Raw genomic sequence first — 138686 nt, 5'->3', positions numbered from 1 at the left:
TCATTCAAGTTGAAACTGAATTAACTGTAGAAAATTTGGAAGCAACAAAAGAGAACAGCCTCGCCTGATTAAACAGAATGCGTCTTTTTCACTTTCCAAAATTAGCTTCAGCCAGAATACAGTATCAACCACTCACTATTTATCTCAAAGTAAACACCTTCATCTATTTCCAACTATATATTTTATATTGCATATTCTGCTATATATATATATATATATATATATATATATATATATATATATATATATATATATATATATATATATATATATATATAAACTTTAAGCAAATTGTTTTTAAAATTGGATGTGTGTGTGTGAAAATGAGTCGCATATATAGTTTCATTCTGGTAAAAAGATCAAGATAAAACCCAGATAATCGCTTGTGTCAGACTTCAAGCATGACAAAATCAAAGAACAAAAACACACATTTACGGATTACCACGCGGATCAGAATCGCGTGCAAAATTATATGTGCATGAAAATCGAGGTAAAAAATGCAATATTCGACTTATTACGCATTCATCTTTGACTCACTCTCAGGCACTGCGCCTCATGTAATATATGTGCAGTCTTTACGTGATTGTTAGGGGGAACAGAAATCGAGAATTATATTGTATCCAGAAGCATGCATTGATTTCTGGGATTTAGTTTGAACGCTTTTTCTGGTTTGGAATCTGGAAGGTCCAACAAATTACCATCAGTTTAAGTTCATCATTTGCTATCCTTGTCCCAATTTCGCAAATTATCAGCTAAGTCAACATATTCCATCTTCAATATTCTTTAATTTACAAGCAATGATCGGTATCAAATCAGTAGAGAAATGCAACTTTTAAAGAAGAAATTTGGATCGAAGCTGATGAGTACTGTAGAGATCGTGGATGTACGACGAATCATGAGTTTTCGTATAAAGGGTTTATGAACTTACCTCGACTTCTAATTAATTTAAAGATATCGAGGCATTGAAAACTGGGAGCTATATAGACCATTGAATCCAGTACTTCTCAGTTATTAAAATCGACAAGAAGCAACATTAATATTGTTACGATATATTGTGTTTAGAACAGTTAGGCAAAAGGAGGATTTTGTATAAGGAAGAACACATGAAAATTAGAGAAACAATATGTATTATATATAGAGCTAATTAGAGATCGATTAGGGGCTCTGAAATGAATAAATACTACTGGATTTTGATTCACTGCTATAACATATATCGTTTCTACATGAATATATACTTTTCTTCCTCATTCCATAAATTAATAGAACTGGTTCAGTTTGAATATTTTAAATGATATGTAGAGTATTGATTAATTGTTTTGCTACAAAATTGCTGATCAAAATGCGCACATTGCTTCAGTTATTAATTAAAGTAACTAAATGATTGTTTAATCATCAAAAACTCTGAATACTTGAGCTGCATGAAGATCATCATGCTGCATTATTATGACAAAAAAAAATCAAATCATGCAAGTTAAAATTACCGAATCTATGTGATAATCGATAATAATATGCGTCCCAGAAGCGAATATAAAATCGACCAGATTTTGATTATATATATTATATGATACGGATGAAAATTTAATTCTAGAAGCCAAGACACCTGAAAGTAATTAGGTTCCAACCACATATATTTCTGGAAAACATATGTTATACCTCCATGTCGTCTAACATAGTTAAGCTACAAAAACACACTCAGTTTTCTGATAGTAAACAGGGCTCAAATTAAGATACAAATGAAACATCAAAAACAAAAAAAAATAACCTACCATTTCTAGGGTTTCTTCAGCAAGACGAATATCAGTCTTTGGCACATCCATGCACAAATCTAGCTAATTCTTCCATGTTTGATGATTTCAGTTTTCTTCCACCATAGATAATCTCTTTAACCCATGAGTTCTTACACGAAACTCGACTACTAGTGACGATTATACAGACTGTGATCGACCACAAATAAATTCTACTTAATTCTGATTTGTTGTCTTATATTGGTCACTTAAAGTAGTACTTCTTGCAATTTACCCAAATAGATCGAGAACATTCTAGAGGGGATTGCTCGTCGAAAAAGAGCTGAAACCAGAAATATCACTCCAAGCAGAAGCTGCATTCCATTGATCATTTCTTGGGATCCCTCCCATTAACTGTCTCGACAAATTTAGCTCCGGATGTTCTTCAATTTTAACAGATGCCATCTGACTTAGCATCGAGCTCGAAAGTTTTGGCCTCACAGATTGGCTCGTCTCACCCAAAGCTAACCCGGTTTCACCGCTGTGGAACTGGTAAACCCCCGGTGAGTTTGGGTCCAGAACACCACCCAAGTAAGGGAATTGCTGCATCTGTTGCAACCTCCATGGCTCAATAATGCTGCCGCCACTGCTGGACAAAAGCGAAGCCACCCCACCCCCAATGCCACCATTTCCACCCCCACTGCCGAACAAGCCACTTCCCAACTGGAAGTTCATTTCACCTGTTCCAAGTACAGAAGGAGCAGAAATTCCGCTGTAGTTCAGCCCCATAGTGTCATTAAAGTTATCGGTAAGCTGACTTAGAGGAGACATAAAGCGTAGCGGTGGAAGTTGAGGCGTGAGGCCTAACATATGATTTTCCTGGCCGCTGTTGGAGGAAATAGAACCGCCGGAGCTTGTGGCGGTTTGCCTATTTTCACTCGCTGGAGATTTCGAGCTCACAGATTTGCTTCTTTTGTTCCTCCGGCAGCCTCCACCCACCGGAACACTTCTCAAAGCGCCGCCTCTAGTCCAGTACCTTCTACACGTCTTGCAAAAGTGACGTGGCTGAGATAGACTGTAGTTGTTGAAGTAACAAAACTTTGTGTTTACTGACTCGCAACGAGGGCATTTCAAGGAGGTTTCAGGCATCGGTATGTTGGCCATCCGTGCCCGTTCAGCCATCGAGCCAGGGCGGATCGTCCCAGATCCACTGCCTCCATGTGGTGGCGCCGGTGGTTCAGGCTGTGGCGGGAGTAAAGGGTTTGTGCTGCTGCTTCCAATAATTATTTGATGATTCTGTTGCTGCAGAAAATTATCATAAAAAGCAAGAAAATGAAAACATAATACATATGGTATATATTCAACAAATTAGTAAAGAGTCATTAGGACGTTAAGAAATATAAACAACACAACCAAGAAGATTAACAAGATCAAAAGGAAGGAGAATATTTATCTTTTTATTTTTTGCTTTTTTCTCAAAGAAGCCATGGTAGCCTATGAATTTTTTTTTAAAAAAAAAAATTTAAAATCTAAAAAAAAAACCCCTCACCTGCTGCCAGTTGGCTGGATCAAGGTAGGTTGGAATAGAAGAAAAAACCATTGTAAAGGCTTTGAAGATATGGTGGAGAATCACATCAACTGGAGAGTTAACAAGCAAGAGAATAATAAAGAGAGGAGAATGAGAATAAGGAGCTAAAATAAAGGGAAAGGCTTTATGCCCTTATATATATATATATATATATATATATATATATATATATATATATATATATATATATATATATATATATATATAGAGTGGGTATATACATATATATATACACACACACACACAAGCATCAAGTACTAATTTGTTTTCACTCTGTCTAGTTTTGTTTTATTGCTTTTTAGGGTTTCGAGAGGTGCTTGGCTTATTTTCTTAATTACTTAACCCTTAAGCTTTATGTATCTGTGGTGCTATTGCTGTGATTGCATGAAAAAAAGCGATGATTTTCAATGCATTATTTTAATGAGGGGAAGAGTGATTTTGACTGCGTAGTCACCATTAAAATATTTTGACGTGTTTAATTTTATTATTTTGTTTCTAAAAATGAAATCTTCTATATAATATTTCAGAAATTTAATCTACATCTATTGATATTAATATGGCCAAAGAAAATTAATTTTTTTAAAAAAACAAAAGTTCAGGACTTTAGGATATATTTAATTTGAGTAAAAACAAAAAGATTTCAACTGATTTTTTGGAGTTAAAATTTATAGTTCTGGAAATTTTATTATTTTTATCACAATGAGGACAATAAATATTTGTATATTTGGTCGTTCGTGTATGTAACAAAGTGAATGTGTTTAAAAATTACAAATAAATAAATACTAAATATATTCTGAAAGACAAATTTTAAATTTTTAAAATAAATCACTATACCAAAAAAAAAATATGAAACGAACAACTAGGAATATCGATCGAAATTTTGTTTGGGTCGCTGATTGAGAATATATATCACTTCTGGTCTTATAACAATAACTTATAAGTGGTTTAATTTGACTCAAATATTAAACAAATTTAATCGTATTTTTACTTCTTTCTTTCAAGAAAATATATATTGTGTGGATATTTACATGTTTATATAATAAAGAAAAAGTATGCGAATGCTGAAGGGTGTGGTTTTGGTGGAATTAAATTATAAATAGTTTGTCCCGACCGAATGAAACTTTTTTTGGCTCCGGTCTGTTAATCTCTTCCCCACTCCACTTCTCCAACAATCTTTATTTTCATGGGACACGCATTTTATTATAATTTATTACAAAGTATATCTTATAAATCATGGTGATATTTCAGTGACAAGGAAGAATGAGTGCTATCATATTTTAATTTTGTCCAATGTTAGGATTTATCGAAACCTTTAATTTAGTCAAAATTTTCATGTCTCCTGTAATCGAACCATTTCCTAAGATGTAAACGGTAAATTATTAAGCTCGGCCCAGTTTTATTGGGCCCAATATCCATCAGACTGTAGACCAATCTTCTATGTTTGCATAAGGCCCCAAGTTTCAAATTACCAGGGCCTATGTGTCTTACCCAATGTTTCAAGATAAAGCCTAGTGTAGAAAAAACAAAACAAAGGTAGAACTTAAAGCGGATACCCGATCAAGTGAGGTAAAAACTTGTATGAGACGGTCTCACATATCGTATTTTGTGAGGCGGATTTCTTATTTTGGTCATTAATGAAAAAGTATTATATTTTACGTTAAGAGTATTACTTTTTATTGTGAATATCGGTAGGGTTGACGCGTCTCGTAGATAAAGATTCGTGAGACCGTCTCTCAAGAGACCTACTCATCAAGCGAAACTAAAAAAATTCAATTAAATGTTTTCTTAAATGACATTGTCATATAGGGTGTATTCAGTGTGCAATAACTTGATTTAACATGTTATTGTGTTAGCTCGACGGTTTACAATAACAGGTTCTTGTAAAATTAAATTTGAAAAACGCAAAAAACATCAGTCCCAGTAAATCCATGTTAACTAAAACAACAGTTTTAACTAAGGACCTAAATCTCTAATCAAATTTCCAATAATTAATCATGATGGTGCTGGTTATAAATATTATTAAAGGGTGGTAACCTGGGGTTAACGAGTGCTTACATATTCACATGCACTTTTATTAAATTGATTATTAAATTAAATCAAGTGGAGTTACATTGTGATTTTTCCTCTTTCTTTCTATAATATATAATATTTTTTCGAGTCCCCGTTGACAATAAACAGTTACTTACGAAGTTCAATATGTGCAATTTGGGATATTAATTAGGGCGAACTGCTATTTCGATCAAAATGTATGAATTTCGTTTGTGTGTGTAACACAACACATATATACATGTTCTTTTTCAAAGAATATATATTATATTTAGTTTTCAATTCCCACTGTAAATATTAATTAATTTTATTTTGATGCGATGTATCACTAGCTAATAATTAAGTCGTTTTGATTAGAAAAATCAAAATAAAATCATTTATGGGATTGGATTTATTCTTGTCAAGTAGAGGTGTAACCGCGTGCGACAGGTATCAACTCGAATGAGGTTAAGACAGTGTTTACAATAATTTATTTAAATTATATAGTAGGTCTCTTATGAGACGGTCTCACGAATCTTTATCTGTGAGACGGATCAATCCTATCGATATTCACCATAAAAAGTAATACTATCAGCATAAAAAGTAATACTTTTTCATTAATGACCCAAATAAGATACTATCTCACACAAGTTTTTACTAAAATTATATATGAAATGTGAGAACCTGAAATTCCAGCAGTAGCAACAGCTGGCTAATTTCAGCGGAAGCTAACAATTCCAGCTGTAAATCATATTTCAGAAGATCATATTTTCCAGCAGACAAAATCCAGTAGCAGAAGAGCGAATTCCAGCAGACAGTTACTGATTCAGCTTATGAGTTGTAACTGAAGCATTTAACATGGAATGAAGGCTGTTAATAGCAGATTATGGTCATTTATTTGAGAGGCTAACAGTCAGATTTTGGCCTATAAATAGCACCCTCAATCTCTGAATTGGTATTATACAAATCTTGAGTTATCACTTGAAATATTTGAGTTAAGAGAGTGCTGATTTTCGAGCAGCAGAAACCAGTAGCAAGAACAAGCAGATTTCATACTTCAACCGAAACACTTTTAGCAAATTACAGTAAGTGGGCTTATGTATAAATATCTTGAAACTCGTTTGATGATTTCTGATTTAAAGCAAAGTACTCTTGATTTCTGATATCTGATTTTGAAGCACTAAAACTTAGTGAACTAATGGTAGGAATATATATTCTGAACATTACTGATTACTGGCCTCACCCCTTAGAGGAGTTAACATATAGGGGACTGATATCAGTTTAGTCATGAAATTCACGAACGTGCTCAGTGCTTATTTGATAAACTTCTGATTTCCGATTACTGAAAACTGATTACTGATTTCTGAACACTGAACACTGATTTTCGTTATGAAAATAAGAATTTCTGTATATTTTCGTATTACTATTCTGTATGAAGATGATTTCGAAAATTGGGAGTTATTCCCGCCCCCGCTTACTGAGTGACAACCATATCACTCACTCACCATAACATCTCAGATAAGAACGATGAAGAAATGTTAGAAGAAAAGGAGCAAAATCTGTTTTGGGGATGGTGATGAAGAAGACTGTTATTCTCAGTTTCAAATAATGTTTTTCCGCTGCATCTGTAGAAGCAATGTTTTATCTGTTTTACATTTCCGCTGTAAAACATTAATGATTCGAATTTGTATCAGACAATGAATTATTTCGTATTGCGAATAAAAAGTCTGGTTTCTGAATTTTGTACAGGCTTGTTATTTTCGAATGTAAATTTGAAAGCAACATCGGTGTCAACCCACCCCGTCTCAGGGCGTAACATGAAAACTATAAAACATTTAAATAAGTTATGAAAACACTGCTCGAAACTTTTTGCAAAAAGTTGTGGAAAGTGTTTTCACAATCATGACGAAGTAAATTGACCTAAATGTATCTTTGTTCTTCTATTCTAATTGATTTGAACACATAATATTATAAGCAATTGATGATTTTAAAGTATCTAGATTTTTATACAGACTAAGCATCGATAATGTTTGGTTCTTATTACGTTGTTTATCATCGTATTCTGCTTCTTCTTCTTCCTCTTTTTTTTTTTTTTTTGTTCTTGTATCTATAAATTTATTGGGGAAAGTTAGGATTTTAGGTAAGTTAGTATATGTTGTGGATTTTAGTGTATAAAATTTTATTTTTCGTCTAATAATCTGAAGGAAAAAAATAGGGTTTGATATTTTTTTTCCTGAAATAACTAAATCCAACTAATATTGCTTATTTGGTATTTATGTTCTTCTACATAGCTCATATGATGATAAACATACATTAAATTCAAACTAAGCAATGAAAATCTTTTTTCTTTTCATTTTAAAATATTATGCATCATCCTAGTTTGTTTTTCACTTTATTTTTGCTTAAATGAATTTTAATTAGTGTAACATGTCTATTTGTATCATATGAACCACATAAGAGAAAATTATTTCAATTAGCAACATTTGGATTTTGGTAATTTCGGACAAAAAATCCAAGTTATAGGATACAAATAAAAAAATCTCATGAGATAACATAAAAATCTCAAGATATAATTATTATAAATATCGATGTACAATATTTTTTTAGATAATTTTGATTATTATGTGATTAAAATAATAAATATTTAAGATGTTTAGTCAGTGTAATGGAGTACCAACACAGTTTTCTTGTTTCTTTTTTCTTCTTCTTTTTTAAAGATAATGTGGTGACCGGAGACGAAGTGGGTAGTTGAATAAAATATTCCAATTTAAAGTTAATTGTTATATAAATTAGTGGCTAATCGTCATTTAATTTTTTGTACAGATAAATCAAGAAAAGGTTAATCTTTACACAGATAGGCGAGATTAAAACATTTTGATTAAAAAATGTGATTAATATTTAATTTGGGTGTGCATTTTTTCGTATAAAAATCAAATTTTATATATATATATATATATATATATATATATATATATATATATATATATAAAATTAAGTGAGAAATAAATATTTATTCTGTATAATTGAAGCATAAGTCGGATAAGCACCAAAGGCACCGATATAAAAGCCAATCTACTTTTCAACCAACAGAAATCTTGAGTATATTATTATCTAATAATTAATGGAGGCGATATGTGGAGAGTAGATACGTAAACGAACTAAACCGTTTGTGAGTTATTCGAAGTGTGATTCGATAAAAGCTCGTTTGAGCTCGTTTAATGAGGCTCGTTAAGATAAACAAACCAAACTCAAGTTTTATCTTATTCGGCTCGTTAGCTCGCGAACATGTTCGTTGGTAAGTTCATGAGTAATCTTTTAGATGAAACAATAATAGTTTTGACATTTGATTTATTGATTTTGTATATTATTTATAAAATATATAGAAAATCTATTAAATTTATTTATTATAATAAATTTACAAATTTTAATAAGCATAATATATTTTTCTTTAAATATATAATATATTTTTTAATTAATTTAATGAAAATTTAAATGTATAATTCATATTTATTAAGTTTGTTTAGGTTCGATAAAGACTTGAATAAGCTCGTGAGCCATGTATATATTCGTTAAATAAAGCTCGATCTCGGCTCGATTATAAAAGAACCAAGCTCAAACATTCAAGAGTTCGACTCGGCTCGACTCGATTACATCCCTACGTGAAATACTATGACTCCATACTTTTTACACACACACATCTACCAACACGACTCTAACATCAGAATTTTCGAAAATTAATATTTCGTCTCCTATCACTTTTTTTTTTCAACGAATAAACTAAAGCAAACTTTAATTTATAAGTTCGATATTGTTTTCATGTATATGTATTATCGACATCACAAAAGAAATGTATAGTTTGTTTACAAAATAAAAAAACACAGATGATGTAATATATATAATTTTGATATCTTGTATATTTATCGTATACATTTATGTAAACGTTAATGAGCAGATGCTCATTTAATAGACGTGATAATACGTATAAAATTTATATATTCAGTAAGTGAATGTCATTTTATCGCTAATTATGTTAATATGCATATAAATCTTTGATTTTAAAATTTTAAATTATTAAATATATGATCAAATGAGTTGTGTGAATGAGATATCAATCTAATCATTCAATTCACATTCCAAAGTCACAGGATGGGCCAATGAAAATACACCATCTCCAGTAGCAAATATGGTGGGGTCAGAGCAATACCTCATAATTTCTCTCGCTCTCTCTTTTTTCTTTTGTTTGTTTTTTTCCCTCTTCATTTTCGGAGACTTGAGAGCAAACTATGTAGGACTTTAATTTGGAAGTAAATGAAAAGAAGACATCTCATCCTACCATCGGGATAATGTTATGTGATTGACAAAAACTTGTGTGAGACGGACTCAACGATCGTATTTATGAGACGAATCTCTTATTTGGGTCATCCATGAAAAAATATTACTATTTATGCTAAGAATGTTACTTTTTATTGTGAATATTGATAGTATTGACCTGTCTCACAGATAAAGATTTGTTAAACCGTCTCATAAGAGACCTAATTTGTTATATATCATTTTTAACATATGATCGTATATTAGATAACGTGATCATTTATTGAACATCTTATAATAATAATTTTGGTTTGTCAATCTCACCGAAATTTATTTTCATTTTTATTATGGATAGTTTTTTTTATGTAAATTTGATTATGCGTGATTATCAATAATTTCATACAATTTTCCATCTTCTCATTTTTTATCATATAGTTTTTTCCTAAAAAAATTATATATTTATAAATTCAAATAATTAAGGAAACCACGTGCGATTGTTAATAGTATATTGAACAAAGAATCTCTCTTTTGTTTCTTGATAATCAAAATCAATTTTTATATAATTAATAAATGATTGGGTCTCATGTGAGACCGTCTCACGGATTTTAATCTGTGAGACGGGTCAATCCGACGGATATTCAAAATAAAAATTAATACTCTCAACATAAAAAGTAATGCTTTTTCATAGACGACCCAAATAAGATATCTGTCTCACAAATATGATCCGTGAGACCGTCTCACACAAGTTTTTGCCTTGATTTAAATATATATAGGCAAAAGAAATGAAAGATGATAATCGATAAGCAAGTAAACTCCGTCAACTCACCAAGCATTATTCGGTGTAGGCTTTTACTGATCCAACCCCACCACACAAACCGGCAACCGCCTCCCTGTGAAACGTATCGCTCAAATATGATCCAATTCATTCTCTTCTTAAACACCCAATAAGGTCGAGCACACAAAAAGATACGCGTTTTCCCTTTACTTACGTGACTCGCTTTATCGACGAAATACGTTGGAACAATGTGAGTTATGTAGCTGACGAGATTCTCGAGAGTTGGATTTGAGACAGAGACTTGGTACTTGTAGGCTTGCCTTTTTTTTTTACTGTTGAAAGGCGGTAGATTAAAAGGAAGAGAAATATGTGGATTGCGGGAACAGTTGATAGTTCAGGACGCCCAAGTCTTTGTGGATTCTTGGTTGAAGCTTATCCCAAGAGGTATTCTTCCAAGATCCCCTCTGATTTGGTACTTTTCTTGGGTCTTGGATTCATAGATTGGTAATGTTTCCTCTGAGATACTTGTGAAAGATTGAGTTTTTATTGCTTTTAGAAACGAAGAGACGAAGAATATATGGATTTTGTGTCTTTTGTTTAGGAATTTCATTTGATTGATTTTTGGATTTGACGGGTCTGAATCAATGTCTCCCGCCTGTCTTTGGAGGATGCTAGTAGATAGATACGTGGGTTAGCTACAAACTTCACCGTGTCTTATTAATTTGAATTCCCCTTTGTTGTTTTGCGTTTTTAATTTATATCTTTCTTTCTAGATGATTACCTGGGGTTTGTAGAATTTAGTTTATTGCGTGTGAGTCGTGGAAAGATTAGTAAAATGAATCAGTCCAGGGCTTTAGTGGGGTTGGGAGTTTGTAGCTGGGATTGACTTTAGGGAGATATATTTATGAAGATTGTACTTTTCTCAAAATGTTTGTTGGGGTGAATTTTTTATAACCCCGCGTCGAGAAACGCCCTTCGAAAGGGGAAAAGCTTGCGGGGGATGGGAGATGCTCTTCTAACTGTTCTTTCAATGGAGAACCACCACCCTTCAACCCTCTTATCTATGGATTATAGTGCCTCGTCCTCACATGATGAATTAGACCTTGAGATGAATCGCCAAGTCATTTTAACACGTCCACCTGATATTAACTTACCTCTTTCTGCCGAAAGGAGCCCCCCTCCTCAGCCTTGGAACACTGAGCACTGTGACATTCTTGATGTTGGACTCGGTTCCCAGTTGTACGAAACAGAGAGTTTCCTAAGTGTCCCCAAGATTGGGAGGAAATGTGCCAAAAGGATTGATAGCATCTGGGGTGCCTGGTTCTTTTTCAGCTTTTACTTTAAACCTGTGTTGAATGAGAAATCAAAGGTGAAAATCACACGTGATCGTAATGGAGTTTCTGGGTTCGATAAGTCTGACCTCCAGCTCGATGTTTTCATGGTTCAACATGATATGGAGAATATGTACATGTGGGTGTTCAAAGAAAGGCCTGAGAACGCTCTAGGTAAGATGCAGCTTCGCAGTTTTATGAATGGCCATTCTCGTCAAGGAGAGCGACCTTTTCCATTTAGTGTTGATAAAGGTTTCGTTCGGTCACATAGGATGCAGCGAAAGCATTACAGGGGACTATCGAACCCTCAGTGTGTTCATGGCATTGAGGTCGTTCCATCCCCTAATTTAGGGGCTCTTGATGAAGTTGATCGCAAAAGATGGATGGAACTTACGGGGCGGGATCTGAACTTTACTATTCCACCAGAAGCTAGTGATTTCGGGTCATGGAGAAATATGCCAAACACAGAGTTTGAACTCGAGAGGCCACCTGCTCCTATAAAGGCTAACAATAATTCACAGTCTAACTCAAAGAAATTGCTCAACGGATCCGTGCTAAATCTGTCAACTCAGCCACTCAACCAATGCCATGAGGATGCAAATGACCTATCTCCCATCAGCAAACGGAAAAAGGAGTTCTTCTCACAAGGGAATGGTGATGATTGTTACTTATCCGTGAGTGCTCATTCTGATCGAATCTCAGATTTGGAAGTGCACTCAAACGAGCCACACTGGTTAAATGAATTCAGTGGGGTGCTTAGAAACGTCTATGGTCCCGTTACAGCTGCCAAAACCATATACGAGGATGAAGATGGTTACCTAATCGTAATTAGCTTGCCCTTTGTCGATCTTCAGAGAGTAAAAGTTTCTTGGAGAAACACAATAACACATGGGATAATCAAGGTGTCATGTACTAGTACATCCGGCACACCGTTCATCAAGAGACACAACAGGACATTCAAGCTCACTGATATATCCGCAGAACACTGCCCTACTGGAGAATTTGTTCGAGAAATCCGACTTTCAACCCGTATCCCAGAAGATGCTAATATAGAAGCATACTACGATGGACCAGGAACAGTACTCGAAATTTTGGTGCCAAAACCTCACGGGGTTCCCGAAGAACATGAAGTTCATGTGTGTCTTCGTCCTCACCATGGTGTTAATGATCTTATGTTGACTTAAAAAGCCTTTCTTTGGTGATGTGCCAGGTGATCGTTGTTTTCATTGTTTTCTAACATCCGCACCTTGCACGTGTTGTATTGATCCAACAAAATATGCATCTGAGTAGCTTTAGGTGTAATTTCTTTTTGCTTTGGAAGTGATATTTGAAGTATTGATTATTTAACCCTTTCTTGCTTTTCTTCTCGAGGAAAAAATAAAAATATGTTCGCTTATTTATTTCTGGTGCAACGAATCAGCCGTGAACTTCAGTAATAATTTTATCTTATTTTGGAAGTCTTTATTTGTGTAAAAATCTATTTGCTTATGGTAGCTTATAAAATTAGTTGACATCGGCACACCCCACCGACCCTAAACTTGTGCCAGCTGTCTTTTGGTGTATTTATAATATTAATTAATACATAGTTTATAATTGAAAATGCCAAATTAGTTTACCCAATCCGATTTAGGTCGCAGGTTGGTGTTACAGGCAACGTACACGATAGGCGAGGCAAGATTCAATTTTGGGTGCACTAGAGACAAAATATCAAAAAATCTTTGACGTCGCTCGAGAATTAAAAAACAACGATAGGCAAGGCAATTAAGATTCAACACACCAGGCTATTGTCCGAGCATGTGGAGAAAAGCAATACTTCGATTTTACGAGGTTTTTATACGAAACAAACTATTTTCCGATTTACTTGTCATAAATTCTTATTACGGAGTGTTGTTATTGTGTAAGAAATTCTTCCATATAATCGACTACTTTTGTATCAAATCATTCTTAGTTACTGTTAAGTGTTATCCTTGACAGCTGTCAATTAGTTGGAAGTAGCCAGTTAACTAGTTTGCTTTTGACTTGTACATATAAATAGGTAACTTGCGTATTTTTGTTACTCTCCTTCAATAATACAAGATCCTGAATCCAAAGCAAAAAGTTTTTTTATTTTCAAGGAATCAAAAGCATATCTCGATTATGAAGTTGAAAAAACTATCTATAATTATGTTTGCAAATACATTACAAAATGGTTCATTCAATTTCAGAATGGGTAGCTAGATAACGTAGACGGCACAAATCAAACAAATTTGAAAATTTGTTCTTCAGGTACATGTTGAAAGAAAATTTAAATATAGAACTAGAAATATGATTATATATGAATGCATAAGAGATAACAAAAAAAGAGTTCAGGTATTATTATCCAAATAACTCTGCTCCAAAATTTCACAGCAAGGCGAAATAAATTCTCTCACAAAATTAAGGTAAGATTGTATTGGTTCATCCCTGAAAATTCAGTAAAGAAAGCCAATCTGAAACAACACTCTTAGTTGCTTCTAAAAATGTATACCCAACCACGCTCTTCAGTTGCCCTCATACTTAGGATCTGCCAATACGTAGTGATAGGCAATCACCAGGGCAAATACGAAGATACCAAGAAAGTTGGCAATAAACCCCAGATCCTGATCATCAATCATCTGAGAATACAAGCAAAATAACGATCAACACCGTCGGTATACCTGAAGAACATATATGATCATCGAATTTCACATAAACAAGCAGTTCACTGAATTATCACAATACAGCATCAACTATCTAAGGTTATTTTCCCTCTTTATGTTAAAAGAATAACTGTTAAAAGCCGATATATGGCCGTCAGAGTACAGGGAAAATGTTACGGTCAATGAGGTTGATATTGCTAAAATCTGAACCTTGTGCACAATAATTTATTCCTCAGACTTCAATCTTCATGTTCAGTGACTCAAAAAATAGAACAAATTTTCAAAATGTTAAACACTCATCAGGTTCCTACGAAATAAGAAAAATGCATTGAGAAAGTAAACCAGTGGCATGAGTTGGTTTCAGGGAGTCTTGGTGTAAAAAGGCTATACTATCTCATCACTCAAAAGTCAAAAATACTATTAAATTGTATTTATTATATACTAATCACAGGCAGGAACAATGCAATAACATGTCATTCTAGCAGCATATTCTAATCACATTCAAAAAATTCAACCCCGTCAGAAACTGTCACGGTGAATCCTCAATTAACAAAAAAGGGAAAGGAGATTCTATTCAAGAACGAGGACAGTAAGATTGTGAAGCTTACACTGCAAAGCAAGAATATAATAACTTCCACACAGAATAGAGTAATTCTATTGCTGATCACATGAAATTTCCAGGAAAATGGTAGTTAACATGGCATTTATTCATAGCTGATCACTTGATTATTACAAAACTAATTCTATTGCTATTCCAAATTTTCTTGAATTCTTTTTTTTTCTTTTAGAATAAGGTCTGTTACCACTTTCCTCGAAAGATATAAAATCCAAACTTAATCAGGAACAAGAACTACGGGTCCATACAACATGATCGCAAGCTGAAACTACTCCTCACTTGTTGCTGGTACAAAGCCATCCAATTCAGTTTAAATCTATCTCTAACATACCATACGCAGAATAAAGCAACTTGAAAAAGCATAATGCCAAATGGAACCATTAACTAAAACAATAAATGAGAAAATCGTGCTTATAGCAGATCGAAGCATCAAAATTCCACTCATTTATTTTGATTTATAATTTGATATGTCGAGTTTCCTTTTCATTATTGTCGATTTGCCGCATGCACAAAAGCAGGGAAAAAAATATAGTAACTTTAAGTCCAAACAACACTCGGCACAACTAATAGTTAAATTACTCCTAGTTGATCCCCTCTCGAAATTAAAAGTTACAACTGGGAGGGAATTAATCGATGGACTCTTTCTCTGTTAAAGCCAAACGAGAGAGGGAAAAAAAGAAAAAAACCAGCAAAGAATTTTACAATTCTCTAAAAACGGCATTCAAGTAAGCAAAAACAAGGCGAACCCAGGCCCCAGCGTCATCCAATGAAAGGTCTTAAAAGCTATTTCACGTAAGTCGACCCAAAATATACTAAATCTTCAACTTCATACGCGCGTATTGTTGACCAAAAAATATATAATAGAATGCAGGGATCACGACACCATAAAAAAATTTCATCTTCTGAAGAACGTTACAGATCAAGGATCTGGTAACAAAAATCGAAAATAAAATCCGCTAAATGCAAGGATCTTCAAAACCATAAGCGCAACGAGAAGCTACAAATTGGGGGTAAAAAAAAAAAAAGAGTCCTTGAGAATCTTACGATTGTGGTTCGAGAAAATAACAGCGCCGAGAGGACTAGTGCAATTTAGTGTATGATTCTTGGTCTGCAAGACTGCAAAAAGTCTTCGTCTAAGTGGAAAACGTTTTGTTCTTCGAAACGCTGTCGTTTCCTGTAAACTCGGTGTGTAAAAATATTAAACCGAGTGTGGCTGCTGGGATTCGAGCCCAGGTCTCCACGGCCACAACGTGGAATTCTTACCACTAAACTACAGCCACTGGTTGATACATCGAAACCCACTTAACTTTATTTATTCTAATATTTCTTAGCATGTAATTGATTTAGTCACATGTGCATTATATGAAGTATCTGCTGATTACTAAGGAAGTCTACATGGTCCTGAATTTTTTGATGCATTAACATTAATTTTTATTTTCTGAAATATCCTTCATATACTGCTTGAAAGCAAAACGTGTTGGTGCTCAGCAGCAAAATGATTTTGTGGGTCCCCTACAATTTTGCAAGTCATCATATGTGAAATATCAAGTTTGATACATGACAAAGGCAATGTCTGTTGAATCGGTCTAATTAGCATCTAAATAAGCACCAAGTCGATTATTTGATTTATTGGGCTAGCTTTTTATTAAGTTCTAAAGCGATAGCTTGGATTGTTAAATTAAACAACACTTTTGTTCTTTTTTACTATGAATTGATATTGAGTTTGCGTTGTGATTTGGAGGTTTTGATCAAAATTTCATATCAAAACAAAACAGTTCTGACTTTCGGATGTTTTGGTTTGGTAAATCGAATCAGTTCATTTTATTATAATAAAATTTCGTTAATTTGTTCCGATTTATGTTTTTCCTCTTCAACAGAAAAAAAAAAAGATAGTATAATTTGACGACGGAAGTGATCTATTGTTAATTTAAAAGAAGAATGTCCAAATCCATAATAATGTTGGACAGCGATAACATAAGTAGCGGATGATGCGGATCAAATTACTAACACCGAACACTGAACTCCATCGGTTCTTGAAAATAACACAAAGTTCGATATCTGAAATTAGATAATTTTAAAGCACATAATTGAATATAGACTACTGATTTCGATTACCTATCAGGGTACTTGAATCAGCTGAAGCTTTTGCTTTATCCTTTAATAGAAGGACCATCAGAAGTCATCGGCAATTCTTTCACCGACAAATTCCTCCGCTTCTCTTGTCTGGTGAGGCATGGGCCTCGGAAAGCGGTGGCATCACCTTGCTGACGTCTTTGGCACCAATGCCCTCGGGCAGAGTGGCGGAGAAGTTATCCGGAAGGCATGGGCCTCGGAAAGCATGCGAACTGATCTTAAAAAATTTATTTGATACGATGAAGATATACATTCGAAGACGCCATGCAAAATGATTTAAAATAATTTATTTGATACATCATTATTATTATTTGGATTAATGATTGTATTTCAACGTGGCACTCAATATACATAACATTTTGTCTGCTAAATAATTTTAACAATAGGATATACATTCCAGCATAATTTTTTTTACAATATCGTATAAGTTGTAGAAAATTTTGTGAGACGAATCTCTAGCCTAACACGCATCATTCAATCTGTTTCATATATATAGATCCGAAAAAACCGTCAAAACGAGATTTACTCGTATTCAAGAGCCTCTAATTAGTATAATCAAGAAACAATGCCATATATATATTATATTTGTATTGTGAATATTGTGCATGATAATAACAAGAGTTTTAATTTTTTTCTCCCATAAAGACCAGCTATGTCTCCATCTAATCATTGTTTTCATTTTTTGAGATCATGTTTAATGTGTTATTTTAAAAAAAATTATCACATATAATTTATATGTATATTGATTTAAATTAACAAAGCACGCGTATGGCATTCAAAGTAGCAGTATTATATGTGTGAAGAAAGAGGTCTTGCTCTGCTAAATTATCAAAGAAAATGGAGATCAGAGAGCTAGAGACGTCTTTTCAAATTAATCAATTCGATTTTTTGTTGATATGGTCACGAGATTGGCTAAAATATTATTTTCGGTAGTTTTTATTTACATTTTTTTTGTTTTTTTACACTCTATTTACTTATATTAAGTAGAATCTAGATAACACAGAATGAAATAAAATATAATTATTAATTTTTATTACAAAGTACAATTCATGTTATTTTACATAGTACAATTCATGGTCAATAACATTCATGTTTTGGTCAAACGATGGAATAACTTTAAGGTTTTTTTTAAAAAAAATATTATAAAATAATAAAACTATTGTAAAAATATGACAAATTGGGAACATTTATAAAAGTAGTACAATCCCGGACAACATATTAATTTTCTTTTAAAAAAAAAGAAATAAAAGAAAGTGGGGGCACAGATTTTTAAAAAAATATACGGTTAAATCAAAACCCGTCGCTAATGCAAATCCGTGAAACACTATCACGGATTCTAAAACCGTGTCACGTGTTGTAAGAATGCAGGTAGTCGAAAATAATTGTTCTTCGCTTTCATTCTTGCTACTTATTTCTTTCATTCAATTTATATGTGTAAAATCCATCTTTTCTACTTCGATCATATATTAATATTATTTGTTGATTCTATCGTCAATTTAATTTGAAGAGATACGATGATGTAATGTTTAATTTCGTTGATAATATTATAATCACATATTAAGAAGTACTTTTTTGTGTAATTTTTTTATAATACTTGTCATTTATTTCAAATATTAGCATCGTCCGTTGATATTATTACAAGTTCCGTATAATTACGTTTGAGAAGGTAATTTAATTAATTTTTTTAATATTTTGTTTGTATTATTTATATTATATTAATGTAATTATAATTTTGTTCACTAACATTATATGATTAAGTATAATTTAGTTAAATAGTATATTTTTAATATTAATCGCGACATTAAAAAATAGTTTTAATATTAAAAAAATAATAAATATGATACCTGCAATAAACAAGAATTATTTCAGTTATTAGCATCATCTGTTGATATTATTACAAGTTCCGTATAATTACGGAACAAAATTATAATTACATTAATATAATATAAATAATACAAACAAAATATTACATCATCGTATCTCTTCAAATGATTTGACGACAAAATCAACAAATAATAGTAATATATGATCGAAGTAGAAAAGATAGATTTAGCACATATAAATTGAATTAAAGAAATAAATAGCAAGAAGGAAAGTGAAGAACAATTAATTTCGACGACATGCATTATTACAACACGTGACACGGTTTTAGAATCCGTGACAGTGTTTCACGGATTTGCATTAGCGACGGGTTTTTGTAGCCAATAGCGACGGTTTGTAAATCGTCGCCAATAGCGACGATGTAATGCCCAAGAATTAATCACAGTTAATTAACGAGTATTGAATACTAATTTAATGTGATTACGAAAGGGCTAACCGAGACACGAAATGAGTTTCATGAGAGTTGGAAGTGTGCACGGACAGTAGCATCGGCGCACATGCGCGACAAGTACGCGCGCACATGCGCGAGACGTCCAGAGAAGTCGGCGCACATGCGCGACGTATATGCGCGCACATACTAATTTACTACGTTTTGACATGTTTTAGAATTATGATATTTTCAGAATTGAATAGGACTCATATATGTTGTTCTTGACATGTTAGACATCATGTAATCGAAGTCAGATTAAGAAACGGACTGATTATGGAATTGTTGTGATTTTCCGAAGTTAATTGACTAAGATATGATATCAGATTGTATTGGTATTGATTATGAATTGAGGGAATTATTATCTGGTGATGTGGTATTGACGGGGATACTGAGTTTGTACCGTTATACCGATGATTTGAATTAAATCCAAATTAATCAGTTTCAGTGTTGAATTGAGATTGGAATATTGATATTAGTATTCTCGATATGTCGTTTCAGATTTACGGAGACAGTCTTGAGTTCAGAACTGAGATTGCTTCAGACCGATACTACAAACGGAAGGTATAAGTCAATGTGGTATTGGGAGATCGACTTGAGTCGGTTTAGACTTGAGTTTCCCTAAATCACATACTTTACTTTATTGCATTGATATTTGCATTGATTGGATTGATGTACTTGTTTTCTTGAATTATAGATAGCAGGTATCAGACGAGTAATCTTATGACAGAAGTGCCTGATAGTGGCGGGATCGCCACGGGCACATTGCACGATGTCACAAGATAGTATAGGAATCTTGGGACGGAAGTGCCTGATAGTGGCGGGATCGCCACGGACACATTGCACGAAGTCTCAAGATAGGATAATAGCGATAGGGCTACAGTCTATGACGGTTAGGTCAGGACACCGGATGTTTGGTTATATCGAGTAAATAGAATTTGAATTTCTTCTATTACGGAATTCGATATAGGAACACCATATTTGGTTATATCGAGTAAATAGAATCACTTTTCCTTCTATTACGGAATTCGATATAGGAACACTACATCTGGAAACCGGGATCCCTAGACTAGGATTGAGTCTAGTCTAAATTGTAGAGTTACAAGCATTGTCGACAGTCTGTGAATGATTATGTTTCAGATTTTGATACATACTGCTGGTACTTGTTATATGCTTTATATTTCTTTATATGATTGCATGTTTCATTGATTTATACTGAGATTATATTCTCACCGGAATTATCCGGCTGTTGTCTTGTTTGTATGTGTACATGACAACAGGTGGGACATGATCAGGGTCCAGGAGATGAGGAGAGATCGTGATAGAGTGGAGACTTCGGACTTGGATGTATATAAGGTTTTGACACTTGATATTTAGATGTTGAACCTTAGTTTTACTGATTTGTAAACAATACAGAACTTGTACTTTCTTTTATACTGAGTTGTACATTATTTGATTTCACTACGTTCCGCATTTTAAAAAAAAAATTAGACCCTGTTTTATAATTGATTAATTAGTCCCAATGATGATTAAGAACTTGATTAGCGTCCGGGTCCCCAGAGACGATTTGTATTAAATCGTCGCCGATCTCCCTTTTATTTTTTTTTTAAAAATTCGTGCCACACTTTCTTTTCTTTCTTTTAAAAAAAAAAACAAAATTAATATGTTGAATCCGGGACAGTTAGTCCCGTATTGTACTACTTTTTTACAAATCCTCTCAATTTGTCATATTTTTACAATAGTTTTATTATTTTATAATATTTTTTAAAAAAACCCATAATTTTAACTGTAATCCCATTAGTTTATACAATGTATATATGGTATCTTGTGAGACGGTCTCACGAATTTTATATGTGAGATGTATCAATACTATCGATATTTACAATAAAAAGTAATAGTCTTAACATAAAAAGTAATATTTTCTCATTAATGACCCAAATAAGAAACTCGTCTTATAAAATACGATTCGTGAGACCGTCTCACACAAATTTTTGTCATATATTTAATAGTGTCATTTTCATATTATCTTTGCATATATAATAGTTAGTTTTTAGGGGAAGTAGAGATAAATTTTTAATCATAAACTCAATTTCACAATCAATTTATTTGTCATAAAATTATATTTTTCACTTCCTGATGCACAAAGTTTTTTTGAATTTACTCCATATTTCATTTTATCTCATTTTCACCTTTAATTCATTTTTATTTACGTTTTTTTTTAAATTTTATTTCATCCATTTCATCATTTTTCTATTAATTAAATCTAAGTCGGTATATAGTCTGCATGAATTTTTGGTATTAGATCATCGATAACGTGGTAGACTTTGACACAAAACGTGATACATTACTATAAGCTAGATTGTAGTACAATAAACACGAACATATGGTATACTTTAACATATACAACGTCAATATCATCTTATGCATATCAATTTTCACAAGCGTACGATATCACAAGACTTAAAAAAAAGGTTCAAATTAATTTGTATACAACTTCTATTGTTATCCTCACGGAAAAAAGTCGATGATAACAATATTTGAATTGTGGCAAAAGGACATCAAAATCAAAAGGTGATAAAATAGTTCCAGAATGTTTGGTAATTTAACAAAAGCGGTGAAATTAAAACTTAATTTTATATCTTATTTCATATCATTACATTAAATTTGTATATAATTTATGATATAATTACTGCTATTTGATAGAATAATTGTATGAATTAAATCTAAGTTGATATATAGTTTTTATGAATTTGTGGTACTAGATCTTCGATAATGTGTTACACTTTGACACAAAATGTGATAATTTATAAACTAGATCGTAGTACGAAATGAGATTTTAGGTTTAGATTTTTTTAAATCTAAAATAAAAATTGTTTGCACCAAAAATTAAATTGAGCCCAACTAATTGTCTAAGCCCAAAAATTTAAATTGATAGAGAAAAAGAAGAAGCCCATTAGTGTATTTAAATAAGCAGATAACGTCCAAGAGATCGTGGAGAGAGGAGGAGATCGTTGGAGAAAATGGGAAAAGATCGTGAGTCATGGGGGAGTGGAAGGAACCGCACCGCACCGCACAGTAAAGAAAATGGAGGAATCGGCAAACGACACAAACACACAACTCTACACAGACAAAAATCTGCAAAAAAGCTCTCTGCTAAATTTACAATCTTCAAGCAATAGTTTTTCAAGCTTTTCAGTATATTTCTAGCGTCTTCTCATTTTAGATTTCATCACAAGTTATTATATTTTCAAGTTTTGATGAATTCCTACAGTTTTGTAAATTCAAAATCATGTCGGGGGTTTATTTGCATCGATTCACAATAGTTTTCTTTATTTTGGCATTGCATTTGTTTTAGGAGACTATAACTGACGGTCGAATTTAGAATTCACGTCGCTTGAATTTTTAGAAGTTAGATTTTTATCATTTTACACAAATCGGTGCATTTTCGCACCTGGCACGCCCGCAACACTAAATATTGTGCAAACATATTTTTGGCACGCCCGGTGGGACAAGGACTATGGCGCCAAGGAGAAAAGAAAACGTCAACCAGGAGAGTGGGGAGTCTCTGGCTAATCAAGAGGGAACTCAGGTTCCACAGCCAGAGCAACCTACTGTTGAACCACATACTGAAGAAGTAGATCTGCAGATTCCTACTACATACGATCAAGTTTCAAACAAGGTGATGGAAGAGTTAACTGCTATAAAGATTGAGGAAATCTCACTGGCCCTGTCCAAGGCAATGGCCGACTGCTTGAAGACTTTACTGAGTAGACCGAATCAATCTACCAGAGGGGAGCAAAATACCACCGTCAAAGAGACTGGCCAAGGAAGCAACCAAGTCCAAGAATTCGACCAGGAAGTTGGAAACTCAAGGGCTGGCGATCCTCGCCGCCCGGAGTTCACTCTCCCAAATCATCCAGAGAGAAGGTACACACCACCTCACAAGAGAGAAGAAACTTTAGGTGGAAGATCACAGCCATATCCACGTGCTCACGGAGTGGGGAGCTCGAAACAACCAGTTACTCAAGTGCACAGTGTGACCAATCCTTTGTACCAACCGGGAGCTTATGATGACATGTCCCACATGGATCATCAAGGAGTGGATGGGGGCGTACCAGGAAGTAATTTTGGTTTAAATGCAGGGTTCCAAGCTCGGGGGGCAAATTACTACCATCACCAACTCCCCGCTCGGAACATGCACGGGATTGATCCAGAAATGGTGAGAGAAGCTGTTCAAGAGTTATATGGGCCGGCCTTGAAACAGATTGGCCGCCCAGAGTTCCACAAACCCTATCCAGAATACATTGACGTGAATAACCCGTACCCAAGGGGTTATAGAGTTCATGATTTCAGTTTATTCTCCGGGGAGGATGGCCAGTCCAGCATGGAACACATAGCCAGATTCACTATCCAGTGCGGGGAATTAGCCAACTTGGAGAACTTCAACAATCTAAAGTTGCGGCTATTCCCGAATTCCCTCACTGCGACTGCATTCGCCTGGTATGCTTCACTCCTCAGAAATTCAGTAATGAGTTGGAAAGAGATGGAAAGGCAATTTCACATCCAATTCTATAGAACAGAGCCTGAAGTGTGCATTGCGGACTTATCCAGAGTCACTCAAAAGAAAGGAGAGTCTGTGGAATATTTCATAGACAGATTCAAGAAGATGAAGAATAGATGCAAGGTGTTCCTACCTGAAACCGAGTTCGTGAAGATGGCACAAAAGGGGCTGGATTTTGAATTAAGGAAGAAATTCCAAGGCATGGAGTTCAGGGATTTCTTTGAGCTAGCTGCCAAAGTGGCTGAATATGAAGAACTACTGCGGGAAGAGTCTTACAAGAAGAAAACTGCTATGGGGTCTTATTATCAGGAGGTGGAAGATGTGTCATTGGCAGAGATTCGATCAGCTGGTTCTTGCACAGTTCCCCAACTAAAAAAGAAGCCAGCAGAACCTGAAAAGAAGAACAACTCCCAACTCCCCAAAGACATGCAATATACATTTGATGTGTCAAAGACCGAGGAAGTTTTTGATTTCTTGGTAAAAGAAAAATTCATCACATTCCCACCTGATCACAGGATGCCACCCACTGAAGAGTTGAAGGGACGAGAGTATTGTAAGTACCACAACTCTTACAATCATGCTACAAAGTCTTGTTGGGCGTTCAAAAACAGCTTGCAAGACAGAATTAACAAGGGAGTAGTGAAGTTCCCTAACAAACAGGAGTCTATGGCGGTGGATGATGATCCTTTTCCCCCCGTGGCTTTGGTCAATGTGAATGTGACAGATTTGAGAGATCTTCTCAATAAGAAAAGAAGCCGATCCTTTACAGTAAAAGACCGAGTAATCAAGAAATACTGGATTCCAAAGGGTCAATTGTTTGAAGCTCATGGAAGACATAATGCCGATCAAATACGAACAGTTCAACAGCGTTTTCCCAGAAATGTTGGTGAATCCGCGGCCTATAGGCCGAGGAACCAACACTTCTTTGAAAGACCAGTACGTGAGAATCAAAAGTTCAGAGGGGAATCATTTCGTGATCAGCACCAAAGGTCGGACACGAGAAATACATATGAAGTTAAGTCACGAAGGGTGGAAACCAGGAAAGTATCAGGTGATCAAGGCAGAGAGCAGCGTGCATATGAAATCTCAAAAAGAAAAATGATTGAGAATAGGAGAGCAAGGCCCAGATATGTCCTTCCAGCTAGAGGGGAGTTCAGTGAGTCTTGGAGAGTGACCCAACACAAAAAGTTCCCTAGGCCACCAACTAGGACTCAAAAGAGACGGTTGTTGAGGGAAAGAGCTATTGCAAGAAGACTGGAGTCCACTAAGTTGAGAAATGAACCCACAATTGATGTTCCGGTCTCCAGGAATCCAGTGGGGAGTAAATCCAAATTTGGAAGATCGGCTACTGAGGATAAATTTGTGGAAGATGATGATGATTTGTTAAGCGAAGAGGATGATCAAGCAAGAAAAAAAATTAATTTTTGCGTTAGAGAGTTTCACATCACTGTGGATTGTGCCACTGGAGTGATGATACTACCAGAGAAATTTAAGATGATGGAAGAAGAGGATGGGGAGTTGATGTCCCAAGAATCAGTGCAAAATAAAGAGCATGCAAATAAACTCCCTGAAGGGAGTTCAAGAGTGATTATCAAGCAGGGCCACCCAAATAAGCCCCAACAGGTGATACTTGAGAAGCCTACACCGGCCATGACCAAGCACATCAGGCCATTGTACATCAAGGCCCGTGTCAATGGGAAACCAGTGTCTAGGGTCTTGATTGACAATGGCTCAGCTGTGAATGTTCTTCCGGTAAGAATGTTGAAAAGTCTCGGCAAAAATGAAGAAGTTTCGGTTGCTGCATTTACAGGGGAAACTACCAAAACCATTGGGGTATTCCCCGCTGATGTTACTGTGGGGAGTATGTCATATTTATGTGCATTTTTCGTGGTAAACTCCTCCGCCAACTTCCAAGCGTTGTTAGGCAGAGATTGGATCCATGCAAATCAGTGCATACCATCCTCAATGCACCAGCTTTTGTTATTTTGGAAAGGGGATGACGTGGAGGTCGTAGAAGCGGATGGACAGCCCTTTCAAACACGTGCAAGTGCAGTGGAGGCCAGATATTACAATGGGGATTTTGGGCCTATCAAAATTCGTAGCAACAGCAAGAAAGAAAATCCGTTGTACATGCAAACACCAACTCCAAGCTCGGTGTTGGAGAGAATCCTCAAACCTACTGTTATCGTGCCGTCTAGGCCGATAATTCAGCCGCTGATTGAGGAGATTGATGGTTGATTTGAAACAGAAAGAAAGAGAGGTAGCTGCAACCTCTATATGGAAGGCGCATGTGCAGCAAGTACTGGACAAAGTAGTGGGAGAGGAAGCATGGGACACCTATGGAACCGAGGTTGTCCACGAAGAGGAATACGAGGAGGATGAACTCCAAGTTGATGAATTGTTGATGGCGCCATCTCAAATGGAAGATGGCCAACATGAAGTGCAAGACCCGTTGGAAGAGATCAACTTAAGAGAATTTGATGATCCTAAGATGGTATATGTGAGCACATTGCTGGAAGAAGGAATTAAGCAAGATTTGATCAGCTTGTTAAGGGAGTGAGTAAAGAGAACAGAAAGGCTAATATCCAGCGGGGAGTTGGCATTTGAGGCCACTTTGGCATTGTTTCGAATAATTAAAATCCGAGTTCTTAGTAGCTTTCATTCTGGTTGGAAGGAAATTACATGGGATGAGATTTCATACCACCAAAACATGGCTGGAAAGAGTTCCGGAGAATGAGGAGTTAAAGCTCACCAAACGAGACAACAACGATGAATGAAGAAATAAAAGAGCAGAATGAGAACACTGTGCAAACAACAGAAGAGTATGGAAGTTTTGCTTTAATATAAGAGTAGGCTTACTGGCCACTTTTGTATACGTGTAGTTCGTTATTTCGAGACGTCATATGATGTGAGCCTCGGGGCCACTGATGTAAATATCCATTGTTTATGATTCAATAAAGAAACTGATAAAATGAAATCGTCCAGTAGACCACTTTCATCATTTTGGAGGTATCTTGTTTCATTAGGGAGTCAGGTAAGGAAATAAAAGCAAACAGAGAGGCTGATATTAAGCAGGGAGTTGACCTTTGGAGCTACTTTGGTATGCCTATGTTCTTTATTACTTACATATTGTGAAATATGGATAACAAAGTGGACTCTATAGCCACTTTCAGGGCCACAGTAGCTTTCGTGCTACTTGAAAGGAAGTTAAGTATGTGGGGAGTTGGCCTTATGGCCACTTTTACGTAAATTTGATTGATGTTTTTATTATTCTTATGTTACGAGGAATCATTGATAAGGTAGGCTATACAGCCACCGTATAAATGATTGATTGCATGTGCAATGACAGGCTCGTGAAGTAGGCCTTTAGGCCACTTAGAATATGGCAAGAAAGACCACACTGAGCGGGTAGTTGAGCTCACCGAGCGGAACAACGAATAATAAAGGAAGAACATAAAAGAACAAGGGCGCTACACGAGCCACAAGAGGACCCAGAAGCGGACTTTGGTATGAAAATAGGCTAACTAGCCATTTTTGTATGTGTTTAGTTCTCTATTGTAAGACTTGATTTGAAGTAGGCCTTAGGGCCACCAATGAAAATATCTGTTGGTTATGATCAAATGAAGTTGGCCAGTAGGCCACTTTTATCATATTGGATTCATTTTGTTTCGATAGGGAACCAGGGGAGGAAATAATTGCGAGCGGGGAGTTTTAAGCCAACATATGGTTTTGATTGAAAATATTGAAGTGAAGTGGGTTAAGTAGATTAAAAACGAATAGAAAACCCATTCCCAACATCCAATACACAACACCCCGTACAAATCCACCTTCGTTCCACATCCGTCACCCAACAACCACAACACCAAACCAACAGTCAACAACTCAAAGACGGAATCACCGCATGCAAGAACAGTAAGTAAACGTGTATGCGGGAAAGGGGTCCAACTGAAGTGCAATGCATGCAAATGGCTGCTTGGGTATGGGGAATGTGACCCAAGTGATGTGCAACACACAAAGAAAATATTAGAGTTACCTCTTGGCTACCAATTCATGGCCATATGCACGTTCATTGAACAAGAGAGTCAGTGATCTAGCGGGGAGTTATGCCAACACATGGCTTGAATCAGTTGTTTCTCGGTGGGGTACACAAAACCACCCAACTCCCCACAGGAACTCGATACTAGAAAAGAAACAAAGGCAGTGGCATGTAAACATCTACAAGGAGCCAACATGGAAATAACATAGAGTAACATGGCAGTGATCAATATTGTGGCAAACCAGTCGTCATTCCCTCAAATTTCTCCAGGAGAGTCAAAGTGCCTCAGGGTTAATAATGCAAAGCAGAAAGAAATAAAGAGTCTAATCCAATCAAGACATCAAGAAATTTCAAGGAAGAATAGCATCACATAGTACTCGAGAAAAATGGAGAAAGATTACCAATAGCTGTAGAAGAAGCAGAAACAACCGAAGGAAAATCTTGTAAGGTCGTGGTAGCCGCAAAACCATGGCTCGAGAAGATAGTAGTGTTCGCTCTTGCAGGGCGAGCAGATTCCGATAGAAGCTGTGGTGAACCGGGGAGCCACGACGGTTGGGGAGTCTGTCTAGCCGAGAATGAAAACAACAAAATTTTAATGTATTTCTCATTGGAGCAAATTCACAAACACCATGAAGGCACAATGGTGAAGAGGGGTTGTGGCCAGATTTTAAAATCTAGAAATTGAATGAAGAAAGTGAGGTGTGGGATTATGCAAGATGGAGTAGGAGAAACGCCGGCGAAGGAAATGCGAGCAAGCTCTAAGGGCAGCGATCTTCCAGCGACAACGAGAGTAATCGGACAAAGGAGAGGCAGAGAGGTTGAAGAAAGTGGGATAGGGAGTTTTGAATCTGGAGAATGAAGAAAGCGGGAATGAAGAAAACCAAGAGACAGTGGCTTGAAATCCAATTGTGAATGGGCTTGGGTTATTCAGCCCACTATCATAAGCTCAACTCACATACAAATAAAATCACGGGCCGCTACAAGTACAATTAAAATTGGGCTCATACACAAGCATTTTGGCCCAATGGGCCAATGCTTGCGGGGGGCATTTGTTTGCATCAAAAATTAAATTGAGCCCAACTAATTGTCTAAGCCCAAAAATTTAAATTGACAGAGAAAAAGAAGAAGCCCATTAGTGTATTTAAATAAGCAGATAACGTCCAAGAGATCGTGGAGAGAGGAGGAGATCGTTGGAGAAAATGGGAAAAGATCGTGAGTCATGGGGGAGTGGAAGGAACCGCACCGCACCGCACAGTAAAGAAAATGGAGGAATCGGCAAACGACACAAATACACAACTCTACACAGACAAAAATCTGCAAAAAAGCTCTCTGCTAAATTTACAATCTTCAAGCAATAGTTTTTCAAGCTTTTCAGTATATTTCTAGCGTCTTCTCATTTTAGATTTCATCACAAGTTATTATATTTTCAAGTTTTGATGAATTCCTACAGTTTTGTAAATTCAAAATCATGTCGGGGGTTTATTTGCATCGATTCACAATAGTTTTCTTTATTTTGGCATTGCATTTGTTTTAGGAGACTATAACTGACGGTCGAATTTAGAATTCACGTCGCTTGAATTTTTAGAAGTTAGATTTTTATCATTTTACACAAATCGGTGCATTTTCGCACCTGGAACGCCCGCAACACTAAATATTGTGCAAACAAAAATAATATTAACTCAAGGAGGTAAAAATAAGATATTATCTCAATAAGAAATGTAGAGTTAAAATATAATTATTATAGATTAATTTTTTTTAAAAAATCAACTTTAATATTTCTCTCAATTTACTTAGTTTTACGTACATATAAAAACAATAAAAAAATAAAAATATACTAAGATATACCTGTCAACCAGATAAATTTCGTTACATAGTTAGCAACGTGTGTACTAGAATGAGATCTTATTTATATGGATACTATACTCATTTTATTTCAACATATAAGATCTTATTATATATAAAATTTCTAAAAAAAAGTGCTCTTATATATATATAAGCAAATCTTGACCATCTATCTTATCATGGAGATAATACCTTAGATGAAATAAACCTGGAAACAGATGATTGAGCCCTAAGGTCTCTCCTACGCAACGTGGCGCTAGAATGGAAGGCATTTGGACCGGGCCCACTCCAAAAATATCCATTTCGCTCCATTTTTCTAATGTTGCCGCTCTCTTTCTGTAACCAACCCATGCCAAAAACCTTAATTACTCCTTTATCCCTTTCAACTTTTTCCCTACTTCCCCTGAATCGACTCTAGATCTGTTTGTCTGCTTTTGAATTGGTAAGTACGTTTGAAAATGGAAGGTCTATACACCGAATGATTCTCGTGATTAGATCTGGTGGCGTGTTTTTGGAAGCATGCGATGGTTTTAATTTCGATGCGAGGTATATTTGATTGAATTTATTGGATTTTGTTTTTTTTTTAGTTATATTTTTGGTTTGAGTTTGGAATTAGGAGTTTTGGAAATGCTCCGGGGATTTATAGATTATTAAGTGTGGACCTTTCGTTTTTGTACCGGGGTCTTGTTTCGATTAGCACAACCGCTTTCCACCGGTTTGACATGGCAAAACTGAGATTCTTATGTTTTTCCTTGCCATTTATTTTTAATTCATAAGATTGGAGCGGAGCTGCATGACATTTATTTGAACACTCACGAGCTTGTTTTTCCCCATGTTGTATTGTTTAGATTTGATTTCCTTGGGGTGAAATATGCACTGTGTCTGATTATTGATTTTTTGATAGTTGTCGCGGGTACTTGTTGATGAACGGAGTGGGAGGCCAGGACTGCGTGACTGGCAACGCAATGGAAATGAACGATCAATTGAGGCTTGTGCCTGTTGATTCTTTTGAAATAGTCATGTAGAAAGAATATGGCTGAAGTTCTTGTTGATTCTAAAATGGAACATGTTGCATGCCAAGAGATGGACGTTTGCAATGATTTTGAGCTAGGAACATCTACTGGGAGGGATGAAAGGAACGTGTTTGTGAATATAACTATAACAGACTGTTCTGTTGCTGGTGAGACAAAACAAATATCAAATAACACTGAATTGTTGCAGTCTTCAGTAATGATTAATGATAGGGATGTTGCAGTTTTGGCCAAATCTAAACCTTGTTCTGAAACACAAGTGCAGGGAGCTATCGGCTGCACTGGTGTTCCGATTAGTAGTCTGCCGGAGCCATGTTATGAACATCAAAGTATTGAAGGGTCTGATTGCGTGAAAAGTCCAATTGAAGAAGCTTTGAATGGTGAAATACCGGTCCCTGATGAAGTATTGAATGACAGTGAAATGGAGCCCGGTGCTGAGAATCATGCGATTGGAGTACTGGACAGTGGCGACTTGGAGCACTGTTGTGTGACCGTTGAGGTGAAAGAAGCAGCTAATGACTCCATGTCAAATCATTGCCCCTGTGATAAAGCGGAAGAAACCTCCAATGATGATGTATATTCTGAGGTTTTGAATCCAAATCCCTCCCTGAAGCACTTGACTTCGAGTGTAACCTCAAGCAGCCAACCGCTTGATGTACTTGCTATTGATCCTGGTGGTTGTGGAGAGATGACATCTGCTTGTTCCCAAACTTCAAGTGATGATGGAAACTCTTGCAAGGAAAAGCATGCCCAGAATTACACATCGGAATCAGTTTCCACATCTTGTGTTGCGATTGAGATTCCCAAAAATACTGTCACAACTGTTATTAGAAAGCTCACATTCAAGTTTAGCAAACATAAGGAAGATTATGATAGTAAAATATCTTTTCCTGCCAACCCTCACAAGCGGTCATGGAATACTCATGAATCGATAAACGGGAATGAATACGCAGACACACCCGATCCATTGTCATGTGCCCCAAACAGGGAAATGAAGATGTCTAAAAAAATAATCCCAGAAAATTACCCAACAAATGTTAAAAAGCTTTTGTCTACTAAAATTCTGGAAGGAGCCAGGGTGAAGTATTTGTCCATATCCGGGAAGGTGTGTCACATCGCATTATTTTACTTTGTTACAAATCAAATTTGATTATCGGAGGCTTAAGACTATGGCTTTGAACTTTGATTTTTTTATGTTGATCAGAAAGAGATTCCTGGTATAATTAAAGACTGTGGGTACTTATGTGGTTGTTGTCTTTGCAATTTTTCCAAAGTAAGTTCAACCTAAAAAGCTAAAATATTTGTGTCGGCCACTGTGTTGTAATTAATTATGATGAATACATGAATGATACTGATAGGTGGTTAGTGCCTATGAGTTTGAACTTCATGCTGGCACCAAGACTCGACACCCCAATAATCGGATTTATTTGGAGAATGGGAAGCCTATTTATAGCATAATTGAGGAGCTGAGAACCGCCTCTCTTACTTCACTAGACGATGTGCTAAAGGCGGTGGCTGGTTCTTCTGTCAATGTGGAGTACTTCCAGGTCTGGAAAGGTAAATCGGATGCCTATGTTTATCCATTCAGCCATTTTTCTGTTCGAATTACTCTGAGAATGATTGTAATGAGCATCACTGCATCAGGATCTGTTACATAAAACTGGGATTATATTTATTTGTTACTTCAGTGGTAACTGTTACTTCAGTGGTACCAAAATCTACCATTTGATTTAGCAAATGTATGGGTCCCCTGGATTGAGGCCAAGAATTGTCTTCTGCTTTTTCTTGAGGAAGCTTAGGGCACCCTAGTTACTTCTCTGGACTTTGATTGTACCACTCTCTTGATTTGGATAGTCATTGACCTCAGATTTAATAATCATTTATTCTTTACAGATTCTGGGTTTTAAATGATATTTTAACAGTCAACTCTTTCTTTGGTAAATGCCTAAACCCAGTAGAGTTTTACTTTTCATTGAATTTACATACATTTAGGTGGATTTCATTTTCATGTTTTTAAAATAATTTTCTTGGAGAGGAAGGTCATTTGGAAACTTAAGGATTGTAGTCTGCTGCCTCTATTTGTGCTGCTGCCAAAGTAGCTGTAGTGTAAGTTTGAGTTTTTTGGGCGTGATCTATGTTTGTATGGAGCACACAAACATTTTAGCTCTGACATTTTTCTTGAATCGTGACAGCAAATCTCCAATATGCAAATACAGTATCTTGTGGAGATTGTCCTTATCTGAGCGAGCCTTTTTACCAGAATGGCTTCATCAATAGGTACAGTATTTTTAAAGATTAATCTTTTCCTGCAATCTCCTTCCCACCACCCATTAAGAGTGCTCCTTTACATGATAGAGTTTTGTAGAAAAATCATAAAACTGGAAGGTAATAGAAGATGGTGCATACACTTCAATATGTTCTGCTCGCGCAAGCGGAAAGAACATGTTTCTGTTGACTAATTCTTTGTGTATTGAAGCTGGTGACTTTTGATTGTCCTGTGTCAACTATTAAATTTAGGTGGAATTGAACTTTCTACTCACTTATTTTCTAAAATTTTCTACTGTAACAGTCGGTCAATTGAAGATGGGCCCTGTTCTGATTCAGGCAATTTCCATCATGAAGTTCCCGTCAATCAGCAAAGCTACACAGAGGCACCAGTGGAGCAGAAACGCCAGATTAAAAAGTTTGCTCTCTCTGTTGCTCTATCTTATTCTCTAGTTTGTCATTTTTACGTATGCTCATTGTGCAGACCAAGAAACAATCAATCTTTCTCAGTTTGGGAAAAGAAGAAAGCCACCAGAGGTGGCTCTAAAAAAAGGTTTTCTTCTTTTTCATCATTAAATTTTCTTCTCAGTCTTTTAGCAAGAATTCTTTTTTTAAATTTTTGGTGTTTTTATGGTAATCTACCTTTGTATCTGTGCGCGCACACACGGAGAGAGAGAGAGACACACACACACGCACGCGCACACACACACACACACACACACACACACACATAATGTGAATAATTGGTGCATAAATTACTTTTATACCTAATGAACCCCTTATTGGAGTACCTTTGATTTTGTGTGTCTAATGTATGATAGGGACAATGATTTACATAAATTACTTTTCATGCCTAATGGACTGCCTGATGGGACTGAGTTGGCTTATTATGCTAAAGGAAAGGTTGGTTTTATTGGTGATGTCTGAATTTCCCAGTTGTTTATTATCTGCCTCTGTTGATAACTATTTAAAGCCTTTTACTTTACAGCGCATTCTCGGGGGCTACAAGCAGGGGAATGGTATCATCTGTAGTTGTTGCAACACAGAGGTAATAATTTCCACGTACAAATCTGTTTTTTACTCTATTGTTGATGCTTTGCATCTAGTAAAATCACTCCTTATTTTTCTGCCACCTGAATTCATCTTTCTATATTGTTAAGTTCCCATTATTGATAAATTTCCATTTTTTTGCTCAGCTCAGTCCTTCCCAGTTTGAGGCTCATGCTGGATGGTCTGCGAAACGTCAACCGTAAGTAGCTACAGAAAGCAAGTTAGCAATTTTTCTGTTTTACGTTTAACTGTTGCTGACATTGTTTTTTGTACATTGCAGCTATCGTCATATTTACACATCCAGTGGCTTGACACTTCATGATATTGCCTTAATGTTGGCAAATGGCCAAAGCCTTGTCACCAGTGGCAGTGATGATATGTGTGCTGTATGTGGAGATGGTGACAAACTTATTATATGCAATGAATGTCCTCGAGCCTTTCACGCTGGTGATTTTTTGCCCCTCCTACATCTGTTAAACTTCTATGCTGGTCATTACAATCTGAATTTTGTTTCTCATACACTTGCAGCTTGTTTGGGTTTGCATTCCCTTCCTGGCGATGACTGGCACTGTAATTACTGTATTCACAAAGTTGGCCCTGGTAGCAAAACTTCTAGGGAGTCGAAACCTATTATCCTCCGGCTAACAAGAGTCGTCAAAGCACCGGAATTCGAGACTGGTGGTTGTGTTGTCTGCAGGTCTGTTGCAGTAGTTGCATATGATTTATACTGATTCCTGTTCTTATGTGTAAATCTTGTTTGTGAATTCCCTGTTGATTTATTTCTGTTTCTACTTATTGGTTTATTTTTCTTTATTCTCCAGGTCCCAGGACTTCAGTGCTGTTGAGTTTGATGATCTGACAGTCATCCTTTGTGATCAAGTATTGCTTGTCTATATTTTTGTATCTATGCCATTCACGGTTCACCCTTATCATGTTGAATTTAATTTAGGTTTTGTGATGTTTTGAGTCTGTTATTTTTGGCAGTTGACATTCTTTTTGGTTCCATTATCTAGTGCGAGAAGGAATACCATGTTGGTTGTCTCCGTGAGCGTGGAATGTGTGATCTGAAAGTAAGTTATTCTTTATATTTAAAAAAAATTGATTTTTTTGGCTGTGCTGCTATTCACTGGTGTTACTTGTTGCAGGAACTACCAAAGGGTAAATGGTTTTGTTGTGATGATTGTGACAAGATCTTTAGCACCCTTCAGTTGCTGACTTCCAGCAGAGCTGAAGTAATACCAACATCGGTGTCTGCTGCAATATTTAGAAAGCATGCGGCTGTAGGCCCAGACAATATTGCATTGCAATGGCACATTTTGAGTGGAAAAAGTCGCCAACCTGAGCATTTGTTGCTGCTTTCCCAAGCTGCAGCTATCTTTCGTGTAAGTGCTCTTTGGATAAGGTGTTGGACGTGGATTGTTGTACATAGTCCTGCGATAGGTGTAATTTCAAACTCAAGAATATTATATAAACAAAATACGTGAATGATGTACTGTTAATCATAATTTAAGTGCTTTTGTTGGGTTAATGTGTTAGACATAGATCGTATTTAGTCTTACAAAAGTTGCAGTTTCAACTTAGGAATATTAATTATTAGATATGAAATATGTTAATACGCTGTTAATCATAATTTTTTATACTTGTACGTTTACTTAGTCGAAGAGCTCTTCAATTATGTCTGCAAGAATCATCACACGTGAAGCCAAGCTGTTGAATCACTTGTGTGCTACTATTTAGTTGTGAATAGTATTCTGTTGTTAGCACTTAGCAACTGTACCAAGTTCTTTAGGAAGATATCTTTGTGCACTTTGTTTATTTTGGAGGTATATTTGTGCATTTTGTTGCTGGTCATTTTTTAATTTTCTATGAATTATTTATTCAGGAATGCTTTGATCCCATTGTTGCCAAATCTGGTCGTGATCTCATCCCTGTCATGGTCTACGGGTGAGTTGTCTCTTCTCCATTATTTTGTTGCCAACAGCCGATTAACTCTGCATGTTAAAAAGTTGGGGGTTTCTTAAAACTTTGTAAAGTGTGCTTTATTATTTTTTTGATGAATTGATTTGGTGCACTTGGATATTGATCATGTAGTTTACTTTCTGATGCCATTGAACACAGAATAATTGGATCGCATTAGTGAAGATTTACGAGTGTTGCGTGTCAAATAGCTAATTATTGAATTTTACATAAAATCCTTAGAAGTAACCATCCTTTGAATTTTTATGATTATGACTGACATCAGCATCTTTCTTGTGTAGATAGTCCTAAATGACTTTTGATCCATCAGCTGGTAGTTCTGCTTACTAGTTTTGTTATTGAACACTTGCGCTACCATAGGTACTTGATTGTTCTAATCCATAAATGGAGAATACATATAAGAGAATAATTGCATAAAATGAGACGTCAATTTTTTCATTCTGTACTTCTTGGGATTATAACAGATGAATCCTCTTTACTGTTTTTCTCAATCAAAGTTAATTAAAAAAAATTAATTTTGATGCAGGAGGAATATAGCTGGCCAAGAATTTAGTGGAATGTATTGTGTGGTTTTAATTGTGAAGTAAGTCTCACTTTTTAATCATCATGGTTGATTGCTTTTTGCTTTGTGAATAGGAGGCTATTTATTATATGTTACAAATGAATATTTGAGCTTCCATTTGTGTGCAGTTCTGTTGTCATATCTGCTGCTCTTCTCAGAATATTTGGACGAGAAGCTGCGGAACTGCCTTTAGTGGCTACCAGTAAAAACAATCAAGGAAAGGTAAGGCCATGTTTGGTTTTGGAAAAATGAGTATATTTCCCAGATGCAAAAACAAACCATTTTCTTTTCATCTCCATTTACTCTTCACAAAATGCTTTTACATTCTGTTGGCCGTGCAATTGTTTTTTGAATTAGATTTTGCGTCTACCTAGAATCAATTTACTGATTATTATATTTTATTCAAGCTCGATTAGAATTCGACTTTTCATCTACCTATAATCAATTTACTGATTATTATATTTTATTCAAACTCAATCAAGTATGTTTTCAAATATTTTTATAGGTAACTGAAACAATTAAATTTGAATTATGTAACACATTCTTTACATGATGTCTGGTGACATATCTATGGCAGAATTATATCTTTCATGAAATATAATCGAGCATTTACTACATTCTACATTTCATTTTCTGAAAATGTTTTCATAAAAACTCGCCTTTACCCAAGTCTCTTATCTATCGAAAGTTAATTATTTCCCTCAACCCTTGGTGAGATTTTAGGCCATGTTTGATGTGAAGAATGACCATTATTGAAAGGCTGCTGTTATGGCTTGCACCTTGCCGGAATTTTACACTGATGAATGTTTTTTGTTGAACCATAATACTTGAGTTGAGATCCTGTTCTGTCTCTCATTTCCTTTGTTTTGTTTACTTGAGTGCAATTGCTGGAAATATTCCTTATTATCAAAATGTTTTTATCTCTAGATCGTTGTTGGGTTTCTTGGTTATCTAAGGAGGTGATTTCCGTTGACCTGCACTGACAACTTCTTATATGTGTAGGGTTTTTTTCTGGCATTATTTTCGTGCATTGAAGGGTTTTTGTATTCAATGAATGTGAAACACATCGTACTCCCTGCTGCTGAGGAGGCTGAACCCATGTGGACGAAGAAGCTCGGCTTCACAAGGACGAGCCAAGAGCAAGTATGCACATTTTGTATTTTTCTTTACTTGTTGGTGGGCGTCACTTTTTCTGTTTGCTCATTTGACGTTGAAGCTTTGTAGAAATAGAAGTCAAGTGGTGGTGCTAGAAATTGATCGCTGGCCTTTTTTTTATCAAATTGAATTTTGAAATGAAAATGGTTATTTAGTGATTGTTTTTTCATATGCATTTCCTTGTACTTTTGCCTATCTAAGTGTGTGGAGCTTTTTTCCTGAGGGAGATGTTAACTGGAATTATATTTAAAGAAATCACGTTTCTACAATATTTCAAAGTTTTACTCGTTAATTTACCGGTTTCATTTAAAATGCGCTGTTGGTTGTTCTTAGAATGATCTTTGTTTATGTGTAGTTCCCTGCTTGTTTTTTTGTATATATTATCCGCCCTGGTTTGCTTTTAAGCTATGAGCCAGCTTGTGTTCAGCTTGTTTGGTTTGATTGACTGATCTCAACTTTTTTTTTACATTGTTCTGTTGAGCAGTTGCTCAGGTACACGAGGGACCTTCAGCTGACAATCTTCAAGGGGACATCGCTCCTAGAGAAGGAGGTGAAAGCGCGAAGGGGCTAATTGATGTCCGTTGGATCATGAAGGACCTTCTCTTTCTGAAAATAACATTTGATACTAAGAAAGGCACCCATGATGTCTGTTTTATCATGAAGGACCTTCTCTTTCTGAAAAATTTCATTTCATACTGGAGACTTGAACAGAGCAGATTACAGAGCGTCAGTCTTGTCTCTCAAAATTCAAAAATACATACCGGCTGCAGTTGCTGTTCTTTATTGAATTTCAAAATCAATCATCTGCCAATAATTTTTGAAGAATCAAATCCGAGCAGATCGGATTTCCCAGACTCTGGAACGGAAGCAGAACATTCCATTTTCTCAGTTGCTGAAGCACATAGCTTAGTTTCTTGCTTTTATTGGACGCCTTCAATGGTGTTGGCTTTTGGGCATACAGCGAGAGTTTGATGTATAGACGAAATGTGGATGTGAATTTGGTCTAGAGTAATCCTATAGGCATGCTATTATCCTATTTTTTAGCTTGCACGCTAAGATTTTCTTTCTTCCCCTGTGTCGCTTTTCCAGCTGTTTTTTCAGTTATTTCATATTTGATGCGACGTTATTTTCATGAAACATATGAATAAAGCATATCTGCTGGCTTGAGTTTGTTACGCACGTGGTAATTTTGTTATGCTTATGGGTTTCATATAAGAAATTCAGTTTGGTGACCATGATCGGGACAGTCTCATTGGATGATCGAAAGTGTTTCTTGACGTGTAATGTGCTCAAATGCTGAGAGTTTTTTTACTCTTCTTTTCCTTTTTTCGTAGGAGCATATACTGTTAATCTAATTATTTTTGAGCTAGTTGGCTTATTTTGGGCACCTACTCTGACACCCGCTATCACCGTAAGTACTGTTTGGCTGCGAGCAAACAGATGGTTTGGATCTTTTTGTGTGTATTTGTTGGTGAAGATTTGTGTGAGTATATATATATCATCGGCTTGAAGATTTCGTGCGCTGGAAGAGGCATTTTGGGATGCCTTGGGAATAAGGTAAGTAGATTGTCACTTTTCACCTATATATAACTAAACAAAATAATAATGAAATAAATCATTAATCTTCATAAATATCAAGATATATATATTTTCTTGTATTTGTTGCTTTCAATTAGCATGACACCTTGCATGGGACGACATTTTGCTTGGTGTGCGCTCACTTGGCATCGGGAGTGAGTATTAGTGTTTCTTTCTTTAGTCCTCAAATGCTTTTCCAGTCACGAGCGACATAAAAACAAAAATAGACTTAATTTGGTCAATTTGACGTAATTGAATTTGCCTCTTTGATGTGATGTAGCCCTATAATTTGGCTAGGGGACTCGAACTATCGTCTCGCATCAATCAGTGAGGATGCATATGAGCTACTCCGAAGGAAAGATTGGCATGCACTGCTTGAGAAAGATCAGGTGTGTTAACTGTCTATCATCAACTTCAATTGTTTTTTTTTAGCCTTCCGGTTTTTTAAAGTTAATATTACAAAATATCATTTTAAATAAATCAATTCGAAGCGAATATTTCATTTAATTATTTTAATAAACTGCAGTTGAGTATAGAACAAAAGGCTAGTCGAGTATTCAATGGATGAAAAGAAGGGCAAATATCTTTTGCTCCGACTTACAAATACCTCGCCAACTCCGACCATTACAACGTGCAAACCTCGTCGTCAAAACGCAAAATTATCTGTTTAACGAACCGATCTCGAGCAAGACTCATAAAACATTATAAACCTACATATTAAAAACCAAACTCAAGGTATTCACGGACTGAACTTGAAGTACATATTGTTTGGTTAGATTTAGTTAGTTTACGTCTTTTTATGGTTTAAATATCTTTCCACTAACTCAAAAATGTTTTTTATGTTTTAAATATCTTTCCACTAACTCAAAAATGTAAATTTAACTCGACTTATAAACTCTGACACGATCGGTCCCATCGAATCCCCAGTGGCATAAAGACAACAAACCAGCCAATAAGAATCCACCACGTTCCCGGGCCCACAACATCACATTCCCCACTTCCCACAGAGAATCTTCTCATATTCCACAAATTTATTCGTAAGCAAGATTTTTCACGGCCAAATTCCACTTTCCTTCTTTAAATGGGGACAGAGGGAACGCGTAATGCACTGCTATCTGCGACTCTCCTTTACTCAACTGCTTTCTCTCTCTGGGTTTTCCATCTGTTTTTCCTCCATAAACATCTGTATTCGCCTTCCTGCTTTATATTCTGTTCTCTCTTCAAGTTTCTCTTTCAGTGCTGCTCAGCATCCGCTGGTCGTTTTAGGTAAGGTTTATATTTGGATCTATTCATAACATTGTTGTGTATTTTCTGCGGATTTAGGATCATGCGTGTGATGATTTGTGCTCGATTTCTATCCTCGTACGCTTATATATCTTTTCCAATCCATTTCAACCGTTTTTATTCTTACTAATTTTGTGCTATCAGAATATGCACATTTTTTCAAGTGTCTAATGAAAGCTTTGATTGATAATGTTTTTTGGAGCTATTTTTGTTTACACGCTCATTTTGGTTTGTTAGAATTGTTTATGGACTCCTTTGGAACGACTAACGAGAACGTACTGACGGCATCGAATTCTTAGACATGCATGAAGTTGAGCACTCTCTCTCTGATCCATCCGAATATTTGAGGCTGATTCTGTTTACAGTTAGGCCCTGTTTTGAGTTTTTCCTCTTTTACCTCAATACCTTGTAGTTGGCGGTAACTTCTGTGCTGTTGAGGTATTTATAAAAGTCATATGAAACCAATGCTATTTTGAAATGTTCGAGCATTCATTCAAAATGTTTTGGTTCCTGTCTGTCCAGTTTCTTTACTGTTGAAGTTCGTCTTTGTTTTTAAATTTTACTCTTGATTTCTTATTTACGGTTTCACCCAGTCCAATATAACGATGGCTAGTGGTTGATACATGATTATTAACGTTCCCTTTTTATTTCGTTCCTCAAACATCAATATTATGCATTTTTCATGAATTTTGCAACTGCTAATAATTCGTCATTTACATCTGCTTTTTCCCATATATATTCTCACCACATTATGGTTTGGTTAGGAGCTTATCTTTAACAATGTTCTTTGCAGTCTGCTGCTATGGCTCCACCTATTGAGAAGTCAATCAAATCTGATACTCAAAAATTATCACGTTCACCTCTTAATGAAAGAATTCTGTCTTCCATATCGAGGAAAGCTGTGGCTGCTCATCCTTGGCATGATCTTGAGATAGGTATGTAACTTTAATGTATATCCTCATAAAAAAGCATGAAGTTAAATAAATTTGATCTTTTTCTTTCTTTTTTCTTATGCAGGACCTGGAGCACCAATTGTTTTCAATTGTGTATGGCTATTGAACTGATGTTTTTTCCTGCATTTTCTTACTTGGCCCTATAATTTAGAGCCGAAACCATGTGAAACAGGGTTGCTCCTTTTTTCTTGAATTTTTATGCAAATTGAGTATTCAAGTTTAAAAAGTGTCCTTCACGTCGCGCCTCAAGCACATGTGAACTTCACATACGTGCAAGAAAGTTGTAAGATTTTAGCATATTGTAGATGTGATTTGAAGATCACAGCTTACAATGTATTTCAACTTTTGATTTTGGGAAATTGGAAATTTCAACTTTTCAATGGTTGAAAAATGGATACCTTTTTCTGACTGCACCAACCTTGAACACTTCTTACCTTTAGCTTTGTCAACACTTTCCTTTTAGTAGTCCACTTTGCATGGAGAATGGGCCGGCCTTAGTTCACTAGACTTTTCATATTTTTGAAGTTATTATTTTTTGATCCCGGACTTCTATTCATATACTCTCTTTCTCGTCTCGTATTTAGATGGTACTTTTTTCTCCCATGTGAGACTTGCTCTGTTCATGTTCATCTTTTACAACTATACTGCTTTAGATGCCCAATGGTCAACATATCACTTTCGTTTTTTCAAACTAGGTTTCTATGCACTCTTTCGTCTCCTGCACGTCGAATTTGATAAATCGAGGCATTAAGTTTTAGAGTTGTTTCAAAGTTCATGTATCTGGATTGAAATCACGCGGAATCGACATCCACCGGTTAAATTGCTGTGGAGTCCATACATTTTTATTGGAATCAGCACTCACTTGGTTAAATTGGATTTGAATTTATTTTAACCGTTTTTAAGTTTCAGTAGCTATGCAATGTTATTGAGATTGACTCTTAACATGTGGATTGGTCATTCTTTGTGTTTACTGCATATTGTATCAATAATCTGCACTCAAAATCAGCTCAGCTTTATGTTGGAAAATCTTGATTCGCATTGCATCACATATGCATGAAACTACCGTGCTTAATCCATGTAGGTGGTTGAGATAAGTAAGGGTAGTAAGGTGAAGTATGAACTCGACAAGAACACAGGTCTTATCAAGGTACTAGGCCTATCTGCATGTACCTCGATTTATGTTGGGTTATTGTTATATATGTTAAGACTCGTTGGCATCTGCAGGTTGATCGTGTTCTTTACTCATCAGTTGTGTATCCCCATAACTATGGCTTTATCCCCCGCACTCTTTGTGAAGATAATGACCCGATGGATGTTTTGGTCATAATGCAGGTATGCAGTTCTCTCCCAAACCTTCAGATACTTTTTGAACATGTGGATTGTTTGTAATTTTCTAGGAAATATTGGACTTTGTTGCTTAAAAAATGCGCTACCATGAAAGTCGAGTGGTTGTTCGTAAAACAAGTTCCATGATTTGGCTTCTTGCTATCACATGCAACTTGGACGCTCAAGTGTGTGCTTTTGTATATATCAGTGGCAAGCACAGTGATCATATGATTTTCGATATGAGTAGATTTTATCTTGCAATGGTTGCACATTTAGCTCCTCGAATCCCATAGCTTGGACCTTTAAACACTAAGAATGCAGTGGCACATTTTAAGAAAATTATGCACAAACAACTTCATTTCATTTCAAGGATTACATACGAAACAATGTAAATCAAGCGCCTTTGAGCATTTCAAGGTAGAAATGAAGATTAAGACCTATGTTATGTGAAATGGGATTGCACAGGCCTATTTTTTTTAAAATTTCACTGGTTAATGTACTTGCACAGGTTTCACTGGTTAATGTACATCTTCTGAGTTTTGGCATCAGCTTTTATATCGTTGAATCTTCAACATGATAATAGAGATGGAAGACAGAATTTCTATTTCCACTTTGGAAGTTGGAATTAATGTTTCATCTTTTAATTATTCTGCAAATATAAAACAGGAACCAGTTCTTCCAGGGTGCTTTCTCAGGGCAAAAGCAATAGGTCTTATGCCCATGATTGATCAGGTACACTAACAGAATTTTGACAATAATCATACTAGTATCTTGAAACAAAAAGAATTAAAACTTGTTCTTGGAAACAGGGGGAGAAAGATGATAAGATAATTGCTGTCTGTGCTGATGATCCTGAATATCGGCATTACACAGACATCAAAGAACTTCCACCACATCGCTTAGCTGAGATCCGCCGTTTTTTTGAGGATTGTATCCTTCATGATAATCGATATCTGTTGCAGATTTTTCTATTGACCGAATGATTTCTGGTTTTTCACTATATGACTGCAAGATGTGTTCTGTACATTGATGAATACTGGACTCCGCATTTACTTGTTATCTTAACTATCAATCAGACAAGAAGAACGAGAACAAGGATGTTGCAGTCGATGAATTTCTTCCAGCCTCAAATGCTTACGAAGCTATCCAGGGTTCCATGTAAGTGATCGTGAATGTCTGTACTGATAATAAAGCAAGATGGTGGAATACTAATCACTTTTTTGATAAAGCACTTTTCTTAATTCCTAAACTAATCCATCACACACGTAACTTTAATTAATACATATTTACTTTTTTTAGATTATGCTTAACTTTTAATATTTTAAAATTGTTAAAAAAACATTTTAATTTTGTTGGTTAAATCAAAACTTTCAAGACAAAATACACGGTGCTTATTTAGTTTTTCTTCAAGGTCATGTATTTGGTAAATTATTCAACTCCCTAAAAACTTTTCACCTCCAGGGACTTATACGCAGAGTATATCGTGGAGAACCTACGACGGTAAATTACTTACCACTTCAAAGGGAAGAGCTGTGGATCGTTATATCGAGAACTGATTATTTCAGCGTCTTTCTTTGGTAAGAAAAATCTGTACAAGGCTTTTTGTTTTTCAGGTATTATATGATGGCGGAAATTCATCACCTCATAGATTGTTTTAGTAAAATTCTCCATGAAGATGTCAATGTAAACCCTATAAACATAATATTTTTATTTGCTATGCGAGATTTGGATTGACAAATCCTTTTTTTTTCTTTCCATTTATGCAATCCGCCGTCTTCAATTAGTCATGATATCTTACTTTATTTGGTCTTAAAACGTACTATTCCGTAAATTCATTTGAATAACGGAGTTGAATGTCATTTGGGCATTTGCACAACCAAAAATAAATGTGTTTTGGCGTGAGAGCATTTAGTGAACCAGTGCATGTCAAACTTAGAGTCCCAGATTTTACTATTGTCTTTTTGTACTGTTTTCGTCCGCAGTTACACGCATCTTGAGAAAACATTTACATGCATCTCGTGAAATTTTCAAGAGTCGTTCATCTCATAATTGCCTACAATCAAGTATCTTTGATTTCAAAATTCTTGTGTGATTTTTTAAATACACATTAAGCCCTTCTAATCCTCTCCTCTCCATTGATGTGTGTCGACAAGAATTTTTAATATGTGGGGCTTGGCAGACTATTGAATAGTCAAAGGAAAAAAAATTAAAACGTGTATTAATTTGCAGCCGCAGAAGAATTTCAGATGAAATTGCGTGATGAAATTGCGAGGCAATTTCTTTGTTCACACGGTCCAGGGGCTCTATAAATAGAGCTCCTCCTTTCATTCTGAAATCATCCCTTCTTCGAGTTTTCTCTCATATAGCATTTGAGTGCTTAGTTCTATAATATTTGTGAGGTGTTTGTTCTCCTGTATTAAGAGAGTTGTGTTCTCTTTGGAAACACAGTGAGTGAGTTGTACACCACAAAATATTATAGTGGAAATTCTTTTCATCTTGCCCGTGGTTTTTACCCTAATAATTTTTAGGGGTTTTCCACGTAAATCTCGGTGTCCATTTTATTCTTTATTTTCGGGTTTTATTATCTCAAATTCCGCACGTGGGACCAACAAGTGGTATCAGAGCCTTGGTTTAAAATTTCTTAAAATTCTGAGTATGCTCTGTGGTTGCAGCCTAGACTGATCTTCCACATCAGAAAAGATTTTTCGAGATTTTTTATTTAAGGTGGGATTATTTTGTCCAGTCTATAAAATTGTTGTAGACATAATGGCGGGAAGGTACGAGATAACAAAGTTCAATGGAAGTAATTTTCTGTTGTGGAAAATAAAGATGCAAGCAATTTTAAGAAAAGAAAATTGTTTGGCGGCTATTGGAGATAGACCGGAGGAAATGGCGGACGATGTAAAGTGGAATGAGATGAGTGATAATGCTGTTGCCAATTTACACTTGGCTATAGCTGACGAAGTTTTGTCAAGTATCTCTGAGATAAAAACAGCCAAAGTTATCTGGGATACTCTGACAAAGATGTACGAGGTCAAGTCCCTACACAATATGATTTTCCTAAAGAGAAGGCTTTATACTCTTCGGATGGCGGAATCTTCATCGATGACCGACCATATCAACACACTAAATACTCTATTTGCCCTACTCACTTCCATGGGGCATAAAATAGGGGAAAATGAACGTGCGGAGCTTCTACTTCAAAGTCTACCAGATTCATACGATCAACTTATCATCAACATTACCAACAATATTCTTATGGGCTTTCTAAGATTCGACGATGTCTTAACTGCGGTTATCGGAGAAGAAAGCCGGCGCAAGAATAAGGAAGACAGGTTGGTAACTTCGAAGCAGGCAGAGGCTTTACCGATGATAAGAGGAAGATTTATGGACCGTGACTCCAGTGGGAGCCAAAGGAGAGGTAGATCAAAGTCCAGAAGTAAGAAGAAAAATATTTACTGCTTTAAATGTGGCGGTAAAGGGCACTTCAAGAGAGAGTGTACGAGTATCGAGAAAAGCTCTCAAGGAAATGTGGCTAGTACTTCAGGCAGTGGTGAAATATTATTCAGCGAAGCGACAACAGTTGCAGAAGGCAGGCACAAATTTTGTGACACATGGATTATGGATTCAGGAGCGACGTGGCATATGACGTCTCGGAGAGAATGGTTTGATCATTATGAACCAGTCTCAGGAGGATCTGTATTCATGGGAAATGATCATGCCTTGGAAATCGCTGGGGTCGGTACTATCAAAATTAAAATGTTTGATGGCACCATTCGCACCATACAGGAGGTACGACATGTGAAAGGACTGGCGAAAAATCTTTTGTCCTTGGGGCAATTGGATGACATCGGGTGCAAAACTCGGATCGAGAAAGGGATCATGAAAATTGTAAAAGGCGCGCTTGTGGTTATGAAGGCGGAAAAGGTTGCTTCAAATCTGTATGTACTTATGGGAGAAACACACAAAGAGGCGGAACTAGCTGTTGCATCAAGTGGTTCGGGAGAAGAATTGACAGTGTTATGGCATAGGAAGCTCGGGCATATGTCAGAACGGGGGTTGAAAATTCTCTCAGAACGGAAGCTGCTGCCGGGACTTACAAAAGTGTCACTACCCTTTTGTGAGCACTGTGTTACCAGTAAACAACACAGATTAAAGTTTGGCACTTCTACTGCCAGGAGCAAAAGCATATTGGAGCTGATTCATTCGGATGTTTGGCAAGCACCGGTTGTATCCCTAGGAGGAGCGAGATACTTTGTCTCGTTCATTGACGATTTCTCTAGGAGATGTTGGGTGTATCCAATCAAGAAGAAATCAGTTGTTTTCCAGATCTTCAAAGATTTCAAAGCGCGGGTTGAACTTGATTCTGAAAAGAAAATCAAGTGTCTGAGGACTGACAATGGAGGAGAATATACCAGTGATGAGTTTGATGCATTTTGTCAACATGAGGGCATCAAAAGACAGTTCACGACGGCTTACACACCTCAACAGAATGGAGTGGCGGAGCGGATGAACAGGACCTTGTTGGACAGAACAAGAGCTATGTTGCGGACTGCAGGTCTAGAAAAATCATTTTGGGCGGAAGCAGTCAAAACCGCTTGTTATATTATCAATCGTTCTCCTTCAGTGGCGATTGATCTGAAGACTCCGATGGAGATGTGGACCGGGAAGCCGACAGATTATTCTCATTTGCATACATTTGGAAGTCCGGTGTACGTTCTGTACAATGAGCAAGAAAGATCGAAGTTGGATTCGAAATCCAGAAAATGTATCTTCTTGGGTTATGCTGATGGAGTAAAGGGGTTTCGCTTGTGGGATCCTACTGTTCACAAGTTTGTCATCAGCAGGGATGTTATCTTCGAGGAAGATAAAGTAAAGGGAGACAAAGGCACACTGAATTCAGAAACTACTATATTTCAGGTGGAGAATAAGACAGACGAAGGTCAAGTTTCTTGTGAAGCAGTACCAGAGCACGAAGAACAAGAACATGTTGAGTCTGATATTTCCAATGTGAGGCAGTCAACTCGAGACAGAAGACCACCAGGTTGGCTTTCAGATTATGTCACTGAAAGCAACATTGCATATTGTCTATTATCAGAGGATGGTGAGCCATCGAGTTTCCACGAGGCTACTCAAAGCTCGGATGTATCCTTGTGGATGATAGCAATGCAAGAAGAGTTGGAGGCATTAGACAGGAATAAAACTTGGGATCTTGTTTCACTACCACGAGGAAGGAAAGCCATTGGAAACAGATGGGTCTATAAGATCAAGTGTGATGGCAATAACCAAGTGGAGCGGTATCGTGCTAGATTGGTGATAAAAGGGTATGCTCAGAAAGAAGGCATTGACTTCAATGAGATATTTTCTCCTGTGGTTCGGCTTACAACAGTCAGAGTAGTGTTGGCATTGTGTGGGATGTTTGACCTACATCTAGAACAGCTAGATGTGAAAACGGCGTTTCTTCATGGAGATCTTGAAGAAGAAATCTATATGCTCCAGCCAGAAGGTTTTGCGGAAAAAGACAAAGAGAACTTGGTTTGCAGGTTGAACAAATCTCTGTACGGTCTCAAACAGGCGCCGAGGTATTGGTACAAGAGATTTGATTCCTATATCATGAGCCTTGGATACAACATATTGATTGCAGACCCTTGTACGTATTTCAAGAGGTCCGATGATGATTATATCATTTTACTGTTGTATGTGGACGACATGTTGGTAGCAGGCCCCAACAAAGATCAGGTCCAAGGATTAAAGGCACAGTTGGCTAGGGAATTTGATATGAAGGACTTGGGACCAGCAAACAAGATTCTAGGGATGCAAGTTCACCGAGACAGAAGCAACAGAAAGATTTGGCTTTCCCAGAAAAATTATTTGAAGAAAGTCTTGCAACGCTTCAACATGCAAGATAGTAAGCCAATATCGACCCCTCTTCCTGTTAACTTCAAGTTATCCTCCGAGATGTGTCCTAGCAGTGAAGCAGAGAGGATGGAGATGTTTCGAGTACCATATGCATCAGCAGTGGGGAGTTTGATGTTCGCCATGATATGTACAAGACCGGACATTGCTCAAGCAGTGGGAGCAGTTAGTCGGTATATGGCGAATCCTGGACGAGAGCATTGGAGCACTGTCAAGAGGATCCTTAGATACATCAAGGGTACCTCGAATGCTGCATTATGTTATGGAGGATCAGATTTTACACTCAGGGGCTATGTCGATTCAGATTATGCAGGTGATCCTGATAAGAGGAAATCTACTACTGGTTATGTGTTTACGCTTGCAGGAGGAGCAGTAAGCTGGGTTTCAAAACTGCAGACAGTTGTGGCGTTATCTACAACAGAGGCAGAATACATGGCAGCTACTCAAGCTTGCAAGGAGGCAATATGGATTAAAAGGTTATTGGAGGAGATCGGGCACAAACAAAAGAATGTTCCTTTGTTTTGTGACAGTCAGAGTGCCTTGCACATCGCAAGGAATCCAGCCTTTCATTCCAGGACGAAACACATTGGAGTACAATTTCACTTTGTGCGGGAAGTAGTAGAAGAAGGAAGTGTGGATATGCAGAAGATTCATACAAAGGACAACATATCTGATTTTCTTACAAAGCCAGTGAACATTGAAAAGTTTGAGTGGTGTAGATCCTCAAGTGGCCTAGCGGAAACGTAAGCAGCAGGTAATGGCAAGATTGAAAGGATGTGTGGAGATGTGTTTGATTCTAAATCAAATCTCCAAGTGGGAGAAATGTCGACAAGAATTTTTAATATGTGGGGCTTGGCAGACTATTGAATAGTCAAAGGAAAAAAAATTAAAACGTGTATTAATTTGCAGCCGCAGAAGAATTTCAGATGAAATTGCGTGATGAAATTGCGAGGCAATTTCTTTGTTCACACGGTCCAGGGGCTCTATAAATAGAGCTCCTCCTTTCATTCTGAAATCATCCCTTCTTCGAGTTTTCTCTCATATAGCATTTGAGTGCTTAGTTCTATAATATTTGTGAGGTGTTTGTTCTCCTGTATTAAGAGAGTTGTGTTCTCTTTGGAAACACAGTGAGTGAGTTGTACACCACAAAATATTATAGTGGAAATTCTTTTCATCTTGCCCGTGGTTTTTACCCTAATAATTTTTAGGGGTTTTCCACGTAAATCTCGGTGTCCATTTTATTCTTTATTTTCGGGTTTTATTATCTCAAATTCCGCACGTGGGACCAACAATGTGCATATAGTTGGTCTGGTTTGGGTTTTTTTAATCTTTAGTCTCTCAAACCGGATTTTAAAGAGAAGATTGCGTCATTACTGTATCATGGCCGTTAGTCTTTTGGTGAGATCATATTATATGAATGTGCTAGACCATTGTGGATTTAGTTAAACTTTCCTGTTTCCTCCCTAATTCCACCGAGAACTTTGCGGGAAATGGCGGTGAAAATTCATGGTTGATTGCTATTAGGTAATGGCTGATTGATTCAACTATAATCAAGGTATGTTGTTTTATGATCATCGACAACGGTGAAAATGAATATCGCGGTGACACTTTTCATCCCCATCGGCTACTCTTTAGTATAAATGAACATACCTTAATTCTAGTCTTAATTGTATTAGAGCATCACTCAAGCATTATCTAATAGTAGAAAATACCTTAATTGTAGTTGAATATCAATCAATCGTTACCTAATAGTAAGCACTTTGCATCTGCCATTCGGTTAATAACACGCTACTCTAATTTTAGAGTATTAAACCGGTTGAGTTCGACCTACGAGGAGGATATTATTATGAGATCGATCCAAAACAGTGTAGGTCATGTTGAGGTAATACCTCCAAGGCCTAGGTGGGCATCGGGTCAGGCCTCTAGGTGAATTATCGATCTTCCGGAAAATGGTGGTGATTATCATTCCTGTGGCAAAAACTCCCCCCAAATTTGGAAATGAGGATGACTGGTTGGAGTCTATATTTGAGTTTTCTCGTTGAAATAATACTTTCATTTATCGCATCTCTGAAGGATAGTTTAGGGCCGTTCGAGGATCTTTTCTCTTTTGCCACCACTTATTGATATCCACCAGATTCTTGGTTACTCCGGGTGTCCCCTCGAGCTCTCGAAAGTAATCTAGTGAAAATTATGTTTGTCTCCGTTTGTAGGAATTGAGTTCCCAAATTCTGCAAAGAATCTAGAAATACTCAAAATGTTGTGCTGCTAAACGCAGTCTGGCCAATAGACGGAACTATCAAACGGTCTAAATGGCTCAAGATTCTATAACTCGGTCGATGAATGGACATGCTCACAATACTTCCACTTTGTGCTATTCTTTGCAAGACTTTCACCACCATGTAGGCTCTGATGAATGGACATTATCACAAACCTGCGCGTTATTTTAGTAATTCCACCTACTTGTAGTTCATTTTTGACGCATGATTTGAGATTGAATTGAAGAAATCAATCGAGAAATTTGGTTGTACATAATGGAATCTGTTCTTCAAAGCAATATTCTATCTTACAGGATGTTACATTATTCATATAACGTGGAGATAAAAGATCACAACATCTTACCATCTCGATTGTCAAGTCTTGTGGGATCTGCTAATCACCAAAGATTTGCTCATATAGTATCGTCTCCTCCCACTCATCCCAGCTGCTATTGTATTGAAACTCCGGACTCCCCTGGTAGTGAAAATCTTCACCATCATCTTCAAAATCAAAATCACCATACTCAAACCTTTGGTTTTCACTGTAATCCTGCTCCATATCATCATTGCTACGGCTAGAAATACCATCCTTCTGTTCTTGATACGAGCTGTCTTCTTGATACCATCCATCCAAATAGGCTTCACCTCCTCCCCAACAGACACCAAAGTAAGATTCATATTCTCCAAACCAATTCCCACTGCCAATTTCAGCATTTCCCATACTTTTAAAATCTTGGTCTGTCGATCTGTCAGCATACAATGATCTTGAAGAGTAATCCTCAGTTTCTTCAAAGTTGGAACCATAACCATCATATACTTCTTGAGATGGTAAAAGTTGCTCTCCATAGCGAATGGAGTCATACTCAGTGTCATACCAAGTGAGGTAATAAGCGAAATCTAGCTCACTGTTCGGTACAAGGCCTAATTCTTGCATTATAGATTGAAGTAACAAAACCTTAAACCTTCCTGATCTTAACTATATCTGCAACAAACTTCCGAGGACACTGCTTCTTATTCTGAAAAGCTTGGCAATGATATCTGCATAGACTAAATGAAATACAACTTCGTAAGAATTCTAATTGTTTTTGGATACATATCCTCTCTCCCGTTTTAGCACTGCATTGGGAAAAGATGAGTAGATTAAATTTTATCTATCCCGGAGTTGAATATCTACAAGAGAGAAAAGGTAGAAAGATGTTTGAAAAAGGAGAAGAACAAGTGGATATGTGTCTTCTTCCCATAAAGTTTCATTGCCTGAAGCATCTTATGCCTTTGGGATAAGAAAGCTTCATTGATTCTCAGTACCATGCCTCCGCAAGTCGATCACCTCCAGGAGCCAATTTTATTCATGATTATAGTGTTATGAATTTAGTTGGTACTCTGTTAAACTGAACTCAATTTGAAATTTCTTTACTTAAAAAAATGTTATAAAACTTGAGAATCTTCATCTGATAGAAGTAGTTATTCTTTTTAACTTGATGTTCTTGTCAACTATGAACTTGAAATAAAATAGAATGGTTTTTCTCACAAATATAATTTCTAACATAAATACAAAATAAAAAATTCGTATATCATATTTATAAGAATCTGGAACTCATATTTTTCAGGGAAGAGAGTATTATATAATTATAAAAAAATGAATTTGAACATGTATGGTAAAATCATTTTCCGGTTCGGTGATTGTATGATTCAAACTTTACCACGGTCGGGTCCAATTGGCCCCTTCGAATGGGAGAATTCTTGCTAAAAAATTAAACGACCTCCAGCATAAGTCATAACACAAATATGCACAATGTTTCAAGAAATAATTTTCAAACTACCGTAAATAAAATCTAAACGCTCCCTAAAGTTTTGATAATATAAATAGTACCTTCAGAGGTAGGTAGGTCTCGGATCGGGTTCTCGGGGTTCGGGTTTTACATGTCATGTTCGGGTCGGGGTCAGTCAGCATTCTGGATACCCGTGCCCGATTGAGTTCGGGTACCCTATATATTGGGCTTTTTTTGTTTTGTAAGTTTTCTTTAATTTTTTGTGATATTAGTTTTAAAAAAAATAAGGGTACCCTAAATAGTTGATTTTGGTCCAATTTCAGTCTGAAGACACTCTTCACTCGTATGAGACTTTCCAGTCTTCCTTGGCGGCCGGCGATTTGCCGGGACACACTGTGTCACCGACCTTCGATATCGATTGGTTGTCACACACGGGTGCAAGCTTCAACCCTTGTCTTCCCTTAAGTTTTATCAAAGCTTCTTCAACTTGGAGTCTGATGATTTTACGGAGGGTCCATTCCAGCTATATTAGGTCAATTTTCAAGGTACATCTCAACAACCTATTTTCACTTTTTCGTTGAAAATATTTTAGTTTATTTTTATGATCTTTGATGTAACAAATAGTACAACCATGGTTTGCGAACTGGAATTTTCGAAGCAAGCAAGCTTGTCCGACTTGAATCACTGTGAAGTAGACCACATCATTTTGTTATTTTTTCTGGTAAAAAATCAGATTATTTGAAGGAGTACTCTGAATTTTGTTCTTTATTTATTTTAAATATTTTTAAAACAATTTTACATTGGAGAATAATGTGTGATGTATGCTTATTGTTCTTATCATCATTATGTTGATATAGCGAACATGATAATATCAGTAAATTATTGTTTTGATTGTTATTGAAGTATACTCCGATCGGAAGCCTCTTAGTCAAACATGTGATGAAAAAAGAAAAAGTCTTGATTAAGTGTTTATTTGATCTATCAGGGCTAGAGAAAAAGAGAGTTTTGTTAATGTCCCGGTGGACTAAATGATCTATACTAGAGCTTGACGATATTTTAGAATAAATACCAAGAAATATAACATTTTTTCCCGTTTATTCTGCAGGATATCTTTGTCTTTGCAGGTCATGTAAAAATATTCACTTCACCGAATCTCCACCAATCATTTGAATGAATCAGACAAGTAAATTGTCTGCTGCCGCAAACAGTTTCAACCGCCAAGCCATTCAAGCCCTCCTCCAAAACAATGACAATCCCATTAACTTCACACTCTACGCCCACCTCATCCAACGTTGTACAGACCGCTTCATGCTTTGCCAAGCTAAGCAGCTGCAAGCCCGCCTCGTTCTCTTGTCTGCCACCGCCGACAACTTCCTCGCTTCTAAATTCATCGCATTCTACTCTAAAACAAATAACCTCTCGCGTGCCCGTCGAGTGTTCGACCTTATTCCTTCAAAAAACACGTTCGCGTTTAACGCCCTCCTCATCGCATACTGCGCACACAATCATCATGTTGAAACATTGACACAGTTTTTCTCACTTTTGTCAGAGAAAAATGTTTGTCGAGGTCTGGCCCATGTCGAACCTGATGCCTTTACAATGAGTTGTGTGCTGAAGGCGATGTCGGAAGTGGTAGCGGAAGAACCCCTTTTGGCTAGGATGATTCACTGTTATGTCATGAAGAAAGGGTTTTGCTCGGATTTTTTTGTAGGTAATGGGTTGATGACTTATTATTCTAAATCTGATGATCTGTTGTCAGCAAAGGGATTGTTTGATGAAATGCCAGAGAAGGATTTAGTGTCTTGGAATGCAATGATTTCAGGATACTCTCGAGGTGGGTTTTACAAGGAATGCAAGGATTTGTATAAAGTAATGTTGGATTCGGAAGAGTTGAGGCCCGATGCTATTACAGTTATTAGCACTTTGCATGCCTGTGCGCAGTCTAATGATCTCATTTTTGGGATGGAAGTGCATCAATATGTGATTGATAATCGGATCGAAATGGATCTCTCAATTTGTAATGCAATTATAGCAGTGTATGCTAAATGTGGTAGCTTGGACTACGCTAAGGAACTTTTTGGGGAGATGAGTGAAAAGGATGAAATAAGTTATTCCACTATTATATCTGGGTATATGGTTCATGGTCATGTCAACGAAGCTATGATGATTTTTATGAAAATTAGGAACCCAGCTCTGAGTACTTGGAATGCTGTAATTTCTGGTCAAGTTCAGAACAATAAATATGACGAGGTTATAGACCTATTTCGTCAAATGCAAGTTCTCGGTTGTAAACCTAACTGTGTGACAGTTTCGAGTTTACTTCCAGCTATCCCTTGTGTCTCGCACCTGAAAGGAGGAAAAGAGATACATGCTTATGCTATCAAAATCAGTTGTGATGATAACATATATGTGGTAACTGCCCTCATCGATACATATGCCAAACTGGGTTTTCTCTGTGGAGCACAAAGGGTATTTGATCTTAGTAAAATTAGGAGTGTTATTGTTTGGACATCGATAATCTCTGCATATGCAACCCATGGAGATGCTAACTTGTCACTTAGTCTATTTGATAAGATGTTGATGGGCAAGACAAAACCAGACGAAGTCACATTTACTGCTGTATTGGCAGCTTGTGCTCGTGGTGGGCTACTTGATAAAGCTCAGGAAATATTTGATTCATTGCTGCCAAAATATGGGATTCAACCTTTGGTTAACCATTATGCTTGTATGGTTGTATGTATGAGCCGAGCAGGGAGGCTCTCTCAAGCATTAAAATTTGTCGAGAAGATGCCGATTGAACCTAGTGCCAAGGTATATGGTGCACTGTTTAGTGGTGCTTCAGAATTTGGAGATGTTGAACTTGGAAAGTTTGTGTATGATCATTTAATTGAACTGGAGCCTGATAATCCGAGTAATTACATTATCATGGCAAATTTGTATTCAGAAGCTGGTAGGTGGGAAGAGGCTGAGAAGGTCAGAGAGACTTTGAATAACTTGGGGTTGAAAAAAGTTGCTGGTAGTAGCCGGGTGTAATATATGATGCTTTACAAACTCTCGTTTGAAAATGACTCACTTGGAACCAACTCCTCGCAGTCCTCCATTAATGTCCACTAGAATCCTCAAACACACACTCTCTCATAATCAATTCCTCCAACGGTATGTTGTTGTATTGTACGTCAGATTTCGTTTTTATTCTTTTTCTAAGTCTTTTTTAACTATTGAAAGATATGCTCGAGGGGACTAATTTTTTTATTTTTTGCTGCAGGTGTTTAAATTGAGCTAAGGAGAAGCCAGGTTGTAATGGCGGAGGATTTCGAGGTGCTGTGGAGCTTTTTCCCGAGAATTCGAATCTGGTTTTTGCATTTTCTGTCATGCTTCCCGGAAACTTCGGCTTCGTTATATGAAAGGAAAAGGCTTTTTCATTATAAAATTATTTTAGATTTTTGTTTCTCTCGCTGTCTGGTTTTTGCTGGAAAGTTTGAATGGAAAATGGAGAGAGCTCGAGACAGGAAGTCCAAAAGTACTTCTGGCATAGATGGTATTGTTTCATTCCTTTGATATTATTCGTTTGAATTTTCCGATCCTTTCGCTACCCACTATGTGATTCATAAGTTTTGCTTTTGGGTCTTTATCTAAAGTTTTAGCTTTCGTGTACGATTTAGGAGGAGGACGAAGTTGAACAGTTTCTCCTTCTTTGTTCTGTTTCGCTCGAAGAAAAACTTGAACAAAAAAACGAAAATTTTACTCTCAGTATCATGATGAAATCAGATGTTGAACATATTTCTTGCCTCGATGAGGCGTGAATTTAGCGTATGAGATTGGGCTGAAAATTTGTTTTGTCCGTGCTGTGTCTAAAACATATTTGGTCTGCGAGAGTTTTGTAGTGGGATTGTCACTCTCGTTTTATCAGCATATTTTGTTCCCCCATGGAATTCTTTACTAAAAAATAAGTTATAATTGTTGTGCTATGTCTTTCCTCCAGGGAAACTGTACTAAATATATCGATTGAAGAAAAAAAATAATTGTATCAGGAATTGGTATCTGAACATACAAAAGTCCAACTGAGCAGCTAGAATGTTTATGAGGATCTGGAAGCATCACATGTTGTTAATCAGCGTCGTTCATCAAGTTGGAGTACAAGCTCAACCCTTGTGAAACCTGAGAAGGTACTCAGCCAGCAGACGTTTCTGGATGCAAAACATCTTTCTGCTGACCTATTAACTATCTAGATTCTTCATTAGGCAAATTGGAGAAACCAAGGGTGGCGAAGATTGTTAACTTATCTGCAAAACAACCCATGTTTCAGACCGCGTTGGTAGATGAAATCCGTGCAATCCTGAAATCTGATGTAACAAAGACTGCAGAAAACGGAAGGTTAAATTTACATTGGAGACATTCTAAGCTGCTTCCAGAGCTAGAATCCTCGTTTGTGGATAAAGACTCTGCTGCCTGTAACCAAGAGGAAACCCTTTTCCAGGTTGGATCTTCACTTTTCGAACAGTATTCATTCTACTTAATTCGTGATTGGAAAATTGTACGAGCAATGTCAGCTTGTGTGGCTTGTCTCTGTCGTTCTCTCATCCTCCCGAATTTTGATTGGTGTTGTCCTCTTGAAATTCTTATTTCTTTCTTAATCGCCTTTCGACTAATACGTAGGCGATATAAGTTTTCATTGGATATAAATATAATCTTGTTGATGTGATAGGCAATGAAATTGAAGGGAGACAGAATCACAAAATTTGAACTTTATTTATATCAAGTTAATAATAAGCTATTTTTTACTCTGACATTCTAAAACAGAAATTGGCGTGTTCAGATTCAATATTTTTCAAAGGAATCCATATTTAGATCAATGTAAATTGTCGTTCAAATGAATTTTTTTTTATGAATATTTTCTAATATTCAATAACTAAGGAATGAATTTTAAACTTGACTTATGTTTGATGTGTTTGAAACTTACAACAATCACTACTAAAATCACATGACTTGATAATTCATTTTAAATTTGTCCATAATATCAAATCAATAAATCCAAGCACTACTTGAATGTGGAGTTTGTATCATTTAATAACTTTTTTTTAAAAAAAAATAAAATTTGCAATTGGGGACGCATCTGATAAATTGTAAACCACGACCACAGTGATAGTTGAACTCACGACTTTTCGATCCGAAATTAGACGCGTTAATACACTGCGCTCTGCGGTATTGTAGAAATATTGTATTTAATATAATGTAATTAATAGTTTAGTCACATTTTCTCTGAAGCGGGACGTTTTTGTCGAGCTTCAAATTTAAGCGCGTTTAAGCTAAGTGGAGCTTCAACGAGATTTTTAGAACACTGATTATGCATCTCAAGTTTCTAATCTTGAATTTGAAAATTATTGATGAAATCGAAATACTTATATAAAATTTCTAAATCCAATCATATCAACTCTAGTTTAATTATTTGGAAAACAAAGATTTGTCAACGTTGTTTGATTACCTTTTAGGACCCAATGGTCTAAAAACGAAATATTAAAATATAAATTTGAGTAAAGTTTGTATTAATTTTTTCTTGTCAGATACAAAGATTCTACAGGAAAAGACATAATTGCCTCTCCTCTCAGTTTTTGGCTATATGTCGTTGAAAGTGGAAAACGATTAAAACCCCGAAGCGTCAACCTGTTTTCAGGTTTTCGTTCTTGATCATGGGTGGCCTCAACGAAGAACGTACGCGATTGATTATCTTTTACGCTTATAATTTTTTTTGGGCTCCTTATTTTTATTGCCTGATTGTCAATATATTGATTTTCTTAATGCTGTCCTGCTGGGAAGTATGTTTTTTTTTTTGTCTTCAAGGATTTTTTTTTAATCAATCGTCGATGTATATTGATAGGAGTTTTTATGGGATGCTGGGTTTCTCGGTGATAAACGAACAGATCCATCTAAGATTTGGTCTTGTGTTGAGACTTATTCGTGAATTGATGTTTCTCTTAATCCCGAATGCTCTGCAGCCGAATTTTTGCGCAGGTGTCTTGATTATAATCTGATTGTGGTAATTGATAACAGGTGAGAAGGATCTGGAAATGGGCTTAATTCTTGAACCCCAAACGCCTTCGCCTTCCCCACGTTCCCCGGCGATAGTAGTGTCAAACTCCAGCAAATATTTCACGGCGTCGAACTCCGGCAAAGCGCTGGCAGTCTCAAACTCGGGCAAATCTTTGATTGTTTCCAATTCCGGTAAAGCATTGGTTCTTTCAAATTCGGGCAAAAGAATTGACCAATCTGGCAAAAAGAAGTATGTGAAACAAGTCACGGGTCGACACAATGACACAGAGCTCCATCTGGCAGCACAGAAGGGTGACATTGTGGCGGTGAGGGAGATATTAGGCGAGATCAATGAGCAGATGCTTAAGACGTTGAGTGCAGCTGAGTTTGATGCTGAGGTTGCAGAGATTAGGGCTGCTGTTGTTAACGAGGTTAATGAATTGGGGGAAACCGCGCTTTTCAAAGCTGCAGAAAAGGGTTCCATTGATGTGGTGAAAGAATTGCTGCCTTATTCTACTAAAGAAGGAATCAGGATCAAGAATAAGTCGGGTTTTGATACATTGCATGTTGCAGCGAATCAAGGCCATCATGGTGGTTGAATATAAGAATACATGTCTATTAGCTTTTATATTATGTTTTTTTTTAAAAAAAATCGTATACGTCTTTTCCTTTTGGTTAACATGCTTTTTTTTTGTTGTAAAATCAAGGATGACTTAGAGGATCAAATTTAAAGCTTTACATTCGAAAATAATCTAATGCTGCATTTTTGTCTCTATATGTATACAGAAATTGTTCGGATACTGCTGGACCATGATGTAGAGTTAAGCAAAACAGTTGGTCAATCTAATGCAACTCCTCTCATATCTGCTGCTACAAAAGGGCATCTAGCAGTGGTCCAAGAATTGCTTTTAAAGGATCCTAGCTTGCTGGAGATATCGAGATCTAATGGCAAAAATGCATTACACTTTGCCGCCCGACAGGGACATGTAGATATTGTTCAAACTTTACTTGAGAAGGACCCTCAATTGGCTAGAAGAACCGACAAGAAAGGCCAGACTGCCCTGCACATGGCTGTTAAAGGCGTTAACTGTGCAGTCGTGAAGTTGCTTCTGCATGCAGATGCGGCCATTGTGATGCTCCCAGATAAGTCCGGTAACACAGCACTGCATATAGCCACTCGGAAAAAACGAGCTGAGGTTAGTTATCATTCCAAGATTGAATATGCACACTCTTGTCATTTGTTGTCAGGCCTTTCGATTTATAGGTGTTGTTTGAACCAAGATATTATTCTGAGTTTACAGTATTGTTGATGCTGTGTAATTGTAGATTGTGAATGAGCTCTTAATGCTCCGTGACACAAATGTAAATGCCTTGACAAGAGACCACAAAACAGCTCTTGACATAGCCGAAGGGCTCCCTCTATCAGAGGAAACGGTGGTAATAAAAGAGTGCTTGACTCAGTACGGTGCAGTCAGAGCCAATGAACTGAATCAACCACGTGATGAGCTTCGTGAAACCGTCTCAGAAATCAAGAAAGACGTCCATACTCAGCTTGAACAAGCCCGTAAAACAAACAAAAACGTGAATGGTATAGCAAAGGAACTTAGGAAGCTCCATAGAGAAGGAATCAACAATGCTACAAATTCGGTCACCGTTGTGGCTGTTCTCTTTGCCACTGTGGCCTTTGCTGCCATTTTCTCCGTTCCAGGAGGAGATAACGATAATGGCGCGGCAGTGACAGTAAGCAACCCATCGTTCAAAGTCTTCTTTATTTCTAATGCAATTGCCCTTTTTACGTCATTGGCTGTTGTTGTTGTACAAATTACTGTGGTTAGAGGAGAAATAAAATCCGAGAGACGGGTTGTTGGGGTGATAAATAAGTTGATGTGGTTGGCCTCGGTCTGCACGACAGTGGCTTTCATTGCTTCATCTTATATAGTTGTGGGTAGGCATAATAGGTGGGCTGCGATTCTTGTTACCATCACAGGGGGCGTTACGATGGCAGGGGTTCTAAGTGCTATGACTTATTATGTGTTGAAATCAAGAAGAATAAGACGAGTGAGGAAGAAGGAGAAGTATTCGAGGAGTGGAACTAATTCATGGCGACACTCAGATACCGATACAGAAGTCAACCCGATATATGCTATTTGATGCTATGCATGGTTTTGCAATGGATAATTGTGTTCAGACGACATCAAGGAAGGTTTAAAATGATTTAAATGGAACTCATATGAGTTGACACCGGTTGGTTCTCCAAGACTCGGATTACACGAGGTTCGCTTCTATATAAAAGAAAGCGCCTAGAGCAATGTATTTATTTATTTACTTCGTAGGTTTTGTACAGATGTATAAACCTGGAAGATGTTCTTGGAATTGATCCATTTTGGGTCAAGAATCGAGACCATTCACAATTTATATCAAGGTTTGAACTTGAACGTCTTCAAGAGATATATGAACCTTTTTGTCCCATCGTTCCGTATCATAATTTTCCTCAAAAATTACTTTGTGCAATTTGTCTTGATGTTTTGTCGTTGTAGCATTGGCTTACTTGAATCCGTGAATTGTGAAAGATTCTGAACTCTTGTTGATTCGAGCTACATGTACCTCTTCAAGAAGTATGATTTTTTAAAATTAATCAGCATTTTTATATCTTTGAGTTTGTGCAATAACTAGTAAACCATAATGCGGTCCAAAAAAAAAAAAAACATTTGATTGAAAACAACCATTGGATTCTGAATTATTAAGAAAAATTATCGAACAAAAAAGATTAAATACTGCAAATCCCAGAATCCCTCGTAAGGTTTCTTGAATCCTTGGCCTTTTGAGACCTCTTGCAATGTTCAATAGCTGCCTCAATTGAACTTTCAACTTCGTTGACACTGCTACTCCTCCCAAACAACTGGAACTCGTGAAACCCATTCGAATTCAAAGACGATGAAGACGAACAAGTGGAGGAAGAATTTGATGAAGATAAGGACCAACACTTGGCCGAAGAATTACGCCGTTTAATTACCCCGGAAAACGATTTCCTATTCACATGATACTCGTTAGTCACTTCCTTATCCAAGTTCTTGATTATATTAGCTATTGTTGGATATGAAGCTCTTACATCCTGTACTCCAACCGACTTTTTCTTGGAAATTTTGAGGTACTGGTTCGAAGTCTCATCAACTTTTGACAGATTATCAGCTTCTTCAGCAGAAGATTGATCGTCGGAGCAAGCAGATTTAGAGAACAAAGATTTCAAATAAGTTGTCGAAGCTTTGAGCTTCTGCCCAAGAACGGAATAACGCTTAATCAGCTTAAATTTCTTGGACCGTGAATTTTTTCTCGAGTGATTGCCATTAATGAAACTGCTCAACTCAGCAGACCATTCAAAGAAATAATCATCAGGGTCCAATTCACAGCTTACCCTGCAAGATTCCGATGGAGAAATGTTGCAAGAGCCTAGAGGGGTGTTTGAGTTTGTACAAGGTGCCGTGGAGCAAGCAGGCAGGAATGGCATCGTGTAGTAAAAGTCGTCTTCACCAAAATCTTCACCGGTATGGAGGAGGTTTTGGACCATCTGCAGCCGCGGGGGGAGGTGGAGAGGGAGGAGCTTGCCTTTGTAGAAGAGCTCATCAGCTGGAAAAATGGCTGATTCATTCTCGCAGCAGGACGAAGACATTTGGAACTCGAATTCTCTGCTGTGTAGAGACGATTTTGCGGAGCAATGCGGCATAGAATTGAGTTCCATGTCGATGTAATCTTCATCTGTTGCAAAATTCTTGGCCATTTAATTTCATGAAAGTGAAATGAATGGATGGATTCTAATACTATGTGCTGTGTTTTTCAGAGTAGCGATGATGATAATAAGCTTAGCGACAAATTATGGGGGAGAATGGGCACAGCATCCTCTGGTGGATACTACACAAAGTCAGAAGAAAAGCTTCGAAACTTTAAGTAGAAATATATACTTTTGTGTTACTTTGAGAGGATAAATATGTACTTTTAATTTAGCAATTAACTTTTGTTACTTTTGATTTATTGCTTCTCATCTGTCCACTTTCTTGTTTACCAATAAGATCATATTTATCTATTGAATGTATAATTTGGATATTCTTCACCATATATGATATATGAGTTACACACAATATTCATCTGTTGTATATATAATTTGGATATTTTCATCACATTTGATATATGAGTTGCACCATACGCGGAGTTGGACAGGATGAATCAACGTCTTATCAAAAGGGTAACTTTTGGAATGGATACATTTGCAAAAAATAGGGTACCAAAGACATAAGGCAACACCTTTATTGTTGTAAAAAATGGCAAATTCCTTAAATAAGCTAGATTTATCGTTTACCGTCTGGGAAAATTATAATCATTCAAAATTCGTTTTTTTTTTTTTTGCATATAACGGAAAATAGTTTTAATTATTACATCAACATTCATTGGATTTTCAAATTTTAGATTGGTCCTTTCCAAACTGTTAATTTGGTTTTCATATTAAACCATTTACAACAATGTTTTTATCCTATGGTTACGTGTGAGTTCACTCAATATAATTAAATTTGAATTATGGTCCCATTCTTTTTGGAAACCTGGTATGCCATTTAATGAAAATAATTGATTTCTCGTAGAATCAGACGTTGACCCCCCCCCCCCCCCCCAATGTTAACCCAAACACTGTAAAATGGAAACTTATTTGTAGGTCTCATGTGAGACCGTCTCACATATCTTAATCTCGGGTCAACCCTACCTATATTCCCAATAAAAAGACTTTTAGCATAAAAAGTAATACTTTTTCATGGATGATCCAAATAAGATATCCGTCTCACAAATATGACCTGTGAGACCGTCTCACACAAGTTTTTATCTTTTCCCTGAGAGTCTTTTGTTTGCATAATTACGCGTATATTTATTATTTTGCAAATACGTTATTATGTGTTTATTTGCTATGTATGATAAGGAATATCTTGTTTACTGTGTGATTTTAATTAATATTATTTCTAAATTATAAAAATTACATTAATATCTTTTGCTTCTCAATACATTATATATTAAAAACTCATATAAAAAAATTATAAAAAGTCATAAAAAATAAAATAATTTAAGATATATTATTTAATGTGATTAATCGTATATCATCCATCAACTTTATCATAATTCATTGATTTTTTTATTCAATTGATTATTTTTTGAAAAAAATATTAATATCCAATAGTTCGTTGAATAAAAATAACTTACATGTGAAAAATTATAATTTACATTCTTGAATAAAAATAACAAACATAATTTTACAAAAAAAAAAAAAAAAAAAAAACTAACTAAAAATAAGATTATTTATCATGGACAATGGACAAAGTTGAAACTCGCGTCACTTGGCCATAATTTCCATCACAAAATTGATCGGTTAAGTGAACATGTTAATCTTTATCCATCATAATTCAACATCTTATAAAATTATCTTAATAATTCTGATATGATTTATTCACACATAATCTTATGACACTAAGTAAACACAGCTTATACATGCGAGTTAGTTAAAAGGTGAGATAAAATTTAAGTATTATTTGATTAGTGTATGTATATATAGATACTATAAAAAGTTTTTTTTATGCTACAGTTGAAATGATTTCTCAGTGTATATTACATTGAAATTCGATTTTTAAATCAATAAAATATCACGTCAAATTTCATTCAGTGGTAAGATGTTCAATTTCTCTTGTAAACAACTTCTCGGACGAGCATGTTCAGTTTACCTAACAAACGTGTTTTTGTAGATTATTGAGTTAATTCGGGGTTTATCTATTGCACATCAAAAAACAGTAATTACGAGTTCCGACCGTCGTAAAAACACATGAAAGATGAAGAAACACAAAAACAAGTCAATGGAAAACAATAAATGTGTTACATAATGTTGTAATTTCAAATTGTTACTTTTTTTATATATAAATTATGTGTTGTATATAGTGTTGATGATAACTAAATCTTGCTTACAGAGAATATTTTCCTGTATAAAATAAATTATTTATTTTATTTATTTATTATTTTTTTATTACAACTCACGCAGAGGAGGGGCATCGTACCCAAGAAAGGAGGTCAGCTAATCCGGTAGATGAGATCATTGAGCTACAAACCTGATCTCTAATTTATTTTTATTATAACTGTTATAATTTAAAAAATATTTGTGAGTCAATTATGATATTTTTGTTAACAAACAAAACAAGTAAAGGAGGCCTACGCCAGATAAGTCACATGACATCTGACAAACTTAAAAAAGTTAATGTTAGTGAGACTTTTACCGTCCGACGTGGCAAGATCGCATTGGTACGTTGTATTGTGCAATAAATAAATAGTGATTCCTACCAAGCGGATAGACAAACCACGCTTTCTAAGGTTTGTCCTGTGTGTCGCATTTTCAAAATCAAGAGGGATTTATCATTGATGCCCATTGCCAGTTTTTGAGTGGATGGTAAATGAGCTTTGCGCCATAATTAATTATAGAAAATGAGCTCAACTATTAAATTCTTGATATTGACACCAAATTAATGGAACTCGATTTTATACATTTTGAAGAGATTCAAATGCTTGCGAACCATCATCAGGGACCGTGGCTGGAAACAAACACAGGATGAGAGTTTTGCTAAATTGACATCTCTGGGATGCCCGGGAAGGTGAAATCTTGGCTGTTCTTGGAGCCAGCGGGTCGGGGAAATCAACATTGATTGACGCGTTAGCTAACCGCATATCCCGAGAGAGTCTCAAAGGGACCATATCTTTGAATGGTGAAGTTCTGGAGTCAGGCTTCTCAAAGTAATATTAGCTTACGTCATGCAAGATGACCCATTGTAAACAATATTGAGTACGGTAGAAGAAACCCTCGTGTTTTCAGTAGAATTCAGGTTGCCAGAAACCCTGTCTAGGTTTCACAAACGACCCCGAGTTCAAGTCCTGATTGATCAGCTAGGCCTACGCAATGCTGCCTAGACTATAATCGGAGATGAAGGCCGCAGGGGAGTTTATGGAGGTGAGAGACGTCGTGTTTCCATTGGTACTGACATACTTCATGACCCTATTTTGCTGTTTCTTGATGAGCCCACATCGGGGCTCGATTATACGAGTGATACATGGTAGTGAAAGTCTTGCAAAGAATAGCACAAAGTGGAAGCATTGTGGTAATGTCCATTCATCAACCGAGTTATAGAATCTTGAGCTTCTTAGACCATTTGATCGAACTGTGTTTAGCGGCTCATCAGGGAGTATTCCTAGATGCTTTGCAGAATTTGGGAACCAGACATTTCCAGAATCATTGGTCTTTCTCCTTTCCCTTGCCTTTGCGCTATGGACAATCCCTTCTAAATGTCCTTCTTTGTTACATTATTAGCATTTGAATGTTCTAAGTCTGAATTTAGGTATAGACACTATGCCAAAAATCACTTTTTACTTCGGATATTATCTGAAGTAATAGGGTATTTAAGTGCCGAAGTATATGGACGTGAAGTAATAGATGTACCTTTTACTTCGCATAATACCCGAAGTTGTAGTATTGAAAATACCGAAGTCTTTTGGCCGGTTTTGGGAGAAAAACCGGTCCAGAATTGGACCGGTGTCGAAGTAATAAATGTGTTTTACTTCATCGATTATAGTGAATAATGAAGTAGTATATCATATAACTTCCTCTTAATTATTATTTAGCGACGAAATTTATGTTCAAAACCGTCGCTATTTTGCGACGGACTTCATGTTAAAACCGTCGCTATTCTGCGACAGAAGTAATGTTAAATACCGTCGCTAATGTGCGACGGAATTTATATCAAAAACCGTCGCTACCTAGCGACGGGGTTCATATGAGTTCCGTCGCTAATATGTTAGGTAAATTAAAAAAAATTTAATAAATCTGTGTTATGAATTGGTACAATCGTGTAAAAGATAAAAATTTTGAATATCGTAAAGTGGTAAAATCGTGTAAGAAATAAAAATTTTAAATGTTGTGAAATTGTAAAATCGTGTAAGTGATAAAAATTTTAAGTGTTGTGAAGTTGTAAAATTGTGTAAGTGAGAAAAAATTTTAATTGTTGTGAAGTGAAGTGGAAGAAATTGGAGAGAATTTGTATGTATTTATAGAGAGTTGTGGAAGAAAATAGAGGGAAAAATAGGCGGGATTGAATTTTTTTGAACATCGTGACGGTTTTAGTAAAAACCGTCGCAACATTTTAAATCGGCGACGGTTAAAATGGAGGGAAATATATCCGGGGTGGAATTTTTTTGAAAATGACGACGATGTTCTTTTAACCGTCGCCAAATTTTTAATCGGCGACGGTTGACTTTAACCGGTCGCTACTTTTAGCGACGGTCACATAATAACCGTCGCTAAATATAGCGACAGTTTTTAAAAAACAGTCACTAGTTTTAAATATGCGACGGTTTTTATTTGACCGTCGCGAAAATGAGCGACGGGTTAATTTAAACCGTCGCCGATTTAAAATTTGGCGACGGTTTAAAAAATCCGTCGCATGTTTTAATCTTTTTACTCGTATTTTCATTATTTTTTACTTCATCAAAATTGATATGCCGAAGTAAAATATATAAAAAAAAATACAGTGAAGCCCGTGTTTTTTAACATCCGAAGTAAAATATATTATTTTACTTCGCTTGTGTTATTAATGAAGTTATTGGTAATATATTACTTCGTAATTTATTTTTGCCGAAGTAACGCCTGGCAAAGTAAAATGTCATTTTTCACATAGTGAGACCTTGATTTGCTCCTTCCACGATCTTGATTTCTTGTTTCCATTCAGCTTCTTGCAAACAAACTTTCTGTCAAGCCATCATTTTTATTTTTCAATATTTTTCTTTAATAAATTAGGAAAAAACCAGCTTTAACATCTTTTATATTAAAAGTTTCACTTCCGTACATCATAACATTGATGAAGTTTTCATCAGAATTCGACAAAGAGCATAGCAGAATAATGGTTTGGTCTTCGTCCTCGATTTTAACATCTATAATTTTTAGATCAAGTATAATTTTGTTAAAATCACGGAGATATTCTTCGATGGACTTTTCTCCATGCATTTGAAGAGTGTATAATACTTTCTTCAAATACATCAGCTCTCCCTTTTCAACCATAAATTTGCTGATGTATCTTCTTCGGCTGCTTCTCCTAGAGCCTCATCATCAAAGTACAACAATATGGCACTATTTTTTTTATCCATGATCTCATCCTTCTCAACTGCGGACCGAGATTCCGCCAACTTTTCTCTACCTTCCAAGGGTTTCGCTAAATCTTGATGAACTAACAGAGCTTCATTTTCACTCACTTAATATTTTTCTTATCACACTTTCACTAGAAAATACAAAATGTCTTCACTCTATACAAACTATTTCATACACATTAGACCTCTAAAGTCACCATTGAATATGGGATAAAGACATTACAAATTATAATCTTTTAAAATCTAAGTTTCTATTATTTTTTAATAAAGAAATCACCCAAAATTTTCATGATACAGCTTTTATTTTTTTTTATTTCTTATAATTATAAATTCATTTTATTGAACAAAAGATCACAATTCATTAATTAAATTCATTGTTTGGGTCGATGGGTTATATATACCTTACAATCGGGGGTTTTAGGTATTGAACAAATCCGGCCCATATAACTTTGATTCTGGACCCTTGATTTCAGCCAACGCATCCAAACCGTCAACTTACATTAAAAGGCCATGAAATTTCCACAGACGTGGTCGTGACTCGTTAAGTCGACCCTTTCAAAAATTAGGGTTGCATTTGCGGCATTTGGGAATCTCACCTTATAGGTAATCGCACTCTCTTTTGGGATATTTATTCGTATTCTCGCACTTGTGTGATATATGCACATTCTTTTAAACGTTCATGTGGTGGCAATTTTAGTGATTTGTTGTCGTGAATCTTTTTGAGACTGCAGATATGGACTATGATGTTGTAGTGTCATGGTTGCGTTCTGATAAATTGGTTTCGCGACTCTTTTCAGTGTAAATGATTTGATTAGGATTAGTCTTCTTGTTTTCCAATCGGTGTTTCCTGCTTTGGGGTTTTTGCCCCCAAATTATCCTTAAACATTTGCGCTTTTTGTTTCTTGCATAATAAATTTTTGGGTTTGTTCGACGGATATGCTAGACCAATTACTGCGGATATAGACATATAGTTAAACTTTTCCGTTTCCTCCCTAATTTTACCTATAAATTTGCGGGAAATGGCGGTGAGAAATTCATTGCCGAGATGGAGGTATTTTGTCTGAGTGTCAAGGTTCCTGTCCCATCCATTTTCATATTCGTATTTATGCATTGCCTTCTTTTGCTCTGTGATAATATTGTTGGCCTTCATTTCATTTTTCATACTTCTAAATTTACAAATATTGTATGGCTTCAGATTGCAATGCCTCGTCGTGATGATCGTGATCGTTATGGCAGCAATGCTCGCCTTTATGTTGGTCACTTGTCTTCAAGGACCCGTTCTCGAGATTTGGAGTATATTTTCAGCAAATATGGAAGGTAATTAACGGGTTTTTACCTCTCACTGGCTTTACACAATGATTTTGCTTCCTTTAATTTTGAAATTCTTATGAATTTCCTGCTTATGCTTTCAACTGGTGGCCGCATGAGTTGTTATTGTTCACTATTGTCCTATTAAAGGGAGATCTATAGATATATGTATACGAGTAATAATGAGTTTTTTACTTTGTACCCCGTATCTAGCGTAGTTTTTGCTTCTGCATCCGAGGTTAGCTACCTTTGGATATGGTTTGCTTCTTATCTCGAAGTAAGAAAGCAGTTGTTTCCCACAAGCATTGTTCATACTGGGGAATTTTATGATCATGTTTTTTGATACAACTATGGGCCCGTAGGTGTCTTTGAATTTAACTTGAATGATTCTGTTGAAGGTTTCTGAGCGTGTGTGCCTCATCTTGTGGTCATTGTTGGGTGGGTGAACTTTACCTGACCTGGTGGTCAATGGTGAGATGGTGCACATGGTGGAATTCACTCATTGTTAGAAGCTTTTGGCGAGTCTTTCCATGTCGTGTTTTGATGTTTTTATGGAATTTGCAACAATCAAATTGTTGTTTAGTTCAAATTGAGGACCAAGTGTCATGCACCCCAGTACTTAAGTAAGTTTTGATGGCCTTACTGTTTCTGGCAATCATTTCCGCAGAGTATGTGACGTGGACTTGAAGCGAGACTATGCCTTTGTTGTATGTACCACAACTCTCTTTCTTACTTTTAAATTAAATTTGTTAACCTATATGTTTTTTCATTTCATGCCTGGCTTGATTGGGTATTTTTCAACGGTGCAATATTGGTGTCCTACGTTGGTTTTGTGTCCATGCCATATTAAAAGGAATATAGTAATCCTCGGGATGCTGATGATGCAAAGTATCACTTAGATGGTAGAGATGTTGATGGACGACGGATCACTGTTGAATTTGCTAAGGGGGTAAGAAACTTTTGCTCACTTTTGGTTAAGCTCTGATGACTTATTAGACTTTTGCATTTAAAATTTATCAACAGATTCATGAAGCAGATCTTTAATTTTTCGCTGATGCATGTCGAATGTATGAAATTAATTCGATATTTTCATTTGATATTTCTGTTTTCGAAAATTTTAGATGTGAATTTCAATGTTGGTGGTGCAGGTGCCTCGGGGACCTGGAAGAGTTCGAGAATCTGCGGGCAGGGGTCCCACACCTGGGTCTGGACGCTGCTTCAACTGTGGTCTCGATGGCCATTGGGCCCAAGATTGCACAGCTGGAGATTGGAAAAATAAGTGTTATCGCTGTGGTGACAGAGGTCATATAGAAAGAAACTGCCAGAACAGTCCCAAAAAGCCGAGGTACTTCTGTTCCTTGGGCTCTAGTGACTTGTTTTATTTTTTGCATTTAATGTTGCTTGCATTAGTTATTTTCACCGTCTCTCTGCTAGTTGTACTTAAATTCGACGAGCCGATTGTCTTGCTAATTATTAGTTCCTCAGAAACCGAGCTTGCTATGTGGTTGTTGGTTTGTTCCTGATGTGAATTTTGCTCTAGGCGGGAGCATAGTTATTCACGTTCACCCAGGAGGTCACGTTCTCCACGCCGTGGCAGGAGTCGGAGTTTCAGTAAAAGTCGTAGTTACAGGTATAGGTGGTTTCATTAATTTCATTTTGGGAACATATGTCATGGAATATGAAGGAAAACTTCAGCTTAGATTGGATTTTTTTATTGTAACATACCCAGAAAAATTCTCTAGCGTATACTATCACTATCTCACTTGAAAAAAAAATTCCCAGCCGTTCAAGGTCCCCACATAAAAGAGGTCGTGATGTTGAGTATGACGAAAGGAGATTGACGAGTCCAATTGGCGTTAGCCCTGAACCAAAGAGGCGTGCTTCTCCATCCAAATCTAGGAAACACAGCTCAACCCCTGTTAGAGACAGCCCAAGAGAAAGAGGAAGTCGTCCTCCAAAGAAAGGAGAAGATGAAACTGGTCGAGATGGCTACAGTAACAGTCCCGGGGAAAGCCCTTCCCCCAGGAGAGGCAGAAGGGAAAGGGAGGAAGATGGTTATAGTGACAGTCCCAAGGAGACTAGTGGAAGCCCTCTAAGCCCGGCAACTACAAGGTACGAAGCTGTGAATGGTAATAATCGCAGCCCTAGCCAAATCGTGAGGGATGATGGGAGTCCCGTCAATGACGATGATGATGATAACGCACGCCGCACTCCTAGAAGTAGAAGGTCTCCTTAAACAAGTGGTGTAAAAGCTGTTGAAACTTTGTTTGGTTTGGTAGGTTCTTGAGACGTTGGTTTTGCCCTCATTTTTATGCTTCAGGTTAATTGGTACTATTAAATGACAATGTTAAACTGTTTTGATTCAATGGATGCCAACGGGAGAAGTGTATGGAACTTAATACCGTAATGCTTTCCAAAAAGAAACTACGACTATTTATTTTTGAGGAGACAGGATGATATGCTTGTGGGGTTGAGTTCAACCCACTCTGACTGTGTTTGCAAGATATATGCTTTCAAGCTTCTTGGTAACGAAATATTTTGAAATTATATATAGAAGATGAAAACGGTTAAAATAAGATTTCGCAGACATTGTCTTGTGACATCCTTGGGTAATATGCTATACTAAAGTTTACGTGGCATCTTATTATTCTTCTTAACTTGGTGTTCTTGTCAACTATGAACATAAAATAAAATACCATGGTATTTTCACATAAAGATAGTTTCTAACATAAAATACTAAAATAAGAAACTCTTATATCATATTTAGAAGAATCTGGAGACTGGAATCCATGCTTGAAGTATGTTTCAAGAAATAAAATTAAACAAACGACCACCGGATTTTTCTGTTTATTTCCTTGAAGTATGTTTCAAGAAATAAACTCCCGAAGACGGATAAAAATTTAATTTACTCATCTTTTCCCCAATGCATTACTAAAACGGGAGAGAGTATTTATCCAAAAACAATGAGAATTCTTATGAAGTTTTATTTCATTTGCTCTATGTAATTTAACATAGCTAAGCTTTTCAGAATAAGAAGTAGCGTCCTCAAAAGTTTGCTGGAGATATAGTTGAGATCAAGAAGGTTTAAGGTTTTGTTACTTCAATCTATGATGCAAGATTTAGGCCTTGTACCGAACAGTGAGCTAGATTTCGCTGATTGCCGTTATTATTACCTCACTTGGTATGAGCGTGAGTATGACTCCATTCGCTATGGAGAGCAACTTTTATCATCTCAAGGAGTTCACGATGGTTCCAACTTTGAAGACACTGAGGAGTGAGGATTACTCTTCAAGATCATTGTATGCTAGCTGACAGATCGACAGACCAAGATTTTAGAGGTATGGGAAATGCTGAAATTGGCAGTGGGAATTGGTTTGGAGAATATGAATCTTACTTTGGTGTCTGTTGGGGAGGAGGTGAAGCCTATTAAGATGGATGGTATCAAGAAAAACAGCTCGTATCAAGAACAGAAGGATGGCATTTCTAGCAGTAACAATGATGATATGGAGCAGGATTACAGTGAAAACCAACGGTTTGTGAGCTGAAGGCGATGTCAGAAGTGGTAGCGGATGGACGTGAACCCCTTTTGGCTTGGATGACTCACTGTTACGTTATCAAGAAAGGGGTTTGCTCGGATTTTTTGTAGGAAATGGGTTGATGACTTATTATTCTGAATAGATTAAGTAAAAAATTCGAAGTATTTGGGTGTGATGTTAATCGTCGACCATACAAATAACTATTTAGATAAAAAAAAAACTGAAAATGAATTAAACAATTGTTCTATGAGCTCTCACCCCTTTTGCGACTATTTCTGCTATCTCTATTACAAACAACTCGTGACTTATGTCTGTACTATCTACTATCGAACCAGCTAAAAATTTGATTAACTTTGAGATGCCACAGTAGTTTTTTGTAAGAAGCTAAATCATTTTGCAGTCGTCCTTCGATCAAACTCTTTGAAAAAAAAAACATAACAAGCACTTTTTTTGTGCATATTGTATATTAACTTTCTAAAACCAACATGATTGACAAAAAAAAAAGAAGTAAAGATGGCTCGACTTCCTGGGGTGTCAAAGAAAACATTGATAGATAAATGTCGATTACTAGTTATTGAGCATTTATCCTTGTCTCATACAATTCTATCCACCAAGTTGTTCGAAGGGGCTAAATTCAGTGTCACTCTTTATTGTGAAAATTGATGATTATTTACAAGTTGGCGGGACCAATCAAGTGAATTTGCAGCTAATAATTTAACTTTTTTAGGGTTGTGGGAATTATTAAATGGTGGAAAAATTCACAACGCAAGGTTTAGGTCTGCAGTAAAGTCCAGGATTTTAATATACATTTTTATATAAAAAAAATAAAAAAAATATCATATTAACTTTTTACAAGGGGAAAATAATAAAGAAGAGATCAAGATAACTTGATTTTTTTTTAAAAAAAAATTTATAATGCCGTACAGATCAATGATTTAATCTAAAATTGAAGAAAGCTCAGCCAAAACTTTAAATTATCCAAGCTACTCTAAGTTTCACTGTTCTTGCCATGCAACTTCAATTTGATTATATTTCACTGCATATTACTGAGTTGGATTTGGAGGAAGGCGAGTTAGAAGGTTCAAACCAAAAAAAATGATGGTGTCCTATGGGTGAAAAATAAAAAATGCCGAGTGAGAAGGTTCAAACCCAAAAAAAAAATATGATTTTTTATTTTTCATTTGAAAGAATATGGGGCCCTATTTTTAGTGAAATCAGACGAGCAAAATTTGCCTAGAATGGTGGTTTGTTACTCAGTAGGTTAAAAGATGAAATCTTGACCAAGTAAGTTGAGGGAAAAACATACTGAAAACATACAAGAGAGGAGGGGAAGAGACATTGGTGGAGAAAGAGAAGCCAGAAACTATTCAATGATGGTAAATAATAGAAATTGGTTGTTTGAAGTTGAACTGAAAAATGGTCCTCAACCCTTTTCCTATCTTCGTTCAACCCCCCATAATCATAATCTTTGATCTCAATTCTGACATCAATCTTTAGAGATTTTATTTCGCTAGAAAAAATCAAGAACCGATTTTTCTTTTTTATTATCCGTTTGCCCATTTGATTTCTCTGACCCAGGAACAAATTCTGTCGCCATCAAATCTGATATGGGTTTGTACAGCTAAGGCTGTTGTCGAAATTTAAAGCAATAAAATGGAAGGTCCACACGTATTCAAACAAGGTTCAAGGTATTAAAAGACAGAAGAAGCCCTCCATATTCTCTGAACTAACCCGGATTAATGTTTCTCTCAGTTTTTTGGAGACACTTTTTCAGGGTGTGATTTTGCCCATACCCTTTTAGCCCTCTTATTGTTATCTATTATTATTATTTTATCTTTCTTTGTCTGTCTGGTGCACATTAATGGTGTCTAGGCCTTGTAGTGCTGGTGGGTATATAGTTTTGAGAATCGGGGTTGTGGGTTTGGAACATAAGCAAAAACTGGAGTTGAGGTTGGGGTTGATGAATATATTGTTTGATGATTCTTTTGGATAATTTATTTTGTAGGCTTAATTTGATTCACACACACATGTATAGATGGCGTTGACTACTGTAAGAAATTTGGAGTCGTCCTTAAATTATGCATGTTGTTTATTAGATCATTTGGACATGTAGCTCATATATTGTAAAATCACTACTCCAAGTCAAGTGGTTGAATGAAAATGGTGAAGCCTTGTTGGAAACCGTTGGTTGAGGGTGATGGAAGTTGGAGAAGAGGCGACAGGAATCGCCGAGGGGGCGATTTAAATGGCAAGAATGATGGATTGTTGTGGTATAAGGATTTAGGACATCATGTAAATGGAGAATTTTCAATGGCAGTGATTCAAGCCAATGGTTTGATGGAGGATCAAAGCCAGCTTGAATCTGGGCCATTGAGTTCACTTGATTCTGGACCTTGTGGTACTTTTATTGGAGTTTATGATGGTCATGGAGGACCAGAGACATCTCGATACGTCAACCAAAGCTTGTTCAAAAATCTCAAGAGTAAGTTTCTTCCCTTCAATTGATAGTTTTATCAGTTTTCAATTTCCCAAGTTTTTTGGAATTAATTATATATAGCATTTCTATGCAATTATTATATGATGATGCCTGCTACATTACTGTTATAAGACTCCGTGGCGAAGTCAGTATATTGGTTGAAATCAGAATCAAAAAATTTAGGGGTAAATCAACTACAAAATATACTGGTCTTGGAGAATTTAGAAAGCATGGCGACCGCACCTAGCGGCCCCTCTGCCCCCATGTCCCATGAGTAAAGTTGGCTATAAAACGTTGTTGATATTTGTGGAATATGGTTTACCTTCGAGTCACTTCATATCCATGAACGTAGAAAATTTTAGTGCAGCTTCTTTTAATTTTAGAAGTTTCTGGGTTTTCCTTGAACCAAAAATATTTTTTCATCATCTTGCAATGAAGTTTTTCTTAAAGATTCGAACATGGTAAACATTTGTCGCAATCATGTTTGTGACCTTTTCATGAATCAGAGTTTGCTTCAGAGCATCAAGAAATATCTTCAAATGTTATTAAAAAAGCTTTCTTGAAAACCGAGGACGAGTTTCTTGGTCTGGTGAGGGAGCAATGGCTCAATAAACCGCAAATGGCTTCGGTGGGAACATGTTGTTTGGTAGGGATAATATGCAATGGGCTCCTACACATTGCCAATGCTGGAGACTCGCGTGCTGTATTAGGCAGGGCAGATAAGGCCGTTAGAGGGGTGACCGCTGTTCAATTATCAACCGAGCACAATGCTAATCTAGAATATATCAGGGACGAGTTGCGGTCGTTGCATCCCGATGATCCACAAATAGTGGTTCTGAAGCACAAAGTTTGGCGTGTGAAGGGTATCATACAGGTAATATCTTGGATATTGTTCCTTTCTCTTCAGATGAAGTTTGTTTTTGATTCAGTGGCGTAGGGAGGGAGTGGCTGGTGGGGCTATAATTGATCCCCTTTCTTTTAAATTTTCTTGACGTAGTATATTCCTTTCATAAACATAAGAGGAAAATGTAATTGCATCCACCGCATTTGAAAAAATTTATAGTTTCTTAGCAAGTCCTTAGAATCCCTAACCTCACCCGTAGTTTCATTGTCTATCAATAGCACTTATGTCACTTTGCAGCGCACGAGGTGGAGTCCCATAGAATGAGACTTTTCACATAGAGTTCCCCTTGTAACTACTTTTCAACTGTTATTCAATTTGCAGTGATGTAATATTCAAATCTGTAGAGAAATCTACTCTCCATATTTGATGACAACTAATTTTTCCACAAATTGACAAGAGCTTTTACGGGTATTTTGTTGTCATACCAGATATCAAGATCCATTGGGGACGCTTATCTCAAGAAGCCAGAGTTCAACAAAGAACACCTATTGGCAAAGTTTAGGCTATCCGAGCCCTTCAGCAAACCGATTCTTAATCCAGAGCCATCAATATTTACGCACAAACTCAATCCCAAGGATCAGTTTGTCATACTTGCTTCCGATGGTTTGTGGGAGCAACTTAGCAACCAAGAAGCAGTTGACATTGTCCACAGCCACCCCCATCAGGTTCGAATGTTCTTCTGTTATGCGAAAGGCTAGTTGATTCCTGTTAATTTATTAAAACCATCATTGTGCCACGAGCTTATGGAAAAATAAAACGGGTTTTTAATATTTCCTATGCTCTCTGCAACTGCCAAATTAAATTTAGCTCCTTTATTTACTCATTGTAAACTTAGTTTGTGACTATTAAAAGTTTGCTTTCAGGGCGTTGCGAAAAAACTTGTTAAAGCAGCTCTTCGAGTAGCGGCAAAGAAAAGAGAAATGCGATATTCAGACCTAAAGAAAATCGAACGGGGTGTGAGGAGGCATTTCCATGATGATATCACAGTCGTGGTGGTCTTTATTGATCCATCTGCTGTGAATAGAGGAACCTCTTGTGTTAGTTCCACTGTTTCAATAAGAGGAGGGGGCTCCATTACCTCCTCAATTTGTTCAGAATAGCTCAGTCATATACTTCTTGTGAATCTCTTTTTGAAGTGCCATATATACTAACTGGATGTTGGTCACTGATGTGTTCCATGATTCCGAGTATATTTCAGTACGCTTTTAGTCATGGATCAGATGACGTTTCATTCGGTTATTGTAAGCTTGAATGCCTTGTTCCCTCTCATTTGTTTGTAGATTTTTGTGAGTACTGATTTATTAGCTGGAATAAGTCATTAGGATGATCAACAATTTGAGTTTACTAGTTTGGATGCAATTTGTTCTGTTTTCCTATGAAGGGTATCCAACTTTTTGTTTTAGAACGCAGCATGAACGCTGAACTTTGGTACAGATTGATTTCTTTCTTGACAAACGATTTGTGATATAAAATGTGTTTCGTATTTTAAGAAACAAATGCAACATGTTGTCGACATTATTCATGAGAATCTTAAACGAGACAGTTCGATTAACGATTTTATGAACAAAGATCGATTTGGTAGTGATGATGCGTCGGCACGAGCGTCTTGGTGTCTCCGAATGGTTTGACAGCAGAAGAGATTCGTAAAGGTTACAACAAGGCAGTTTATCTTTTGTTCGAATGATTAAACTATTAAGTATGCATGATATATGGAAGATTGATAATTATACAGTATATATGACGAATAATTTAATAATTTAAAATTCTAATTTTTTGAAAATTTTGGCTCAAATATTATTTTTTGTGCCAAACTGTTTTATATATGGACTTTTATTTACATTTGGCGCAATGGAATGTAGGTTTTATAGAGGAATTTTATGATCGTAAATACTTAAATTTATTTTTTTTATGTTAAAACTTGAATGTAAATAAATAAAAGTTATTATTAAACTAAAATCATTTTATTTGATGGGATGACCGCTCGACTTGGATAATGTTATGTGAGGAGAAATTAATATCTCATGGGATAGGCTATGTCCCCTCTCGATAGTCCGTGAGAATTTAAGCCCGATATTCAAAGAATTCCGGAAGGTCATCTTAATGACCAGAGCTCATCACATTCACCAAATCCGTCAGATTATCTGAGGACCCACCCGAGACTCCATTTATCCAGATTAGTTGGGAGGTCATCCGAGAGCTCAACTCAATCGTCCTCCCTGCTTCCGTAATCTCTCGATCAACAAGAGTTGGTTGACATCCCGAGCCACCTCCCATAATATATTATCGCATCGATTGAGAAGGTTTCGACCGACGTCCCGAGCTGAGCTCCCATAGAAATCTGTGTATTAGACGAGCTCATGCCTCAAGCAGCTCCCACTCATATATTAATGTGTAGCCCGCATAAATAAAGCTCGTAGAGATTTAGTCTAACCTTATATATGATTCCGAGAATCCAGAGTCCTACATAATTAGGATTACAAATACCAGAGCTTCAGTAATCGAAGATTTCCAGTCGCATAAGAACTCTTCTACTATAAATATCAGGTTCTGGTCATTGTTCTTGCATTTATACATTCACTCATTCTATATTGTTTTCTATTTTCTGACTTAAGCTATTTGGAATTTTAAAAGAAAAAGGTAAATAACTAGACACTACATTATCATTATACTGAGTTAGAGTATTATAGTAGTTCTAGTTAGAAATTTGAACACTTGTTCAGTGAATTTTCATTATTATAAATAATAATTCTAATCCGGAGGGCTACGCTAGAATAACATTCAGCGGCCTTCTTCTAACATTCATGTTTGTGTTTCTAGATTCCGAAGGTTCGACCCGAGCTTCCAAGACGAGATCCGACCTCACAGCTATCTAGGGGTGCCGAAATGCGACACGATCCGTCAACCCGACACGACCCAACACGAAAAAAATCAGGTTTGGGTTGGGACTTTTCGGGTTCGGGTTGGGTGGGTTCAGGTTAGTGCTAGGTTAGACGGGTTTCGTGTTGGGTCGGGTTGGGTCACGGGTTGACCCGAATTTTTTGTTGTTGTGAAAATCTTATCTATATTTTTATATATTGTATGTTTGGACAAAATTTATTGTATATTTATATGATAAATTTTCATCATTTAATATTTATTTTGTATATTTTTTAATTTTTTATTTGATTTAGTAAATATACTTTTAATTTTCTACAATTAAACTTTCAAATTTAAATCGAAAATTTTGTTATTATGTGTTTAAATTAAAATATAATTATTTTTTATTTTTTCGAATTTTTTTCATTAATTTTTTTTTAAAAATAAATAAAATTCGGGTTAGACGGGTTGAGTCGGGTTAGACGGGTTCGTGTTCAGGTTGGGGGTTTTCGGGTTGCTTCGGGTTCGGGTTGCAAAAAAAAATCGCGGGTTGACCCGAAACCCAACTCATCCGACACGATTGACACCCCTACATCTAGCTATCCACCTGATTTTCATCAACATCAATTGTTATTATTAAACTAAAATTATTTTATGGGATGACCGATCGAACAAGTCGTTTGGACAATGTTACGGGAGGAAAAATGATACACACCAAATCTAATTAGGATAATCCCGAATTTTAAAAAAAAAATTATTTGCATTATTTCATCTCATTACAAAATCCATAATTATTATGTAAATCTTCACTTCAATTTGCCAAAAAAAAAAATGAAAATTAATTAATTAGTTAACATGAAATATTATACACCTCAACAACAATATCTATCTTTATATCCGACCAATCCTTATAGAAAAAGGCCCAGAAAAGGGAACGAAAAAATAACCCAAGCCCAAAAGCCCAATCAAATGTTTTTTTGAAACACTAACTTGGTTACGGCCCATCAGACTAAAAGAGCCCATTTTAACAAGAGCTTGAACAATATAAACTGCACTCCACTGAAACCCTATCTCTCACTAACCAAAACCCTCCAGCTGCCTCGCGCTTTTCCTCAAGAAACACCAAAAATGGCCGCCGCCGCCGTTCGCCCGCTTGTCACCGTGCAAACCCTGGAGAACGACATGGTCACCGAAGGTGGAAATTTCTTGCCACTTCCCGACGTTATGAAGGCGTCGATCCGTCCTGACATTGTGACATTTGTTCACGGTCAAATCTCAAACAACGCACGCCAGCCTTATGCCGTGTCGAAACGTGCCGGACACCAAACCTCAGCCGAGTCGTGGGGAACCGGTCGCGCTGTTTCGCGAATTCCCCGCGTTCCAGGTGGAGGAACCCATCGGGCTGGTCAGGGTGCCTTCGGAAACATGTGCCGTGGTGGAAGGATGTTCGCTCCGACGAAGATCTGGCGCCGCTGGCATAGAGCTGTGAATGTGAATCAGAAGAGACATGCTATCGCTTCCGCGATCGCCGCTTCTGCTGTTACTTCTCTTGTGCTGGCGAGAGGGCACAAGATTGAGGAAGTGCCGGAGCTTCCTCTTGTTGTGTCAGATTCTGTTGAAGGTGTTGAGAAGACTAACGCCGCTATCAAAATTCTGAAGCAAATCGGAGCTTTTCCTGATGCTCAGAAGGCCAAGGACAGCCACGCTATTCGTCCTGGGAAGGGGAAAATGCGTAACCGTAGGTATATCTCGAGGAAGGGTCCTCTGATTGTCTATGGTACTGAAGGAGCTAAACTGAAAACTGCATTCCGCAACATCCCAGGTGTCGAGATTGCACATGTTTCGCGCCTAAATCTACTGAAGCTCGCTCCTGGTGGTCATCTTGGGAGGTTTATTGTCTGGACTAAGTCTGCTTTTGAGAAGTTGGATGAGGTTTACGGGACTTTTGATAAACCATCTGAGAAGAAGAAGGGCTACGTGTTACCTCGGGCTAAGATGGTCAATGCTGATTTGGCTAGAATTATCAACTCTGATGAGGTGCAATCTGTGGTGAGACCAATCAAAAAGAACATCAAGAGGGCTACTTTAAAGAAGAACCCGTTGAAGAATCTGAATGTGATGTTGAAGCTTAATCCGTATGCAAAGACTGCTCGGCGGATGGCCCTCTTGGCTGAAGCCGATCGTGTTAAGGCTAAGCAGGAGAAGCTTGATAAGAAGAGAAAGCAGATCACAAAGGTACTGCCTTTACCGCTTTTACTTTGTTTATTTTACCTCATCTCCTTTACTTGCTTGTTTTATTCTAATTTTGGTGATCTCTGTTATCTAGTTGAACGATTATTATACAGTATTTTCTTTGTATGATGTCAAATGTTGTGTTGCTCATTTTTATGTGTGATTGTTATAATTGATTGTTCGTATTGTTTTGTGCTACATTTGCAGGTCTGGTTCCAATAGTTTTGTTTGTTAGTTTGAAAGCATCGATAATTGTAGGATTGCTATTTGTGTGTGTCTACTTCATGTTATCTTAGTCTCCCAAGTTACTACTCTTATAATCTAGGTACACAGGTGATATATATTTTATTGCAACAATTTAGCCTAAGTTTGTGCTTTGATATTATGATTTGAGACTTACGAATTTAAATGACTCCAAACAAGTGTGAGTGATTTAGATTATGGATTTGAAACCATTTCTTCAATCCAAACCTTTCCTAGTCATTTAGTTTATGATGGAAGTTGTACATCAATTCAAACACTTATAATCAGATTGGAACTCATAATTATAATAGATTTAGTGTATTTCAAATTTGCATGAAATAGTAAATGCTTGTAAAGCTTGTGTCTCTGTTTTCTGTTTGTTGTATGCTTATGTCTGTCTTTAGACATTCATATTTTACGTAGTTGCATTATGCCCAAAAGCCAAACTACTGGCAATAGTTTGCAATCTTGTATGCTATGTACGAATTCCTACTGTTGATACATATGTTAAAACATTTTATTACAATGATTTTAAGAATATCAGAGATGTTCTCCATGCATTGGTAATTAGTCATTTATTTGTTCCATCCAAATTGCTTTTATTGCATCTTCTGTTTCAAGTTTTTTTGTTACGAAAACTCAACTTAAAAACTGTTTGTATGGACAATGTTAATAACTATAGAGGATTGTCCTCAATCGTTCCTTTCTTGAGTGTATAAAATATTCTTCATATCCTCATTCTTAGCTTCCATGGCTTCTAATTTTGTTGCCCTTTTCTCACTTCTTTCTTTGCATAGGAGGAGGCATCAGCGATCAAATCTGCTAGCAAGAGTTGGTACAAGACGATGATCTCTGATAGCGACTACACAGAATTTGAAAACTTTACGAAGTGGTTGGGTGTGTCTCAGTAATTGAGCTGTCTCGATTACGGATTTCTTTTAGAACCTAAATTGCCGTTTTATTTTGTTCACTGTTTTTTGGATTTGGAACACATCGATCATATGAAGTGTGATGGGGATGACATTAACTTTTTTTGGTACTAAAGTATGTGTGTACTGTGGAAGTTTTGGTTTAGACATTTGTTTTGAGGAATTTACAGTTCATACTTTATTATACTTTCCGTTGATGCACAATGAAATATAACCCCACCCGAATTATTTTTCCAGGGCAATTTGCTTGCAACTTTTTTGTGAATATAACTTCCTGCCCATGCTTTAAAAAAACCCAACTTCATAATATTATGTGTGTGTTTTTAATACTCTGGTAATATGTAATTCACATGGTCCTTGAAAGTTGGAAACAAAAGGTGTCCTTAAAATCACATGACATATGTTTTTTTGGTAATAATTTTTACAACATAGTGTTAAATAAATAAAATTAGAATATCATAATTTCATAAAAAAATATATATCGCACTAGTTTTCAGAACATAACGATTAAATAAATAAAATAAAAATATCACAAATTCAAAAAAATGAAACAAAATAAAATAATGTGATTTATATTTATTGAATAGTTTTTTATATGGAGAAGAAACTGTCCAGGAATGCGTTCCGAGTTCATAGGTTTCAGCTAAGCGATTGTACCTTCAATTGTAAAGGGGAAAAAATCATTTTTTTATGGACAATTCTTCAAAAGTGTATGTAAACAAAATTAAAATCATATTTTATGGACAATTTTTCAAATGTGTAAGTTTTTGCCCCCAAACAAACTTGAGTATGCGTATCAGTCTATGGTGGAGCGTACCAGCATGTCATTACCCAAAATTTTTGTCAGGTTTTTGTTTGCAATTTCACTAAAAACATATAGTTATTCTGATTAGTATTTTGTATGAGTATGTTGAGAGAATTGTTTCGGTGGCTTGTTCAAGTGACAGTGATGAATATCTATGTTCATAGTTCTCTCTGTGAATGTGGGTATACTTCTGAGCTACGTTAATGAAAACTCAGCTAACTCATTTTTGGATGGTCTAATTTCAAGGGCAAGTAAGTGCCAAAGAGAAGAAAGAAAACTAGGCTTTGAAGATTACATTGATCCACTGAAGATGTACCTGGCTAGGTACAGAGAGGTAATTATTTCTGTCTATTGGTTTTCTTGATTTTTTTTTTACTCTCTTTTGCTCGAAGTAAATCAGTCATTGTTTCATTACATTATGCAAGTTTCCCTTTTTACTTTTGTTTTGGTGCTCATGGTTGTGTGGCAGATGGAGTTGAGTGAAATAATACAATTCCTCTGCATCTTGTTTTTCTTTTTGTGTTCTTTTCTCTGACAATTCGCGGAATTTTTTTATTGCTCCTCAACAGGGTGACACCAAAGGATCTGCTAAGAGTGCTGATGGACAGTGTTAAATTGCTATTTCTGTTAATTTTACGGGTTGTCAACCAGGGTTCATTCTCACAAGGCATAAATTATGGTCACTCTCAGGTACACTTTATGCCTGTCGGTGTCGCTTTGTAGCCAGTATCACCGTGTCTGATTACTATGTCCTGTAATTGTATATCAAGTTATTTATTATGTATGTGTTACTCATGCATGTAAGTACTTTATCTAGGAGCTTTTTAAACACTTCATCATCTGATTGATGGAATTGACCAAACGATTCTGTTGTTGAAACATGAGATCTGAACACTTCTTGGAGAAAGTTCGCAAGTGCTTTAAATTGGTTTTTCCTTGTCGGGTCAATTAAAGTAATCGATAATGTAAGGAATGAAGTTGAATTTGCGACTTACAAATCATGAAGATGTATTCTTGTATTGTCAAACTAGAAGCTTTTAGAGTAGTGATACTGAAGAAAGTTCAGGAAAAATGCTTCTACACAGTTCACCTTGATGTAGGAAGCCAGTATATAATGTGGAGACATTAATGTGTTTCTTTCATTTGTTTGCTGCCAAGATATTCTGATCTCCATTGCATTTTATGTTGCTCTAATTCGATGTGGCTCAATCCCAAGAGCTATATTTGTTGAAACCGATGGTTTAAAAATGGGTCTGCTGGATTGATTAGATGGGTGTATCACTTCCCTATTGTGTTCCATATAGCATCATTTTTTTCTTTTGATTGAATCAAGTTAGATCGGTCATTTTTTGGTTATTATATTGAGGACTTGGCTGCTGGATAGATTATAGGAATATCTCTTCCCTATTGTACTCCACATCTGAAATCAAAACTTGAAAACTCGTACATAATTCATTCTTCAATATAAGTTTTTTTTAGAAATTTGTATTTCAGCAGGTTTTGTTTTGTGATTTCCAGTCACATGCTCAGCACATGATGATTCCAATGCATGGAATGGATTAGATGTTGCTTACCCATCTCTGGTCTAGGTCACCATTTCATCCTCTGCTAGGGAATATTTTGATCAAGTTCAAGTGTATTCTTGTGCTGATGATTACATTTTGTTCCCGAAGATTTCTTATTGGTTATATACATACATGTACACGACAAAGTTAAAACCTTGTTGTCGATTATTATACATAATCACGGTTTTTTTTATTACATATATAATTACAGTTTTTAATGTTATCTTTTCAATTGTTACTGCAGTGTTAGGTACCGATGTTTAGTGGAACATAATTTTTTTTTGCTATATTGGCAATTTTCTTGGTAGTCATAATTTTGATGGTTCAAACCTGAAATACGCGCGAAAGAACTATGAGGAAGGAGGAGATAATCTGTGCGCAATGTTTTCTCCCAACAACGCTGTATCATCGATGCGGAATCTGCTGTGCAAATACACAACTTTCAGTTCACTCACCAGAGCGTCTCTGTCCTCTAGCTCAATCCCACTTCAGGACACTCTTACTGTATTTTACCAACAAAAACAAACGCAGTTTGATACTAACAACCACAATCAGCTTCCCCAAGCTTCATTGGGAGTCGTCTCTTTTTCTCAAAAGTACGAGTCTTTGATTGAAAGATTCCGATTTTCCTGCTCCCATTTTGAAGCTGAGCAGTTCCATTCAGAAGTAATAAAAAATGGGTGCGTCAACGACTTGTTTACGGCCAATAATCTCATCAATTTTTATGCCTCGAATGCCGATTTAGTCTCTGCTAACAATGTGTTCGATGAAATGTCTGATAAGAATATGGTGACTTGGGCTTGTTTGATTTCTGGGTGCTCTCACAATGATATGCCTGCAAGTGCAATTGCTCTATTTGGAAGGATGTTATCAGAAGGGTTTATCGCCAATCATTATGCTATTGGGAGTGTTATAAGGGCGTGCCAGATGTTAGGGACTGATGGATCAAGATATGGGTTGCAGATTCATGGTCTAATTTTGAAAACTCCTTATTCAGTTGATGTGGTCGTCTGCAATGTTCTGATCTCGATGTATGGGAGTTGTTTTATTGGTTCTGTTGGTTCCGACTATGCTCGGCATGTTTTTGATGAGATAGATTGTAAGAATTCAATTTCGTGGAATTCTATCATCTCGGTTTACTCTCAGAGGGGAGATGCAAATTTGGCTGTTGGGTTTTTCTCTGGTATGCAAATGGAACATGTTGGGCTTGGTTTTAGGCCTAGCGAGTATACATTTGCTAGTCTAATATCTGCTGCAGCTGAATGTCCATGTGTTGATAATGGTTTATTACTGCTCAAGCAACTGCTGGCAAAAATTGAGATGTCTGGGTTTGTACGAGATCTGTATGTTGGTAGTGCTTTGGTGAATTTATTTGCGAGGTTTGGTTTAATTGAAACTGCAAAGGATATATTTCAGCATATGGGTACGAGAAATGCAGTGTCGGTAAATGGATTGATGGTTGGATTGGTGAAGCTTAAGCATGGTGAAGAAGCAGTTGAGCTTTTCATGGAGATGAAGCACCTTGTTAGATTGAACCTTGATACTTATGGGAATCTTTTGAGCGCCATTGGTGAGTTCTCGTGTTTGCAAGATGTGAAAAAGAAAGGAAAAGAGGTCCATGGGTATATCACACGAACAGGAATACTTGATGACAGGATTGCTGTTGGGAACAGTTTGATTAATATGTATGCTAAATGTGGTTCAATGGAAGATGCTTGTGCTGTTTTCAGGTTGATGTTGGATAAAGATTTGGTGTCATGGAGTTCCATTATCTCCGCTCTTGACCAAAATGAGTATTTCGAAGAAGCGGTGTTGAGTTTTTGCGCCATGAAGAGAGTAGGACTAATGCCTTCAAATTTCACACTGATCAGCTCTTTGAGTTCTTGTGGCAGTATAGGCTGGATCAGGATGGGAGAGCAAATACATTGCGAAGGGGTCAAGTTGGGACTCGATTGTGATGTTTCAGTATCCAATTCTCTTCTTTCCCTATATGCTGATACTAGACGTATTACTGAATCCAGGAAAGTTTTTCACTTCATGCCTGAACATGACAATGTATCATGGAATTCTGTCATCAGGGCATTTAGTGATTCTGATACGTCCGTTATTGAAGCCATAAATTATTTCATAGAGATGATGCGAGCTGGAGTGAATCTAAATAATATCACTTTTATAAACATCCTCACAGCAGCAGCATCTCTTACTCATGTTGAACTTGCACATCAAATTCATTCGCTGGTGTTAAAATACCAGCTCATGAGTGATAGTGCCATTCAGAACTCACTTCTAGCTTGCTATGGCAAGTGTGGAGAGATGAATGATTGTGAGACTATATTTGCAAGAATGTCTGAAAGGGACGATGTGAGTTGGAATTCCATTATCTCCGGATACATACATAATGAGCATTTGGTTAAAGCCATGGATGCCGTATGGTTTATGCTGCACAGTGGTCAAAGACTAGACTGTTACACCTTTGCCACTGTTCTCAGTGCTTGTGCTTCTCTTGCAACTTTGGTACACGGCATGGAAGTTCATGCTTGTTCAACTAGAGCTTGTTTGGATGCTGATGTGGTTATCGGTAGTGCTTTGATAGACATGTATGCAAAATGTGGGAGGATAGAGTATGCTTCAAGGGTTTTCAATTTAATGCCTCATCGGAACATATACTCTTGGAACTCCATGATATCCAGCTATGCTCGACATGGTGATGGACACAAAGCTTTGGAGATGTTCACACAGATGAAACTTGAAAACCAGCAACCCGATCACGTTACCTATGTTGGGGTCTTATCGGCTTGTAGTCATGTAGGATTGGTCAGTCAAGGATACGAACACTTTGAATCCATGACCAATGTATACGGCCTGACACCAAGAATTGAGCACTTCTCGTGTATGGTGGATCTCCTTAGCAGAGCCGCTGAATTTGACAAATTAGAAGACTTCATGGCTCGAATACCTGTAACCCCGAATGCCCTTATCTGGAGAACCGTTCTTGGAGCATGTGGTCGAGCTAATGGCCGCCTGATGGATTTAGGTGAGAGGGCTGCCAAAATGATCATTGAGTTGGAACCTCAAAACGCGGTTAATTATGTCCTCCTGGCTAATATGTATGCCTCAGGTGGAGATTGGGAGCACGTTACAGAAGCCCGACTTGCAATGAGGGATGCCGAAGCAAGGAAAGAAGCCGGGTGCAGTTGGGTCACCATGAAAGACTCGGTACATGTCTTTGTATCTGGTGATAAATCACATCCTGATACAGAATCCATATACAAAAAACTTGCAGAATTGCATTGGAAAATGAGGGAAATGGGGTACGTTCCGGAGACAAGATTCGCATTATATGACCTTGAAATGGAGAACAAGGAAGAAGTCTTGAGCTATCACAGTGAGAGGCTCGCAGTTGCTTTTGTTCTTACAAGGAAATCTGAACTGCCGATAAGGATAATGAAAAATCTGAGAGTCTGTGGGGACTGTCACTCTGCGTTTAAATACATATCTGAGATTGTCGGTAGGCAGATAGTGTTGCGGGATTCTAATAGATTTCATCATTTCTTAGATGGTAAATGTTCGTGTAATGATTATTGGTAGTTTTTCTTGTTCGATCACAGTGCATCACTATGGTAATTTTAAGGAAAATTATAATTAATTGTATCTTAGTCATTTAACTTTTTAAATATGAGTATCGTCCATTAAGCTCATCGAATATTGTTTATTTGACACTAACTCTCTCTTATGCGACTCATATGATCAATAATACTTAGAATTTGCTCGTATCTGACTGCATATTTCCGGTTCCACCAAACATGTCAAACTTGTTTGCACAATTTTTGTAATTGCGGACGTGTATGCTTCAAGCATCAAATTGAGTAAAAAACACTAAAATCCCACTAAAAATTCAAGCAAAATATATATTAAATTTGACAGTTCATTATGATTTTTTGAACTAATATGCACTAAAAACAAAAAAATTAATAAAAAATCGATAAAATAAATCTCTAACATAATCTTGTTTTATAAAACTAGTAGGAATTCACACAATACTACAAATTACAATAAAATATATGAAAGGAAACTATAAAGAAAATGCCGAAGAACTGGAAATCCTAATGAAATTCAAAGAAAAACGTAAATACGAGGACTGAATTTAATGAGAGTTTTTGCAGAATTTTGTGCTGAATTGAGTTGTATTCTTTGTTTCTTCGTCTTCTTTTTCTTCAGATTTCGAACAATTTCTTGACTCTCATGATCTTCCAACGATCTGTGCCATAGTAAGACATTTTATTTATTCAAACATTTGAATTGGTGGATTCTTTATCAGATCTTGTAGCTTCTACATGCTTCTTTGGCTTTGGCTCAACCAATTTGAGCCTAACTAAAATTTAACTCTACCAATAATATTAACAATATAGTGTATTCTGATTTATTTTATTTGTAGATAATTGTAATTATTATCAGTCATGCAATGAAAAAAATTAAAATTGTTTCATTTTAATTAATTATTTTTAAAAAAAAATTATGCTTGATATTTATTCCAATTTCAATGACCATGCTTCTGCAATTCAGACGAATATTTTTAAATTAAAATATAATTAGTTTCATATATTTATATTTTTAGATTAAAGTCTTGGAATTTAATTATATAAGGAAATATGAAATATTATAATAATCATTAAGTCACTTTTTTATACTTATACTGAGATAAATCGAGTTGGTTTATATTTGAAATTTGAAATAATATTTTTTATATAAAAATTAATGTTTTTTTATAATTTAGATTATTCTTTTTATATAATTAAAGTTTTGTGATAATATATATATTTTAAAATTAATATAATAATATATATAAAACCTTCTAAATTTATAATTCAGAAAAACCGCCTCTTAGGCAGTTCAAAAAATTTCCCCTTTGCGCTCTGGCTTCGATCTACTTGTACTTTCTCCCATTGTATTCTCCTATCAAACCCTACGAGTTAACGATCGCAGTACTAGGATTTGTAGTTTCTGATCTATTTCGAAAATGGAGATGGAGTTGCCTGAGAAGACTGATTTCGAAGCCATAGACGTCAGTCTCGTCGATCTTTCGTCTCAAAACGATTTTCAGTTTTCAGGTTTTTTTTTGTGATTTCTGGAATTTTTATGTTTCTTTTTATTGGGATGGTGAATTTGATGATCGTCCACGTGTGTGTTGGTTGTACGTTCTGGGTTGTGTATGTAAAATTACACAGTACTAGGATCCCACAAATGTGATTGGAATTGGACTATTTAGTTTTTTTTTTCACGGGTATGTAGGTTTTCCGTATTGAAGTACGATTCCCTCGTCACATGGCTGTACAAAGTGTTTTTTTGTTGTTGAATTGAGTTTCGATGACCTATTAATATCATGCGTAGGCCATGCCATATAAAGATATCAGTGATTATTTCTCAGTTTGCTAATGGTACAAAGTGTTTTTTTTTATAGAACACGACTTTCGTAATTTGCCAGGAGATGCAAGTGCTGAAGAAAGACCTGGCACTTATTGTGTCATCGAGCAATTTCCCATTCTTCATGAAACAATGGAACCCGAAATAACCCCCCGGAAAGGGAAGTATAACTTGCGTAAAAGTCTAGCCTGGGACAGTGCCTTCTTTACTAGTGCAGGTACTAGTTGTCAACTGAAGCTCAAGTGAATAATGTTTGTGGAACTGTCCGATCCACTACTTGCTGTCTTGCAGCTACTACTTGGTCTATTTTGCAATGTTTAGGTGTTCTTGATCCAGAAGAATTATCCACCATGCTCAAAGGACCAGAGAAAAGAGAGAATCAATTATTGGCTAGAATTGAAGAAGATATTTCAGGGTCAAATGAGTCCATATCCTCTTTTGAAACTGATATTTTGACTGTAGATAGTCTTGCAAACGAGTTGTTTGGTGACATTAGAGCTTCCATCCAGAGATCCAATAAAAAGACATCCAACTCATCAAACTCTAGCATGAAGATAGAAACTATGGAGACAGATAGCACTGCCATTTCATGTGAGTTTACAGTTATATAATCTTTTAGTTTTTTAATATCCTTATGTATTATACGGATATTTTCTTCGGATCACTAGGTGCTTGATGGGGATGTTTCGGATTTTCATGTAACGATCTGCACTTTAATGATTGGCTGTCTTTAAGTTAATTAATCAGTTGGGAGAAACTAACTTTAGGATTAGTATCTTTTGTCACTTATTATGAGTATGGCATCTCTTTTAGTTTCAGCTATTACTGTTTAGTTTTGGAGGTTTACACATCAAGTATGTGCAAGATTTTGAATCCTATAGGTAGACACTGTTAGAGAGAGTACAATATTAAATTCAATATGTTTACATGGTGCTATGTCCAGTTTTGTCACGAGCTATTATTTTAAATAATATTGGTAATTTAAGTTTCTTTTACGAACATATCATGAACATGCAGGAGCCGTGGTTATATAATACTTTTTTATTTTTTAAAAATAAAAAAAATGTGTATTTCCTAGTTTAGTGCATTTGTCCAGATGTTTAGATCAATGCACTAAACTAGGAAATACACGTTTTGGAGGCTTAGATCAAAGTCGTGGTGAAAAAATACGTGTTGCCTGAAGTGCACATATTACTGATTTGTGTCCCAAGTCTCAACTCAATATTGGTTTCCATAACTTTGAAATGTTGTCGTTCCTTGGTTTTTGTCTGAAAGAAACTATTTACATTCTTTAAGAACTTCAGTTGACCAGTTTTGCTTAATGTTTATCATGTGTGAACCTACCTTGCTTATTAAATTATTCTTCAACTAATATAATTGCATGCAACCTACTGGTGGTCTTCTTGTTTATCTCGCATGTTAAAATATTTTTGAACTGCTACAATTACGATAAACAGCTCTGCAAAAGGACAACCTTGCTTCTGAAACTAAGGTGAGCCTGGTATTTCAATCTGAAAAGATATCTATTGACTAAGCTATTCCGGTCCTGATGATTGGGTACTATGGCAATGCAACAGAATCCAGAACCAACTTCAAAGAAAAACAGCGGTCTGCAAACTATTAGACTGTCAAAAAGTCAGCCAAAACAGAATATGTCGAAGTTAGGGTCTGCGAAAGCTGTCAAGCAGGATGGTGGTCATTCACAGGCGGCACAGGTAAGTTTTTGACTTGAAACTTGATTGCATTGAAACATCTGATCTAAAATTATATCGAATCAAAGAAATGAACTTTGGGTGCTACCAGTCCACCTTCCCATGATCACAAACTAATATGAACATAACTAACAAATTTATATAATTTGAAACCTATTTTTGCTTATCCTTATTTTGATATACCATAAAAGAATATTGTTTTGACAATTGCTTCTCATGTTCCAAATAACATGATGATATTTGCTTCGTCATTGTGTCATTAGACTTGAGATGCCGATTATGTTGAAAATTTTGTGTTCTTTCGGATCTATTGCCTTCATTTATTTAATTTCCCCATCTTTTATTGAGATGGTTGAAATGTTACTATTATTATTTTATTAATTTCATAGACAACAGAACTTTTTCTCCTTCATGACTGACACGAACAGTTTCTTTAATCGATGAAGCCTACAGCAAAAAATGGTGAATCAAATTCATTACCTAAGCCACCCAAGGCTGTCAGCAGGTCAATTCTGGATTCAAAGGAAGCAATAAAGCAGGATACATTTGGGAGAAATCGTGCAAAATCCGAATGTGGAAGCTCAAAACTTGGTACCGGAAATGAACAGAAGGCATTTACTTTTGGAACATGATTAGTATATAATTAAATCAATTAATAGTGTTTACGTTATTAATCATCTTGATATTGACAGTTTCAGAGAAGGTGGCTCAGCCACCAAAACCTTCCATCTTAAATGGTTCTCAAAGGCCTTTGCCAAAGCCTGCATTGATATCCAAATCTTCTTCATTGCGTTCTTCAATTACCAGCAGGGTGCAATCTACAAGGTCCCACACTTCAAGTAATAGTTACCATAGTATGTCCTCCAATCCCCCTGCAAAATCTTCACTAGCGGCAGTGAGAAGAAATCCAGTCAAGAGCAGCAGCTCCTTTTCAGCTTCATCCAGTCCTATCCCCAAAGTTCCATCTAGAGGGACATTGAGAAACAAACCATCACCATCTACTCTTTCGGCTTATGTGAAGTCAACTAAGATTTCCTCTGGTGTCTCACCAGCTAGTTCAATCAGTGAATGGTCGTCAGTATCATCTTCTTGTTCCGTAATTAACCAAAGATCTAGTAACTCAAGGACCAGTCTAGATACGGATTCTTGTAGATCGTTAAGCAGGGACACTATTCTTCGGGATCCAAGGAATCATTCTGCTAATCAACTAGCAAGTGGACAAGAAAATCATGAACTTGGTCTGCCTGTTAACAGTTCAACAAAATCCTCAGCGCGTGTGAGTGCCCTTCAGGCTCCGGTGAGACCATCAGGATTACGAATGCCATCCCCTAAAATTGGGTACTTCGACGGGGTTAGCATCAGTCTCTCTCTTATTTACTTTTTAATTGTAAATCCTCAACAATGGATGGTTCTTGTGCTTATGAATGAAAATGAGCTCAAATATTCGTTTAAAACAGGAATTGTTAAAGTGATTTGTGGAAGTGCATGTAATATACATTTGCAAAAAAATAGAATTTATTTCTAAAGTTCCTATTTCTTGGCAATGTTGGGAGTCCAATTTATCTTCCCTTTGCAGGTGAAATCATCAGTTTGTACCCCTAAGAGAACATTGCAATCTCCATCTAGCTTGCATACTGTGATTCCCAAGAGCGGATCTGCTGTCTGCAGTCCAAATCGAGGCTCAAACATCAAGCTGAAAAGTTACAAGACTTCAACAGCTAGAACAGTTAGTGCTGGGGCAAATATTACGCCTAATTCTCCAAAAGCCGTGATTACAACATCCTTCCATACTTGTGTTCTGACGGATGAAAAAGATTCTCCCACCTGGTCTATTAAAGGTAAAGATTATAAAACGGGAGAAAGTTGCTCAGAAGCACAGAAACAAGCGGTTGATGCTGGTGCAGGTTCAGGTGCAGTTGTCAATGAGAATTTAGCTGGCTTGAATAATGAAATTGGCTTCAAATCGAATAAAAATATGGAATTTGAGGGTGTCAAAATCCCTCTAGTTGAAGGTATCGATCCTTCAGGTTGTATTGGTTGGAGAGTGGGTGAAGGTGTAAGGGTCGAGCAGAATCACCCCGAGAATAAACCACATCAAACTTGCAATATTGGTGACAAGGAAAATCATCATGCTAAAGATCCAGGAGAGATGTTAAAAGGACTTACTCTAGATGTAAATCCCTATATACCTAGCTCAATGGCTGAAATTTTAAAGGAAATATCGGATTATGCTTCAATCTCACCTAAAACTGCCACCGAGTCCGCAGTTCCTAGATCCCCATTTGCTCCCAAGAATGGTTTCTGTGATAACGAATTAGTTCATGCATCTAAGGAATCTGCCGGCATGGTTGCAGATATAACAGCTTTTCTATTGCCTTCGGTCGAACACAACAGCTAATAATTGAAGTCAGCTGGATTCTTCCTTGGGGGTACAATACGTGTTAATGATTCTTGCAAAAATCAATTACATGAAATTTACTGTTTGATGTTATTTCACAATATATACTTTTAATGCCATCTTGTGAACTGTGATTGATGGGCATCATGCTTTGTGATGCATATGTAAACATATTATCCTCATCTAGAAAATCATGTTCAAAGTGTCATCTTCATGCATGAAACACCATTTTATCGAAAGATCTCGACTGCTCACCAATCCCGTAAAGAATACAAGAAACAAAATGAGTTAAATCTTATGAACCATATGAATTGCATTTGAAAGTAGCTCCACTTTTGTGTTTATGTTTTCGTCAATATGTTGGATTGAGGTACTTGAAACAAGCTGTCTGTTGAATTGGCATGTCTTTTACAATTTTTTTGAAAGATGAAAAATAATTTTTAGCTACTATTGAAAACAAAAATTGATATGTTATACCTGACTTTATCTATGCTATTCTGAGGCAGTGTATTTTAAAAAAAATGTATTTTTTAAATATTACGAACGCTACCTTAAAAAATGTTTTACCCATAAGATGAATCTGTCAATAAATTAAGGTTCATGTGCCAGAGCATCACTCGGATTTTCAGCGGGCAGCACTTGAATCTGTCAATAAATTACTCATAAAATTATATTGTTTTTCTGTTTGGAATTCACGAAGTGTGCATTTCTCCTGGGATCACAAGAATTTCCAACGCTTTTACCCGGTCGCGCCTCTAAATGCCTGTGAGCTCGTTTTACTTAAGTTTGAAACCATTTCAAATCTTATAAATTGCTTAAACTTTCTTGAGTTTCCAAGGGAGATGGAGCTGATGCATACTCAAAAAAGAATCCAAGTATAGTTTTTACATGTGATGATGCATTCAGCAACAACAAAAGCAAATCTTAACATGATTCAACCAATTCCTAGTAAAACAAAGGAGAGTTGTCATAGATCTGACGAAAAATCCGCACAATATGCACAAGAAATTAGCACCAGATAACTTTTACAGCAGCAGACATTACCAGAGAAATGAAGGCACAAGGAAGTTGAAAATTTAAAAGCCATCATTCTTTCATATTTTCATTTTCCAGCCAAAGTTCAAATAGCCAACACGGGAGATTCACAGAGCGTCAAAATGATTTACCCAACTTCAATAGCAGAAAATGGCTCATTAATTGGTCGGACTTTTCTTCAGAAGCTTCGAGAAATTTGGCCATCTCACAATGGTGGTAACATTGACAATGCCCAATCTGGTGTCCTGTTTAACCACAACACTTCTCCCGTCTCTTTGTGCTTGAAGTCAGGAGCTTTTGGATTCTTCTTGTTTGATCGGTTATCCCACCATTTATCTGGATTCTCCACCAAGTTCTTCCAAGAATCATCCCCCTTTTCCTCCCTTTTTCTTTCATCAGACCTGGGACCTGCTGGTTGTTTCTTAGCATAGATTGGTTTCACATCAAACTCCAATTTTCCAAGTCCAGCCAACACCCATTCTGGAGCCCCATTGATCCAAAGACTCTCACCAGTTGCCTTATGTTTAAAATCTGGGAATTTTTCTTTAACCAATCCATTAGATTTGTGCCCACGATAATCCCACCACTGCAAAGGATTTATAACAAGATCCCTCCAAGAATCCCCATCTTTATGTTTGCTAGCAGTCTCTCCACTCATCTCCTTTCCTGTATCCAGTTTAGAATTAGCTTTGGAGACCATTTCGCCTTTCTTTCCACCTTGCAAATATTGAACGGGTGTTGCTGCCTCCGAATAATCAAAAACTGGTGGTTTAACAAAATCCTGAGCAGAATTCCCAGAACCCCGTTCATTTTTCCACCCCAAACTCTTCATCTTCGAGTGTTCCAACGAGTCTCTCCACCCCGAATTTAGAGCCGCGTCACTATCACCCCCATCATCGCCACTTTCAGAAGAAATGTACACCTCTAACTTTTTAGCCTCTGGACTAAAAGGCTTATCAATTTCTACATCAGAAGTTGAGACTTCTTTGTTCTTCCTCGCATGATTCGAAATAGTCATTTTCAACCCCTCCACAAAGTTGAGATTTTCTGCCACAACATGAAACTTCCCAAGACTCTCGCTCAACACCAATCGCATTGGATCCACACTCAGCTGTCCAGAAACAAAAACACAATCATTCTCCTTCACATGACGAGCCACAACATGAGCCAAATCACCCTCAAACACAACAGGAATCAACAAAGAGTTCTTATCTTGCGAAATGACCGTAGCAGCCCAGTGTTTCCCATCAGAAGAGGACTCGAACTTCACAGGAATCTTCACACGACCAATTATATTAACCAAATTCGCAACCTTTGCTTGGTATGGAATATCTCTCGGCCGAGCCCAGAGAGTTAGTTCCTCCACTTGTTTCTTGACTCTCTGAGAAAAACTCGACGCTGGTTCAGAAGATTTCTGCGTTTTAGGCTTGCTAGATTGCTGTGTTTTCTGGGTGCTATCAGCAGTTTTGGTGGAATAGAGATTGGATTGTTGAATGGAAGTAATGTTGGTGGTGAAAAAGAGAGACTTTCTTGGTGAAGGAGAAGGGATATAAAGATAAGCCAATGATTTTGCTCTAGTTAAGAGATTCATGGCGAGAAGAAACTGTGGAGTTGGCAAAAACTCTGCAGAAATGCTACGGAAAATTTTGAAGGGATTGCTTGGTTAGGGTTTTGGGTTTTGGGGGGAAGGGAGAGCTGAAGCCCCAGTGGGTCAAACCCGAGTTTATGTAAATTTTTATCTAAAGTCGTGTTTCATTGCTTCTAGTATTGACGATTTTACCCGAAATAACAGAGTCAGCCAGGCGTTTCCTCTGCCCGACACCAAAAAAGCTAGATGTTTGATCTCACCCGGCACCAAGATCCGACCTTTCGTCTTTCTTGTCCATCCCGATAGATGTGCTACAATACCCACAAAACAGCGTCGACTCCGTCGCCTAAACCACCCTTGAAAGTAGTATCCCAAACCCGTGTAGATATCGAAGGATGGATCGATGAGGCCACTTCCTGCCACGGATTTCTCTAACGAAAATGCAAGAGACGCAAGGAAACAGGCGTCTTACAAGTTACAAGCGCTTGGATTGATGTGTTGGCCCTGAAACAAAAAATTGTATGGAAATACATTCAATATTAGGAAGACTTCTCGATGATTTCCATTTTAATTTAAAAAAAAGTGTTCAATCTGTTTATATTTGCAGAAAGACACCATCAACTACTGTTCATATAGCTATGTTCCCCATAATGGCTGATGCCAATAAGTTGGGATGGAGGTTCAAAATTTTAAAATGTAATTAGCGTTGTTACGAGAATCATGTATTCAAGTATCCCATCTCCTTTTCCCTTTGCTTGCTTTAAAAAATTGGTAGCAATAAAAAATTAAACTGACATGTTCAGAGGCTCTTTTTGTGTTGTAGTTTTCTCGTCTCTGTTGCGTGACTCTTTCGTTTTGACGTGGGATTTGTTGGTTGGAGAGTTGATACAGCATGAACACTTTGTTTTTCCTTAAAAAATGTATCCATGTCTTATTGTTGCTTGTCGAGATTTGAGAGGACGGGAAATGAAGGCCAATTCTTTGAATCACATTGAGGAGACAATCCTGGAAGAACTTTGGGCGTGAATTTTTGCAAATATCATAATGATTTTTAACAACGTAAATTCATCGTATGGAAAGCTTTTTGGCAATGGAAGAACTGCATTATTATTGGAGAAATTTTTTGATGTAAATTTATGATTATCTATTATAAATGATACAAACAAAGACTAATACAAACGTAACCAAACTGGACTGTAATAGCACAAAAAATGACAGGAAGCATATATAATTTTTTAAGTGAAACATCTAAACCAGTTTTTTAGCTATGAATTAATTTTGAAGTTTAACATAAAACTATTTAGAGTAAGTTTTTTGTAAGACGATTTCACGAATCTTTATCTGTGAGACGGGTCAATCCTACCGATTTTCACAATAAAAAGTAATACTCTTAGCATAAAAAATTAATATTTTTTCATGAATAACCCAAATAAAAGATCCGTCTCACAAAATACGACTCGTGAAACCGTCTCACACAAGTTTTTACTAACTATTTATTACATAATATTTGATTGAATATAGACTAGTTTAAAATCGAATCATTTATTTAAAAAAAATATTCGGATCAACTTTATTTAAAAAATATTCGGATCAACTGACTATGAGGCGGCATTAACGTCATATAAAAAATTAACAAAGTAACAAAAACTAAAATGCAAGAAAAAGCCTACCCCTTCAATCTCAATCCCCTCCTCCCACACCAGAACAAACCACGGATGGCACACGCATAAACACACAATACATAGGCATAGTAAGGAAACCCAAGAATCAATTCTATGCATTGGAAACTGCAGATTTCTGTGAATTCCATGCATTTTTAGTGTAAAGATGAAACCTTTGTCGATGGCAGTCTCGAGTCCAAGCAGGGCGGGTGCGGAAAACTTTCCTACGCCATTGATGAGGTTCTGGAAAAGCGATTTGGGAAGCAGAAGCAGCGTCAAGCCACGTACAAACCCGATGCTAATAGGCAAAAAGAACGCGGTTGGTGTGATTGAAACTACACAAGAGCCATCTTCTCCTAAAGTAACTTGTTTTGGCCAAGTTTCTGCTCGCCGCTCCGCCGCCAATGCGAAGGCCAAGACCACCGCAAGCCACCGTTCCTGGTGGCGGCTCAAGAAAACCTTATCTTGCAGCGAAGTTAGTTCAAGATTTGGCAGCTGGTTTTTGTTCTGTAAGTCTGGGTATTGCAAGAAATTGGATGCAAGAGAGGATTCTTTCACGGCTAATTCCAATCAGAAATGGCAAAAGAATGACAATGGTGCTTCCACGGACAAAACTGGTAATAATAGTTGTAGGAGCGAGAGTGAGGTTGACGGTGTAAAGTGTGAAAACCTTGGAGTTGGGATTCGAGAAAGTAAAGAAGATTTCGTTTTTTGCCCACCCAAAAATGCACTAATCTTGACTAGATGCAGATCTGCTCCTTACAGATATTCATCTTTGGCAGCAAGAATCTGGGGGTCACCATTTGAACCTACTGGAATACAAGAGGTCAAAACTGAAATTGAGGCAAAAACAGAGCAAGAATCTCATTCCTGTCCAGAGAATGCGGCGGAGGAATCAAGAATTAGCCCCGAAAACAGGATGAAGTTGGAAACTGAAAATGCAAATACAGAAAGTAATAATCAAGATTCGAAGACAACTGAAGGAGGTGAAGTAGTTCATCCTTTACTACTGACGAGATGTAAATCAGAACCAGCAAGAACAGGTGAGAGGCTTAATCCAGAGAGCAGTTTTGGTTGACATCGTAACTTTGAGTAATCAATAAATGGTTGGTTCTGCTTCTTTCCAAAAGAAAATAATGTAAATTGATGTTGTAGCTAATAATTTTTGGCTCCATTTTGGTGGAAGCACGGTCATGAGTAGGCCAAGTCATTGCTTCAAACACTTAATTTTTACAGAAAATTTAGGCAAAGATCGAATGAAAACTGGAAGACTTATTTCGTGAAGTCGTTCCATACCTGAAAGTTACATTCAGGTTGTGAAATGATCATCATGTTCATCATCCTAAAATTTCTGCGTGTTTTTCCATTTGTATTTAATTTTTTGTGCTGGTTTTTTTTTTTGAAAACGTGTCGCAATCACATTTACAAGACGACAAGCTATTGATTTTTTAAAATATTCGAGAATTCATTTAATCTTATATGATCTCTAAAAAATTATAAAAATAAATTATTAAAAAAATTACCCTCTCATCTGGGAATGTAAGAGGCGGACTAATAATCAACGATAGAGGCGGGTTACTTTTTGCCATAATGGTGATACCTTTTTTTCTGGTTGATTAAATTACGTTCAAAGGTTGATTATTAAATTAAGTTCAAACCAGTTTTCAGATAACTTCATCGCAGTAGGGCATACACAAATTATGTTCCAATCACTGTAACAGAATAATAGATTGAATTTGACGCCTTATTTTCTTAAATAAATTTAGTGGGTCTCATGTGAAACCGTCTCACGGATCTTAATATGTGAGACATGTAAACTCTATCCATATTCACAATAAAAAAATAATACTCTTAACATAAAAATAATATTTTTTTATGGATGACCCAAATAAAAAATTCGTCTCACAAATATGATCCGTGAGACCGTCTCACACAAGTTTTTGTCAAATAAATTTACGGTATCTTAGGATTCATGACTTTTTTCCCTCACTTACAAATGCATAAAACTCTCAAAATTATAATTATGAACATAACATAAAAACAATTTTATTTTTTTCTTCCTTATATTGTACAAGGATACTTTCATACAAAGATATTATGCTAAAATTAAAAATGAAAAAAAAAAAACGTATATGTTTTATGGTAGTTATATAACGATATTTTCCACTCAAATTACGTAAAAATCATGCATTATGATTATTATTTTTTAAACATGCACCACATAAATTTTTATGGATGAGAGAATTTTAGCTCCAAATCTGAAAATAGATAAGAGATCAACTCATTGATTTTTGAGTGGGTCTCATGTGAGACCGTCTCACGGTTTTTAATCTGTGAGACAGGTCAACTCTACCCATATTCACATTAAAAAGTAATACTTTTAGCATAAAAAATAATACTTTTTCATGGATGACCCAAATAAGATATATGTCTCACAAATACGATCCGTGAGACCGTCTCACACAAATTTTTGACTTGATTTTTATTGAGCGAGTTCAGCTTACCCGATAATCATAGGTCATTCGGCATTATGAAAATATGAACCTTTTTAAATTTTCATTGGAATAGTGAATTAGAATTGAAGTAGTAATTTATCCATCCATAGAAGAGAAAGTCACGGCACAGGTATCTAGATGAGAGGCAAAAGCTAAAAGATAAATCAATCTGTCCCTTGTGAGTTTGTACAGTGTGTGCGCGCACGTGCCTAAAGTAGTTCGGTTTCCCAACATAACTAAAACTCAAAATTCGAAAGAAAGGCAACAAGATGAACTAACGCAAACAACCTTCTTCCTTTTCAATCAATATGCAAAGCCGAGAGTCTAATTCTAATCTCAAGTGAAGTTCTATCCATGCTGGATGACAACGAAGGTCCTAAAACGATGCAATGATTTTTCGACAAAGTTTCTAACATTAGAAGTCTAAATAACAACTCGACTTCCTATGGGGTCCTCCAATGTTACCTCAATCTATTCTCCTGGAGCCGACACTCCTTGTTTCAGCCTTTCCTTCTTCATCTTCTTTTTTGAAACAGGCTTCTTTTTCTTCTGAGGGAGGTTTTTCTGGGCGTATGTGTAGAGAGCATAGTTTCCAATAAGGAATGCTACGAGCAGCCCACCTACGACAAGCAGGACAATTAAGCCTGGGTTGAATCCCTTGGCTTCAATGTCCTGGGCAACATTTTTCTGTTGAATCATAGAATGAGAAATAAAGAGCAATAAATAACAACCAAAATTTTGATATCTTATAACTGCCAAATTTACATTAAAATGAATGCAATGTGTGATTCAAGCAGAATCATGTTACAAGATTTCATGCTAACGGATATATTACATAACTGTGTTTAAATGAGCTTTAAGGAAGTGATGAGCACGATATGCAGATGCCACAACTACCAGGAAACTCTAGAAAGAGGTCTCAGTGCTCAAGTACGTTTAAAGACCACATAGATGGTAATCGTTCTCATCTGCTCACTTCCTGAGCCCAAAACAAATTGGACCATAATATTGTCAGCTTTATGCAAGATATATATTCATGCGGATGCTTTATGCATTACATTATTTATCTCAACGATATCAGCTGAGTCTGCCATCAGTAAAATAAAACCTAATAGTTGATGCTGCAGCATGAAATAAAAGGATGAAATCATTCTAGGTGTGACCATCAGTTTAAATTCAGCCACCTATCAGGTGATGGGGAGTAAGGACTGACAGACCACACGTCAACAAAACAATAAATGAATGGTTTAATACATGTAAAATTTTGAAGCATCCACCTTGAAGGCATCGATAAATGAAGTCGAGGCTTCCTAATCTCCTATAATAATTCGAAGATAGCTTCTATTTAATGCCAAAAAATCTACTTCCCTATCAAATGCAAGGGGTAAAGTTAGACAAAATCGAGAACGAGAAGCAATGGGGAAAAATAACAGTTAGCCTAAAAAATGCAAAACAAGATCATTCAAGCATACAAGGACGAACTTAAAATCAGATTTTAACTGAATCTGCAAAGCAAGTCACAGTGTCAGCCCGTCAGGATTTGATTCGTGCCATGGAAACAGATTCTAAAACATTGTTTTCTGCATATATAAAAGGATATCCAGGAATAATATTCAGAGTCACCAGACACAGGCTAATTATGTATGTTACATGCATGCTAGGCTGCTAGCAGTCACAGTCAATCACACACATATTATAGACTTGAAATAAATCCCACTAGACCAACAAAGCCATATCAATAAAACATGGGATATGAATATCAAACAAGCCATGCCAATGTCAGGAATGTGCATTGGATAAATTTAATATGAGTGTTTAATCTGAAGGATGGCAGCATAATGTTTATTTTACCGCCCATGCCTCCAGAGTACCATAAACCATCCAGACCGCATTCGTTACCAGATATAATGTTCGAGTAAAAAACGATTCTTTCTATATGTTCACAGAATGAGCCCAAGCATCTGTCGTTGAATTCTAGTCAATTCCTCAATGAGAACAAACTTTTTTCCTTCGGCAAACCAAAAACATGCAACAGAAATCTCACCTACCCATCAATTTCGACAGCAAATCCGAAAAACCGAAATAATTCAAGAAAATCCACCCAAGAACAGATATTTACATAAATAAATGTAGATAAATATATACAATATCCAATCCAACGAAAATCCACAGATCTTCGATCAAATCAACTCAATCAATTCCAAGAATAACAGATCTAGAAAGATGCGCAAAAATTTAGATGACTTTTGACCCCAAAAAAGGTACCATTCGATCAAAAGACGGAGGCACGCGATCGTCAAAATCTGGTTCGTAATCCATGGCCCTCTACGTTGACACTAACAAGTATCAAAGAAAAATAAGAGAAATAGATAAGATCGGACGGGAAAAACAGGAGAAACAAGTGCCGATCGGTCTTCAACTAAGCGCGTATTTCGGTATTTGTGGCAGAGTTTTTCTTTCGAAGTCCTCTACTTTTTAATATATTATGAAATGATCCACATGATATTAGCCCAAAACGAAAATTGACTCGTAAGCCCGATCTCAATACCAAGACAAAGCCCAATAATATTGGGCCTGGCTAGCTCGCTTTAAAGTACGCTTTAAAACAAAAAAATTTGTGTGGTTATAGACGTGCCACGTAGGCAGACGCTCACAGGTATGCAGGAAAAGAATGTGCAGGATATCATTGTTAATATATATATGTATATATATATATATATATATATATACACATATATATATATATCACATCGACATTCTTACTAAAAAGTTGGGAAATGTTTTTAAAAAGTTTAAATTTTATTTAATATTTTAGAGAATGACAAAAACTAAATATATAAAAATAACATAAAATTAAAAAATATAATCAAAGTTAAATGAAATGAAGGATATGATCAATGAATATATTTAAATGCATTTTTTTATTTCAAAAGATATCAGATTCAAATTTAAATTTCTAAAAAAATATTAAAAAGATTTCAAATTTAATTTATATTTATTTTCAAATATATTAATGTGATAGGTATAAATATTGAATACATTAATTAACACTTGTAATTATTTCTCTCGTTATATATATATATATATATATATATATATATATATATATATATATATATATATATATATATATATATATATATATATATAAAGTTTTGATATGTTTCACATCTTTCCTGAACATTTATGTGAATATGATGATGCGTTATTCACCTATTGTATGTGATGAAATATATAACAATTAACATCCGATAAATGAGTGTCATCTTATCGGTACTCATATAAATATGTATAGTGAGTTTGAAACATATCAAAAACTGTATTAAAATAATCAAACTTATTGTACTCTTTTCCCAACACATTATTTTCTTTCCTTTTTATTTGGTTGGTTCTTAGACTTCCATCACCATCTTTAAACCTCGGTTCATCATCACACCACTTTTCCAAAACTATAGACCATGACAACACAAAAGGTTTTATTAAACAGTTATATGAACCAAATTTTATAAAATGACTCGATCTGATTCATAAATAAATATTAATTTTTATATAAAAAAACATTACATTTCATTGTAAATACGAGATGACAAAATTCATCTAACAGACATATATCGATTAAACTATCTTATAGATTAATTGTGAGAGGCACATTTTTTACTCGACCAAATCCATAAAAAAATTATATAAAAGATATTAAATTTCAGTATATATATATGTATATGAATCAATTCCATCTCACTCACAAATTTTCCTGAATCATCTCACATGATTAGTACCCAAATAAATAAAGTATACAAAAGAATATCAGGCGAAATTCCATCGATTTTGTTGGCCTATACCCACATAAAACGCAGAGAAATCTGTATTTAATTCACAAATTTACAATTTCATTACAAAACAAGAAAACAAACCCTTGATCCACAAAAACATTTGCAAGAAGGCAGTCACAGATTTCATCAACAGCAGAATTTTGCGCAGACTCGAAAGAAAAACCCATTCGGATTATATGATCTCTGTATAGTTTTGACATTAGTGGTAGCAACGATTTTTTTTTAGGGGAGGAGGGTCTCGAGAGATGATGAACTCTGCGACGAGTAATAATATGATGTCTTCAGCATCCGCGTCCGGGAACAACGCACAGTCGCCGGGTTTGAAGACTTATTTCAAGACCCCAGAAGGCAAATACAAGCTTCAGTATGAGAAGACCCACCCAGCGATTGGTCAACAGTATTCCCAAGGAAAAACTGTCGTTCAGGTTTGTCGATTTCTGGCTCTTTAGGGTTTCAATTTTATATTTCCTTGTAAATTCTAAATTGTAAGCTTTATCAGTTTAGTATAGATTCTGGAATGGTTTAAGTAGCCCATATCCATATTCATCCTTTGAGTCTTCAAACGGTTGTACGTAAGATGCATACGTTGTGGGTGGAGATATGTATGATTGCTGTTATAATTCAAGTATTTTCCGATTAAGGTGTCTTAAAGTTCGATGCTTTTGACTTTTGGCTTGCGCGCAAGGTTAAAAAGTAAAGGCGTTACTGATATGATGTTGATGGTACTAGATTACTTGCTTTTTTATGAATGTGACTTGTAGGCAGTTTGAAACTGCTGAGCGAATATTTTCTCAAGGTTGTTGGTCAGGTTACGCTGGCTCACCTCAAGGATAAGCCAATGCAGACACCATCACAGTTATCCTCAAGTTTGGGTGTTAGCAGTGGCGTGAGGTCAGCGGCAGCAAGGTTATGGAGTGGTGGAAATGGAAGTAAGGCCCTTAGTTTTGTTGGAGCAAATGGAGGTAAGTCGGGCAGTGGCACTAGTAGTAGAATAGGATCGTTAGGTGCGTCAAGTTCGAATAATGTGGTTGGGAATTCAAACTTCGATGGTAAGGGGACTTACTTGGTGTTCAATGCCGGTGATTCAGTTTTCATCAGCGACTTGAATTCGCAGGATAAGGTAATTTGATGGTTTTCTGGTTTTTACTTTCAAGATCATAATGGTGTTAATTTTTCAGAGGTCTATTATTTTTTCACAGGATCCTATAAAGTGTATGCAGTTTAATAACGTATATCCGGTTTGTCATGCATATGACCCTAATGCAAAAGACGGGCATGATTTGCTTATTGGTTTAAGTACTGGAGATGGTGCGCCTTCTTCTCTCAGAACTTCTAATGGACTATCACGAATAGCGCACTTTTCATTGAATTAGATTTTGGTTTCAATGTTTTGTAGTTTATTCAGTGTCACTAAGAGAACAACTACAAGATGTTGGGAAGAAGCTTGTTGGGGCTCAACATTATAATAAAGATGGTTCTGTTAACAATAGGCAAGAACTTTGCTCTTGTTTTGATTCCCTTCCTCAGTTATACCTATGCATTAAATATCTTTCTGTGATTCTTGGAACAAATGTGGTTTTCACCTTGAGTTCATATGTTTTGAGATGTCACTTTCAGTTTATCATCCTCTACGGAAACATGCTTCATCCAAATTTCTTATTAACGGGATTCCTAAATCTTATTGTATTGTTCACATTATTAACTTGAACTAAGGCAGGTTTTATTCCAATTGCTTCTCGTGGATTGAATCTACTTTGTATGTTCCATATGGCCATCTGAGCGTGTGTTTGGGAATTTCCGAAATACTGATCTTATCTGATTTTTTTTTCAGTTTTCATTGTGGAATATAATGTGTAGGGCATATGTTGAAGTCTTGGAGATTTTCAGCTGATCTGTTACTCCTCTTTTTAACAGTCGTTGCACATGTGCTGCATGGATTCCCAACAGTGATGGCTCATTTGTGGTTGTTCACGCGGATGGAAATATGTATGTTTATGAAAAGGCAAGTTTTTAAATGAATAAAGTTCATTCTCTAAGTGGTTGCTGTGTGGAAATTTAAATATCCCGTTGTCCTTTTCAGAACAAAGATAGTTCTGGCGATCCTTCATTCCACGTGATCAAGGACCCGACTCAATTTTCTGTCTCACATGCACGCTACAGTAAGGTATTGACTATTATTAATCATGTTCTGTACTTTTTTTTTTTTTGCATTTCCACCTACTACCTACACTGATTTTCCAAATTTTTTTGAATTTCTTCATCCATTTATTGGGTAAAATGTGAAAAAGAAGTTGTTTTATGCCTTCTGTCAAAGGTTATCAATCTTATAATTCTTCATTAGTTTTGCCCTGAGCTGTGACTGCTTATATGGTTCACTGCAGAATCCTGTTGCTAGATGGCATATATCCCATTGTTCAATAAATGGCATTGCTTTTTCAAGTGATGGATCTTATGTAGCAACCGTCGGAAGGGATGGTACTGTCATTTTCTTACTTTGTTTGGATATTCTGAATTTTCAAGTGTGAAAACATGTCTCCAACCACTTGTCGAGTTTCTTCTTCATTTATAGGCTAAGTAAATTTAATGGTTGCAGGTTATCTTCGAGTCTTTGACTACAAAAATGAACAACTTATATGTGGTGGAAAAAGCTATTATGGTGCTTTACTATGTTGTGCTTGGAGGTGGGCATTGTTTCTAGTTTGAATTGTTATTCTTCGATTCCCTACAACACTGCTTCTGCAAGTATTCTATGTGGTCAATATTAAAAGAAAATGAAGTTACTAATGGCAAATGAAACAACAGTATGGATGGAAAATACATTTTGACCGGAGGTGAAGATGACCTAGTTCAAGTTTGGAGCATGGAAGATCGGAAGATTGTGGCATGGGGCGAGGGACACAACTCATGGGTGAGGGTTCTATGATTAACTATCCATTAAATAGTTATCTCCAGTTTATTTAAATAAATGATTTTCAACTTGTTCTGTTAAAATTTTGAACAGTGCTGAAAGCCATCTTTGATGTTGACTAAAAAAGTAATATTTATTGTGTTATTAAGATTCCAGATTATTATTTCTGCCGGAATAAACACTTGCATACTCTTTGAAACAACTAGACTCGAAGTAGTAGAAAGAGCAGTAGTACAAATAGCATAGATGAGTAGTTTTGTTTTATAGAAACTATATGAACACCTGGAACAGGATGTTGATGAGTTGTTATGAGCATAATTTCTTGTGGATGTTGATGACCTTTTAACATATGCTCTCGGCAATGGCAGGTTAGCGGTGTGTCATTTGATTCATATTGGTTGGCACCAAATTCTGATGGTGTAGCTGAAAATGTTGTATACCGTTTTGGCTCAGTTGGTCAGGTATCGAAGTTGAAATATTGCTTTGAGCATAATTAGTCAATTTGTGAATTAATGAATCGCGCATTCTTTGGTAACTTTCTCATCATACAACTGATGTGTTATAACAATGGTCCCTGTTCACCTTAATATTACAACAGAAGAACTTCAAAAAACCTCTCGAATGGTCAAAATGTCATCATATTCCTGGATTACTGGCTGTTATTCAATATTGATCTTACAACCACTTGTTCTTCCCCGAATTTCTATTTCTTCCTAACTATAATTTTGCATCTGCCGAGGAATGTCGGACATCTAACATGGATAAGGTACCAGTTGATTAGATTCCTGGACTAGTATTCTGATCTGACTTCCTTTTGTCTTTTTTCTTTTTGTACGTTCATCCTTGAAATCAAGAGATCACGTGATATATTAATATTTTATTCCACTAATTGCATGGTTAAGTAAATGCACCTCTGTGTAGTTTATGAGCTACAAACCAGATAGTTTACAGGTTTTTATAAATTTATCCAAATTCTAGTCCCATCAAGTTACCTTTTAGAAACAGATCAAGAGGATGCTATCTAATAGATCCGAAACCTTGAGGCTTTTCATTTCCATGAACGTTCTTTATTTATGTAAAGGATCATTTATGTGGGTTAGTGAAGAAGAAGAATCTTCTTTTGATAGATTTATTTGTCTCTCATGCCCATGATTACTTGCCATCTGTTTCTTCCCTCTTACCATCTCTATTTGTAACATATGAAAAACTTAATTTTTGTGCAGGACACACAATTACTTCTATGGGATCTTGAAATGGAGGAACTTGTGGTACCAGTGCGGCGTCCCCCTGGTGGGTCCCCCACTTTCGGTGCTGGAAGCCAGTCAGCTCACTGGGATGGTGCTTACCCTGTTGGCACCTTGCGACCTGCTCCAAGCATGAGAGACATCCCAAAACTCTCTCCACTAGTCGCTCATCGTGTTCACACAGAACCCCTTTCTGGTTTGATATTCACTCAAGAATCTGTTCTTACTTGCAGCCGGGATGGACACATAAAAATTTGGACGAGACCTGGTTCCCCTGAAAGCCAGTCGAACAACTCTGATTCCATCTTAACTGCAAGCTTGAAAGAAAAGCCATCAATATCATCGGGGAAAGTGGCAAGTCCTCATTTCAAACAATGACGATAATGATCAATCAATTTACAAAAAAGAAAGCAACCTGTGTGACGCTAATTGGATTGAGGAATGCGGCTGTTAGGATTCTTTGCAGAGTTCTTTTGTGGATTGACTGAGCATATGCGTTATTCATGTATGCTCTCAATAAAAACTAACAGATAATTATGAGCCAACCAATTAGCCCTGTAGTGTTGTAGCTGGTTTGAGTTAGGTTTTGGGTTCGAGTCTACCGGTGCATGAGATGATCATTGTATATGGGCTAAAATATCATTGGATTTTGTTTGAGATTGAGATAGAAAACACAAGCCTTTTGTAAGTATGAAAGGATGTCCAAGAAACATTATCGATGAAAAATAATAGAGTTATTACCTCTTTGAAATTTTACCCTTTTTGTCCCTGCACTCTGATTTGCTCTTGCCTCAGAACAGCTGTTGGTGATCCAGTTTTTTTTCCTTTAATTACTATTTTTTTTATGTTTTATGCTTCTGGGATTTTATCCACCATTAGTTTTTACCTCTTTGTTTCATTTTCAATTTTTGTAATGGAATATGTAAAGATTTTCGTCATCACCGAAGCATTTTTTAACAATCACACATCGATTGTCCGAAATGCTAATGATTTATAAATGATGATTGATGTATTGTATTGGAACCTCCAAGCTTTGGCTTACTCATTCCATGATAGACTCGATTTAGGTATCTCTTTGGACTGGGACTCAACAAATGACAAGTAGATATCCCTTATTAATTTTTTTTTTCAAAAAAAAAACAAATTTTGTATTATTTTTCTTTATTAAATAGAAAAAACTGAACGTTATATTATTTGTATCATAAAATTAAACACGTTTCATGATTTTGCTCTCTGATGGAGTCAATGAAGAGCAGGGCGATTAATGGCATAAAACTTAAAGTTCAATCAAATGCCAAAATCCTGCTGAATATTGAGATGATTACACATTAATTTATTAATGGGTTTGAGTCCAACAAGGCCACAGTAAAAATCAAAATGGAGATAACATGAACAGAGCTTGTCATCACTCACTAAGATCTGTGGTCCAGGGAAGAGGTTTCCAAGGTATATAATTGGTCTAGGACTGATACAGGTCAAAGAATACAATACAGTGCAAGGCAGCAAAGAGAAAATACATGGTTGCTTCATTCAAATCCCGCTTTGAATGTTTGTCCTCCAATGCTACCAGAGATTGCAACTCCTTTACTTTTTTATGAATCTGGACATTGTTTTTCAAGTATTCAAATCAGCTAGATATTGACTTCATAATATGGAAAAAATGATCCAACATTGATTTTGAATAGATACTGGAACATTATCAGCATCGCATCGTAAGCGAAAATATAGCAATTTGCTAAATACACGTTGCAGTTATATCTACAAGGTTCTAAACATCAAAATTATAATATGGATGAGAAAAACTGATGCAATTATCAACCATATCAGAAACACCAGTGTTAAACATTTTAAACTGCAAATATGTCAATTTTCATGTATTTCTAAATTTTATTGGTAAATACTTTTTAATGTACTGTAACTTTAAAATGTCTTTTCTGGGATATTTTGATGGTGCTTGAACAATGGAAAGGTTTGTACTGCATATGGGAGTTTTTGACCTTTTGCAAGAACAGTTTTTGTCCAAATTTCAGGGAAAAAAATGGACTAAATTGTGTCTGCCATGTTCCCGAACTACTTGCAAACTTTTATATCTTGTCGAATTATCATTTATCTTCTCTTATTCCTCGATTGGTGCATCAAAACCACTTTATTTGGTTCACACTGATGTTTGGGTTCCCTAAAAAATTACTAGTTTGACTTGTTAAAATAGTGGTTATTTTCATTAAAGATCACACTCAACTTTGCGTTAATTTTTAGATGATTGAAAAATCTGAAGTTGAATTTTTTTTCAAAAAGAACAATAATGTTTTCTATGCATGCCCAAAGAATTAATGAAGGGATGCTAATCTAACAGCATGTTATCTGATTAACAGGGTACCAACACATGTTTTGAAACATATAACACATCTGAAGAGTAAAAAAAAATGTTTCTCCTGAAAATAGAATCATTTCTGATTTGCCATTTAAGTTACTTGTCTGTCTCAGCACTGTTTTTGTCCATATATCAAGTCACTCGTGCTCTAAGCTGATCCTAGGGCCAAAACATGTATTTTTATTGGCTATGCTCCTAATAAAAAAGGAACCGGTGTTTGCAAACAAAAAATAGTTGTGATCCCAGGAAAGTGAATAAACAGTACAACGGGAATAGGTTAATGTTCCTTTGAGGGGTCTTGGAGGAAGAGACGTTGACATGAATCTCATTCTAGAAGCGCTTACAAGAAAGTTAATACAAACATATGTATCTACATGTGTGTGTCTATATATTTGTGTAAGCGAATACATATATACACATACAAACAAATATATCTATAGATATATGTACTTATACATGCATGTACTAATGTATAAATCTGTTGATACACGTAGTTATCTTCCCGTCTTGTGGTTTCCAATGAGTGATATCAAAAAAATAAGATGAAAAGAGGAGAACTGAGGAAGACATGAAATGACTTGTGGGGAAGGTGAAAATTAATCTTTCCCTATGGAAGTCCCCAAATAAATAAAACCAAATGACAAATTTCCACAATATAAAAGTGCATAAGGCCAGAGACGGATTGATATAAGGGCTGTACTGGGCTGTAGCCCACCCCATTTTCAAAAATTTAGCGACGGTTTTTCAAACCGTCGCTAATATTTGCGACGGTTTGTACAACCGTCGCCGATGGGGATCGGCGACTGTTTTAATTATACCGTCGCTACTAGCGACGGTTTATTCAAATGTGAATAAAAACAGTCGCTATTAGCGACGGTTTTTCAAAAAACAGTCGCTAATGGCGACGGTTGTTCCAAAAACCGTCGTACATCCGTCCAATCAAGTCCGGACCATTTATAAGGATGAGACCAAATACATTTTATTCTTGTTTAAGATTATAACTTGAACTATTTGAAAATGGAACATCAATCTGCTGCAAAGAATGGAAAAACATTGATATCTTCTTTCTTTAAGAAGAGAGATCGTCAAGCTAGTGAAGATACTTCAATTCCTACGGTCCTTACAATGCAACATCAATCCAGTGAAAGTCTTCTATTTCCCAATATCCAAATTCCTTCATGTTCCTCTCCTAGAGACGATCATCAGTCTTCGTCTACTTTTATTGAACGAGATCCGGGAAAAAGAAAACAGATATGTGAATATCATGTTAATGTACGAGATGAGATAAGACGTTCATATCTAAATATGGGGCCTTATCAACCAGATATGTTGGAGTAACCAGGTACGAAATTTGGAAGCCAGAATCGTCGTTTTCAGAAAAAATGGTTTCAGAAATTTTATTGGTTGGAGTATTCGCCTTCAACAAATAAGGCATATTGTTTCTATTGCTTTCTTTTCCTGAATGATGTTAATTCATCTAATATCTCGGCATTGGTCAATGAAGGATTTGACAATTGGAAAAGGGTAAACCAAGGAAAAACATGTGCTTTTCTTTCCCATATTGGTTCTGCAGCTTCTTCACCTCATACTATGTGTGAGAGAAGGGATGAAAATTTGATGAGGCCCTCACAGCATATTGATAAAGTGATGCATGCACAATCTAAAGAGGAAAAAGAGAAAAATCGTCTGCGTTTGAGCACCTCAATTGTAGCTGTTCGTTGGCTAGCACTTCAAGGTTGTGCTTTTAGAGGTAACGATGAATCTCTATGTTCATCTAATCGTGGAAATTTTCTTGAATTGGTGAAGGCTTTTGCAAAAATGAATATAGAAATTGATGAAGTTGTGCTTGAGAATGCTCCAAAAAATGCCCAATATATCGCTCCAGAAATTCAGAAAGAGATTTTACATATTATGGCCAATAGAGTACGAAAGATGGTTCGTGAAGAAGTTGGAGATAAATACTTTTGTATTCTTGTTGATGAAGCCCGAGATATATCTAAACGAGAGCAAATGGCCATTATATTGAGGTTTGTGAACAATCATGGGATTTTGACAGAAAGATTTTTTGCCATCAAAAGTGTTAGTGACACTACCTCAATGAATTTGAAAAATGAGATATCAAATGTTCTTGTTCATCATGATCTCCATGTTAAGAAAATCAGAGGCCAAGGATATGATGGTGCTAGCAATATGCGTGGAGCCTGGAATGGACTTCAAGCATTATTTTTCAAAGATTGTCCCTATGCATACTATGTCCACTGTTTTGCACATCGTTTACAACTGACATTGGTTTCTGCAGCTAAGGATGTTAGTGTTATTTGGGAATTCTTTTCTCATTTGGACAATATTGTTAATATTGTCACTTCTTCTACTAAGCGCATTGCTGAATTACATACTGCACAAAGAAATGAAATTGAGTATATGTTGTCAATTGGAGAACGTGATTCTGGAAGTGGTGCAAACCAGATTGGTAATTTGCAACGAGCAGGAGCTACTCGTTGGAGTTCTCACTATGATTCGGTAAAAAGCTTGATAGGTATGTACACTGCAACTTGCAAAGTTTTTGAAGTTCTCAGTGATCATTCTCCAAATGGAAGAGCTAAGGCTGAAGTTCGGGGGATTTACAGAAACATGGCAAGCTTTGAATTTGTGTTTATTTTGCACTTAATGCATAAAATTATGAGAACAACAGATACTCTTTGTCAAATTCTTCAAAAAAAATCTCAAGACATTTTGACTGCTATCACATTTGTCACTACTACAAAAACTTGCCTTCAAGAATTTAGAGAATGTGGGTGGAATGAATTTCTTCAGGAAGTTAAAGTTTTTTGCTCAAGAAATGAAATTGATGTGCCTGATCTTGATTGTCTATATAAGATTGGACGTTCCTGTCGGCAAACTACAATAGAACATCATTACCACTTTGATGTTTTTAATGCAGCAATAGATTTCATTTTGATGGAGTTAAATACTCGGTTCAATGAGTCATCGGTGGAACTTCTTTCTCTTAGTACAGCTTTAGATCCTAAAAATTCATTTGACTCATTTAACAGTGATGATATTTGCAAGCTTGCGAAGAAGTTTTATCCTGGAGATTTCACAGATCAAGAAATTGTTACTTTGGAGTATGAATTGATACATTATAAACTTGATGTGATGCAGAATTTAAAGGTTTCTACACTTGTTGAGTTGTGTCAGCAATTGACCGAGAGTGGACGGTCAAGTGTTTATGTTATGTTGACTAGATTGATTCATCTTGTTTTGACATTACCTGTGTCTACTGCCACTACTGAGCGAGCTTTTTCAGCAATGAAGCATGTGAAGACGGCACTTCGCAATAAAATGGAGGATGACTTTCTTGCCGATTGTTTGACACTCTATATTGAACGAGATTTAGCTAAACATATTGATGTAAATTCTATTATTGATGAATTTTATGTTTTAAAATCTCGTAGGGCACAACTTTGTTGAACGATATAATGTATTTTTTTTAATAATATATAACTTATCATATTGAGTTCAAGCCCCCCTCAACTTTTATTCCTGGATCCGTCCCTGCATAAGGCAAAATGTTTTTTGCGAACTTTTTGACATATGTATAGGGTTATAATATGCATTGATCTTAATATTTTTCAAATTCAGGAGGAACATGTTCTTTGATTTCACTACGCCCGGTTCAATCTACATGTGTCCAAAGAGAGTTAATGCACCTAGTACCCATAACTCTCATATTTTTTGGGAAGGAAATATGGTGTTGATGCATCTGCGAATCAACCAGGCATTTGTGGGAACGACTTTGATGTTAGATAGAGTTTGTTATATTTTTGTCAAGAGGTACATCCTCTCATATTTTTCATTTGGTTTTTATATACTGTAGAGATCAATGCTTAACCTTGTCGCAATGCATCTTTTTTCAAAAAGAAAACGACCGAATTTATATTTGACAACCCACCTCAGTTATGCCTCTGGTAAGTATTTCCCAACTCTTGAGCAACTTGGCTATCTCAGCAGCTGAAAGATCCCTGGACACATTTAACGCTCAATCTTTCAGAGTTTTTATACACAAATCTTAGTTATCCAATAAATATTTTTCATTTTGGTTTTTGTATACTGTAGAGATCAATGCTTAACCTTGTCGCAATGCATCTTTTTTCAAAAAGAAAACGACCGAATTTATATTTGACAACCCACCTCAGTTATGCCTCTGGTAAGTATTTCCCAACTCTTGAGCAACTTGGCTATCTCAGCAGCTGAAAGATCCCTGGACACATTTAACGCTCAATCTTTCAGAGTTTTTATACACAAATCTTAGTTATCCAATAAATATTTTTCATTTTGGTTTTTGTATACTGTAGAGATCAATGCTTAACCTTGTCGCAATGCATCTTTTTTCAAAAAGAAAACGACCGAATTTATATTTGAAAACCCACCTCAGTTATGCCTCTGGTAAGTATTTCCCAACTCTTGAGCAACTTGGCCATCTCAGCAGCTGAAAGATCCCTGGACACATTTAACGCTCAATCTTTCAGAGTTTTTATACACAAATCTTAATTATCCAATAAATAACTAATAAATCTCCTCACACCAGTAACAAGGGCATTTTCTTGAACTCCTACTTTACCCATGTTCAAGGACAATCAATCAGTTATAGGACAACTATTTGAACACAAAACATGAAAAGCTACCTAACTATCTGAATTATGCGATGAACACAAGTACACAACCTCCTTTTTGCAAGCAGGAAAGCAAATGCTCATTATGAGATGACTCGCGATTATTTTTTGTCAATCGAAATTGGTCAGAAGCCTTGCTGCTGTGTACCTCACGTTCAAGTATCTCACAGTACAGATCTAACAGGGCGATTTTCTGACACTTTCCAACTTCATACAAGCACTGCAAAAATGTTCATCCATCAAATCACAAAACTCTCTGTTGTTTAGTTTAATTAATAGTTTTTACGTATAAACTGTGAAAAAGGAGAACACATGGATAGATGTTTCGCATGGTAGAAAATCAGAAAAGACATACCATGCTGTACACCACATAATAATCATGCAAAGAGCCTAAACGAACGAGAATGAAATTTAAAATATGAAATAGTTTCACCAGCAAAAAATGTTAGTTACTTTATAAAACTGTAACAACTTATCCGCGAACATAGTAATTTTATACCCAATAAATCTATATTATCAAGGTCTATGAAACTCTGAACTGGATTGCTTTGGATCTTACCAAGACCATAGAGTTCCATAGATTACAAAATTCTTTTATTTTGGACCAACCAAAGACCCAGATGTCATTGCTAGAGCTAGACTGACAAAATCTTTAGAAAAAGAGTAATTTAGTCTCAGAAATTAAACAAGAATGTATTATCTTTATTATTTTAAAAATACTGGTGGTGGCATAATTATACCTCTTTAGTTAAGGAAGATGTGTGGATTCAAATTCACGTTAAAAGACACCCCCACCCCCAAATTATATTCAAAAAATTATAAGCCCAAACAATTTTTTTCCAAAACCTCTGGATGGACGGAAGATCCAAAGCTTGCTGGACCACAGTTTCTTGGGACAAAATACTTCCACAGTTCCACCTCCAAAGCCATGCAATGGGTTCAAATGCAATTCTAAACAGAGTAAACATCTTTTGGTCACAGAAATAGGAAGCAAATATAGGATACAAATCACATGACAATGCACATCATTTAGGAGTATTTTCACAATAAAGTATATAAGTTTATAATCACATTGAACTATCATTACCAGGAGAAACCACATGGCAGAAAGAAGGGAAGTCAGAAAACAAATTTGATAGAAATATATCTTGTCTCGGTGTCCTCATCAGCTATTTTGTAAATAAGCTTAGATGTTCTGCGTAAATTTTCTGGACATAGAATCTGGAAACACACGACACAGCAGACAAATTTAGTGAAACTGACATGTTAAACATAAAACAGTCACCATAAAAACATATATAAAGATGCAACAAAACTGACTATATTTCTATTGTATTAACCTTCAGAGCTCTAACAAATAAGTTCAGTGTTCCATCATGGTGTAAGAAGCAGCTTCTCAGGAAACTCATCACTTGCTTCCCAACGCTGAAACTGCTGGAATATTTCAGAAGAACTGCCTCTATAATTGCATCCATCCTTTCACTGTTCATAACATAATAAACTGATCTTAAGGGCGACCATAAATCTCAGAAGATGCACAATAGTATGTAACAAGAATGATAATACAAAATATATACAATTTCAACAATGAGATGCAACCTATCTTAAAGGCCGAAAAAAATGAAAAAGACACATGATAAAAGGATATTGACCTCACCGAGTTTAACCTAAAGACATCAAGGTTATATTCAAAATCTTTGACGTCAGCAACCTAATAACTTCTTCAATTTGCCATGCCAAGGCACTCAATAAATTATTTTCCATGCTATATAATGCAAGATGGTGTCTACAGGGAACAACAATGAGCAATCAGCTACTTGTTGTGCAGCTATAATGATCCTTCATATCTTCCATTTTTAAGCAAGAGTATATCTTACATTTTTCTTTAAACAATTTGTGCTTGTTTCAAAATTTATTATTACATAATCTCAGATGAAGAGCAATAAAGGGATATGAAGTAAACAGTAGTGGACGACGTGCCAATGAAAACATAAGCATCTGGATTATGGAATGAAAGGCAGTGAAATTGGATTCACGTTTACCATAAATATCAAGATATTTCTCATCAGTACAAGGTTTACGAAAAAACCACAATTTTTTTGGCTGGATTGTTTGAAATAGCAGTTCAATTGACTTCAAATTATATATGAAAAAAGGCATAGACAGCTTAAGAGTAAATTATCTGATCGCAGAAGTGAATGTATCATTTATGAATAAGATAACATTGCTAGGCAAAGTTATGACAACCATGATAAATTGTCTCAATAAAGTTTTGAGACAACCACCAACCCCATTCTTGGCTGAGAAATCCAATGATGCGAGGTTAGCAACATGACATCCACGGGTCCTCAAATGTACATCAAAATCAACAAATGTAATTATATCATCAATGAATTCCATGTTTTCTGCAAAACCCACCGATAATATCACCAGTTTTCAGTTAATACAACAATATTAAAAAGGGAAAAGGAAATTTACAGGGAGGAAGGTACTTGCTCGTGAAGACCAGGGCAGTAAATAGTTTCTTGGGTGCAACAGCAGAATCCAAGGACAAACTATTCAAAACTGGGTAGTGAATAATTTTCTGAATAGTGCTAATGGGATCAAACCAGCAACCGCAAATTGCATCGAAGGACTTACGAACCCACTCATCAATCTTTTCATATACACGGGCATTTATATTTCTCAAAACTTCCTGGATTCAATGTTCACGTTTTTAGATCGAAAAGCCAATACCAAACAGAGTGTGCAGATTTACCAAAGAAAATCAATAGAAGCATTGAAGAAAGACCAAATAAAATCACCGTGATGGAGGACTCAATCTTCAACCAAAGAAATAGAAAATCCTTTAATCGCACGTTATCATCATATCCCTCGCGAGACATCTTTCTCATCGGCATCGGAAGTTTTGGAGGATAAATCGATTCTTCTACGGATTTTTACAGTTGATTTGCCGCACGTGAAAACAAAGAATGGCTGTGGCATTCGTATCAATGTTTTTGAATTCATTTATATCCTTCAGAAAAAATGGTGATTAAACAAAGGCAGAGGCAAAAACTCGTAGTTTTTATGTATGCTGTGGGAAAAGTACCTGTAGATTATTATCCGCGGAGGAAATAGGCGATGTGACCAAAGGATCGCCCGCCGGCGACATTTCGGACAGATTTTCCGAGACAGAGGCCGCTACCAACCATCTCTTGCAGCCAACCCTTGGGCTTGTTTCTTGTTTTGGCGGGAAACATACGGAGAGAGTATGCAGAGATTGTCGACAACATTCTTAACGCATTCCTTTTAAATTCCTAACTACCAACGGTACATTATATTCTCTCTCATTCGACATTACTTATACTGCATTTTAGTATATAGTATCATTATTATTATTATTATTATTATTATTATACTGCATTTTAGTATATAATATCATGGTAAAAACTTGTGTGAGACGGTCTCACGGATCGTATTTATGAGACGGATCTCTTATTTAGGTCACCCATGAAAAAATATTACTTTTTATACTAAGAGTATTACTTTTTACTATGAATATGAGTAAGATTGACCCGTCTCACAGATTATGATCCGTGAGACGACCCGTCTCGCAGATTATGATCCGTGAGACGACTTTACAAGAGACTTACTCTAATATTATTATTATTATTATTATTATTATATTATAATGTATAGTACAAATCTCCCTGGTCTTGCTCGTATGTGGAGCACACAAGTCGAAGTTATTGCGTAATTTATCTATAAAAAAAATACCATTGACCATCGAGGCTATTATTAGAATTATTAATAAAAGCATTGGCAATTGATGAATAATGAAATGAATAGAAAAGGAAAAGGGATGCTTGAATTGCGACGGTCGATATTATTGGGTAAAAGTAAAAAAAAAACAACACAAATCTTCCCAGTAACATACTCTAATTTTTGTTTGGTGGAAAAAAAAATCATATACAATAGAGGGTTCAAGCGGCCGGATCCGGTTGTTGGATGACAGAACAATTTTCATCATCGGAATCTTCTTCTGTAATGGTCTCCAGGGTGGGGGAATTGGAGGGCTTTAGAGGAACAATGTAAAGGGCTGGTGCCACCTCAATCCAACAACTCAATGATCCAAACACGACCTGAGGCGACCTAGTCGTCATCGTCTATTGAGAATAAGAAAGAAGATTAGATAAAGAGGTAAGGGAGGAATTGATTGTGTGCATAAGAAGAGAAGAGCGGGAGCTGGGGTTGAGAAAGTTGGGTGAATTCAACTTATTTTATAGGAGGAGAATGCAGTGGAAAGAACACGGAAAGTGGTGAGTTGAACGTGGAAAATGTGAAAAATTGTTGCTTGTTTTTTTGGGAGATTTGGACCCGCCACCAGCCATCCGCGCAATTTTTGTATATATATATATATATATATATATATATATATATATATATATATATATATATATACTTGTATTTTTGGCTCATGTTGTTTGTTGCTTTGTGCAGCAACATGCATTAATAATGGCAAAAAGCTTTGGTGTGGAGTCGATCCACATTTAAAAATGGTTTCCTTGCATTTTTTGGAACCGCTCGACTCCACGGTCCAACCTCACCTACAAGGTTTTTTTTTCACGAAACACTAAATTTTAATTGATTTAACAATAATTTACTACCATGCATTTTAAAGAAGGCTTTTACAACATTTTGTAAGTGGTCTAAAAACATGGATCAAAGAAACCCAAAAATACATTTGACATTTTCACCATTTTGCAAGTGCAGAAATTGGAGCATTTCCTTTCCAACCCATAAACTCCATTTTTCATTCTCTATCTTCGAGTATGTTTGGTATGAGTGATAAGCAAAGGATATATTGTTAAACTCATGTTTGTCTCATTTTTTATTGGTTCAATTAATCAAGAAAGTCATGATAAAAAAAAACTTATTCGGGTGAAAAGACATTTCATTGTTTTGGGAGGATTGAGAATCCAATTATATATCCTTACCTTAGTTTTGTCATCAATCCAATTAATTATCCTATCATACAAACCAAACATAGCTTAAGATATCTATTTAAAAAAAATTCCGATCCATAACTTCTAATTATTACAAAATACTCCATTTTTCAAATTTTTTTCCATTTTCAAGCATTATATATATATATATATATATATTTAGATAATATATTGTTAAACCGATCTTTATTCCATAAATGTTTGAAATAAATTATATAAAAATATTAAATAATTATGTACTGTATCATCAAACATAACGCAATTAAACTTGTACTTGACTCGATTTTATACAGTTATTTTTATTTGGTGTTTATTATAAATAGTAAAAATTACAATTAATTAATAAAAAATAAAACACTTTTAAAAAATAGTACTAAAATTAATTCAAAAATTTTAAAAATATAATGAACCAAAAAATAAATACAAAAGTACAAAAAGGCCATAGCATAATTTCCGAGGATGACATTTTCGTAATTTATGTCGTCCTCCAAAACAGAGAATGAAAATGGAGGTGGAGGTGGAGATGGAGGGAGCATGTTCCCTCCTCTCCTCTATTTTGGAATAATCCTCTTAAGACCAAGATCCAGCAAGAGAGAACCATCGGCGGTACAAAGGTGTGTGGAGGAGAGCACAAGCAAAAGTACTTGCTCATTCTGGTAACGAAATATTGCAAAACCCGAACCATGAAAATGGTTGATTCGTGTATAGCATAGCATAGTAAAGATATATAAACAACGTTGTTGGTACAAAAACAGTAACATGCATCTGAATATAAGAAAATGAATACCATTCATTTGACAATTGATCGATTTCATACACCAAGTAGTAAGAAAACTTGGAACCCATAAAAATTGGCTACGATATACAGGTATGTAACAGAAATTTATTTTAAAAAAGCAATGAAAAAGGATACAATGATTATTGATTTCAGAACCATAACGAGTGCAAAAAAGAAATTTGCAATCCAACAAAGTCAACCAATTCAATCATTCCAGTAGCTGCAAAAAGCACAGTTGCAGTAAGATTTCTCAATTCAACGCAGCAAATCAATCTACACATACAAACCATTCGAAAGCTTAAACCCTGGCAACAACTAATCAAAGCTGAACAATAGATAATGAGAACCATTAATCCATTATCGAGAATAAAGGCAAGTTCCATTTAATTTAAGCAGCTTTAGACGAGCTAACAATCGTTTAACACATACTAAATTGAAAAGGGAAAAAAATAAATGATACAAAATCAAGAGTAACGAACCCCGTATAGGTTCGGCAGCTTCGAATGACAAAATCTCCCCGCACCTCAATCCAGTGGAATCTCGACATCCCCATCGGAAATCTCCTGCTGAAGATCCTTAGGATCCTTTCCATCCACCGTACATCCAACGGAAACACATGTCCCCAGTATCTCCTTTACTGTGCCACTCAAATCCTTAGCCATGGAGCGTGACCTCATTACTTTGGCAATCTCGATGACGTCATCGAGAGAGATGTTGCCGTTGTGCTTGATGTTCTTCGTCTTCTTGCGATCGCGTTCCGGTTCCTTGAGCGCCTTGATGACGAGTGCGGCGGCGGATGGGACGACGGTAACCTTTGCCTGTCGATTCTGGACAGTGAGCTTAACGGTGACGCGAAGGCCCTTCCAGTCTTTGGCAGTTTCCTTCGCGATATCCTCACCGATCTTCTTGGGAGAGAGACCGAGGGGACCGATCTTAGGTGCGAGGGAGCTGGCCGCCCCGACCTCACCGCCGGTAACCCGGACAAACACGTCCACTACCTGGCTCGGGTCGAACTTCGGCGGCATTTTGGGGGATCCCGTAAATCAGAGTTCGAGTACGGGTCCCCTAGGGTTTTGTGGGGAAGAGAGAAAATGAGCCAATTTATAGCTTGGGCCTGTTTTGTATTGTTGGTGTAGTGGGTTGGGCTTTAGCTTTTATACCGGAAAACGAGTCTCTTCAATGTCTTGCTAATTTATGTTTAGTCAGCACAAATATTCTCGTTAAATCGTCTTGACGTATTAATTTTATAAAATAGGTCTTTTACTCCATTAGACATATGAAAAATATGATTTTCTATGCTAATCGTATTAATATCTATTTTATATAGGGATTGAATCGATTTGTCTCAGGACTATTTTCTAACAATTAGGGGTGGACGTTGAGTTGAATACCAAATATTCGGTTTTTGCACGTCGTGTACCTAGAAATTTGGGTAATTCTTTTTACTATCCGAATTAGATCCGGGAAAAAATACCAGAAAAAAGTCAAGTAGTCCAAATTTCAGGCTTTTTCTAGCTAAAAAAAGTTGCATTTTTTTCTTTCATTTTTTTAAAGCAAACAAAGTTCAATGTTTTGTCATGCCTACCTACTGCCATCATGAACCACTTTAAATAATAATCTATCATTAATCCATTTTCGGGAAATTGAAATTATTTTGTCATATTGTCATTCAATTTATGCAAATTCATATTTATATATAATATTTGCTCAATATTATTTTACTATCCACAAAGTATAATTATAAAGAAATTAAATTTAAATTTCACAATCTTGAATTCATCCCTTAATTGATTAATTTTCGTATTAGATCTTAAAAACAATTAGGACCCATACGTCGGGTACTCAAACCCGATTATACACACCCAACTAACATACTATTGGGTTCGGGTGTAAAATATGAGTGGGTTCAGGTACCCGAACCCGACATTTTCAAAAATTGCTCATTTTCAAAAATTACTCGATCCAATTGGGTTGGGTCGGGCACCCAGAACAACAATATTCAACTACCGTTTCATTTTTTCAGATAGTTTTATCAACAAGTAATTTAATTAATTGATACCTATAATAATTTCAAGAATAAGTCTCCGGTAACTAATGAGAGAATTTCATCGATTTATATCCGTAAAACAGGTCGAAATGTTTCATATTTATAATAAAAATAATATTTTAAATATAAAAATTAATACTTTTATTAAGTTGGGTAAAAAAAATACAAAAATGATCACAAAATCATGTAATAAATTTACGTGTAATGTCAATCATAACTACCGAGAAATTTTGATAGAATGACAAATAAACCCATGCTCCGCTCATACTATATAAAGCGGTTCTGTCGTGTGTCACACATTTAAACTTCTCCATTCAATCATTTTCCTCCCCAATGGCAGCTGAGAGGAGCCACCGCTATCTTGGCAGCGGCGTCGACCAGCTCAACCCTGCATCGGGCGGAGATCAATTCGAATTCGACGAAGCTGACATCTGGAAAGTCGGAGAAATCATTCTACCCGAAGGCGGCAAAACTGTACTTTCAAGCTCGCGTACACTTCGAATACCGGCGAGGAGGCGTGTTGATGTGGATCGGTTGCCCGTAGGATCGAAATCTCTGCCAGTAAATATCCCGAACTGGTTCAAAATCGTCCATAGCGAGTGTATAACCCGCGCCAGTGATCGGGGAGGAGATCGCGAAGGCGACGAGGAAGGCGGAAACGATCACAAAATACCTCCACACGAGTATTTGGCAAGGACAAGAGTCGCTTCCATGTCCGTGCAGGAAGGGGTGGGCAGGACGTTGAAAGGGAGGGATTTGAGTAACTTGCGAAATGCGGTTCTGAAGAAAACCGGCATTGAAGACTAAGGTGAGTGGTGGTGAACAAATGATTGAATCTTGGGCTAACCTTCATTTCAAGATTTTAATTTAATATATAAACAGTTTCATCAACTTGTTTTGTATAATTCCATACCATTGTAAAATGAGATTGATTACGTTTCTTGTTATGGCTATAGCATATAGAAGTCAACTTCAGATTGGTAGATTGGTTTTTTTAAAAAAGAAATAGAAAATCGTTTTGAGGATAAAATAATGGTAAAAATAATTATCTTATTGCACTCTTGGATCGCTCATTTGTCCATTTAGAAACTTTAAATTTAAATTTTCATGAATAAAAATTAAACCTAAAATACACAAAACTCAAAAAAAAATATTTTATTCGATATACCGAAAAAATTTCGGTATACGTTCGGTATACCCACATTTTTTCGTTATACCGACAAAATTTTCGGTGTCTATACGGTATCCAGTATCAACTTTTTTTACATCGAAAATTCGGTATACCGACCGAATGTGCGGACGGTATACCGAATTTCCGATATCGATATCGGTATGAAAAAATTTCATACCGATATTTACGGTACGGTATATGGTATCGTAGTTCGACATCTATCCAGGTCACAGGGGAGGTGCTAAGGCACCTCTAGAGTGCCGCCTGTTATTCACATGAGGTGCTTAAGCGCCTTTTCTATGTCCTGTAATTTTTTAGGGTCGTGAGAGAGGCGCCTAGATGTTTGACTGGTGTTGATTATCAAAAATTATGAATTTTAGTGGATTTTTGTCACCAAAATGTGTCTCTTTTATCATATTCTCGACATTTGTGACTAAAATATCAATAAATATGAATAAACTAACTTAATGAGAGATAACATAACACTAAATTTGAGAGGAAAACAAATAAAAATTATTTGTTATTCGTTTTTAATTTTTTCAGTAATAATGATAAATTCTAACCTAAAAAGATATAAAATCTTGAAATTTGATTTTTTAAGTTACGACGCTTCGAATTTATGAAGTTATGCTTACCCAATTTTGTTTGGAGGAGCTTTTGACTACTGAGATTGAACTTATTTTTTAGAACAACATATATTTTTACTAAAATAAGAAACGAGGAAATTATGGTTTCAATTATTTCAGGAATAAAAAGTAAAAATGAATGAGAAAATCAAAATCGGTTCTGATTCAACTAGCTTAGCAATGCGGAAATAGAACTGAAATTTGGAAAGTATGATTTTGATGGCGTTTTTTAAAGTAAAATCAGTGAGAATGGCGAAGGTGATTCTTAAGTTAGGAAACGAAAATGAAAGGATAATATAAAATATATCAACACTTGTTTTTATTGCTCAAGAATTCTATCCTTGTAAATTCCACAAACCAACAAATTTGTCAATGGAGTGCAAGACTAACCAAAATGATTAATTAGTCATTAATGATATTAATTATTCTTCTCGCACTCGTATTTCATCTGTATTTTTTGGTTCATTCAATTAAATGTTGTAATAAGAACATATTTTAATAAATTTATTATTCACTTATAACTATCATTTTCCATATTTATTTTTCCTAATTAGATTTATAATGAAATATAACATAGATTATTTATGCATGCTCATTTTTGTATGCATTGATTGCAAATAATTATAGATCATTAGATGTAATATGAGAGTATATTCTGGGGTATTTTATTTTTTAACCGCGGTCAACTATTTTTTTTTAAGAAAATGACCTCCTCAAGTATGTTTCAAATACACTTGAGGACGATATTTTTCTTAAAAAAAGTTGACCGAGGTTATCTACCCAATTTCTTCGAATATTATAATATAATATATGATAACTTATGCTAGGTATATCAGAGCAATTTTTACTTATTTATATTCTTTTGAATAGATGTTAAAATATTTCGTGAAAAGTTTACAATTATTAATTTTAGAACTTATCCGTGAGATAGATTAACTAGATTAAAATTTTTTTATAACTCGAATGGAATCGAATATCAGTTTACAAAATTGAATGATAACATAATTTCATAAAAAAAAATATGAAATTATTGAGTGAAAATCCATACGTACGTATGACGCTTATAAATTTCGAAATTTGGTCCGACTCTCAAAAAAAAAAATAGTATAAAAGAAGAGAGCTCCATCCCTCCCAAGCGTGCCAGTGCCACTGCACAAGAATCGGAGTTTGGTTTGGGCCAGATTGTTGTGGAAAAAATAATAGTGGAAAAAAAAGGTTTGAGCAAATGGGGAGAGCGCAGAGGAGACAAATTTTAAAAACTTTAGGGTTCGTAATGCTTTTGGGAATTGCCGTTTACTTCATGCTTTGGACTGTCGATTATCGTAACTCCTCTCGTGATACTGAATTACTGAGGTATGTGATATTCCTAGTTTTCGAGTTAATTATCACTTTTATTTCATATCAATTTGCTATTTTGATTGTCGATTTGATCGACTGATTGATTAATTTATAGAATTGATGCAAATATTTCATGCGGGAAATCGATATACCTGTTTGGACAATCGAGCACAATGAACAGAGTTGTATTGATTATTAATCTAAGTAGAAGATCAAAGTTTGTTTACCTGAAAAAATGGGACACTTAATTCAGCTCACAGTTGTTTTTGTTTTTGTTTTTTTTCCCGGAATGGGTCAGTAGGAATAAAGTTCTTTTTTCTTTTGAGGCATTTTTTATATACAAACTGTGAAATAATAATGGTGGTATGGTATTGATTGGTAAGACATGATTTCTAGTATCAAAAGTGTTTCCTTATAAGAGTACCCATTTAATTTTGTTAGGAGACAATTTGATCTTGCTAACAGAGAAGCGATGGATGAATCTGCAGAGTGGAGACGGAGATATGATGCTGAGGTAGAGAAGGCTGGTAGGTGCTCCAAGAAGCTGAATGAAGTAAGTGCCCTTGTTATTGTTCCTGTCTCAGAGTAAATGTTAGTTTCGAAGTTGGAGTTGCTCTAGGAGACTGTTGCTTGTATTTTTGACATATTTGAGTTAACAGTAAGATTTATTTGTGAAAATGGCGATAGCAACACCTTCCCTTCTGTTGCCATGTTTAGGATGGCTGATAATTTGTTCACACTATGTTATTCGATTGACCTTTGAGTTTTATCTTCACGACACATTAATTCTATGTTTGTGTTTGTAAAGCTTCAAAGGTCTAATGGAGAATCGGGTGAAGTATCCAGAACTCTGAAGGAGAAAATGGAGTTTCTGCAAAAGGTATGTTACATAAAAATATCATCGTGACATTTACTTTTTAGCTAATTGCTTTGCGTTATTAGGAAAACATGGATTTACTTGAACGGGTCGAGTTAATGAAACAAGAGCTTGAAGCTGAGAAGTTGAGATGTAGCGTGCAATAGATGATGATGTTTGTTGCATGGTGGACATATTAGTAGCAGCTGATTTCGGATATGGATCACAACAGACATGGCATGAAACCTCAGACGATACACTATGTTTAGTGGTGAATTCCGAGGAGAGGCCCTCCAACTAAAAAACTTTCGTTCTTTGATCTTTCTTTGAATGGATTGAGAATTGGATTTAGTCTCCGACTTGTGAATTGTATACTTGCCGACCAGAATTCTGGGTTATGGACTTTTCAACGGATGTGTGTAATTATGCCCCAAACATCTCACCTTCGTCTTTTTGAAATTTTACCCATAAACGTTGGATCCCAGTTTTAAAATTCTACACAAGCTCAGAAACAAATCAAATGTATCTATTGAGGAAAAAAAACCTAATGTAATCCACATGCAATTTAAGAGAGAGATATTCATCTTCCAAAGTCAACACAGGCACATATGGCCGTCCTCCAATTTGTTTTCCCCATCCGAGTCTTAGACAAGTAGTTCCACCTATATACCTCCCCTCAAGGAACAAGAGCAGTGTGGACTCCTTTTGGATGTTATAGTCTGCAAGTGTCCTGCAATCCTCAAGTTGTTTACCAGCAAAGATCAATCTCTGCTGGTCTGGAGGAATACCTTGTCTTGAATTTTTGCCTTGACATTGTCGATTGTCTCTGAGCTTTCCACCTCAAGAGTGATTGTCTTCCCAGTGAGGGTCTTAACAAAAGATCTGCGTTCCACTGAGGGCCTTACTTCACCAAATAAGCAGTTTAGGGGGAGACTCGTCGTGAGATCGTCTCACAAGAGGCCTACTCATATCTTAACCCGTCCAATGATGACCCGTGTGCAATTAAATAAGATCAAACGATATTCAAAATAATCCTACCTTCACCGGACTTATGTAATGAACTTTCAGGATACTGCCTTAATTTGATTAATGTGGTGTGTACATGAATTTGCGAAACTTAGATTCATTCAAACGATGACAAAAATTACAAGATGTTCTTTAAAATTCGGATATCCGAAACTGATAATATAAAAAATTCTGGCATCGAATTTTAAAAAAAATTTGAACGAGAGTGACTTTTTTCCACAACCCTTGGAGCGCAATGGAACCATGGTAAACAAGAATTAATCGTTGGTACGTTTTGTTGGCAGAATGGTCCAATTTTTAGAGAGAGAATTTCAAATATTTAATCTTGTATTCAATACAAGCTAACTTATCCATTGACATTTGTCTATAAATAATTGCAAACTTTTTTTAAACAAAAGTTTTTTTTTTCCGACATGAACGAGGGCTGTAAACCGATCACTGTAACCTGATCGTAATTTTAAAAAATATTATATTGAATAAAAATAACTCAAATTATTTTGCTTGAAATACTTGGGAAAGACAATCACTTAATCGACTTCATTTGTTTTTTTTTCCCTAAACAGTAAATATTAACTAAAACTGTCAACCGACTGTAAATTTCAGTTGGAGCACCATGGATAAGTCGCTGTCGTGATTAATACATTTGCTGCTTGTTATGCTATCGGTCCCTTACCATCTGTCTTTGTCTCCAAATCTCTGTCTCTTCGGTCCCATTACTCTACAGACATTTTATATTAAAAATACTTCATTCTTATGTTCTTATTCAAGAAGTTAAGTTGTTCGCGTAAGCATCTCAATTACAAAAAAAATGAGCACTACGTCAATAATTCTTTTTTAGGCGCAAACATACGAAGAAAAGACAGGAGTATTTCATCCGATGTAACATAAAATCTCCCGATTACAAACACTAAAAACAATCGGTAACGTTGTCCTTGCTAGCTCCACCAAATATATTATCTTGTAATTATGATTTTTGCCGTTTATGGTAGTTTTTGTATTGTTTTTAGTAAGCAGATAAGCGGGACCATTACTTTTCTAACTTTGATGAACATCAACCAACAATTTATTAAATTGCTTTTCACCCAAATCTACTTACCTTGGTGAAACAATGGCATCTACTATGGGTCAAAAATAGAAATCACATTCAGGAAATGGCTTTCTCTGTTTAGTATGTTAACTGAGTGACATTTATTTTCGGGAATCTCTAAGGGTGTGTTTGGTTGAGTTGATTAGATAAGGATAGATTAATAGTCAAATATTTATCGTTAAAATTTTAAGATGTTTTAATAATCATTTTGACCCGATTTAAGATCCAATTTTATTAATCAAATAGTTATCTATAAAATTAGATCTTAAACCGGGTCAAAATGATTATTAAAACAACTTAAAATTTTAACGATAAATATTTGACTATTAATCCATCCTTATCTAATCCACTCAACCAAACACACCCTAAATGTACGATTTTCTTTTTTAGTCTTATAATTATTAAACTTGGTTGATTGAAAATCTGAGGATGTAGGGGGTTGAAACGGAGAAAGTTAAGGAAGATGGAAACCGGAAGTTTTATCAACACATCACTGTGTTTAATTTTAATATACAATACAGATTTTTAAATCGCAAAGAATTTTATCAGTGTTATCATCAAGTAGGCGTCCGAATTGGTGAAATAGACAAGGTATTGCAAAATGATCAAGAGTTCGATACGGTTTATTAAGTTAGCTTGATTTGTAAGGATAATTTAGTTTGAAGAATAAATGATGAAATTTGAAAAAGAAGAGATGATAATACTACAGCCTAGCCTCATGCACGTGTACTTGGTCCCACCTCCTCCTAAAACGTCTTGGGCTTCATCTTTGTCATCAGGCCGAAGGATCCTCTTCTTTAGTTTAATAAATAAGTAATTCTTGTACATGCTACAACAAAATCAACAGCTTGCTTTATCTCTCACAGAAATGAATTTAATATTTCCTTTTTATTTGACAAAAGGGGGCTATCGCAATCAACCTAAGTTTTCTCCAAAATGGCGAGGCAAAGTGTGAAGAAGTGGCCTATTTTACATTCGACTCTCGAAACCGTTGCCTAAAATTTAAAACCATACAAAAATGCAGGAAACTTGGAACTTAGTTTTTTACAAGAAAACAACTAAAGAGGAATCCTCCCAACAGATATTATATGACATAGCTCGAAAGGTCGATTTGTCACTTGGGTCGAGTCCCCCATGATCCAGGAATGACTCTTCTTGAGTTGTTGTTAAGAGGTAAGCTTGAAGTTATTCATAGTTAGACTGGGAGTTTCCATTTGTATGGTCACGAGTCCACACTCCTGCGTTCTGGCAATGTGAATTTCGTTAAAATCCTCAACCTTTTAGCGGCCATCTTGAAGTTACTGCAACATTGACAAAGCAAAGTACCAAATACATGATTTGAAGTAGAAATGACAAGAGAAAGCACATGAATTCAACTAATATTTATGAGATGACCGACCTAAATGGTTCTTCACTGAGTTGCTTGACTGCACCTTTGGCGTCCCAATACAGGACGTCATTCAGTGGATCTGAAATTTGGACCCCAAACATATCTTCCAGATTTCTATAAAGTTCGTCATATGAACTGACCAAAGAAAGGTCCATGGTGCGACCCATATCCTCAGATTCAAAGAAAACACCGGTTTCAAGATTCAGACCATCACATGAAGTGTGTTCCAGTGCATCATTCTGATTCGAACCAGATCCATCTGAACCATTTCCTGTTTTATCAGCAGGGCTAGTAGAACCGTTACCCGCATGGATTGAAGAAACAGTGTCGCTACCACAGCTAGTACACATTTGCTTCTCTGTTAGTATTGGTTGACCAAAAAGCACAAAAGGGGTTGCCTTCAAAACATCAGATAGCTTTGAACACTGAGTCGAATTTCCCATGGTCAGTGAGCAAGAAATGTTCTCAATATTGCCAGGCTTGGTGGCTATGTAGGGAATCGGGGTTCCGGTAGGTACAACAGCTTGATTGAAGCCGACTGGAAACAAACCTGGTTCCAGTTTACTGAGATGAAAATCTGATGATAATCCATATCGAGCATGCCTGGCTCCCTGCATGCCAGCAGGAGTGTTGTCTTCACGACAAACAAAGGGGATGCTGGACCCAAGTAGGAGATTGTTGCCTGAAAGAAATGGGAACGTAAGTTGGGAGTCAAGTGGGAGATCTGATTCATGAGGTAGTCTTAATTTCTTTTGCGGAGGTGAAAAAGGCGAGATATGAATGCCCGGCATGTTTGATACTAACTCTACAAGCCATGGGCTGACACGTTTCACATTTTGGAGTAGGTCAGGTTCATCCCAAGTCACCTGCATCGATTCGGCGTAATTAAGTCGCGTGAATCATAGTTGATTTATCATAAGGTCCTCAACAATTATAAGAGTTTTTTCATCCAAACTTTAATGCACACTACAATTAGGGGCAAGTTTTTTGATCCGACTATTCCCACAGTTCAAGGTACGAAATGAAAATGAATAAGAATATTTGCAATCAAAGTATGATGCATATATGCCCAAGATTTGATCAGCACGAAATACAGGGAATAGGACAGCAGGCATTTTTCACTGATGCAAACCATGGCAATTGGTGCTCGTGCAGAAGGTGCAGCATAAATACACTATTACTTATGTTCATTGTAGTTTTGAGTCTATTACAATAAGGTGGTAACTGTATCATGTAATGTACGAATATATGTTGATAAATATATCATAAAGAAAATGAAAGATCAAGGTGAAATCATGATCACGCAGATAGGGATCATGTAACAAGTTAAAACACAACATTCAACAGAAAATATATTACCTGCAGAAGCCTCCAAGGAGAATCAGGCCAGCGAATTGGGTCAGCAACCTGGACTGACAATATGGTTCCCATAAACCAACTTATACGCGATGAATCTTCTGTTTCAAATGCCATCTTGAACCTGATACCCGAGCTCCAACGTATTTGCAATGCGGCCTTTACAAGAGAAGCTTTAACACAGAACTCGGGCGTGCTAGCTCGAGGGTAGTAAATAACCTCAAAGGGTTGTCCACTGGCGGCAAGAGTGGCAGCTTCAATTACCGTTTCTACCTTCACTCGTTCTCTACCGATCAAACTTCCATTCCCAACCCCATTACCAATTCTTGCCAACTTATTCTCATCATCCCTCAAGAAAGTCGAAAACCCTCCATAAGGCATGGTAGAATTCCCCCCAGCTGGATTCCATCCTGATGGAATCTCAATTCCCCTCTTTGCACGCCTAATCCCAACGCAAAGATCGCCGTTTCCGGCCCTCAGAAACACTACGGAATCGCCAGCCACCAACTTCTTATGGTTCACAAAACTAGTCCACCCCGTGGTCAAGAGATGTCGCCTAGGTGCCCCTCTGTAAACATGCCTGAATTTCCAAGTTTCACCATGAACATCCTTGGCAAGAATTGTCTGAACCGGAAGATCCGCTGTGCAATCCAGCCTAGGAAAAATTATCTCTGCGCAATACCTAGGAACCGAAAAGCCCCCACCGTTGTTGGCATCAGATTGTGTTAATGTCTTGACAAACGAAGTGGATTTTTCTTGATTCTCAGGCCCATTAATCCCTAAAACCCCTTTATCATCAAAATCAACATCATCGCTAATCGGAACCAGACGAATTTTCGAAAAAACCTCATCTGTTTCGAGATCTGCCATGAATTTGATTGCAGAAATTGTACACGGTACGTAAGCAGGAAGCCTAGGAAAATTCCTGTAATCGACATTTCCAGAAGCCTGCTCAGCATGTCCCTGAGGAAAGTAAAACACTTTCGAGTTAACCGGCAGCATTTGCACCATGCTACCGGCACAAGCATGCCATAACTGAGAGTCCAAACATTTTTCAGTTTCTTTCACCATTTCCTTCGATTCTATAAAGGTAATCATTGCAGTTTTAGCAATAACTATCGCAAAATCTAACCCAAACTTTAGGTCACGGGAAGCCCTTCAACAATTTAAAAGGCGTCATACAGTGATGGCACTGCCACAAAAGAAAACGCAGAACATTTAGAAATCAAGAAAACTAAATTAAACCCAGAGAATTTCCAGTTTCTTACCTCTCTTATCTTCAGTAGGCAAGCAAACCCATCTGCAGAGACATCTAAACAAACTCAAATATTAATATTACTGAAAAAGAGGGAAAAAATTTAGAAATTGAATCTCAGAAAATCGCAGTCTCATCAATTTCGCCATCCAACATCTCATTTTTCACCCAAAACGGTTCACATCAGCACAAGAAACCCAAGAATACCCGAGAAAATTTGAGTCACTTTTGGTAGACAAAACAATCAACACATAAAGATCGAAACAAAAGCAAAATCAAACGATCCTGAAAGAATCAAAAAAATCTGATTAAAGACGCAAAGATCCCAGTGAAATAGGAACAGATGAAAACCCCTTTGGCTTTTCTTTACTTCAACTCTCTGTTTCTCCCACATTTACACTCGACTCCATTCACACAAATAAACCGATCTCTCTCCGACTCTCTCTTATATATACAATATATACATACATGTATGTGTATGTGTATGTATATCCGTTAAGTCTTAACACGTACACAAAGCGTCTTTCAAGCAAGTCCTTTTCTTTTTCCATTCACCTCACGAGTAAAATAATTGTTTCTTCTCTAGGGGAAAAAAATTGATTTTTTCGCAGAACTATTATATAATATAAATTCCCCACATTTTTTCTTCGGATCTGAAGAACCTTCCGATGTATATAATAAACCAATTTATGACTCAGATTTTATTGATTTTAATGTAAGGCAAAAACTTGTGTGAGACGATCTCACGGGTCGTATTTGTGAGACGGATCTCTTATTTGGATCACCCATGAAAAAGTATTATTTTTTATGCTAAGAGTATTACTTTTTATTGTGAATATGAGAAGGGTTGACCCGTCTCACGGATTATGACCCGTGAGACGGTCTCACATGAGACTCACTCTTAATGTAAAACTTTTTATTTTAATAATATTTTATGATTTTATTCGATTATGATAATATATTTTATCTGTATATTCATGCAAGCTGCATAGATAAAGTCATTGAATATACAATAGATATCATGATGTTTGTGTCGCAACGTAAGATTATGGAACTCATTAGAAAGTGTATCGTATATTCTAAACAGATTTTTAGTCCAATCAGCCGCTTAAAACAAGAATAAAGTCGTTCGAGCTGGAGACTAGCATATGTGATGTAAACATCATGTTTCATTGGCAAGGACATGTAGATGTCCATTCACACAGATTAGTAATAATATGATGATGCATTGAACAACGCTCCCTCGAACTATCCAAGTGGTTCCCACTTATCGAGTAGAATTGTCCGCAGTTATGGTTGTACACCATTAGCCCTTTGACCCGAGACAATGTAGGGGCTATACGTACTAACATGCACTTTGATCCATTTACCAACTCCATCGAGGGTTATCGGGTGTCGAGGTTGGGTGTAGTTTCGAAATACGTAGGAGCAAATGCATTGTAGTCGGGGATTCACCGTTCGCCTATGGGTGAAGATATCCTATGTGATCTGATGAGTTAACAGTGTAAGGAGTCTCTGGCCAACACAATAAATGTGCTTTAGGGAAAGATGTTTTCCTAGTTGTACATTAGGGGATCATGGGGGAGATGCTACTAGACGCTCTTAACATGATCTTATGGGTGCAATCAGAAACGAGTTCTGACATTCTTGATCAAGGAGTTGATGAAAAGAATGAGGTTAACTAGGGTAAACCCGGATAAGAATAAATGTTATTCTGAATCACATTGAGATGTGAACCCACGGCTATCTGCATCCCTGAACCATTGAAGACCACACGAGTATCGGATTCTGTGTTCCGTTGAGATAGTCAAATTTCAAGGAGTTGGAATTTTGGGACTATAGTTTGATAGATATCAAACATAAAGCTTATAAAAGAGTTTTTGAACTGATTCCATATGATGAAAGAAATAGAAGTTAACATGATGGCTAAATAAGGAAAGAGAGTGAAACTATCTGTTTTGTGAAAGAGTTCATTAAAACTGACAGCTGCCAAATATGGTAAGTGAAATTTTGATATTCGAAATTTTTCGATTTTCATTATATGAACAACACTTGTCTCCATGATATATCGGCACTTTTAGATCGTCGATCGGGGTTATAATGAGTTCGAAATTATTTATTTAGTGAATTTAAAATTTACTAAATAAACGTTGGTACTAGTAGTGGTGGCTACTAACATGTACAATTTCCCATGAATGTTCTAGAGGAGTCTAGAATTAAATTAACCAAGAGTTAGTTTATAAATTAAATAACTGTTATTTAATTTAATGAGCATATACATGTATATATTTTATATGGTGATATAAAATGTGTGTATATGTTATTATTATATCATGTATTATTAAAATTTAATAAAAATATTAATTATTAATTATATGAGAGTTTAAATATAATAAAATTATTAGAGTCCTTGTGAAAGAAAGACTCCTAATGAGGACAAAAACTTGTGTGAGACGGTCTCACAGGTCATATTTGTGAGACAGATCTTTTATTTGGGTCATCCATAAAAAAATATGACTTTTTATGCTAAGATTATTACTTTTTATTGTGAATATGGGTAGGGATCTTGAATCTTGAGATTTGAGATCTTAGGTTTTATTTAACCCATGGGCCATGGGCTAACCCGAGCCCATCGGGTTAGGCCCAATTCAACCCACGGCCCGAGCGATTGGGCCCGTTTAGGCCCGAATTTAAATGGGCCAACAAAATCAAAACCCAACCCATTAAATTTTCTTGTCGGGCTGGGTCAACCCAGCGGGCCCAGCCCATATTGACAACTCTAGGTAGGGTTGACCTGTCTCACAGATTAAGATCCGTGAGACGGTCTCACATGAGACTCACTCCCTAATGAGATTACTAGTCAAAATCTATACATACACCATTAGGACTCATAATTGAATACCATAAATTATTGCACACAAAATACAAAAAAAATCTTCCTTCCTTGATGGAAAAACTCACGGCCATATTGAGTTGCAAACAAATCAAGTCTTGTAATTTTTTTTGATTAATGACTTAATTAGCTTGAATAATGATTGATTATGAATCAATTAACTTTCCCATTATGAAAAGTTCTCGACCAATTTCAAAAGATTTGAGAAAATTTCGGCCAAGTTTTCCTTCTACCACCGCGTCGTCGACGCCACTATCACCGGATTTTGGAAATTCGGAGTACACAATCTCAACGCACAAATCGCTTGTAATTTCTAGTGCAATCCAAGAGAGGAAGAAAGTCTTCGATCGTGGACCTGATTAAATGATAAAAAAGAAAAGTCGTTCGTAGAAATTTACAAGAACGACAATCTCCGCGTAAAAACCGGAATAGTCTGGAGTCCAAGCGTTTAGAACGCAAAAGTATAATTCTAAACACTCTCTGAATGTTTATAAACGCACGACGCCCAAAAACAAAAATTTTAAACTTTCGATGCATCTTGAGTGCAAAAACACGATGTCCCGTTGACCTTCAACATAACAACAAAAATGTTTAAAAAGCAAGCTTTATCTGTTTTTTTATTATAAAATTATTATATTTATTCTGTTGCTTATTGCTATGGATCTGAGATCAGTGGGGGTTAATATGGTGACTGTTAAGATTGGAACTTGGACCTAACTCAACCCCAAAAGCTAGCTCAAAGGGGGAGGGTTGTTCAAGCCAATATATACCACTCAAAGGTTATTTATCCTACCGATGTGGGACAATATTAACACACCCCTCTCACGTCCAGGAATGAACATCTGGAGCGTGGAGTTTACAAATGACCCAATTATGGGTAGAACGGGTGGCCTAATTATAGGCAGTCCAACACATAACGGTGAAACCCGGGCTCTGATACCATGTTAAGATTAGAACTTGGACCTAACTCAACCCCAAAAGCTAGCTCAAGTAGGGAGGGTTGTTCAAACCAATATATACCACTCAAATGTTATTTATCCTATCGATGTGAGACAATATTAACAGTGACCAAAATAAATTTACCCCAGACAATATATCAACATTTTTTTTGAACAAATCAAGAATGGAGAGACTGTCTTTACTCGATCACATTTCTCTTTTTGTGAACAAGTGAAACTTTCATTAATCAGCTATAACAAGGAACAAATGAAGCTTGGAGATTATTTCGACACCAGACTTAGCAAGAATTCTCTTGCCTCCTAATAAAAAGACAAGACATATTCGACAATTCTTTAAAATTAGAAATACAATCAATGATTCATCCTATAGATATATATTATCCACTCAACGACGTCTGATTGTTTGAATTATCACCAAAGCATCTGACTCAAGGACAACACACATTCTTGAAACTAGTTACTCTGTACAC

At 36.2% G+C, this 138686-nt stretch overlaps 22 protein-coding genes, 1 non-coding gene and 1 pseudogene across 39 annotated transcripts; 15 read left to right on the top strand and 9 right to left on the bottom strand.

The window, feature by feature from the left end:
* Positions 1 to 1601: 1601 nt before the first annotated feature.
* On the bottom strand, positions 1602 to 3433 carry LOC140817891 (dof zinc finger protein DOF5.1-like). The gene is made up of 2 exons (XM_073177687.1): positions 3274 to 3433; positions 1602 to 3026 (listed from the first exon to the last, which is right to left on the bottom strand). The coding sequence occupies exons 1-2, from the start codon at positions 3322 to 3324 to the stop codon at positions 2040 to 2042; spliced, it is 1038 nt and encodes a 345-aa protein (XP_073033788.1). The 5' UTR covers positions 3325 to 3433; the 3' UTR covers positions 1602 to 2039.
* Positions 3434 to 10470: 7037 nt separating this feature from the next.
* Positions 10471 to 13151, top strand: LOC140817888 (uncharacterized). Its single transcript, XM_073177683.1, has one exon. The coding sequence runs from the start codon at positions 11421 to 11423 to the stop codon at positions 12933 to 12935; it is 1515 nt and encodes a 504-aa protein (XP_073033784.1). The 5' UTR covers positions 10471 to 11420; the 3' UTR covers positions 12936 to 13151.
* A 932-nt stretch (positions 13152 to 14083) lies between these two features.
* LOC140817880 (dolichyl-diphosphooligosaccharide--protein glycosyltransferase subunit 4A) lies at positions 14084 to 14384 on the bottom strand. Its single transcript, XM_073177678.1, has one exon. The coding sequence runs from the start codon at positions 14382 to 14384 to the stop codon at positions 14271 to 14273; it is 114 nt and encodes a 37-aa protein (XP_073033779.1). The 3' UTR covers positions 14084 to 14270.
* A 1848-nt stretch (positions 14385 to 16232) lies between these two features.
* Positions 16233 to 16304, bottom strand: TRNAH-GUG (transfer RNA histidin (anticodon GUG)). The gene has a single exon. It is a non-coding gene; the product is annotated as a tRNA-His (tRNA).
* A 13899-nt stretch (positions 16305 to 30203) lies between these two features.
* LOC140817866 (uncharacterized) lies at positions 30204 to 39119 on the top strand. 3 transcript variants are annotated; one of them, XM_073177660.1, is made up of 20 exons: positions 30207 to 30450; positions 30809 to 32040; positions 32140 to 32208; positions 32294 to 32492; positions 33128 to 33212; positions 33505 to 33618; positions 33685 to 33753; positions 34022 to 34103; positions 34189 to 34248; positions 34397 to 34449; positions 34531 to 34697; positions 34779 to 34947; positions 35072 to 35129; positions 35264 to 35320; positions 35396 to 35632; positions 36133 to 36194; positions 36754 to 36810; positions 36918 to 37011; positions 37792 to 37932; positions 38429 to 39119. In XM_073177660.1, exons 2-20 carry the CDS (start codon positions 30937 to 30939, stop codon positions 38513 to 38515), a joined length of 2964 nt encoding a protein of 987 aa, XP_073033761.1. In that variant the 5' UTR covers positions 30207 to 30450; positions 30809 to 30936; the 3' UTR covers positions 38516 to 39119. The 3 variants fall into 3 exon arrangements, with proteins under 3 accessions (XP_073033770.1, XP_073033761.1, XP_073033765.1); XM_073177664.1 differs by having other exon boundaries at positions 30212 to 30346; XM_073177669.1 differs by lacking the exon at positions 38429 to 39119 and having other exon boundaries at positions 30204 to 30450; positions 37513 to 37926.
* Positions 39120 to 39178: 59 nt separating this feature from the next.
* Positions 39179 to 40318, top strand: LOC140823982 (type I inositol polyphosphate 5-phosphatase 8-like; annotated as a pseudogene).
* Positions 40319 to 40591: 273 nt separating this feature from the next.
* LOC140817841 (soluble inorganic pyrophosphatase 4-like) lies at positions 40592 to 44840 on the top strand. Of its 5 annotated transcripts, none has more exons than XM_073177633.1 (10): positions 40592 to 40788; positions 41106 to 41170; positions 41600 to 41741; positions 41824 to 41852; positions 42841 to 42906; positions 42984 to 43091; positions 43752 to 43817; positions 43895 to 44015; positions 44162 to 44243; positions 44547 to 44840. In XM_073177633.1, exons 1-10 carry the CDS (start codon positions 40626 to 40628, stop codon positions 44587 to 44589), a joined length of 885 nt encoding a protein of 294 aa, XP_073033734.1. In that variant the 5' UTR covers positions 40592 to 40625; the 3' UTR covers positions 44590 to 44840. The 5 variants fall into 5 exon arrangements, with proteins under 5 accessions (XP_073033734.1, XP_073033754.1, XP_073033748.1 ...); XM_073177653.1 differs by having other exon boundaries at positions 40627 to 40788; positions 41106 to 41244; XM_073177636.1 differs by having other exon boundaries at positions 40634 to 40788; positions 41044 to 41170.
* Positions 44841 to 53348: 8508 nt separating this feature from the next.
* LOC140817820 (pentatricopeptide repeat-containing protein At2g37310) lies at positions 53349 to 58702 on the top strand. Of its 5 annotated transcripts, none has more exons than XM_073177615.1 (5): positions 53351 to 53570; positions 54131 to 56181; positions 56291 to 56563; positions 57008 to 57502; positions 58587 to 58702. In XM_073177615.1, exon 2 carries the CDS (start codon positions 54196 to 54198, stop codon positions 56056 to 56058), a length of 1863 nt encoding a protein of 620 aa, XP_073033716.1. In that variant the 5' UTR covers positions 53351 to 53570; positions 54131 to 54195; the 3' UTR covers positions 56059 to 56181; positions 56291 to 56563; positions 57008 to 57502; positions 58587 to 58702. The 5 variants fall into 5 exon arrangements, with proteins under 5 accessions (XP_073033718.1, XP_073033716.1, XP_073033721.1 ...); XM_073177620.1 differs by lacking the exon at positions 58587 to 58702 and having other exon boundaries at positions 56291 to 56378; positions 56465 to 56563; positions 57008 to 57675; XM_073177625.1 differs by lacking the exons at positions 57008 to 57502; positions 58587 to 58702 and adding an exon at positions 56688 to 56996 and having other exon boundaries at positions 56291 to 56378; positions 56465 to 56563.
* LOC140817836 (ankyrin repeat-containing protein ITN1-like) lies at positions 58595 to 61500 on the top strand. The gene is made up of 4 exons (XM_073177629.1): positions 58595 to 58734; positions 59074 to 59643; positions 59839 to 60248; positions 60379 to 61500. Exons 1-4 carry the CDS (start codon positions 58713 to 58715, stop codon positions 61201 to 61203), a joined length of 1827 nt encoding a protein of 608 aa, XP_073033730.1. The 5' UTR covers positions 58595 to 58712; the 3' UTR covers positions 61204 to 61500.
* Positions 61501 to 61752: 252 nt separating this feature from the next.
* LOC140824457 (probable membrane-associated kinase regulator 4) lies at positions 61753 to 63084 on the bottom strand. The gene has a single exon (XM_073186044.1). The coding sequence runs from the start codon at positions 62825 to 62827 to the stop codon at positions 61820 to 61822; it is 1008 nt and encodes a 335-aa protein (XP_073042145.1). The 5' UTR covers positions 62828 to 63084; the 3' UTR covers positions 61753 to 61819.
* Positions 63085 to 68768: 5684 nt separating this feature from the next.
* Positions 68769 to 71956, top strand: LOC140817803 (uncharacterized). Its single transcript, XM_073177593.1, has 7 exons — positions 68769 to 68859; positions 69452 to 69573; positions 70232 to 70271; positions 70418 to 70513; positions 70713 to 70909; positions 71105 to 71194; positions 71347 to 71956. Exons 2-7 carry the CDS (start codon positions 69458 to 69460, stop codon positions 71798 to 71800), a joined length of 993 nt encoding a protein of 330 aa, XP_073033694.1. The 5' UTR covers positions 68769 to 68859; positions 69452 to 69457; the 3' UTR covers positions 71801 to 71956.
* Positions 71957 to 74318: 2362 nt separating this feature from the next.
* Positions 74319 to 77914, top strand: LOC140817782 (probable protein phosphatase 2C 38). Of its 3 annotated transcripts, XM_073177587.1 has the most exons (6): positions 74319 to 74476; positions 74679 to 74788; positions 75214 to 75582; positions 76083 to 76450; positions 76909 to 77145; positions 77344 to 77914. In XM_073177587.1, exons 3-6 carry the CDS (start codon positions 75255 to 75257, stop codon positions 77578 to 77580), a joined length of 1170 nt encoding a protein of 389 aa, XP_073033688.1. In that variant the 5' UTR covers positions 74319 to 74476; positions 74679 to 74788; positions 75214 to 75254; the 3' UTR covers positions 77581 to 77914. The 3 variants fall into 3 exon arrangements, with proteins under 3 accessions (XP_073033688.1, XP_073033671.1, XP_073033679.1); XM_073177570.1 differs by having other exon boundaries at positions 74679 to 75582; positions 77344 to 77913; XM_073177578.1 differs by having other exon boundaries at positions 74321 to 75582; positions 77344 to 77913.
* A 2488-nt stretch (positions 77915 to 80402) lies between these two features.
* Positions 80403 to 82926, top strand: LOC140817775 (large ribosomal subunit protein uL4z-like). Its single transcript, XM_073177561.1, has 2 exons — positions 80403 to 81571; positions 82609 to 82926. The coding sequence occupies exons 1-2, from the start codon at positions 80465 to 80467 to the stop codon at positions 82720 to 82722; spliced, it is 1221 nt and encodes a 406-aa protein (XP_073033662.1). The 5' UTR covers positions 80403 to 80464; the 3' UTR covers positions 82723 to 82926.
* Positions 82927 to 85307: 2381 nt separating this feature from the next.
* Positions 85308 to 88712, top strand: LOC140817764 (putative pentatricopeptide repeat-containing protein At5g09950). The gene has a single exon (XM_073177551.1). The coding sequence runs from the start codon at positions 85492 to 85494 to the stop codon at positions 88696 to 88698; it is 3207 nt and encodes a 1068-aa protein (XP_073033652.1). The 5' UTR covers positions 85308 to 85491; the 3' UTR covers positions 88699 to 88712.
* Positions 88713 to 89991: 1279 nt separating this feature from the next.
* Positions 89992 to 94849, top strand: LOC140817758 (uncharacterized). Its single transcript, XM_073177539.1, has 8 exons — positions 89992 to 90218; positions 90569 to 90748; positions 90853 to 91122; positions 91989 to 92023; positions 92109 to 92246; positions 92690 to 92834; positions 92936 to 93594; positions 93820 to 94849. Exons 1-8 carry the CDS (start codon positions 90128 to 90130, stop codon positions 94639 to 94641), a joined length of 2340 nt encoding a protein of 779 aa, XP_073033640.1. The 5' UTR covers positions 89992 to 90127; the 3' UTR covers positions 94642 to 94849.
* Positions 94850 to 95590: 741 nt separating this feature from the next.
* On the bottom strand, positions 95591 to 97618 carry LOC140817752 (protein OSB2, chloroplastic-like). Its single transcript, XM_073177526.1, has one exon. The coding sequence runs from the start codon at positions 97265 to 97267 to the stop codon at positions 95882 to 95884; it is 1386 nt and encodes a 461-aa protein (XP_073033627.1). The 5' UTR covers positions 97268 to 97618; the 3' UTR covers positions 95591 to 95881.
* A 1260-nt stretch (positions 97619 to 98878) lies between these two features.
* LOC140817746 (uncharacterized) lies at positions 98879 to 100323 on the top strand. Its single transcript, XM_073177513.1, has one exon. The coding sequence runs from the start codon at positions 99092 to 99094 to the stop codon at positions 100001 to 100003; it is 912 nt and encodes a 303-aa protein (XP_073033614.1). The 5' UTR covers positions 98879 to 99091; the 3' UTR covers positions 100004 to 100323.
* Positions 100324 to 101690: 1367 nt separating this feature from the next.
* Positions 101691 to 103887, bottom strand: LOC140817740 (DNA-binding protein S1FA-like). Its single transcript, XM_073177500.1, has 2 exons — positions 103686 to 103887; positions 101691 to 102107 (listed from the first exon to the last, which is right to left on the bottom strand). The coding sequence occupies exons 1-2, from the start codon at positions 103737 to 103739 to the stop codon at positions 101892 to 101894; spliced, it is 270 nt and encodes an 89-aa protein (XP_073033601.1). The 5' UTR covers positions 103740 to 103887; the 3' UTR covers positions 101691 to 101891.
* Positions 103888 to 105173: 1286 nt separating this feature from the next.
* LOC140817726 (probable catabolite repression protein creC) lies at positions 105174 to 110059 on the top strand. 3 transcript variants are annotated; one of them, XM_073177488.1, is made up of 11 exons: positions 105174 to 105675; positions 106059 to 106370; positions 106450 to 106558; positions 106647 to 106740; positions 107165 to 107252; positions 107331 to 107414; positions 107632 to 107725; positions 107844 to 107931; positions 108053 to 108158; positions 108527 to 108619; positions 109382 to 110059. In XM_073177488.1, exons 1-11 carry the CDS (start codon positions 105496 to 105498, stop codon positions 109778 to 109780), a joined length of 1647 nt encoding a protein of 548 aa, XP_073033589.1. In that variant the 5' UTR covers positions 105174 to 105495; the 3' UTR covers positions 109781 to 110059. The 3 variants fall into 3 exon arrangements, with proteins under 3 accessions (XP_073033589.1, XP_073033581.1, XP_073033574.1); XM_073177480.1 differs by having other exon boundaries at positions 105176 to 105675; positions 106047 to 106370; positions 106647 to 106734; positions 107159 to 107252; XM_073177473.1 differs by having other exon boundaries at positions 105176 to 105675; positions 106047 to 106370.
* A 716-nt stretch (positions 110060 to 110775) lies between these two features.
* LOC140817722 (origin of replication complex subunit 3-like) lies at positions 110776 to 119814 on the bottom strand. Its single transcript, XM_073177468.1, has 11 exons — positions 119538 to 119814; positions 119251 to 119462; positions 118925 to 119141; positions 118736 to 118851; positions 117293 to 117928; positions 117006 to 117096; positions 116595 to 116666; positions 116204 to 116273; positions 115965 to 116034; positions 115726 to 115795; positions 110776 to 111002 (listed from the first exon to the last, which is right to left on the bottom strand). Exons 5-8 carry the CDS (start codon positions 117412 to 117414, stop codon positions 116256 to 116258), a joined length of 303 nt encoding a protein of 100 aa, XP_073033569.1. The 5' UTR covers positions 117415 to 117928; positions 118736 to 118851; positions 118925 to 119141; positions 119251 to 119462; positions 119538 to 119814; the 3' UTR covers positions 110776 to 111002; positions 115726 to 115795; positions 115965 to 116034; positions 116204 to 116255.
* Positions 119815 to 122206: 2392 nt separating this feature from the next.
* LOC140817711 (large ribosomal subunit protein uL11) lies at positions 122207 to 123301 on the bottom strand. 2 transcript variants are annotated; one of them, XM_073177447.1, is made up of 2 exons: positions 122692 to 123301; positions 122207 to 122485 (listed from the first exon to the last, which is right to left on the bottom strand). In XM_073177447.1, exon 1 carries the CDS (start codon positions 123235 to 123237, stop codon positions 122737 to 122739), a length of 501 nt encoding a protein of 166 aa, XP_073033548.1. In that variant the 5' UTR covers positions 123238 to 123301; the 3' UTR covers positions 122207 to 122485; positions 122692 to 122736. The 2 variants fall into 2 exon arrangements, with proteins under 2 accessions (XP_073033548.1, XP_073033557.1); XM_073177456.1 differs by having other exon boundaries at positions 122207 to 122432.
* A 1291-nt stretch (positions 123302 to 124592) lies between these two features.
* Positions 124593 to 125066, top strand: LOC140823981 (protein S40-4-like). Its single transcript, XM_073185586.1, has one exon. The coding sequence runs from the start codon at positions 124593 to 124595 to the stop codon at positions 125064 to 125066; it is 474 nt and encodes a 157-aa protein (XP_073041687.1).
* Positions 125067 to 127163: 2097 nt separating this feature from the next.
* Positions 127164 to 128669, top strand: LOC140824456 (uncharacterized). The gene is made up of 4 exons (XM_073186043.1): positions 127164 to 127409; positions 127836 to 127947; positions 128203 to 128274; positions 128337 to 128669. The coding sequence occupies exons 1-4, from the start codon at positions 127282 to 127284 to the stop codon at positions 128415 to 128417; spliced, it is 393 nt and encodes a 130-aa protein (XP_073042144.1). The 5' UTR covers positions 127164 to 127281; the 3' UTR covers positions 128418 to 128669.
* A 2646-nt stretch (positions 128670 to 131315) lies between these two features.
* LOC140817700 (auxin response factor 18-like) lies at positions 131316 to 134963 on the bottom strand. 2 transcript variants are annotated; one of them, XM_073177425.1, is made up of 4 exons: positions 134378 to 134963; positions 133113 to 134301; positions 131763 to 132619; positions 131316 to 131664 (listed from the first exon to the last, which is right to left on the bottom strand). In XM_073177425.1, the coding sequence occupies exons 2-4, from the start codon at positions 134205 to 134207 to the stop codon at positions 131586 to 131588; spliced, it is 2031 nt and encodes a 676-aa protein (XP_073033526.1). In that variant the 5' UTR covers positions 134208 to 134301; positions 134378 to 134963; the 3' UTR covers positions 131316 to 131585. The 2 variants fall into 2 exon arrangements, with proteins under 2 accessions (XP_073033526.1, XP_073033535.1); XM_073177434.1 differs by having other exon boundaries at positions 133113 to 134265.
* Between the last annotated feature and the right edge of the window lie 3723 nt (positions 134964 to 138686).

Source organism: Primulina eburnea, chromosome 2 (genome assembly GCF_022965805.1).
Source record: "Primulina eburnea isolate SZY01 chromosome 2, ASM2296580v1, whole genome shotgun sequence".
In the NCBI taxonomy this organism is placed as follows: Eukaryota; Viridiplantae; Streptophyta; class Magnoliopsida; order Lamiales; family Gesneriaceae; genus Primulina; species Primulina eburnea.
This window is presented reverse-complemented; position numbering and strand designations above follow the sequence as displayed.

Coding starts and splice junctions, on each gene's coding strand:
- LOC140817891 (XM_073177687.1), bottom strand. CDS start 3,324: ATGGTTTTTTCTTCTATTCCAACCTACCTTGATCCAGCCAACTGGCAG. Junction 3,027..3,273: donor ATCCAGCCAACTGGCAGCAG/GTGAGGGGTTTT, acceptor AATTTTCTGCAG/CAACAGAATCATCAAATAAT.
- LOC140817888 (XM_073177683.1), top strand. CDS start 11,421: ATGGGAGATGCTCTTCTAACTGTTCTTTCAATGGAGAACCACCACCCT.
- LOC140817880 (XM_073177678.1), bottom strand. CDS start 14,384: ATGATTGATGATCAGGATCTGGGGTTTATTGCCAACTTTCTTGGTATC.
- LOC140817866 (XM_073177660.1), top strand. CDS start 30,937: ATGGCTGAAGTTCTTGTTGATTCTAAAATGGAACATGTTGCATGCCAA. Junction 34,104..34,188: donor CTTATTATGCTAAAGGAAAG/GTTGGTTTTATT, acceptor TTTACTTTACAG/CGCATTCTCGGGGGCTACAA. Junction 34,698..34,778: donor TCCTCGAGCCTTTCACGCTG/GTGATTTTTTGC, acceptor ATACACTTGCAG/CTTGTTTGGGTTTGCATTCC.
- LOC140817841 (XM_073177633.1), top strand. CDS start 40,626: ATGCACTGCTATCTGCGACTCTCCTTTACTCAACTGCTTTCTCTCTCT. Junction 41,742..41,823: donor TTGGCATGATCTTGAGATAG/GTATGTAACTTT, acceptor TTTCTTATGCAG/GACCTGGAGCACCAATTGTT. Junction 43,818..43,894: donor TTATGCCCATGATTGATCAG/GTACACTAACAG, acceptor TCTTGGAAACAG/GGGGAGAAAGATGATAAGAT.
- LOC140817820 (XM_073177615.1), top strand. CDS start 54,196: ATGAATCAGACAAGTAAATTGTCTGCTGCCGCAAACAGTTTCAACCGC.
- LOC140817836 (XM_073177629.1), top strand. CDS start 58,713: ATGGGTGGCCTCAACGAAGAAC. Junction 59,644..59,838: donor AGCGAATCAAGGCCATCATG/GTGGTTGAATAT, acceptor ATATGTATACAG/AAATTGTTCGGATACTGCTG. Junction 60,249..60,378: donor CTCGGAAAAAACGAGCTGAG/GTTAGTTATCAT, acceptor GTGTAATTGTAG/ATTGTGAATGAGCTCTTAAT.
- LOC140824457 (XM_073186044.1), bottom strand. CDS start 62,827: ATGGCCAAGAATTTTGCAACAGATGAAGATTACATCGACATGGAACTC.
- LOC140817803 (XM_073177593.1), top strand. CDS start 69,458: ATGCCTCGTCGTGATGATCGTGATCGTTATGGCAGCAATGCTCGCCTT. Junction 70,272..70,417: donor AGCGAGACTATGCCTTTGTT/GTATGTACCACA, acceptor CCATATTAAAAG/GAATATAGTAATCCTCGGGA. Junction 71,195..71,346: donor AGTAAAAGTCGTAGTTACAG/GTATAGGTGGTT, acceptor AAAAATTCCCAG/CCGTTCAAGGTCCCCACATA.
- LOC140817782 (XM_073177587.1), top strand. CDS start 75,255: ATGAAAATGGTGAAGCCTTGTTGGAAACCGTTGGTTGAGGGTGATGGA. Junction 76,451..76,908: donor GTGTGAAGGGTATCATACAG/GTAATATCTTGG, acceptor TTGTCATACCAG/ATATCAAGATCCATTGGGGA. Junction 77,146..77,343: donor TCCACAGCCACCCCCATCAG/GTTCGAATGTTC, acceptor GTTTGCTTTCAG/GGCGTTGCGAAAAAACTTGT.
- LOC140817775 (XM_073177561.1), top strand. CDS start 80,465: ATGGCCGCCGCCGCCGTTCGCCCGCTTGTCACCGTGCAAACCCTGGAG. Junction 81,572..82,608: donor AGAGAAAGCAGATCACAAAG/GTACTGCCTTTA, acceptor TTCTTTGCATAG/GAGGAGGCATCAGCGATCAA.
- LOC140817764 (XM_073177551.1), top strand. CDS start 85,492: ATGTTTTCTCCCAACAACGCTGTATCATCGATGCGGAATCTGCTGTGC.
- LOC140817758 (XM_073177539.1), top strand. CDS start 90,128: ATGGAGATGGAGTTGCCTGAGAAGACTGATTTCGAAGCCATAGACGTC. Junction 91,123..91,988: donor AGATAGCACTGCCATTTCAT/GTGAGTTTACAG, acceptor TACGATAAACAG/CTCTGCAAAAGGACAACCTT. Junction 93,595..93,819: donor AAATTGGGTACTTCGACGGG/GTTAGCATCAGT, acceptor TTCCCTTTGCAG/GTGAAATCATCAGTTTGTAC.
- LOC140817752 (XM_073177526.1), bottom strand. CDS start 97,267: ATGAATCTCTTAACTAGAGCAAAATCATTGGCTTATCTTTATATCCCT.
- LOC140817746 (XM_073177513.1), top strand. CDS start 99,092: ATGAAACCTTTGTCGATGGCAGTCTCGAGTCCAAGCAGGGCGGGTGCG.
- LOC140817740 (XM_073177500.1), bottom strand. CDS start 103,739: ATGGATTACGAACCAGATTTTGACGATCGCGTGCCTCCGTCTTTTGAT. Junction 102,108..103,685: donor CTCCGTCTTTTGATCGAATG/GTACCTTTTTTG, acceptor ATGATTCAACAG/AAAAATGTTGCCCAGGACAT.
- LOC140817726 (XM_073177480.1), top strand. CDS start 105,496: ATGATGAACTCTGCGACGAGTAATAATATGATGTCTTCAGCATCCGCG. Junction 106,735..107,158: donor AATAAAGATGGTTCTGTTAA/CAATAGGCAAGA, acceptor TACTCCTCTTTT/TAACAGTCGTTGCACATGTG. Junction 107,415..107,631: donor CACATGCACGCTACAGTAAG/GTATTGACTATT, acceptor GGTTCACTGCAG/AATCCTGTTGCTAGATGGCA.
- LOC140817722 (XM_073177468.1), bottom strand. CDS start 117,414: ATGTTTACTCTGTTTAGAATTGCATTTGAACCCATTGCATGGCTTTGG. Junction 117,097..117,292: donor GATCTTCCGTCCATCCAGAG/GTTTTGGAAAAA, acceptor CTTTTTCTAAAG/ATTTTGTCAGTCTAGCTCTA. Junction 116,667..117,005: donor TATGGAACTCTATGGTCTTG/GTAAGATCCAAA, acceptor ACATTTTTGCAG/TGCTTGTATGAAGTTGGAAA.
- LOC140817711 (XM_073177447.1), bottom strand. CDS start 123,237: ATGCCGCCGAAGTTCGACCCGAGCCAGGTAGTGGACGTGTTTGTCCGG.
- LOC140823981 (XM_073185586.1), top strand. CDS start 124,593: ATGGCAGCTGAGAGGAGCCACCGCTATCTTGGCAGCGGCGTCGACCAG.
- LOC140824456 (XM_073186043.1), top strand. CDS start 127,282: ATGGGGAGAGCGCAGAGGAGACAAATTTTAAAAACTTTAGGGTTCGTA. Junction 127,410..127,835: donor CGTGATACTGAATTACTGAG/GTATGTGATATT, acceptor TAATTTTGTTAG/GAGACAATTTGATCTTGCTA. Junction 128,275..128,336: donor AAATGGAGTTTCTGCAAAAG/GTATGTTACATA, acceptor TTGCGTTATTAG/GAAAACATGGATTTACTTGA.
- LOC140817700 (XM_073177425.1), bottom strand. CDS start 134,207: ATGATTACCTTTATAGAATCGAAGGAAATGGTGAAAGAAACTGAAAAA. Junction 132,620..133,112: donor CTCCTTGGAGGCTTCTGCAG/GTAATATATTTT, acceptor GAATCGATGCAG/GTGACTTGGGATGAACCTGA. Junction 131,665..131,762: donor CTCAGTGAAGAACCATTTAG/GTCGGTCATCTC, acceptor TCAATGTTGCAG/TAACTTCAAGATGGCCGCTA.